Source organism: Homo sapiens, chromosome 11 (genome assembly GCF_000001405.40).
Source record: "Homo sapiens chromosome 11, GRCh38.p14 Primary Assembly".
In the NCBI taxonomy this organism is placed as follows: domain Eukaryota; kingdom Metazoa; phylum Chordata; class Mammalia; order Primates; family Hominidae; genus Homo; species Homo sapiens.
The window spans coordinates 44,521,419-44,643,314 of NC_000011.10; the positions used below are offsets into that span (position 1 = coordinate 44,521,419).

Here is a 121,896-nt window from a genome sequence, read left to right on the forward strand (position 1 = left end):
CCAAGGCCCCTCAGCTCTTCTCACACCTCCTCTCTCTCAGCTAGGTCTCAGCTCTGGAGGGCGGACCTAGGGAATGCTGAGACCCTGCAGGTGGACTTTTGATCCTTCTCACTGGGGGAGCACAGGAGCCTTCAGGCATGAAACTCTTGGGTCATCCATGAGCCTCCCTAAAGCCCAGGCCCTCGCTAACACCCACTCCACTGACCTCGCTCCAGGAGAGATCCTTTCCTTTGGTAGGATAAAGCCCCTGGCTCCCAAGTCACCCTGGCCTCCTACCCCTCTACATCCTTTTGTGCTGGGGTTGAGGTCCCTGCCTGCCTGGACCTGCAGCTCTGGAGTTGGCACAGCTGTTAGTCAGGAAGCAGCCTTCTCCCACCACCTCAGCCTCCCTGATGGGTACTCTGGCTCAAATAAGAGTGTGGACAACAGCTGGGCGTGGTGGCTCACACCTGTAATTCCAGCACTTTGGGAGGCCGAGGTGGGTGGATCATGAGGTCAGGAGTTTGAGACCAGCCTGGCCAATATGGTGAAACCCTGCCTCTATTAAAAACACAAAAATTAGCCGGGTGTGGTGGCACGCACCTGTAGTCCCAGCTACTCGGGAGGCTGAGGCAGAAGAATCGCTTGAACCCAGGAGGCGGAGGTTGCAGTGAGCCGAGATTGCACCACTGCACTCCAGCCTGGGTGACAGAGCGAGACTCAGTCTCAAAAAAAAAAAAAAAAAAAGTGTGGACTACAGACAGTCCATCGAGGCTGGCTGTCTGGGGAGGAATTGGAGCAATGCAAACTGGATGCCTTTTTGCCCTCCACGTCCTCACAGCCCCACTGCCTTCTGGGTCTCTTAATCATCTATTTTGGGTCCAGATTTTTTAACCAGTTGAGATTCTTAACACCTGTCCCAAAGGATCGGTCAAGCTCCCCATTAATTCCCTATTTAGGAGGAAAGGGAGGCTTTGAGGAGGAGATTGACATGTCTGCAACTGTTGTGGAGCACAGGACTAGAGTTAGCACTTGAGCCTGCAAAGATTTTTCTGCCTCCATCATTCATTCATTCATTCATTTATTCACTCACTCATTTACTCACCTACTGTGTGCAAGGCCCGTTTGTTGAGCACCTACTATGTGCAAAAGCAATGTTCTAGGCATTGGAATACCTTCATGAACAAGACTGGCAAATATTTTGTCTTCAGCTATAGCCCAGTAGAAAAGACAGGCATGAGACAGAAGTTCAGAGAATAATTAAGGCATGCTATGACAAATCACTTTGCTCACATCTCTGCTCAAATGTCACCTCTTCTGAGTGACCTTTCCGGACCCCCATGTCTAAAATACCACCCCATCAATCTCCATCCCCTTTCCTGATTTTTCAAAAAGTAGGAGTATGAGTATTTGGTACAAGGTTATGCATTTCTTTGTTTTCCTGTCTTCCCCACTAGACAGTGCACACCACGAGGGTGGGAGTTGTGACCCCTTTGTGCTCTGTCTCCAGCACCTGACTTACCATGTGCTCTGAGTAGATACTTACTGAATGAAACATGAATGAATGAATGAATGCTACAAAGAAGATATACAGGTGCTCTGGGAGGAAAAACAGGGAAACCCAGCCTAGCCTGGAGTTCAGGGGGAGGTAACCCCCAAAGCAGGAGCTAACTTCAGACTGAGCTCCAAAGCAGGCCAGGACACTAGAAAAGAGGCAGGAAGTCTGGGCGCGGTGGCTCACGTCAGTAATCCCAGCACTTTGGTAGTCCAAGGTAGGCAGATCACGAGGTCAGGAGTTCAAGACCAGCCTGGCCAATATGGTGAAACCCCGTCTCTACTAAAAATACAAAAAAACTAGCCAGGCATGATGGTGTGCGCCTGTAGTCCTAGCTACTCGGGAGGCTGAGGCAGGAGAATTTCTTGAACCCAGGAGGCGAAGGTTGCAGTGAGCCAAGATTGAGCCACTGCACTCCAGCCTGGGCAATAGAGGAAGACTCCGTATCAAAAAAAAAAAAAAAAAGAAGAAGAAGAAAGAAGAAGAAGAAGAAGAAGAAGAAGAAGGAGAAGGAGAAGGAGAAGGAGAAGGAGAAGGAGAAGGAGAAGGAGAAGGAGAAGGAGAAGGAGAAGAAGAAGAAGAAGAAGAAGAAGAAGAAGAAGAGGCAGGAAGAGCATTTCAGGCAGAGGAACCACAGCATGCGCAGAGCCCAGGATATCGACGATCTACAAAGGTCCCCTATCTGCAAAGCTTCCCCTACAGGACAGTCACAGGCAGCTGCCTTGAGGGCACACCAGGGGGAGCCAGCAAGCCTTTGATGGCACCGCAAAAGAGGCTCCAGATCCTCGGATTAAAATTCTGGCTATGTGATCTTCGGCAAGCTCTTTAACTTCCCTTAGTTAGCCTCTTTTCTCATTTGTAAAATGGAGATGAGAGTGACACCTACCTTGAGGGGTTACTGTAAGGACACAGAATGACAACTTCAAGTTTTTTAGATGAGAGCCTGATCCGTGGTGAGACTTTAACAAATGCTGGTGGCCGGGTGCAGTGGCTCATGCCTGTAATCCCAGCACTTCGGTAGGCCGAGGCAGGAGGATTGCTTGAGGCCAGGAGTCCCAGACAAGCCTAAATAACATGAGATCCTGTCTGTACAAAAAATTGGAAAATTAGCCAGGTGTGGTGGCATATGCCTGTGGTCCCAGCTACTCAGGAGGCTGAAGTAGGAGGTTTGCTTGAAACCAGGAGTTCAAGGCTGCAGCAAGTCATTGATTGTGTCACTGCACTCCAGCCCGGGTGATAGAGTAAGACCCTGTCACTAAAAAAGTTAAAAAAAAAAAAAAAAAAAGCTGGCTATGTTAGCACAGTGCTGCCTCTCCTCACCCACTAGAAAATTTAGGCCAAGGTAATCGGGCTGTCACAGAAGCAATATTCTCAGCTGGCTTTAATCTAGGAACGGTGGGGTGGAAAATAAAAAAGACTCCCAGTCCCTTGAGCAAAGCAGTTGCCTCAGCCTCAGTATCCCCATCTGCTCAAGGAGGCCTCGGCCGGCTTCTCCGTGTGGCCGAGTTTCCCTCTCACGGCCTGTTCCCAGCCAAGCTTCCAGTTCCCTGAGGTTTTCACTTCCTGTCAGAGACCTCAGGGCCTTACACATCCAGGCCTTCACCTCCTGCACGGATATTTTGCACTTTCCACCTTCCCCCAGCCCAGATGTCCTGGAGTCCTGCCTCCCCGGCTCCCTCTGGGCCTGCTCTCTGTCCCTGCCTGGCCACCACCTAGCCAGCAAGCTGTTGGTGTCTCCCCAGGCACGCAGCGCCTGGTGCAGGGGCTACACTGCCCTGAAAACCCCCAGGATACCAAGCACCCCCGAACTCCACCCATCTGTGATGACTTCAGCAGAAAGTCCTGCCCATACTTGTGGAAATTAGTGTGTGTGTGTGTCGGGGGCGGGGGTTGGGGGCTAATCTTAGAGAGGGCCCTATTTGCCCCTCGCTGCACACCACAGGGAAGACATGCTCCAGGTAAGTGCACGTTTTCACACATACTCTCGAGTGCACGTGGGCTCGAAAGGGCTGGAAAAGCTTCCCCCTGGACAGAGCTAGTCTCAGAAACTCAGGACGTGGGAAGGGGGTCACTGAGGGGGAGGCTCTGGCACTGGGCCCAGCACTGTGGTTTCTGATGCTGCCTCAGCCGCCAATTGGAAGGAAGCTTGGGAGGAGGAGGAGGAAGCGCTGAGTGTGCAAATGAGCAGTGACATGGGAAATCTCACAGGGCAGAGGCAGCCTTCAGGATCTACACCAGGACGAGGTGACCTGGTTTCCCCTGGCTTGGTGGCCCTGGAGGAGTCACTGTGCTTCTCTAGGCTGATTCCCTCTTCTGCAAAATGTCAGTCCCAGACAGTAGGCAGCAAAGAGTGGGTAGACCCGAGTCCCAGTCACAGCCAGTCTCCCCGGGATCCTGAGGCTGCAACAGAGGGTGCTCCTCGCTGGGCCTCCATGTCCTCATCTACAAAATGGGGACAGTGACCCTGATCTTGCAGGATTGCCCCAAGGTTGAGAAATGGTGTACACAGAGCATCAGACACACTACCTCTTAGATACATCCCTTCCTCGAGGTGCCTGCCAGGCCCCAAGTGAGATCAAGCCTCCTCTCTAGGGTCTTCCCTCACCGACAGTGGCCTTCACAGCACTGGGTGCTGTCTGAACTTTTATGCATATTCATGGGATGATTTGACAAACGTCCCTTTCCGCACTAGATTGTAAGCTCCTTGAAGGCAGGGATCCCAGCCTGGCACATAGTAGGGGCTTCTCTTAGTCAAGATCCAGCTAGGAAACCAGAACTCAAGTCAGGTATTTCAACAGAGGGCATGTGATATAGGGAGCTAGTTCGGAAGGTGTTGGAGGAGCTGAAAGGCCTGACCGGGGATGGTGAGCCACCCACCGACAAGCAGCGGCAGGCAGCTGTGACAACCTGGGACTCCAGAGACCGGGGAGGAAGTGCCGATACCCAAAGCCTGGGAACCAGACTAGGTGTGGGACACCGGAACCACAGTCAGGCAGGGGGCTGCCCATGGGAGCTGGAACCCTGGCGGTGACCCAACCACTTCCCAAGTTGCCACTAAAGCAGAGAGAAATGAGGAGGAAGACCCTGGCTCCTCCCTTCCGCCCCGCCCGCTGATCTCCATCCAGTTCTTCCCATTGGCCAAGACTAACAGGAAGCCGGCGGGCAAAGGAGCCTGGGAAATATATCAACAGTTGGCAGGAGTCAGCCCCGAGACACAGGGGAGGGCCAGGGAAAAGTAGAGGATCCATCCGTTCGCTTTCTGAGAGGGAAGGACAAATGGCAGTCCCAGGGCTCCCCTTATTTACTGGTTCACAAATGCCTACAGCATTTACGAGGCACACAGGGCAATGTTCTGAGCTTTTGACGAATGAGCAGCAGGAGTTCAGTAAATGATACCCGTCCTTGTTGATGGTGCTTTTGTTTTTGTGGTCAGACGCGTTCCAAGGGGCTCAGACCTGCTGTGATTCTGAGATTTTTCTGTCTCTGACCCCAAGATCCTCACCCCAACCCTGGCCTTTTTGGGCTCAGGGAGCCCAGACCCACCCCCTTCTCCAGGCCCTGCTGAGAGTAGGGGGAGGAAGGGCAGAGGATGCAGCCCCCCGGGCCTGAGCCCCTGCAGAGCCCCTCCATCTCTGCCCCGGGCTCCGTGGGGAGCAGGCTCTCCCTCTCCCCGCCTGTCAGTCAAACCCTGCCGCTTGGAAGTTCAAGCGTGGCCAAAAGGAAGCAGATTTCAAAACACACCTCTGCTCGACCCGCTTTCCTCCCCGCCCCCTCATCCGAGCTGACCCAGGCTCTCTGGGGGCTCCCTTGCCCCAGGCCTATCCCAGACAGAGCTGAAACCATAAGGATCTGGGGTAGACGTCGGGTGGGGTGTGGGGAGCAATAAGGGGAGCCAGCAAAGGCTCCCCCAGCAGCCTCGGCCCACCCCTGTCTGAGGGCTGCTCCTCCTGCGTGGAGAAGAACCTGAGGCAGATCCTCAAGAAGGGCCCTGGGGGCGACAGGTGGGAGGGGCCTGACCCCTGAAATTCAGTAAGGCCGGGGGCCTGCCTGCTACCTTTCCACACTTGGTGTTTTATTTATGATGCCATCCCTGCACTAGCACAAGCCTTGGCTTCTAGAAGATTCTCTGTAAATATCTGTTGAGTGAATGTGTGAATTCGTGAATTCCCACTAAGGAGAAATTGGTTCCACTTTGACTCAGAAGGTGAAGGAAGGTGTGGGGCTGGAGGGGCCCTGATAGTTCCACCAAAACCAGAGCCTCAGGGGCCTCGCTCCTCTGTCATCGCCTCCCTCTGGCTTCCTCTCAGCAAGGGGGTTCGGGTCAGAGCCCTTGGGACCCCATCCCAACCCTGCTGCCTTCTAGCTGTGTGACATTGGACAAGCCAGTCCCTCTTCAAACCTTAGCTTTCCTCACCTATGTCATGGGGAGAGACCTGTCTCCTCCACAGCGTACTGTGAGCCCTGAATTGAACCAGGTCCCACAAATAAATCCTAGTACAGCTCCTGTGTGCAACAAAACAGGCCTCACAGATACCAGCAACCTCACAGATACCAGAATGCACTGGAATGCCTTTCCACAAGGTTGTCAATAGGGTTAAAAGCACGGCCACTGTGAACAAATAGCAAATAGCCATTGCTTCTTGGCAATTTCTTTGCAAAGGCAGATGGAAATGAAGCAATGCCCAGGCGTGGAGGCCGATTTTGGAATGAACGTCTTGACAGTGGGAGTTCACCCTTCCGGGTTGTTTTGCGAGTTTTTTTCTCATCTCCCCTGGTGCCGTCCTCTCAAAGCCCGATCATAAAAGCAACGACAGCTGGGACCACATTGTTCACTTTATTGCAGTTTTGTTTTCCGTTTGGAAAATCTCTCCCTAGAATGTGCTTGAAATTTTGAAGAGGTGAGTTAATATATTGATGATGTCTTTATTGTCAGGACACTTCCTGAATTAGAAATAAAAGGCTCTGCTGAATTCAATCAAGTGGCATGGGGGAAGGGGTCCTTTCCCAGGATGGAAGCCCTCCTTTTGTGGCCAGCCTGGAGGGGGTAGGGGACCAAGCTTTCTGAGGCTCAGAGAAGACTCCTCTAATTCTAGAGCTTGACAGTTGGTGCCCAGTTTCCCCCAAAGGCAAAGGAGAAATCCTTGCCCTCCAGGGAGCAAAGGGCCAGGCAGATGAATGTCCGAGGTGTGGGTCCATTCCTGGCTCCTCCTGGATAGCTCAGCTCCCTACCAGCCCCAGCCTGATCCTCCCCCGGTAACGCACTTCATGTGAGTCACCCGGGAGCATGGTGCGGGACCTCCCTCTGCAAAGCTATGAGGAGACAAACTTTGACCTTGGTGCCCTCTCCACCGTGAGTTCCCCTCCTCTGCTCCACCAGGCCTCACCAGCCTGAGCCCTCATTCTTGAGGCCCCAAAGCCTCTTCCCTGCCACTGCCACTTTCTTACTCTCCTGTCGGAATGCCTCTGATCTTTTGAGTCTGAAGTCTGTGAATCATAAGAAGAGGCAGATGGCACGGTGGACTGCAGAGACCAAGGTCTTGGAATTACACAGATCTAGACTTGAGTCTCCTTAGTCTCTTAGTTGCTGTGTGATGTTGAGCAACTGACTTCGTCTCTCTCTGTGCTCAGTTTCCTCTGCAGTGATGGAAACACCCAGCACAGTGCCTGGTGGCTACTGATGCTACTTGTTCACTTTCCTAAAGTCTGTTATTGCTAGGGAAAGAAGGAGCCCATGGATTTTGGCAATGGATGGCACCAGGCAGCAAAAACTTCTTTTCAAGTAGAAACAAAGGACAGGGATGGTCATTTTAATGAACACCTACTATGCATCAGGCACACAGCAACCCTATTCTACAGACTCAGAGAGGTTAAGTTACTTGCCCAAGGTCACACAGCTAATGAAAGAGGTCCAGGTTCCTACCTGGGCTTATCAGACTCCCAGTTCATGCTTAGTTTTCTTCGCCCTTGGCAAAGCAATGAATCTCAAAGGGTGGAATGTGGATCCCCATGGGTGGGTGGGGCACGGGAAGCCCCTGCTACTGAAATCCGCAAGCCGGCCCTGCTGTGAAGGAGGGAAGGGTCAGGGCCGAGGCCCCACCACTCTTGCCCTCCTTCTGGTGACCTTGGCTGAACGCAGTGGGGGACTGCCTTCACCTGGAGCAGTCGTGCTCTGGGAAGTGCCATTTTCCTCTAAGGAGAAAACATCTTTTTCACACACAGATGCCTGAGTGGGATTCTTTTCCCAGGGCCCAGTGTTTCTGGTTCTATCTTTTAGTTTCTTTTGGTGGATTTGTCCTTACACCTTGACTGTGTGCCACTCTGAGCCTCGATAGTCCCGCTTCTCAGAGGCCATCTTGGTCCCCTTTAGGCCAACAGGATGGGGGGTCCAGGACCCAGAAACAGGAAGCTGGGGAGAGCTGCGTTCACTGGCGGATTTTTCTCTGTATTGTATGTGGGGGCATGAGAACTGGCAGGATCAGGAGGAAGGGTGGGCCCTCTGAGAGCCCGGGTGACTGCCAATTTGCTTAATTCTCAGGACCAGTTGAGGGGTTAGGTGAAGAAGCCCTGGGCTGGGGCAGGAAGGAGACGCCGTACCCAAAGCTACACTTTAGCTAATAAGATGACTTCAGGCCAGGCGCGGGGGCTCACGCCTATAATCCCAGCACTTTGGGAGGCCAAGGTGGGCAGATCACTTGAGGTCAGGAGTTCGAGACCAGGCTGGCCAACATGGTGAAACACCATCTCTATTAAAAATACAAAAAAATTAGCTGAGCATGGTGGCCAGCTACTCGGGAGGCTGAGGCAAGAGAATCACTGAACCTGGGAGGTGGAGGTTGCAGTGAGCCGAGATCGCACCACTGCACTCCAGCCTGGGTGACAGAATGAGACTCCATCTCAAAAAAAAAAAAAAAAAAAAAAAGGATAAGATGGCTTCAGGTCTCAGTGCTCAGCACCCCTTCCTTCACCCCAGGCAGTATAGGAAGGAACCCGAGATACTGAGTTTGTTGGCTCTCGACTGCTGTGCTCTCAACTGCTGTGCTGTACGAATTGCTACCCCTCTCTGTGCCCTGTTTCTCCTACCTGAAAAAGAGGAAGGCTCAGTCTCTTTAGGCCCCTTTGGAACCTCAGCCTCCCCTCTTGCTCCATCATCCTCATCCTTCCTCTAAAATATGACAACATCCTGATTCCTCTCCTCTCAGGCAACCAGACTTTGTTTTCTATAAAACTTCCAGCTAATCTAAGAAATGCCTCCCCACCCATGTGTTCATGTGTTCATTGCAGAGGTCTCTTCCTCCCTAAGGCGTCCCTTCCCAGGGCTGTTGAAGAGGTAACAGGGTTCGTGTGGTGAAGCTCAGATGTGGGGTCAAGTCACAGGTCTGCTACCGGAAAGGGGTCTCGATCCAGACCCCAAGAGAGGGTTCTTGGATCTCTCACAAGAAAAAATTGGGGGCAAGTCCATAGGGTAAAGTGAAAGCAAGTTTATTAATAAAGTAGAGGAATGAAAGAATGGCTCCTCCAAAGGCAGAGCAGCAGTACGGGCTACTCGAATGAGTATACTTATAGTTCTTGACTATATGCCAAACAAGGGGTGTATTACTCATGAGTTTTCTGGGTAAAGGGCAGAGATTTCCAGGAACTGAGGACTCTTGCCCTTTTTAGACTATATAGGGTAACTTCCTGACATTGCCATGGCGTCTGTAAACTGTCACAGTGCTGGAGGGAGTGACTTTTAGCATGCTAATGTATTATAATTAGCATATAATGAGCAGTGAGGATGCCCAGAGGTCACTTTCATTACCATCTTGGTTTTGGTGGATTTTGGCCGGCTTCTTTACTGTATCCTGTTGTAATAGCAGGGTCTTTGTGACCTGTATCTTGTGCTGACCTCCTGTCTCATCCTGTGACTTAGAATGCCCAACCTCCTAGGAATGCAGCCCAGCGGGTCTTGGCCTCATTTCACCCAGCCCCTATTCAAGATGGAGTAGCTCTAGTTCAAATGTCTCTGACAACCCCACCACATTGGAGCCAGCAACCCGGGGCAGGGGCGTCTTAGCGTCTCTGAGGACAATGGCCGCTCCTTGTTCCCTGGGCTGTTTGGAATAGAACCTGGGCCACCTCCTGCCCAGCCATGCCCAGTGCACAGGGTCAAGAGATCAGCCTTTGGTTTCAAGCCTGCCCTCTAAGTTGCCATTGGCCAGGGATACATAACTCCGTGTCTTTGCGTCTCAATTTCCCCATCTGAACAATGACGGTGTCCCTCATCTCTACCACCCGCCTCTCCAGACACTGAAAGGAGCCAGAATTGTGGGTTTCAGTGGCTGCTCCCTGATAAGGAGAGCCAGCCTGGCCTGGAGGCCTGGAGGAGGCTGAGGAGGTGGAGGAGAGGCCACATGCTACAGCCCCACCCAAACCTCGCAGCAGGCACAGCTGCAACTCCATCTGGAACAGCGGGCCCCACCCACACACATGGTCGAGCAGCCAGACCTCCAGCACGCCCCCCACCCTGCCTGGCTGCCTTTCCTGCCACCCCCGGATTTGTACCCATAATCTGCATATTTAGCAGTTCACCACATTGCAAGCCAAACCCTAAATCCTTCTCAGGCGGGGCCCTGGGAAAGCGCTACTCATGCTTCTGCAGAGCCCCAAGCCCCGGCGTCTAAGACCCCATTTTCCAAGTCTCCAGGTGGACAAGACGTCAGCCCTGTCTTCAGGTGTCCCCTGGACCTTCAGAGGCTGAACCAGGCAGCTAAGCAATCAGAATAGTCAGGATAATTCGAAGAAGAAGAAAAAGGAAATGAGAATGATTTCATTATTTGACTTTCAGGACGCTGAGTGAGACGAGCTGGGCAGTACCATTCTCCCCATTCTGCAGAAGGGCATACCAAGGCTCAGGTTCAAGTTCAGAGTCATTCAGGGCCGACTCAGCCACAATGCCAGGAAGAGCTGTCATGTCTCGAAGGCCCGACCAATTCAAGTGAATTTCTAATTCTTGAGTCTAGAAGCAGCTAGGAGCTATGGACAGAGCGTGGGGCAGGGGACCCACATGCTTGGCCTCCAGTCCCAGCTCTGCCCCCAATCAGTTGTGTAGTCATGGCTACAGGGTTGACCCCTTGGAGCCTCTGTTTCTACCACCCCTTTACTTCTGGGATCTCTCCAGGCCCCGATTCAGCCTCCCAGCCTCCCACCTCCCCAGTCCCAACTCCAAAGGAGTATATAGGGCTTTTGAATGTCACTGACTCTTCTTGAAAATGGAAATGGACACCCTTAGAGAGCTGTTGTCAAGAAATATGCAGAGCAGACATCCCGGTGCCCTTAACCCATCCTTGAACCTGACCCCTACCCTAAAATACCAGCCATTAGCATTTTCCTAGCTCTGTCTTCCAACCAGATGGTGCAGTAAGTATTTAGTCCTGACATCAGCCCTTCGGAGACAGAGGAAGATGATGAGGAAGATAAAGAAGATGATGTTGGTGAGTGGCAGATGCTGGGCTCAAAGTCAGAGCTGTCAGATTCGGAGGCCTGAGCCTTCACTACCGCTCTGTGCCGCCCAAGGCATGGGAGCCCCCAGGAAGAAGGAACCCTCCACCATCTTGGCTGCTTTCTGTAACCCAGTCAGCCCCATGAGGCCCATGCCTCTCCCCAGGTCCTAAAAGGCATGCGCACCTCCCCATTTCCAGCACCCACCACAACCCCTGCTCCTCTGCACAGGGGCACCCACTCCCTGGATTGGATGTGAGAGGGAGATTGGAGATGTGACCTCCATAGCCTGACTTTGTTGCCACAGGCCTTGTCTTGACTCCTCAGCTCACTGGGGGCTCCTCAGGGTGGGATTTGGGGTTCCAAGTCTTCTGTTCTCTCTTCTATTCCTGCACCTAATAAGGGTCTGTGGATCTCCTATCTCATGCCAGGCATTGCTCTGGTGATGGAGACAAAGCCATTCAAAAAAAACAAAAACAAAAAAACTATATCCTCAGTCCTACTGTCTTCAGCACAGGCTGGCCCCTAGGCAGTCTCCTCCCCTAAGTGTCCACGGATGGATGGAACAGAGAATTGAGAAGGAAAATAGAAAAGCCACATCTGGAACCACAAGACCAGCATGCAAATGCTCACTTGCCATTAGCGTGCTGTGTGACCTTGAACAAATCATGTGCCCTCTGGCCTCAGCGTCCCCATCTAACAAACAGAAGGCCTTGGCTCCAGCAATCATGCAGCCATGGTTATTCCTGTCCCACCTTCCCGATTGTTGCCATGCCCACCTGTAACTCTTTTTATTAAATATTATTCTTTAAATAAATGTACCTTTTCCAATTAAATACATTTATTTTAAAAGGTAAATTTATATTGCTGGGCACTGTGGCTGATGCCTATAATCCCAGCACCTTGAGAGGCTGAGGTGGGCAGACTGCTTGAGCCCAGGAGTTCAAGACCAGCCTGGGCAACATGGTGAGATCCTGCCTCTAAAAAAAAAAAAAAAAAATACAAAAATTAGCTGGGCATGGTGGTGCTCACCTGTAGTCCCAGCTACTTTGGAGGCTGAGCTGGGAGGATTACCTGATCCCAGGAAGGTTGAGGCTGTAGTGAGTAGTGATTTCACCCCTGCACTCCAGCCTGGGGGACAAAGTGAGACCCTATTTCAAAAAAAAGATTATATCACTCCTACAAATGAAAAAAATAATCAGTATCATTTGCCATAAGAAATAAAAGGGGCCGAGCATGGTGGCTTACGCCTGTAATCCCAGCACTTTGGGAGGCTGAGGTGGGCGGATCATGAGGTCAGGAGATGGAGACCATCCTGGCTAACACAGTGAAACCCCGTCTCTACTAAAAATACAAAAAAATTAGCCAGGCATGGTGGCGGGCGCCTGTAGTCCCAGCTACTTGGGAGGCTGAGGCAGGAAAACGGCATGAACCCAGGAGGCGGAGCTTGCAGTGAGCCGAGATCGCGCCACTGCACTCCAGCCTGGGCGACATAATGAGACTCCATCTCAAAAATAAAAAATAAAAATAATAAAGAAATAAAAGGTAACCAGAAAAGAAGTATGATGAAAACAAAACAGTGTTATTGGCTTTACTGGAAACTGCACTGTGCCAGAGCCCAGGATCCCATGCTCTGCTCTCTCTTTCAGTTCATTCATCTAACAAACCTTCACTGAGCTCCTCCCATGAGCCAGGTGCTGTGCTGGTGCTGGAGATAAAGCAGTTAACAAGAAATAGACAAAGTCACTGCTTTTGTGGAGCTCACACACTAGTGGAGGCAGAGAGAAAATAAGTAAAATAACATGTAGTAGAGGCACTGACCAAGAAAAGCGAGCAGGGGAGGGGTCACTACCTTACCCAGGATGGTCGGGGATGGTCTGGATGTGAGTTTGAGTAAATCGAGGAAGGATGCAAGGGAGTGAGATGTCTGGGCATCTGAAAACAGCATTCCAGGTGGAGAAAACAGCAAGTGCAAAGGCCCTGAGGCAGGACTGCCAGCAGATCTGAGGAATGAACAGGAGCTGAGATCAAAGAGCTAACAGGAGCTGAGGTGAGGGAGGAAGAGAAACAAGATAAAGATGAACTGGGAGTCTGATAAGCCCACGTAGGAACCTGGACCTCTTTCGTTAGCCATGTGACCTTGGGCAAGTAACTTAACCTCTCTGAGCCTGTAGAATAAGGTTGCTGTGTGCCTGATGCATAGTAGGTGTTCATTAAAATGACCATGCCTCTGCTTTATTTCTATTTGAAAGGAAACTTTAGCTGTCTGGTGCCACCCATTGCCAGGGAAACTGCTGTTAGCAGGGAAGGTTTAGAGCCTTGAGAAAGGTTCAGGTTGGAGGGGCAGCAAATAGAAACTTCCTCATTGGTTTAATCAGAAGAAAGGAAAAGAGTAAAGCGACAACTCTCAACAACTCTCTGGCTTGGTGACCCTATGCTAAGTAGTGCCGGGTCTTTATAGCTCTCTGAAGTCAGCCTGCGGAACTCCGGGATGTGAATATTGACCTTCCCTGGAGCACACTTTGGGGCTTTCTAGGTTTCTTTCCTGCTCTGTTTCCAAGCTGAACACAGAGGCATCTAAAGCAGCTCAAGACGTGATCTAAGTGGTCTGTAAATACCCCAGAGGGATCCCTTTCCCTTACCTCCCCCTTTTCATTCCATACATCTGCACTTTGTCTTGCCTTGCTTCCTGCCCCAGCCAGGTGAGATGGTCCCTGGTGGGGGCTGGAGTCGGTGCAGATGGGACAGAGGGAGGGTCTGATCAGGCATCCAGTTGGAGGGAGGGTTGATAGACGTTTGGAATGGACCTGCCTCTGCTCCTATGCATGGACAACTGGAGGATCTGGGCGCCTCGAGGGCGGGGCTGGGTTTTAGCCGTACTGAAACCTTGCTGTCCCGTTCAGAGGCCAGGCCTGGTGGGTATGTAGGAAGGTAACTAAATAGCCTGCAAGCCGATTGGGCACAGCTAATTCCCAAGGCAGCTGCGAGATGGCAGAATTCCAGTGAGGACAGGAGAAGCCGGCAGAAGTCTGGGCAGGGCAGGAGGACCCTCAACGCTCACCCCGGGCTAGGCCAATGGGTGGTACAACTCCTGGGGGCGCTCCTTGTGTTGCCTTCCATGAAATGGTACCTGCTGGGGTTGTGCAATGCTCAGCCTTGCCTGGGGTCCCGAGTTTTGGGTTGCCTCGTGGTGCTGTCCAGGAAGGGGGAGCTAAGCTATGTCTAACGTGGACCCCTGCCTATAGCAAAAGGGCTTCCTAAAAGGCCAGGCACTGGAACTGGCCTGGGCTGGGGCTGAAGGCTGGCTTTACTGTGTCCCAACTGTATGACCTTGGGCTAACTGCTTAAATCTTTCTGTGCCTCGGTTTCCCCATCTGTAAAATGGGGACAGATTAAATGAGCTAATACAAAAAAGTGCTTAGAATAGGGACTGGATTGTCAGTCCTCAATACATGTTAGCTTTCATAATAAATGCTGTTGTGGTCATTATTATTATTTTCCTTGGCCAGTGAGTTGGAGAAGGAGTTTGGTTCAGGAGGGACATGATGTAGTGAGGACAGGCAGAGATGGGAGTGGGAGATGGACACCACCTGTGTCTGGCCCCGAGCTGGACACAGGGAGCAAGTGATGAGGCCTGCAGGAAAAGCTCAGCCAGAGAATGTTATGATGCAGAAGAGGGAGGAGGGGCAGCCCACAAGGACTCAGGAAAGCTCCGGGATGACCTGTAATCCCAGCACTTTGGGAGACCAAGGTAGGCAGATCACTTGAGGTCAGGAGTTCGAAACCAGCCTGGCCAACATGGTGAAACCCCGTCTCTACCAAAAACGCACAAAATTAGCCAGGCATGGTGGCGGGTGCCTGTAGTCCCAGCTACTCAGGAGGCTGAGGCAGGAGAATTGCTTGAGCCCGAGAGGCAGAAGTTGCAGTGAGCCGAGGTCATGCCACTGCACTCCAGCCTGGGCAACAAGAGCAAGACTCCGTCTCAAAAAAAAAAAAAAAAAAAAGAGATAGAGAGAGAAAAGAAAGGATCTAGCAATATGTATGTAAGGTGCTGGGTGCTTATACATTTTATCTCATTTAATATTCACGTGTTGAGGACATTTAATATTGTTGATGATTATATTCCTATCATCAACGACTGTTATTATCCCTGTTAGGGATGAAGAGACTGAGGGTCACAAAGGGGAAGTAATTTTCTCAAGGTCACGCAGCTGGGAGGTGGTGGAGACAGGAGTAGAACCGTCACCCACCCTGCGGGTTACCATCCGCGGGTGGGAAGGGTGGGTGCGCTGGGCTGAGAACTGGGGCAGGTCTCCTCCGGGCTCTGCCTCTGTGTTGCTGTGTGATCTCGACTCGGAGCTTCTTGCCCCTCTTCTGTGGAATGAAAGGGGAGCGAAGGAGGAGGGTGTCTGAGGGGCGAGAGATGAGCCTGGAAGAGAAGCAAGGGCGGGCAGGGGGGGCTGTGACCTCAGCAGGCGGGGTGAGGTCCCAGCTCAGGAGCATCCTGGGAGCTCTGGTGGACCTGGCCTGGAGCTAATTAGCTGCTGGGAGGGGAAGTGCAAGGGCGGCGACCTTGTGGGGCGGGCCAGCCTCCCGCTGGCCCTGACACTAAGCCCAGCACCCACGAACATCTGGCCCGCTTTCATGCAGGCCTGGAGAGAGGCTCTGTCTGAGGGTCAGAGGTGGGGTGCAGATTGTCAGGGAGGACCTAGCTCTGCCCTGGGAGTTATGGGACCTTGGACCAGTTTCCCCATCCATCCCGGTGATAGATGAAGCCGGCAGCCCCCTCCGTGGGCCCCCTTCCAAACCTCACATTCCCTGGGCCTGTGAGTGTGGGGAGAGGTCAGGGAGATAGGACATCCCTGGAGGCCTAGGGATGTGGGGCGAGGCCTGTGGGAGGACAGCTGAGGTGAACCGGGAAGAGGACTGCAGTGTCATGAAGACTTGTGCTTAGAAAGAGCCTTGTAGGTCCGGGTGCGGTGGCTCACGCCTATAATCCCAGCACTTTGGGAGGCCAAGGCGGGTGGATCACCAGGTCAGGAGTTCGAGACCAGCCTGACCAACATGGAGAAACCCCATCTCCACTAAAAATACAAAAAATCCATAGCCGGGTGTGGTGGCGCATCCCTGTAGTCCCAGCTACTCAGGAGGCTGAGGCAGGAGAATTGCTTGAACTCAGGAGGCGGAGGTTGCAGTAAGCCGAGATCACGCTACTGCACTCCAGCCTGGGTGACCGAGTGAGACTCCCTCTCAAAAAAAGAGCCTTGGAGAGCTAGCCCATGGTTTGAGCCACTTAGGATCACCACAGTGGAGGGGTGGCCAAGGGAGTGAGGTCCTTGTCCTGTCATCCTAGGCTCCAACGGCTTTCTTTGTCTGCCTCCGTGTCTGTCTTCCCCACTGGGTGTGGCAGAGTCAGGCCTCTACTGCTAAGCCTGAAAATGCCCGACTCAGGCCAGCCCCATTTGACAGAGAGAAAGGCCCAGAGAGGGGAAGGGACTTGCTTGAGCCACAGCCAAGGAGGCTGAGGGGACTGCGGTGACAGAGGAGCGCCACCTCCATCTCCCTATCCATGTAACTCCAGCGCGTCTGCCTCTGAGGAAAAGAGACCTGCAGCCTACCCGGATGTGCTCATGCCAGCGCAGAAGAGTGTGTCCAAGGTGTGGTCTCCCTGGACCACTGGCTCTCCTGGCATCTTCCGTAGGAACCTACGCAGCTCCATGTGTTCTTCACTCCTGGTTTCTCCCTTCTCAGAATTCCAGGCTGCTGAGTTTTTCATTTCGCCGTCCCTCAGAGAGGCAGAATCCGTGTGTTGGGGAAGTCTGGAGATGCCCCTGGACTTCCCTGGGAGGTGCAACTTAAAAACAAAGAAACAAAACCGCAAATCCAACGCCTATCAACTGTCAGGTGTGGCCTGACAACATCCCGATGTCCCGTCGTAGCAGGATTGCCCCCGCTTTGGAGGGGAGGAAACCAAGGCTCAGAGAGGAAATGGGCGCTCCTGGTGTCCCCCGCTGGGAGTAGAACTCAAGCCTGGAGGCTCCAAGCAGCCTGTGGCCTGCTCTGGTGAGGTTTTTCGCACCTCTCCCAGGGCCTCCTTCCTCCCCGACGCAGAACAACTCGGATCTGCTGGTCCCACGGCGTCCTCAGGTCTCATCGGACCGTCAGTGGGCCTGGACAGCAGTGAGCAGGGCCCAGACGGCCGTTTCAGAGACAAGGGCGACACCTGCTGGAGATAAGTGAGCACGACATGCTAAGGCCAGGGGCGCATTCACTGCCTGGCTTCCTTTCTCCCTTGATGGGTGTTTATTGAAGGCCTGCTAGATGCAGCATCTCCAAGGTGTCAGAGACACTGAATGAAACCTGGTCTTTACCCCACAAGAGATTCCCAGCCAAATATAGAAGGTGCATAGCAATAATTGCAATGTAAAGTATGAAAACCAATGGTTTTCACTTTTTCCCCGCTTTTAATCAGTGGAAATAAATTCCTGTGTGAAAATGTAGTTAATAGGCCAGGTGCAGTGACTCACACCTGTAATCCCGACACTTTGGGAGGCCAAGGCAGAAGGATTGCTGGAGCTCAGGAGTTTGAGACCAGCCTGGCAACACAGCGAAACTGCGTCTCGACCAAAAATACAAAAGTTGGCGGAGTGTGGTGGCATGCACTTATGGTCCCAGCTACTCCAGAGGCTGAGGTGGGAGGATTGTTTGAGCCTTGGAGGTCAAAGCTGCAGTGAGCTGAGATTGCGCCACTGCACCCCAGCCTGGGTGACAGAGTGAGACCCTGTCACCAAGAAAACCAAAAGCAAAATCAAAAAAAGTAATTGACAATAGTAGCCAACACTTAGCGAGCACTTACTGTGTGCTAGGCATGGTCCTGAGCGCCTTATTTGAATGAACTCATTTATTCCTCCCAACAACCCTTAGGAGGCAGGTACAACATTAGCTTCGCTTTACAGATGAGGAGACTAATGATCAAAGAATGCGAGTAACCTGGCCAGGGTCATGAAGCTTGAAAGATGCAGAGTCAGGTTTTGAATGCAGGCCGCCTGGCTTTGAAGCCTTGACCTTCATCTCAAGGTTATGGGACTGCCTCTCTGTACACCTGGTACAAGTAAGGCTTCTCTGGCAGTAGGGGTTGGGGGGATGTGAAGTTAGGAACCACACTTGCTCTGCCCATCCCCCACCTCCTCTGGATTCCTAAGGAACCATCAAAAGCTGCCGACCCCAGTGTGGAAATCAGTGCATGCATGACATCGATAGGTCTTAAGCAGGGAAGAGGGAAAATTCTTTTTGAAGGAGAATTTGTATCATTTTAATGATTTTTATGTACAGAAAATGAAAGTGTACATTTAACCCAGTTAAGTGGCAAGTTCTTTAACCTTTGCCTTTTCCAACTTGGCAATGCAAGCCATAGATTTGGGACCCAGGATATTGCCTCCCCAGTGACGACGGATATCATCATATCTGTCGTTGTAATTAGTCCTGACAGCTTCCACCAGCTTCATCAAAACTCCTTTGTCTTCTGAGTTAACCTGTGTGAAGGCAACAGTGGTGCAGGTCTTCCTGTGGACTGGACGTTCCAGTCTTGCCTTCCCCTTGATAATGCAATCAGAGACCCACATTTTACAATGCAGGGCAGGCAGGAAGACAACAAGCTCGATGGGATCCTCGTCATGTCAAGTGCTACTCAAAATGGTTAGGCCCATTGTCTCCAAGCTACCTGCTGAGAGGTGATCGGCCTAGCATGCACACTCTTCTCTGCGGGAAGCAGCAGGCTGGCAACCAAACGTCTGTTCACATGCAGTCATCACTGGCTGAGCCTTCTTGTTCTCCACCAAGGGGTAACGGTGTTGACTCCTGCTTGAAGGACAGGTAGTCTCTTAGTGAGGATGTCCCCTTTGCTGTCAGCTTTCTTCTCAGCCTGGGCCAACAGCCTCTGCTTCTACTCTTGCTTTGTCTCTGGTCTGTATTTGTGGGTCAGCTTAGGCAGCTGAGTAGCTGGTGGTCCAGGTCCTGGGTGAACTGGTTAATCACAGGGGGCACTTTCAGCCACTTATAGAGGATGGCTCTCTGCCGCTGCAACCTGATATAGCAGGGCCATTTCACAAAGCGGCTGAGGTCACTTTTGGGCTGGATGTCCAGTGCCAAAATTCTTAGGCCTTTTCTTAACAGAGGGGATTCACCACTTTCTTGGTCTCCTGCTTCTCCATGACAGCAGGGGCCGGGGCCACTTTCTTCCCCCTGCGCTTCTTTCCTCTTGGCATCTTGGGAAGGTGGAGGAGCAGAAGAAAATAGATTTATGTGTTGCAATGGTTACTCTAGGGGTGGAGCAAGGAACTCAAACCAGAAGCTGTGATCAGATTTGGGAGGTGAACTGGGGAGGGAGTAGAGGGCACAAGAGCAGAGGAGGAAGGATGATCTGTGTTCACTGAGGAGATCACGTGGTCATAAGCTTGATTTTTAACTTACTTGGAGTGAGGTATGTGTCTAATTTGTCTCTTGAGCCAATCAATTTATTCACAGCCATTTGTAGAACATCTACTATTCACTGTTCTCAATGCTGGGGACACAGTGGGAAACAAGGACATAGGTCCTGCTTTTATGAGGCTTACACTCTTGTTGTGGGAGGGGGTCTAATAATGACCTAATAAGTAAATAAGATGAAGATGGTGATAAATATCATAGGGCAGATAAAGCAAAGCAATGTGCTGAGAGAGGCCAACCCAGCTGGTTTGAATTCTTACGCTGCCACTGGCTGTGCAGATCTAGGAACTGAGTGTTTCTGGCAGAGGGAATGGCAGATGCAAAGGCCCCGAGGTGGGAAGGTGCTTGGGGCATTAGAGAAACAGAAAGTGTGACTGAAGCATGAGAGGAGAGGAGGTCAGACAACTAGGCGGGGGTTAGAGCACATGCCTAGAGAAAAAAAAAAAAGCTTTGATTTTTGTCCAGGGCAATAAAACACTGTAGGAAAGTTTGGGGCAGAAACATGATAAGGTCTGATTTGCATTTGTAAAGTATCACTCTGACTGCTGAGAGGAGAAGGATTGTAGGGTGGCAAGAGTGAAAGCCAGGCTAAGTGTGGTGGCTCACGCCCATAATCCCAGCATTTTGGCAGATCCAGGTGAGAAGATCACTCAAGGCCAGGAGACCATCCTGGGCAACATAGCAAGACCCTGTCTCTAAAAAAAAAAAAAAAAAATTATCTGGGTGTGGTGGCACGTTTGTAGTTCCAGCTACTCAGGAGGCTGAGGTGGGAGGATCACTTGAGCCCAGGAGTTGGAGGCTGGCTGCGGTAAGCCGTGATCACACCACTGTACTCCTGCCCAGACAACAGAGTGAGACCTTATCTCCAAAAATAAAAAATAAAAATAAAAAAGACTGAAACCAGGGAGTTGAGTTGTCCAGTTAGGAGATGATTGCATTAAGCCAGGAGGGCGATGACGGTGACTTGGAACAAAAGGGTGGAAGGAGGCAGATCAAAAGCATTGGAAGGTAGAGGTGGCTGGGCTTACTGAAGGGCTGGAAATCGGGGTGGATGGGGAAGATATGTCAAAGGAAGGAACCAAGGGTATGTCCTAGAATTTGCACCGTGGATGAATGGTGCTGTGACTTACTTAGATGAGGATGACAGGAGGAACAGGTGTGGGGCAGATGCTAAAGGGAAGAAGAGTTCCACATGTGGTTGCATGAGAAGAGATGAGACATAAAAATGCATATATGAGTCCAGGAACTGTTGAACAGATCAGATCTGGAATTATAAATCTAGCTGTCATCTCATGAAGAAAAGGTGATCCATGACCAGGGAGAAGTGATTCACAATTCTATATCCAGCCATAAAAAGAGCTCCCATCGATATCGCTATTAACACCACCAATGTCAATGCCATTCTTGCATTACCATTGTTGTCATCAGGATCACCACCATCATCAGCAACACAATCATCACTATCACCACCACCACCATCATTATCATCACCATAATGACCTCTCATTACCTCACCATCACACTTCACCATTCTTCTCATCACTACAGTCATCACTCCCATCATCACTGTAGCAACCAGCATCTGCATCATCATCGCTATAGCAACCGCCACCTCCATCGTCATCACCATAGCAACCATCTCCATCATCACCACCATAGCAAACACCATTACCATCCTCATCACCATAGCAACCACATAATTCTCATCAGATACCATCATCAGCATTGTTATCATTGCCATCAATGTTATCACCACCTCTCCCACCATCAGTGTCACTAGTAACACCACCATTTTCATTCTCATAACAACTCTAACAACTATCTATCACCATTTCCTCCATCACCAACTCCATCACCATCAGAAACAGCAGATCTCTATCTCCATTACAGCTACCATTGCATTACCATTTCTATTACCATCCTCCTCCTCATTATCTGTTATTAAATGTTATTATTCTTGTAAAGCTGAAAGCTCTTGACCTGTGAACACTCATCTGCACTTTTCCTCACTGTTGCTGAGTTCACTTTTCCTACTTTACAAGTCGAGGCGGGGCTCAAAGAGGAGGAGGTACCTTGCTGAGAAATAGCAGTGGAGTAAAACGTGGAGGTTTTGGTTGGGGCAATGAGGATTAGAGTCAAGGATCCCTAGACTTTGAAGATGAGTTTAGGAAAAAGGTCGCTCTCTGAATCCATGTAAACCTAATGAAACCAAGAGAAACTGCAAGGATATAGATTAGTCTGCTGTTAACAAAAGACCTCAAATTCAGTGACTTCAGCGAAATGGAAATCTCTCTCTCTGGCATGGCTGCTCAATGTTGGCAAGGACCCAGACATCCTATCATGTTTCTCCATCATCACCAACATGCAGTTTCATGCAGTTAAAGAAAGATGACCAGTTTGTCTTTTGGGTCTGCTTTCCAAGCAATGGAAATGGAGTAAAGGGAAGAGAAGGGCTCTCTCCATCTCCCCATCTCCTTTATCTCCTTTATCTCCTTAAAGTGTGTGACTCAGAAGCTGCAGACATCACTTCTGCTCACACCCTTGGCCAGAAAGAGGGTGTTCTGCCCATCAAGATAAGAGTTTGTATTCCATTATTTCTAATTATTATATTAATATAATGTGATGTTTATTGGATAACTACTACATGCTAAATTTTATAACAAGGACTGCACACATACCACTTCCAATCTTGTGACACAGAAAAAACTACTCTTTTTATTGCCTTCATTTTACATATAAGAAAAGGGCTACTAAAAACGGTTAGGCCCAGTGTCTCCAAGCTACCTGCTGCAAGGTGGTTGGCCTAGCATGCACACTCTTTTCTGGGGGAGGCAGCAGGCTGGCAACAAATGTCTGTTCATTGTCAAAGTTGATAGCACTCTGGAGTCAAATTGCCCAAGTTCAAATGCTACTCCTACCACTTCTCAACTGTTTGAGCATGAGCAAGGGACTGAAACCCTTTATATTTCTCTATGCTTCTGTTTTTTTAATCTGTAAAATGGAGTCTTTAAGGATAAGATCTTAGCAGAATGCCTGACACACAGGAAATGCTGAAAAAATATTAAATACCATTATCCCTTGGTTTTCATGGGGGAACACTTCCAGAACCCCCCTCAGATACCAAAGTCTGCTGATGTTGAAGACCCTTATATTAAATGGTATAGTATTTGCATATAACCTGTGATGGTTAATACTGAGTGTCAACTTGATTGGATTAAAAGATGCAATATTGATCCTGGGTGTGTCTGTGAGGGTGTTGTCAAAGGAGATTAACATTTGAGTCAGTGGGCTGGGGAAGGCAGACCCACCCTTAATCAGGTGGGCACCATCTAATCAGCCGCCAGCAAATATAAAGCAGGCAGAAAAATGTGAAGCAATGATACAGGCCTAGCCCCCCAGCTTACGTCTTTCTCCTGTGCTTGATGGTTCTTCAGTTTTGGGACTTGGACTGCCTCTCCTTACTCCTTAGCTGCAGACAGCCTATTGTGGGGCCTTGTGATCATATAAGTTAATACTTAATAAACTCCCTTTATATATATGTATCCTATTAGATATATATATATATATATATTCTATTATTTATATATATATCTATTAGATATATATATATTCTATTATTTATATATATATCCTATTATATATAGGGTTCCCTCTAAGAGAACCCTTGACGAATACAGATTTTGGTACCAGGAGTGGTTCTAGAGGAACAGAATATTAAGGATGGAGTTTGTTCATTGGTTTTGAGGTTTCTAGAGTTGGCTGCTTAATATGATTAGACCCAAAAATGCTAAGGACTGTATTTCTAATAGTATGTAGAATACTGATAGTCCTTGGCGGAAACTGTTTAGAGAGTTATGTGAAATACATGCATTTGACACTCCTGATTCACTGCTCATGAAAGGCTAGGAGTTTAATGACTCTATACTTAATACTTTTGACCATATGTGAAGAACCAAGGAACATAATGAAGCTGGTTGGTTGTTCAGTGGACAAAGTGATGAAACAAAATTATGAACTCAGGGATTCTGTCTCCTGGCTTCAGAAGCAGACACTGAGCCTCAAATCTGCTAAGATTGCATTGAGTGAGAGTCTTATCTCCTGTAGAGAAAGAGCTGAAATTGTAAAAAAAACAGACACAAGCTCTTATCATGCAAGTGGCTGAGCTGCAAGGGAAGATGCATGCACAGCCCCACCAGGTGTTTGCTGTTAAAGTGAGGGCATTGATTGGAAAAGAATGGGGCCCTGCAACTTGGAATGGGGACATGTGGGGGGAACCTGATGAAGCTGGGGACACTGAGTTGGTAAACTCTGATGAATATTTTTTTGCCAGAAGGAACAGCTTCACCATTCCCCGTAGTGACAACATACCCTCCCTGACCTATGCTGCCATCAGCCTTTCCACCTTTGTCTGAGGAAATAAACCCTGCACTGCCCGAGGCAACAGTGATGGCCTCCACTGAGGCAGTTGCCAGGCAAGATAATGTTGATTCTCCTCAGAAGCCACCTCCAACACCTCTGTTTGCTTCTAGACCTATAACTAGACTAAAGTCCTGGCAGGCCCCTAGAGGTGAGGTTGACCCATGTGACCGGAGGTGCACTACACTCAAAAAAAACTGTTTGTGTTCTCTAGTTTATATAATCCACAATCTGGAGAACAGGCATGGGAATGGATATTAAGGGTATGGGATAATGGTGGAAGGAACATAGAGTTGGATCAGGCTGAATTTATTGACTTGAGCCCACTAAGTAGGGAACTCTGAATTTAATGTTGCAGCTTGGGAAGCTCAAAAAGGTTCTAATAGTCTATTTTCTTGGTTAGCTGAACTATGGATTAAAAGATGGCCCACTGTGAGTGAGCTGGAAATGCCTATCTCCCTTGGCTTAATGTAGAGGAAGGGATCCAAAGGCTTGGGGAGACGGGGATGGTGGAGTGGTTTAGTCACTTCAGACCTACTCATCCCAGCTGGGAAGGTCTAGAAGATATACCCTTGACCAATGCCTTGTGAAGTAGATTTGTAAGGGCAGCACCTGCATCTCTGGAGAGCCCTGTAATTGCTCTTCTCTGTATTTCAGATCTAATGGTGGGAACTGCAGTCACTCAACTATAAAATTTAAATGCAATGAGAATAAGTGGATCCTGAGGTGGCAGGGGCCAAGTGGCAGCACTCAACTTCCAAAGGCGAGGTGGGCATAGCTACTGTAATGGACAGCAGAGGCAAAGCAGCAATCAGAATAGTCTGACTCTTTTAGAGCTCTGGCATAGGCTAATTAATCATGGTGTTCCTAGAGGTGAAATTGATAGGAAGCCTACTGCATTTCTACTTAAATTATACAAGCAGAAAACTTCTAGGTCAAACGGACAAAAGGCTAATTTGAATTATAAAAACAGAGAATCATGGCCCCTCAATCAATTTCCCAACTTGATTTACAGACCCAGCCAGTTTACAGACCCAGAACCCTTTGAATGAAGGGGAGGCCGGGTCCTCTTGAGGAAGGACCCCACTACATTACCCACAATTTATGCATTGAATCTTTCTCCCATCCTTCCCCAAGGAGACCTCCGGCCTTTTACCAGGGTAACTGTGCACTGGGGAAAGGGAAATGATCAGACATTTTGGGGACTACTGGACACTGGCTCTGAGCTGACATTGATTTGAGGGGACTGAAAACGTCATTATGGTCCTCCAGTTAGAGTAGGGGCTTCTGGAGGTCAGGTAATTCATGGAGTTTTAGCTCACATCTGATTTACAGTGGGTCCAGTGGGTCCCCGGACTCATCCTGTGGTCATTTCCCCAGTGCCAGCATGCATAATTGGCATAGACATACTTAGCAGCTGGCAGTACCCCCACATTGACTCCCTGACTGGTAGGGTAAGGGCTATTATGGTGGTAAAGGCCAAATGGAAGCCCTTAGAGCTGCCTCTACCTAGAAAAATAGTAAATAAAAAACAATATCACATCCCTGGAGGGATTGTGGAGATTAGTGCCACCATCAAGGATCTGAAAGATGCAGGGGTGGTGATTCCCACCACATCCCCATTCAACTCTCCCATTTGGCCTGTGCAGAAGACAGACGGATCTTGGAGAATGACAGTGGGTTATCGTAAACTTAACCAAGTGGTGACTCCAGTTGCAGCTGCTATACCAGATGTGGTTTCATTGCTTGAGCAAATTAACACATCTCCTGGTACCTGGGATGCAGCTACTGACTTGGCAAACCCCTTTTTCTCTATTCCTGTCCATAAGGCCCACCAGAAGCAATTTGCCTTCAACTGGCAAGGCCAGCAATATACCTTCACTGTCCTACCTCAGGGGTATATCAACTCTTTGGCTTTGTGTCATAACCTTATTCGGAGAGACCTCGATCACTTTTTACTTCTGCAAGATATCACACTGGTCCATTACATTAATGACATTATGCTAATTGGGTCCAGTGAGCAAGAGGTAGCAAACACACTGGACTTATTGGTGAGACATTTGCATGCCAGAGGATGGGAAATAAATCCGACTAAAATTCAGGGACTTTCTACCTCAGTAAAATTTCTAGGGTTCCAGTGGAGTAGGGCCTGTTGAGATATTCCTTCTAAGATAAAGGATAAGTTGCTGCATTTGGCCCCTCCTACAACCAAGAAAGAGGCACAATGCCTAGTAGGCTTATTTCGATTTTGGCGGCAACACATTTCTCATTTGGGTGTGTTACTCTGGCCCTTTATCAAATGACCCAAAAGGCTACCAGTTTTGAGTGGAGTCCAGAACAGGAGAAGGCTCTGCAACAGGTCCAGGCTGTGGTGCAAGCTGCTCTGACACTTGGGCCATATGACCCAGCAGATCCAATGGTGCTTGAGGTGTCAGTGGCAGATTGGGGTGTTGTTTGGAGCCTTTGGCAGGCTCACATAGGTGAACCACAGTGGATGCCTCTAGGATTTTAGAGCAAGGCCCTGCCATCTTCTACAGATAACTACTCTCCTTTTGAGAGACAGCTCTTGGCCTGTTACTGGGCTTTGATGGAAACTGAAACTTTGACTATGGGTCATCAAGTCACTATGTGATGTGAACTGCCTATCATGAACTGGGTGCTTTCTGACCCATCTAGCCATAAAGTGGGTCGTGCACAGCAGCATTCCATCATCAAATGGAAGTGGTATATACATAATCTAGCTCAAGCAGGTCCTGAAGACACAAGTAAGTTACATGAGGAAGTTGCTTAAATGCCCATGGTCTCCACTCCTGTCACCCTGCCTTCTCTCCCCAAGCCTGAACTGATGGCCTCATGGGGAGTTCCCTATGGTCAGTTGACAGAGGAAGAAAAGACTAGGGCCTGGCTCACAGATGGTTCTGCGCGATATGCAGGCCCCACCCAAAAGTGGACAGCTGCAACACTGCGGCCCTTTTCTAGGACATCCCTGAAGGACAGCAGTGAAGGGAGACCTTCCCAGTGGGCAGAACTTTGAGCAGCACACCTGGTTCCACACTTTGCATGGAAGGAGAAATAGCCAGATGTGCGATTATATACTGATTCATGGGCTGTAGCCAATGGTTTGGCTGGATTGTCAGGGACTTGGAAGAAGCATGATTGGAAAATTGATGACAAAGAAATTTCAGGAAGAGGTATGCAGATGGACCTCTCTGAGTGGTCAAAAACTGTGAAGATATTTGTATCCCATGTGCATGCTCAGCAACAAGTGACCTCAGTGGAAGAGGATTTTAATAATCAAGTGGATGGGATGACCCATTCTGTGGACACCACTCAGCCTCTTTTCCCAGCCACCCCTGTCATAGCCCAATGGGCCCATGAACAAAGTGGCCATGGTGGCAGGGCTGGAGGTTACGCATGGGCTCAGCAACACGGACTTCCACTCACCAAGGCTGACCTGCCTGGCTATGGCCACTGCTGAGTGTCCAATTTGCCAGCAGCAGAGACCAACACTGAGCCCTCGATATGGCACCATTCCTTGGGGTGATCAGCCAGCTACCTGGTGGCAGGTTTGATTATATTGGACCTCTTCCATCATGGAAAAGGCAGAGGTTTGTCCTCACTGGAATAGACACTTACTCTGGATATGGGTTTGCCTATCCTGAATGCAGTGCTTCTGCCAAGACTACCATCCATGGACTCACGGAATGCCCTATCCACCATCATGGTATTCCACACAGCATTGCCTCTGACCAAGGCACTCACTTTATGACTAAAGAAATACAGCAGTGGGCTCATGCTCATGGAATTCACTGGTTTTACCAGGTTCCCTTTCATCTTGAAGCAGCTGGATTGATGGAATGGTGGAGTGGACTTTTGAAGTCACAATTACAGCACCAACTAGGTGACAGTACTTTGCAGGGCTGGGGCAAAGGTCTCCAGAAGACCATGTATGCTCTGAATCAGCATCCAATATATGGTACTGTTTCTCCTGTAGCCAGGATTCACGGGTCCAGGAATCAAGGGGTGGAAGTGGAAATGGCACCACTTACCATCAGCCCTAGTGATCCCACTAGCAAAATTTTTGCTCCCTGTTCCCATGACATTACGTTCTGCTGGCCTAGAGGTCTTAGTTCCAGAGAGAGGAATGCTGTCACTAGGAGACACAACAATGATTTCATTAAACTGGAAGTTAAGCTTGCCACCTGGACACTTTGGGCTCCTCGTACCTTTAAGTCAACAGGCTAAGAAGGAAGTTAGTGTTGTTGGCTGGGGTGATTGACCCAGATAATCAAGATGAAATCAGTCTACTATTCCACAACGGAGATAAGGAAGAGTATGCATGGCACACAGAAGATCCATTAGGGCCTCTCTTAGTATTACCATGCCCTGTGATTAAGGTCAATGGGAAACTACAACAGCCCAATCCAGACAGGACTACAAATGACCCAGGCCCTTCAGGAATGAAGGTTTGGGTCACTCCACCAGGAAAAAAAAAAACACAACCTGCTGAGGTGCTCGCTGAAGGCAAAGGGAATACAGAATGGGTAGTAGAAGAAGGTAGTCATCAATACCAGTTACGACCACATGACCAGCTGCAGAAACGAGGACTGTAATTGTTATCAGTATTTCCTCCTTCTTTTGTTAAAAACATGTTTGTGCATGTATACACTTGTACTAAGAAAATATCTTCATTTTATTTCCTTTTCCTTCATCATGTGACATAAGATTTATTGACTTAATCATATCAGCATTTAAATATTGTTAACTTATGTAATAGTATTTGGGTTGGGGATTGGCGCGTTTCTGGTTGTATGAAGGATAGCTGTATTATGTCAGGTGTAATTATGACTTCGTTATTGTCTTTATTTGGAGATTATGTATGACCTCAGAAGATGTGTATGCATTCAAGTTGATAAGGGGTGAACTTGTGACGGTTAATACCGAGTGTCAACTTGATTGGATTGAAGGATGTGATATTGATCCTGGGTGTGTCTGTGAGCGTGTTGCCAAAGGAGATTAACATTTGAGTCAGTGAGCTGTTGAAGGCAGACTCACACTTAATCAGATGGGCACCATCTAAGCAGCCTCCATAGAATATAAAGCAGGCAAAAAAACGTGAAGCGATGACACTGGTCTAGTCTCCCAGCCTGCATCTTTCTCCCATGCTGGATGCTTCCTGCCCTTTAACATTGGACTCCAAGTTCTTCAGTTTTGGGACTTGGACTGCCTCTACTTGCTCCTCAGCTTGTAGATGGCCTATTGCATGACCTTGTGATTGGGTAAGTTAATACTTAATAAACTCCCCTTTATATATTATGTATATAATATATTTATATATAATATATTATATTATATATTTATATATAATATATATTATATATTTATATATAATATATATATTATATATTTATATATAATATATATATTATATATTTATATATAATATATATATTATATATTTATATATAATATATATATTATATATTATATAAATATATATAATATATATTATATAAATATATATAATATATATTATATATAACATAAATATATATATTTATAGTATATATAATATATATTATATATATTATATAGGATTGATATATGATATATAATATATAATACATATAATATATAATATATATATAATATATATACACACAATATATAATATATATATAATATATATACACACACACACACCTCTGTCTATATATATACTATTAGTTCTGTCCCTCTAAGAGAAGCCTAACCAATATATAACCTATGCATATTCCCCCATATACTTCAAATAATCTCTAGATTACTTATAATACCTAATACAATGCCTACACAGCACTTCATTCACATGGGTTGAAGGTAGTACTCAGCACTTGGCAAATTCAAGTTTTGCTTTTTGGGACTTTGTGGAATTTTCTTTTTCTTTTTTTGACAGGGTCTCTGTCATCCAGGCTGGAGTTCAATGGCGTGATATTGGCTCACTGCAACCTTCATCTCCCAGGTTCAAGCAATTCTCCCACTTCAGCCTTCCGAGTAGCTGGGACTACAGGCATGTGCCACTATGCCCAGCTAATTTTTGTATTTTTTAGTAGAGACAGGGTTTCACCATGTTTGCCAGGCTGGTCTCAAACTCCTGACCTCAAGTGATCTGCCCACCTTGGCCTCCCAAAGTGCTGGGATTATAGTCATGGGCCACCGTGCCCAGCCAATTTTGTGGAATTTATGTCTCCAAATATTTTTATTGTGTGGTTGGTTGAATCCATGAATGCAGAACCCACAGATATGGATAGAGGGCTGACTGTCAGCAACAATAACAGTAGTAGTAGCAGCAACAGTAATAACAGCAGTGGTGGTGATTAGAACTGTAGCAGGAGCAGCAGCAACAATATTTCTTAGAGGGCATCATTTCCTCTTGGGATTCTGACCTGACAGTCCATGGACTGAGAGTCATTCCATGGGTGGGAATAGTGATGGCAAAGCTACTGTTGTTGGTAATGAAGATGCTGATAATAATTGTGATGACGATGATGAAGATGGCAGTGATGATGTCGATGATGTCATTCATGATGACTTTGGTTAATGCAGTGATGATGGGGATGATGATGATGATGGTGATGATGACAAACACAATAGAGATGGTCTTGGTGATTGTGAAGGTGGTGATAGTGGATTGTAATGGTAGTGGTGAGAATGATGATGGTGTTGGTGGTGACGCTGATGACATTGATGGTGACATTGATGATGGTGACAATGGTGGTGGTGGTGGTGATAGTGATGATGCTGCCAAAGTTAACTTCTGTCTTATGTTAATATTTAGTTTGGTGGGCCCAGCTGAGAATGCAGTTGAAATCCTGTCTCCTGTCTTTGTTGCTCGTTCTCCTCAATATTTGGCTGCTACCTTGAGGTCTAATATGGCTGCTTCAACTCTAACCATCACATCTCCATTCTAGCCAGTGGGAATTCAGAGAAGACAGGGAGGGGGGGAGCAAAAGGCAGCCTCTTGTTCTTTTTTTTTTTTTTTCATTCTAGCTATATTTTCATGGGTTTTGTGTGTGTTTTTTTTAAATTTTTTATTTCCATAGGTTTGGGGGGAACAAGTGGTATTTGTAACTTACATGAGTAAGTTATTTAGTGATGACTTGTGAGAGTTTGATGAACCCATCACCTGAACCTCTTGTCCTTTTAAGGGCATAACCTGGAAATTATTGAAATAGAGCTCAGATAAAACTTTCTTTTAAATACTGCAGTCATGGATAAAGTTTATCATATGGCCCAGTGACCTGATACCTAAGGACCCCAGCAAGCAAATTCCTCTTAGACCCAGGATAAAGGTGAGCTCTCCTGGTGAACTAGAACGTTTTCTTTTTTCTAGCTCTTTCTTCATTTCTTCTTCCTTCACTGCCAGCAAAGTGCTTGGGCTCCAGAAACAGCCTGCAGGCTTCCTGACTGGGCTGGTGATAAAAGGGCCACACTGGGATCTGGGACTGGCACCATAGACTTGGGGCCCTAATAAGGGATAGGAAAGCCTTCTAGCAGAATGGAAGGGAGAGATCTTGGCAGATAGCAAATGTTGGGTCTGCTTCTTAAAACACATTCCTAGTGGGCCAATATTAACATGTGATGTCACTGTTTGAAATACTAGTGCTATGGTTTGGACGTGCATCCCCTGTAAGATTCATGTTGAAACTTAATCCCCACTGTGGTGGTAGTAAGAGGTAGTAATCACTTCTTTTTGAAAAGTGACTAAATCATGAGGGCTCCATCCTCATGCATGGATTAGTACCTTATAAAAGGACTGGAGGGAACCAGCTTAGCCCTTCTTGCACTTCCATCCCTTCTGCCATGTGAGGGCACCTAAATGGCACCATCTATGAGGAGCAGGTCTTTGCCAGACACTGAATCCACCAGGGCTTGGTTTTGGACTTCCCAGCCTCTAGAACCATGAGAAATCTATTTATATTATTTAGAAATTATGCAGTCCCAGGTATTTTGCTATAGCAGTACAAGTGGACTAAGTCACCTCGTTAAGACAATGGAACAAGGAATCACAAAGACATTTTCTAACTTTGGCTCTAGCACAAACTGTTTTACAGCCTTAGGTAATCCTCTGATTCTGACTTTTCTCTTTTTTCCTCACATGGTGGAGAGAGAGGAAGAGCTCCAGTGTCTTTTCTTATGAACACACGAATCCTATCAGATCAGGTCCCCATCTTTACCACCTCACTTAACATTAGTTCCTTCCTTAGAGGCCCCATCTCCAAAAACAGCCACACTAAAGGTTAGAGTTTTAATATGTGAATATTAGAGGGGACATAAGCATTTAGGACATAATACTAACCTATCCAAACATCCCAATCGATTTATCCAATATCATACAAACATACACAGTATTACAATCCACTGAGGACTTCTGCATAATAGAGAGCATCTGAAACACCAATCGCCTAATTACCCAACCCTCAATGGAGTCATTAGTGGGTTTGTGTGTCTGCCGGCTTAGGAACTCTTTGGTGGATGATGGTTTTTTGTCTACCACTTAATCTGTTTCTCTAGGTTTTTAGAAAACACCTGTTGTGCTCAGGAAATGTGGTGGTGTATTCCAGAACCAACAACACTTTTATAACCATTCTTTACTTTCTTATTCATGAAAAAAATATGCACAGTATGCAGAGTCACACAAGGGCCAAATGGAGGCTCACGAGTGCATTTCTTTCATTGCTGAATATTTCTATGAGTGCTTAAATTTCCCAGGTCTCCTGGCTCATCTGCTTCCTCCACAGGCTCTTCCTCTTTCTTAGGCAACAGTTACACCTAATAATGAGAATGAGCCTATGGTAGGCCAGGCACAGTGGCTCACGCCTGTAACCCCAGCATTTTGGAAGGCCGAGGCAGGCGGATCACTTGAGGTCAGGAGTTTGAGACCAGCCTGGCCAACATGGTGAAACCCCGTCTCTACTAAAAATACAAAAATTAGCCGGGTGTGGTGATGGGTACCTGTAATCCCAGCTACTCAGGAGGCTGAGGCAGGAGAATAGCTTGAACCCCAGAGGTGGAGGTTGCAGTGAGTCAAGATTGTGTCATTGCACTCTAGCCTGGGCAACAGAGTGAGACTGTCTCAAAAAAAAAAAAAAAAAAGAGAAAAGAGAATGAGCCTATAGTGGTGGTTACACACTACACCGTGAACATTGGATGCAGACCTCCCGGAAGAACTACTGAGATACAACTTAGAGTCACGTGTCTTCTTGCAGTATCCACCCACAGCCCAAATGGTCTAGCCTCCATTTTTGTGTGAAATCATTAGAGCAGGCTTTCTGTTCATGAGTCAGTGCTATGGTCTGAATGTTTGTGTCCCCTGAAATTCATATGTTGAAACCTACTCCCCAATGCAATGGTATTAAGAGATAGGGCTTTTGGGAGATAATTTGGTCATGAAGGTTTCACCTCTGTGCATGGGAGCAGCACCCTTTTAAAAGAGGCCCAAGGAGCTTGTTAGCCCTTTCAGTCATGTGAGGATGTAGCTAGAAGGTGCCATCTTGGAAGCAAAGAGTGGGCCCTCACCAGATGCCAATCTGCTGGTACCTCAGTCTTGGACTTCCCACACTCCAGAACCATGAGAAATAAATTTCTACTGTTAATAAATTGCCCAGTCTAAAGTATTTTGTTACAGCTACTTGAACACACTAAAAGTAAATTTTGGGTAAATATTTTTTCAAATCATGATGGCAAATATGTACATATTTTTATTTACATATAAGTTATATATAATATGTTATAAATATTATATATAATAGGTATCCAAATATATATTCAAGAGGGCAAAGGCATTGACTGCTATATCCTCAGTGCTAGAATATCATCCAGGACACAGGAGGCACTCAATAAATAATTTGTGAAATGCAGAAGTGAAATACAGTTGAATGAGAGCTACTATGAAGCATGATTTGTGGCATTCAGTGTCTTTGTAACTGATGTACCTGGTAGCTCTGCTCCCCAGAATCCAGCTATCAGTGCTAGAGGAACTGGTATGGGTTTTCCTTTTCTCCAATGAGTCCCTTCCCATCCCTGTAAGATTAGACAGCCCCGCCCATTGTCATGTGACTGGCAACAACTCCCTCTGGGAGGACACTTCTCTGCCCATGATATGGAGCTCAGCTTCATAACTTGCCTTAACAAATGGCATGTAGGCAGAATGACAGATACCACATCTAAGCAGGAGCTTTGAGAGCCACCAAGCGGCTTGACCACTGCTTCTTCTTTTCTGTCCCATGAGAAGACCCTAAATAGGGACGGATTTTCCATCTTGGATCTGGGAATAACAAAGACACATGAAGCAGAGTCTCACGTGACCCACAGCAATCTTTAGCGGCCATGTAACATAAGTGGGGAATAGGGCCTTTGTTGATATAAATCAATGAGATTTGGGGAGTTCTTTGTTACTGCAGTATAACCTCACAGAAGCTGTGACTCTCCAGCCAACCCCAGCCCCATGCTCAACAATTCAGGGGACTTTGCAAGAGCCATTAAATAAAATTTTTCTGCAAAAACAACTAGATTTCACTTGCCATGCTTATAACTAATACCTACTGTGTTTAATGTTATTTCATCATGATTATTAAATGCGGTGACTTTAGGCCAGCTGTCTCATTGGCTTGTAAATCCCACGCCTCAAAAGTGTCCTTATCTGAGCTGGGTGGGTGTCTGCAGTTGAAACTTGGCGTAGAGACCTAATTCCATGTCTGCCCTCACCTGGCCCTGCAGCCAGGGGGATTAAACTGAGACCATGAGGAATGGGGCAGCCCCTATTCCCCTGCCTCCAAGTCTTTCATCTCCAAGCCCCCAACTTTTTTTTTTTTTTTTTTTCTGAGACAGAGTCTCACTCTGTCACCCAGGCTGGAGTGCAGTGGTATGATCTCGGCTCACTGAAACCTCTGTCTGCAAGATTCAAGCGATTCTCCTGCCTCAGCCTCCCAAGTAGCTGAGATTACAGGCACCTATGACCACGCCAAGCTAATTTTTGTATTTTCACTAAGGACGGCGTTTCACCATGTTGGCCAGGCTGGTCTTGAACTCCTGACTTCAGGTGATCTGCCCTCCTCAGCCTCCCGAAGTGCTGGGATTGTGATTATGGGCGTGAGGCACCGTGCCAGCTGATTTTTTTTTTTTTTTTTTTTTGAGACGGAGTTTTGCTCTGTCTCTTGGGCTGGAGCGCAGTGGGGTGATCTCGGCTCACTGCAACCTCCACCTCCTGGGTTCAAGCAATTCTCCTGCCTCAGCCTCCCGAGTAGCTGGGATTACAGGCTCATGCCACCACACCCGGCTAATTTTTGTATTTTTAGTACAGACAGGGTTTCACCATGTTGCCCAGGCTGGTCTTGAACTCCTGACCTCAGGTGATCTGCCCGCCTCAACCTCGCAAAATGCTGGGGTTACAGGCATGAGCCATTGCGCCCGGCCTTCAAGCCGCTCTTAATTGGCTGCACTGAGCGCTGTGGTGGACACCAGAGGGCGATAAATGCTCATTTTGGAGAAAAGAGTGATGAGGTTTTTGGTTTTATTTATTTTTTTCTCCTCTTTCTCTTCATTTCTGTTGGTAAAAGGAATGACTTGGACACAACTAACTAGTGCATCTCATAGCCCTAAAGTAGCAAATATTGTATGTGCATTGCCTGCAGCGTAAGCAGTGAGGAAACAAACCCAGAGAGGTGAAGGTCACATGTGCCCAAAGTCACATGTTGGAAAGTTACCAGAGCAAGGACTTGAGCTAAACCATGTCTCACAGAGGAGGGCAGTGCAAACATGGCAGTTTTCACAGGGATCATCCTGGAAAGTGGTGTCCCTGTCTTCCCGCTAAGGTCTGTGTGGCCCTGCCAGCTACTCAGAATGCTCTCAATATGAACATGAATTCAGCCAGTATTGCTCCCCGGATTGCAAACTCAGTTCCCCATGGGAACCAGGCAGGTCACAAAAATGAGGGAAGCAGGCTAGATGAGCCATAGGCACAGTGGGGACTGTAGCCAGCTGGAGGTCATATGTCGCAAATAAAGAGGTCAGCCACAACTCAGGTCCATCCGCTGTGGCCCCGTTGGAAGGCACAGCAGGAGGCTCAGATGTCCCTATCCCTATACATCTAAAAATCAACATAAAATTCCCCAATTTTTAAATGCTGGCCACAAATTCAAAACTTTTTCAACTCAACTAAGCCTTGGCCTTCTCAACTGTATAAGGGAGAGAACGTCTACACCATCAGCTTCTTGGGCCACAGGTGTGTTCTTTTAGATCTCAGGCCTGATTCAGGGAAAGATCTCCCCACTGATATAGTGCAGCTCCACCGAAGAACAGCTGTGAGAGTTCCCCTTTCTGCAGCACCTCCTCATCCATCTCAGGGGCTTATGAGTGCAGGCATACATTGCTTTTTATTACGCTTTACAGATAACGTGTTTTTTACAAATTGAAGGTTTGTGGCAACTGAACTGAGCAAATTTGTCCGTGCCATTTTTCCAACAGTATGCACTCACTTTTTGTCAGAATTTTGGATCAATTTTTTTTTTTTTTGAGACTGAATCTCTCGCCCTGTTTCCCAGAGTGCAGTGGTGTGATCTCGGTTCACTGCAACCTCTATCTCCTGGGTTCAACCAATTCTCGTGCCTCAGCCTCCTGAGTAGTTGGGATTACAGGCGCCCGCCACCATACCCAGCTAATTTTTGTATTTTTAGTAGAGACAGAGTTTCATCATGTTGGCCAGGCTAGTCTCATACTCCACACCTCAGGTAATCCATCCACCTCGGCCTCCCAAAGTGCTGGGATTACAGGCATGAGCCTCCACACCTGGCCAGGATCAACAGTTTTTAAGTAAGGTATGCACATTTTTTAGACATGCTATTGCATACTTAATAGACTATGGTGGAGGGTAAACATAACTTTTACATGCATTAGGAAACCAAAAAAATTTGTGTGTCTCACTTTATTGCAATATTCGCTTCAGTGTGGTGGTTGGGAAAGGAACCTGCAACAGCTCCAAGGTGTGCTTCTATCTGGAGACTGAAAAAGCGCTGCCCAGAGTAGTCCCCTTTCTTCTGCTTTGCTCTTCCAAAAATCCCTCCCTAAAGGCGTGGCCGATGGTCTCCAATGTGATCCGCTGGGGTTCAAGGAGAAAATAATAGGACTGCTTTCTGTTTATTTTATAGATATATATATACAATATTTTAAATAATTATCATTTAAAATTTTTGTTTTTTGGCCAGGCGCAGTGACTCACACCTGTGATCCCAGCATTATGGGAGGCCGAGGTGGGTGGATTGCCTGAGGTCAGGAATTCAAGACCAGCCTGGCCAGCATGGTGAAACCCCGTCTCTACTAAAAATACAAAAAAATTAGCTGGGCGTGAGTGAAACACACCTGTAATCCCAGTTACTTGGGAGGCTGAGGCAGGAGAATTGCTCCAACCCAGGAGGCAGAGGTTGCAATGAGCCAAGATTGTACCACTGCACTCCAGCCTGGGCGACAGAGTGAGAATCTGTCTCAAAAATAATAATAATAATAATAATAATAAATAAAATAAAATATTTGTCTTTGTGCATAGTTCATATTATGCAAAATGGCTAATAAAATAGTACATACATATCTATTATAAACAAATGACATATATTGGGATGTATATAACCCTACCATGGGTTTAAGCTGATGCCTAAAAAGAAAAATAAACGGGTAGAACAGGGAATTTGGGGAGGGGGGGACATGATTTAATAGTTTCAAAGACTTACCCAAGTGCCACAGTTGTAAGATAAATATAAATAAGCTTTAGAATATGTAAAGTGCTACGCAAATGCTAGTTATCAAATTAGTTAAATATATTTAAATTAGTTATTTTACAGCTTACTTTTAAAACGGTGGCTGCCATTATTAGTGTCGTAGTTGCTATGGCAACATGGCAATGTACAGGGGCTAAAAGCCCCCTGAAGAGTAACCCCTGGACCTTCAGATGTAGTAGGCGGCAGGGCAGGATTTGAGCAGGGGCCTCACTGATCTTTCTGAAATGACTGAGACAGGAACAAATCAATGGCTCAGTGTCTTCTGTGGGAACTCAGCCCCTGTCCTCAGCTACAACCCAGCTATAATGGGCTTAGAGTTCCAATCCCCTTTAAGTGCTTTGGAGAAAAAAATAAAGGTCGGTGGTCCTGCTGAGCCCATTCAAATGCAGGAATGACTGTGTTCAGGAATAGAGAAATGGAAACAGAAAGTGTGGGAAAGTGCTATTAACCACTTCCTGGCCTGAGACTCGGCAAGAGGACAGAGGATAGGGCGGGGTTATGCCAAGCAAGTGCTGGAGCCCAGCTTTCTGGGGCCAGCCTTCTTTCTGTAAGCAGGAAGCAGGGTCCCTTCAAGGCCCTGGGGAACCTCCTTGATCCAGTGCGAGCTTTTGCGATTCAGTGTTGGGCGCTCACTGGGTCCCAACTTGGGCCTTTCCCCTAGGGCTCAATTTCAGGAACTGAAAATTGGGTTAGCTATATATAAGCTGCAACTTCACTTTCCTCCATCACTTGTTAGTTGTATGACTTTAGCATCTGAGTGCTCCATTTCCACATCTTGGGAATGGGCCTCATAATAGTATGTGCCTCACTGGGTTGTTGCTATCAGGATTAAATGAGTGCAATTTTTAAGTTTGTAACTTTAAGGAAACAGTGCAGGTTTAGGGAGGGAAGTGCTAACTCTATTCTGAGGACTCTTGAAGAAAGATCTTAAGACATCCACTTACTAGGCCAGGCGCGGTGGCTCACGCCTGTAATCCCAGGATTATGGGAGGCCGAGGTGGGTGGATCACGAGGTCAGGAGATCGAGGTCATCCTGGCTAACATGGTGAAACCCAGTCTTTACTAAAAACACAAAAAAATTAGCTGGGCGTGGTGGCACACACCTGTAGTTCCAGCTACTCACAAGGCTGAGGCAGGAGAATCACTTGAACCTGGGAGGCAGAGGTTGCAGTGAGCCGAGGTCGCACGACCACACTCCAGCCTGAGCAACAGAGTGAGACTCCATCTAAAAAAAAAACAAAAAAAAGACATCCAGCTACTCAAGACCAGTTGTCCACTGCTGAACTTCTTATTCATTTGTGCACAAATGCTTGTGTGATACATACTGTATACCATTTTTTAAAACAATCAATTGAGTTTGAACTCTCAGCTCCCATCAGAGAAACCCTCCTCCAGTCATTCTGAGGACTCGCTTGGGGCAGATTGTATTTTTCACAGATGGCTGCAACAATATCTCCTTTCTTGAAAACTCTTCTAGAATTTTGTTACCCCCTGGTTAAGAAAGAGACTATGTACCCTGCTCTTGAACCAGGGCCTTGGTGACTGCTTCTACTAATAGGATGCAAAGGAAGTGATCCTATATGACTTCTAAGGCTAGGTCACAAAATGCCATGCACTTCTAAGTGAGTCTTTGTTCTTCAAAACCGGCAGCCAAATTATGAAGAAGCTCAAGCAACCTGTGGAGCAGCCTCATGGAGAGGACCAAAGGCCTCCACAGCTCTGGCTGACCTCCCAGCTGGCAGCAAGTGCCAACTTGCTAGGTGTGTGAGTACACCATCTTGAAAATGGATCCCCAACCTCCAATTGAACCACCTGACATTGCGTAGAGCAGAGATAAGCCGTTGCTGCTGAGCCCACCCCAAACTGCAGATTTATGGGCAAAATAAATGAGTGGGATGGTTTGTTACATAACAGTAGGAAACAGATACCCGCACTCATTCTCTTTACCTTCCTCCACCAGAGATGTGCAAAAGTCTTGGGGCCTTAACCTAGGCCCAGACACTAACAGGGAACTGGCCCCCATGTTCTTGCCTACAAGTTCTTTGAAGTCTCCTGCTCAGCTGTTCATCTTCCACCTTTGGGGTGGGGGAATCTTCTGAGAGCCTGGCAATCCTATAGCCATACCTCTCTGAGGTCTTGCCACACCACCGTCTTCCCCATCTCCAAGTTGGCCATGGATATCTTCTCTCAAGGCTTTCTAGGGTGGTTCTTCTCACCCCTTTTCCCACCTCCAGAACTCCTGGCTCCACCTCTAGAATGGACTAGAGGTAGAGTCTCACTAGAAGTGTCTGCGCTTTCTGCCTGGCAAAATGCCCAAGGTGAGTCATGACAAAGCTTGCCTTCTGCTGGAAGAGAGGGGATAGGGACAATGCTGAGGGAGCCAACCCAATGTGATATTTCAGTGAATGACTCTGCTATGGTTTGAATGTATTGGAAACTGAATCCCCAAATTCATATGTTGATGGTATTTGGGGGTAGGGCCTTTGGGAGGATTAGATAAGGTCATCAGGATGGGGCCCTCATGATGAGGACTGGTAGCTTTATAATAGGATGAAGAGAGACCTGCGGTGGCATGCCCTTGCCCTCTCACCATGTGATGAGTCAGTAAGAAGGCTTTCACCAGATGTAGCCTCTCAACCTTGGAATTCCCAGGCTGCAGAACTATACAAAATAAAATTCTTTTATCGATTACCCAGCCTATGGTATTGTGTTATAGCAACAGAAAATGGACTAAGTTAGACTCAGATGCACATCTACTCAACAACTGTCCCTTAAGCTTCCAGGCATGTGCTAGAAGCTGGGGAGACAAGGCCAAATGGCAATGTCACCATAGACCTGGACAAGAGGGCACCTGTGGCCACCCAGAGCCCACACCTGACCTTGATCATGCTTTGGGTGTTTAAAAACCTAGACTGCCTATCCAGCCCAAGCCAGTTTTTTTGTTTTGTTTTGTTTTGTTTTGTTTTGTTTTGTTTTGTTTTTTGAGACAGGGTCTTGCTCTGTTGCCCAGCTGGAGTGCAGTGGTGCAATCTCAGCTTACCGCAACCTCCGCCTCCCTGGCTCAAGCGATCCTCCCACCTCAGCCTCCCGAGTAGCTGGGACCACAGGCACACGCCACCACACCCAGCTAATTTTTGTAGTTTTTGTAGAGACAGGGTTTCATCCTGTTGCCCAGGCTGGTCTTGAGCCCCTGAGCTCTTTAATCCTCCTGCCTCAGCCTCCCAAAGGGCTGGGATTTCAGGTGTGAGCCACTGTGCTCAGCCCCCCAGCCAGTTTTAAGGTTTACAAAGCTGCCTGCCCAGGTCCATCCTCCTGAGGGTACATCCTGTCCCTGGAATGTGCATTCATAGAGAGGTGACGAAGAGGTGGCTGTAGGCAAGGCGTGTGGGCAAAGTTTGGGTGTGTGGGCTGGAGTATCCACATGCCTGAGTCCTAGGCCACTTGTGACACAAGACAGAGATGGAGTGTGAAGAGAAGTGGAGTGGGTGGGCTGAGGGCTAGGGCCAGGCTATCCTCCCGCACTGCCATGTTCTTGCATAAAATTCTAAAGAGTCCAAGAATGCTAAATTTGAACATGGTCTTCCTGGTCATTAGAAAGAACATTTGTCAAGGCAGGAGAATACACATTTTATTTCACAGTCAGTTAAATGTTTAGATACAAGGTATCTGGTCCTTGATTTGCACTCTTAACTTGGGCTCTCCATGTTCGGGCAGGTCAGCATAACAGGACCAGTGCCCAGGCCCTGCACTCCTACAGGGAGACACTCTTCTGTGGGACTCAGACAATGACAGGGAGTATGGCAGAGATTCTAGAAGCTGCCTGAAGACTGCTCTCAATGTCACCACAGCTGCCTCTATCTCTAATCAGGAGTGGCAGGGCAGCAAGGGATAGCAGATGGGACTAATATGAGAGAATGTCTTCATGGGGGGAGGGGACAGTGAGGGGATCCAGCTGTTTTGCCAATGGCCAGTTCCCATCTGTCTGCTGGAGCCCTATTAACTTCAGTAGGGATGGTACTAGGTTCAAGAGGCTGAAGGAGAGACCAGAGCCAGCAACTGGGACATGGGGTTTTATTGGGAAACTTACACACAGGGACGGCCGGTGGCAGTGGGCTGGACAGGAGAACTGTACAGTCCCATGGCAGGCTGGGCAGGAGAGCCACAACCGCTTACAAAAAGCATGCAGTTTATACATCACTCTCACTTAGCACCCTCCCCCTAACAACCCCCACCTGATAACCTTCATTTGGCCCCAAACAAAGAGCTTTGAACCCCTGTACACCCTGCATTCCACAGGATGGGCCGGGGTTCAAATGTTCCTCACAGATAAGGAATGAATCTCCAGGTTGGTCATTCCCGGATTCCTTAGCTCAAAACTCCAAACACACATTGGGGTGCATCTGCCATACAGGACCATTCTCAGGGTATGCTTAAGTCAAGTTATTGCTGTCAGGAGCATCTGCCATACACCATCACAAACACCCCCAGCTCGGAGGGAGCGGGGTGTGGAGTAGGGTGGAATAGGAGGAATTTTATGCCCATTTTGCATGGGCTGGGTAGGGTAGGGATCTGAAACCCAGCCCAAGACAGAATGGCACAGTGGTTCTCAAAGTGTGGTCCCCGGACCAGCATCCACATCATCTAGGAGCTTGTTAGGATCTTAACCACTTGCAGGATAGAGGGTGTCTCTCTGCGGGTATGACACACTGCTGGGTTTAAAGGATTCTCCAGCCTCACTTTTCTGACTTGGTGTGGGAATGCTATGAAGGAGACTTTTTGCTGAAAAGAGAACATTTTCTGAGCATGTACGGCATTCAAGCGGTGGGCCAAATACTTTATGAATGCTGTCACATGTAATCTTCAACAGCTACCATCAAGATCGGTATGATTGTTATGGCTCATTTTATTATTATTCCCTGTTTAAGGGCTCATCCCAGAGGTTAAGTATCTTGCCTTGTCCTGGGTTTAAAACGCAACCAGGAAGCTACCTAGGTCTGTGTGATTCTCAGACCACCCTGACTTCTTTACAGTTTGCTCAACAGTGGTTCATGCTTGAATGTGATTCAGAATCACCTGGAGGCCTTATTAAAACCAATTGTCCCACAGTTTTCCATTCAGTAAGTTGGGATGGGGCTTCAAAATACGCACTCCTAACAAGTTCCCAGATGATGTTGCTCCTGGTTCAAGGACCACGCTGTGAGAACTACAGTGCTGGGCTGGGATCCAGCTCCCGCCCTTACTCCACTCGTACAAAGCGCTCATAATCATACCCTCCCACAACGGTGTGTTGTGAGAGGACATTGTGATAATGGAAGTGAAAGAGCTTTGTCAGCTGCACAGGTGAATGCCCCTGGTCATTAACCAGGTAATCTGCCTGAGGCTAGTCCTCTGGAGCCTGGGAGGGCAGAGGGCTGGGACGCAGGGTGGGCACCGCAGCCACCTAGAGAGCTCTTGCAGCCCACCTCAATTTTGGGCCACTTTTTCTTCAGGGAGAAAGCCAGCTTTGAGGGCTTAGGCCCACAGCCCCTCCTGCCACTATTCTCATCAACCCACACCTCCTCCCTCACCTCAGGCAGCTGCTGGGCACTGCCCCAGCACTGGTTGTTCTGGGCTACTTCCCCAGGGGCCAGTCCAGGCAAGCTGGGGCAGCTCAAGCCTGTGACTCAGGACCTGAGGCTGGATCCCGCTCACGCCCGCCTCCATGAGATTCAGAGCCCTCGACTTCCCTTCTCTGAGCCTTAAACTGCGCATTAGTAAAATAGGCGCAACGAGAGTACCCATGAGTTGTGGGAATTCAAGGGCTAGAACTGTATTCAGCGCTTGGCATAGAGCCTGGCCCCTGGCAAGGATTCAATCAATGGTAGTCAGTATTTTCAAAAAGTTCCTGGGCCCAGGCCGCCTCCTGATAGAGGCCCCGACTTAGGACACAAACCGCTCCCACGCCGTTCCCCGGCGGCACCCGGATACACCCGCCCTGGAATGCCAGCGTGGGGGCCCCAGGGCTACCCGCCCGAGATGAGAGGGGCAGGGCAGGGCAGGATTAGGAAGGCGCTGAGCCCAGGCTGGTGCGGGGAGGGGCGTGGCCTCACCCTACTAGGGCCGGGGGATGGGGTGGGCTCGAAGGAGAAAGTGAAGGAGGCGGGGGCGCTGGGAGGGCCCGGGAGGAGACCGGGAGGACGAGGTAGGCGGGAGCTGGGCGGGACCGTTAGGCAGCGCCGTGAGTGGACAGGGCTGGAGCGGGGCGGGCTTAATCCCCAGTGTAACCTGGGGGCGGGGCTGCCGGGATAGAGGAGAGACTCCGTAGCGGGGCGGGGCCTCAGCTCCAGCTGGGCCCGGGGGCGAGGCTGGTTGGGGTACGGCCATAGTGGGCGGGGCCTGGCCGGCGGGAGCGCACCGCCTTCCCAAAGGGCTCGGGGGCGGGGCCGGCGGAGGGGGCGTGTCTTCTGGGGGCGGGGCCTGCCGAGTCCGCGGCGTTCCCCGGCTGCAGCCGGGAGGGGGCCGAGGAGTGACTGAGCCCCGGGCTGTGCAGTCCGACGCCGACTGAGGCACGAGCGGGTGACGCTGGGCCTGCAGCGCGGAGCAGAAAGCAGAACCCGCAGGTGAGCAAGGGGGCAGCGGGCCGGGGTAGCCTGCCGGACAACCATAGGCAAAGTTAGTTTTAGCCCCCGCTTCTGCGGTCCGGCTCGGACAACTTTCCTCGGAACTAGTGACAGGTCGGGGCAGCTGGTGGGTGAAAAGGAGCTTTAGCCACCAGTCCTGAACCCCCAGTTCTCACACTCGGCCGTGCACAGCTGCGTGATCCTGGGTCCGTCCCTCTACCTGGCTCTGGACCTCCCGGGTTCCAGCAGGAGGAAGTGAACCAGGTGAATTCCACGCTCCCGTTGCCCTTTCTCACTTAAAACGCCGGAAGGTGAGAGCTGGCAGGTGAGAGCAGGCTGCAGGTCGCCACAGGTGTTCCCATCGCGTTGCCCTCTGCAGTTTCTCTCCCTGCAAAATGGGACTGAGAGAAGCGAATTGCTTTAAAGAGTGCACTGTTTCCTCGGTTGGGGCTCGAACCCACCAACCCTGGGGAAGAGGAGGCCAAAGCAGGGAGGTTCCATTTCCCGCCTCACCTGCTTCCCACCAATTCTAACAGTTCAACTGAGCCGGACCCCCTAAGACTTCAAGTTGGAAACTCAGTGGGGCTTTTCCAGGTGAGCTGGCCTGAGCAGGAGGTTGGAAACTGGGGAACAGTTCTTACACTGGTGAGTGGGGAAGAGAAGGGAAAACCCCACCAATCCTTGGGCCCAGGGTCAAGCCCAGGGCCCCAGGGGCCCTTGAAGCATACCCGGGGTTAATTTCTTGGCTGACGGGTTCTGTTCCTGGAGGTGGTGGGTGCTCTGTGCTGGGCCCCAGTAGCGGGGCAGCATAGTTCTGTGGTCAAGGCTTGGGCTTTGGGATCAAACTGATTTGGATTCCATTCCCCCTCCAAACTTCAGTTTCCTCACCTGTAAAATGGGGATAATGACAATATCCAATAGCAGGAGCAAGCACTAAATAGAATAATGTGTATACACTACTTAGCAAGGTGCCAGGAAACCAGTGAGACCTCCCTCTGTGACAGCTGCTTTGATGCGGGTGGGCAGGTGATGGGCTTGCTTCCTATGGGGAATGAGCCTTTTTTTTTTCTTGGAGAGATGGGGTTGGCTACAGCCCCTCCTGACCTTGTGAAAGCCAGAAATTGCCACCTGCCACCAACATCACTCTATTTGAGGGATGAGGACTGTGTCATCTGGAACAAAGAGTGGCTGAGTTTTCTGTAATGTTGCTTGAGGTTGGTAAGTGTTGAGTTAAATAAGTCTAAAAATGTTTACTGAGCACCTACTATATGCTAGAGAGAGCTAGAGGATACAGAGGTGAACTAGCCAGGCCTGAGTTGCTGACAATGAGGGCTCCCCCATCCCTACCATGTCCCTGTAGAGAGGATCAGTCACACCCAGGGCTTATAACCAGATGAGATTTCATGGGTCTGTTCTGCCCTGGTGGCTGGAATCCAGCTATACCATTGCACACTTGGCTTGGGATGGGGGCGAGGGGCAATGTGGGCACCCGATATCTAAGCAGGGTTGGACACTGAAGGACGCTGAAGGTGCTGCATTATATTGGCTCCCTGCATCTTCTGGGAGATAAGCTGTACAGTATGGAACAAACTGGAAAGTGCTGTGGGACAGAGACGGACTGGCGGCTGCGCTGTGTGCAGGAGACTGTGTGTGTATGTAGGGCAGGGGGAGGTGTTCAGAAGAGTGAGACACTTGAGAAGCCAGGGCAGGGGGTGGGGGTAAGGAGGCTTCCTGGAGGGGGTGAGACTTGAATAGGACTTTCTCTCTGGGCTCCTGGTCCTGGTTTGGCTTGGATCAACATGGGACCACAGTCTCTTCAAGCACTGAAGTGGCATAAATTGGAGTTTGGTATGGTGGGGAGGGAGAGGGTCTGGTAGGTGGTGCCTGAGGTGGGGAGGAGGAGACGTTCATTTCAACAGAGCCTACCTAGTGAGCCTTAATGGAAAGCCCTCCCCACCACCACCCCCACTTCCTGCTCGATGAATGACAAGCGACCACATAAGGCCTGCACCCTCAGGTTGCTTACCATCCGGGAAGGGGCTTACACAAGAATACCAGGGACTCTGATGGAAGATAAATGAAAAAAGGATTAGAGGGATCTTCAGGGCCTTACAGACTGGGAAGATTTCGGCAGCCAGAATGAAGATAGTGTCTTGAGGAGAGGAAAATGCCTAGGCAGAGGCAGGGAGGTCAACCTGTCCTGAGAATTCTCGAGAAACCTCTAGGTTGCTCATTCTGGCTGAAGTTTGGGAACGTGTGGGGATATGCAGTGGGAATAGTAGGTGGGATCAGCTTACGGAGGGCCTTGAATGACAGGATAAGAACTTTGGATCTGATTTGCAGAAAGTGGGAGCCACTGAAGGTTTCTGAGGAGAGGAGTGACACAACAGAGCAGCACTTTAGGAAAGTCAGTCTGTACCAGATGTGCTGGGGTGGAGGATCCAGCGGTCAAGGGATAATGAACCAATGGCTGCAGTGACTGGGAAGAAGGGGTCTGGGTGGCTTTGGGGATGTCTGCAACTGGGAGTGAAGGAAGAGACACCAGCCACAGGGAGAGCAAAGGCACCATTGGAGGGGTGGGAGGGGACTGTTCCAGCACATTTGCACTTCTTTCTCCTCCCTATCCTGTCTGGTACATAGCAGGGTCTCAGGAAGGTGGCTGGATTGGGTGAGTGGCGGGGTTGCTGGGAGGGTGATGAATGCTACAGAGGGGTTTGCCCATGAAGGGGAGGCATCTGGGCCGAAAGGTGGGAGCCTGTGCCAGCCAGCAGTAAGTTTGGGGGTCGGGGGCGGGATGGTTAGAAGAAGTGCCTGCTGATCCCTCCCTCCCATCCCAGCCCAGGGAGGATAGGGGTGAGAGGTCAGCCATGTGCTATCTCTGGCAGTGGGTGAGCAGTCAGGGCACAAGTTTCCCACAGTAGGGGGACTGGGGCAGGATTTTGGCTTCCCTGGGCTCCTCTGAAGTTTCCGCTATGTGGGGGCGGCCCCCTCTGTCTTGAGGCCTCACGCTTTAGAGCCACAGCCTGGAAGCTCCCACCGGCCATCCCCTTCCACCCTGGGGACCCAAACCTGTTCCCCTAAGGACCAGACAGTCCTCCCTCAACCCATGGCTGAGCAGCCCCAAGTTCTGAGTGTTGTTTCAGATTCGGAGCATCTGGGGCCAGCTGGCACCCCTGATTCTGGCTTGACCTTGGCCTTGGCCTTCTGCTCCAAACCGTTATACCCACTTCCTCTGCCCCATGGGAAGCTCACAGGGGGCGGTTATGACTTAATCAAGAACATCAAACGGCCAGGAGCTGGCTCTGTGAGAGGTGGGAAGGGAGGGAAGAGCCTGGACTGTTTGGCCTGGGCCCCTCTGTGGGACAGGACCCGTTTAATCTCAGCAGGAACTGCCCTACCCACCCGCTTCCCCTCCACTAAGCCGGGGTCTGAGGAGCTGGGAGGGGAAGCCCAGAGGTAAACATGGAGTGAGTGGTGTGGGATGTGTTGCTCCCCTCGCCCCTGATGCTGCCCTAAGAAGAGGCAGACAACCACAGACCCGGGGCCTCTGCAACAGGCCCAGCTGGTGTCTCTCGGAGGCTGGCTGGTTCCTGACTCACCCCCGGGCTTCCCCTTCCACTGTGGTTTTCCTGTCAGCAGCTGATTCACTGTGCTGACATGGACAGGCAGCTGATGGAGGAAAGAGACCTGTGTTCTGGTCCTTGGAGTTGGCTGCTGCTCTGCTGTGTGTATGTTGTGTGACCTTAGATAAGTTCCTTCTCTCTGGGATTCCTTCCCTGACTTGCTGATGCCCCATTCTTTCCTTGGCTCTCGGGGAGTTCTGGGACCTGGGATCTATCCTTTGCAAAGTAGGGCATGTCTGTGAACACCCACCCATACTCAGGCATGCGCACACACACAAATACAACCCCAACACAGAGGAGCTGGGCAGCTCCCCTCAAAGAGCACTTGATCCTACCTCCCTATTTTTACCTTGTTTCCCCCACCTGAAGCACCTTTATCTTCTTTCTGCCTGTTAACAGATTAGGGAGATGATGGTACAGCATGGCGGTAAAGCACTGGACTTTAGAGTTGAGATCTCGGCCCTGCCAATTTCTGGCTACGTGACTCTTTCTGAGCCTCAGTTTTTGAACCTGCAAATGGGGATAATAATGGTCATGACTTCATAGGTCATGAGGAGAAGACAAAAAAGTGCACATGAAATGCTTAGTATTGTTATACCTAGCACATAGTAAATGCTCAATAAAGGAGAGCCATTGTTGTTTGCTGTATCTGGTTGGTCTTTCAAGGCTGGTGCCAGGCTCCTTCTCAGGCCCCCAGGGACACTCCCAGAACACCTTCCTTCTGCACAGGGCCTCTGTGCCTCTCCAATATGTGTGTGCCCCAAGACGCCAGTCATGTCTGGCTATGTGGGGCTCTCTGGCTCTTCCTGGGGGTGGCTGGGTCTCCTCACTGTGACGCTCAGCTTCCTGAGGGGCAGTAGGTCTGAACATCTCTGGCTGCCTTTCCCAAGCCCCTCATTGCCCTTCACCTTCTCCTCTGTGCTTGGCTGCCTTTCCCAAGCCCCTCATTGCCCTTCACCTTCTCCTCTGTGCTTGTCTACACTGTGTACCCTCCTCTTTGATCCTGCCACTTTGTGGTGTATGATGTGTTTCCATGAGCTCTCCTGGGCAGGCACTGCCCTGTCCTGTCTGTATCTCTGATTCCTGGCATACAGCAGGCACTTGGGGATCGATGACTGAATGAATAGGTTAGTGGTTCTCTTGGGTGAGGCCGGGGGTATCAGCAGTACCTAGCTTGGTACCACATACCAGGTGACTCCTTGGCAAAGTGGAGCCGGGAAGCAGGACCTGGATGCCACTGCCTGGTGCTTCAGGCCTGTGGGCCGCACTTCTGCAACCTGGATCCAGGGAGATGGGAATGCACCGTCTGTCCTGGAATTGCTTTCAGCAGAGCTTCTGCTTCTCTTCCGATGCCTGGCCTTTATTACCCTCCTGAGAGGGGAACAGCATGACTTCCTTCAGTCCTAACCCAGGAAGGGGCCACTCTGGCCTTTAGTGAACTCTGACTCAGCCAGAAAGAGCATCTTGGAGTCAACAATTGTTTGTGGAAGGTGCTGCTATCCTGTGGGGACTCAAGCTGGGGCCTGGAGAAATGGGACGGTGGCCTCCAGGAAGCCCATCCTGGACATCATCCATGCAGACCCCCAGGTGGGCAGCTCTGGGAAGCCCCACTCTCCCCTCTGACCTCCTACCCTGCAGCAGAAGCTTTTGCCTCTTCTCCGCCGCCCCACCCCGCAACTTGACTTTCCCTGCTGTGTGGAAGGGTGATCTGGTGTGGGAGTTGTTCAGAGTTCTGGGCCTTGGCTCTCAGTGTCAATGTGGAGAAGTGAACAATGCCCTGGTAGTTGGGCATTAGGAAGCCCGGGTTCAAATCCTGGCTCTGCCATGGAGCTACAGCATGACCTTGGCCAGAGAGGTGACTTCTAGGCAGGTTTTCTTCCTTTTAGGCAGCAAGTGTTCCAGAAGCCTTCCTGAGTCCCAGCTGGGCTTGGGCCTGGGGGAGTGGGGAAGAAAGCCTGGGCAAGATCACAGACTCTGGAATCAAATTGCCTAAGGATGATTCCCGCCTCTGCTACTTACCAGCTAGGCGTGACTTTGTGTCTTACCGCTCTGTGCATCAGTTTCAGCATCTATAAAATGGAGACAATAATAGTACTCATCTCATAGGGTTGTTTGAGAATGATATATGAGCTAATGCATATGAAGCATTTAAGACAGCGCCTGGCACATAGTTAGTGCTATATATGTTCCTGCTGCTTTTGGTAGTGTTTTATTTTTATTTTTATTTTTTTTTGAGACAGAGTCTCACTGTATTGCTGAGGCTGGAGTGCAGTGGTGCAATCTTGGCTCACTGCAACCTCCACCTCCCGGGTTCAAGTGATTCTCGTGTCTCAGCCTCCTGAGTAGCTGGAATTTCAGGCATGCACCACCACACCAGGCTAATTTTTGTATTTTTAGTAGAGATAGGATTTCACCATATTGATCAGGCTGCTCTCAAACTCCTGGCCTCAAGTGATCCTCCAGCCTTGGCCTCCCAAAGGGATTACAGGCATGATCTACTGTGCTCGGTGTTTTTGGTAGTGCTGTTAATAGGAAGCAGGATGTAAGTCTTTGAAGAGCTTGAGTCTGGAGATCAGGGGACCTGGGCTCCGTTCCCAGCTCATCTTTTACTTGCTGTGTTATCTTGGGTAAGTTATAGCCCTTCTTGGGCTACAAAACTATATTATCTTGCATTTGCTGCACTTGGCTTTTGTAAGTGAGGCACATGTGATGCCACAGTGGACGGCTGCAGGGTTTTATTCAGGGGAAGGACTCCTGGGGGCCTGGCTTATTCTCCTGCAGCCTAGGAAGGAAGGAAGGCTGTAGTGTGGGCAGGTCCCAGCTGCTGCCCTAAAGCATTGCAGAGACTGAATGGCAGAGCTGCTCCCCTACAACTCTACTCTATCAGGCCAAAATACAGGCAACTACATGTAACGTACCCGTTACGAAATACAATTATATAGATTAGATTACAGACCTTTATTATCTTTTTACTTTCCCCTATTTTCCAAATCTACAGTGAGCCCATATTTTTTTATGCTCAAGAAAAAACCCATTCATACAATGAAGCTATAAAAAACATACCACACATATTTGAACAAAAATGTATTATATGAACTTGGGATCATATTGAAGTTCTTTTTGTGAATAAATCATATTTTTTTCGAAGGAGGGATGGGATGTTGGTTTGAAGTGAATATCAATTTGACAAGCCTCAGAAGACTTGGAGGGAGTGCCTATGGTAGGAGCGTCCATTGTCCGCAGCCGCCCAGGCTGGGAGACAAGAGTTAGATATGAATAGGAGTGTAATCCGCCTTCCCATGCGGTGGGCACACCCTGAGCGTTGGGTGGTGTGTAGAAAGCTTTTGAACAGTAGTTGAGATCAAGTTCCTTAATGACCATTCTGAGCCTCAGTTTCCTCATCTGTGAAATAGGGATGGGCTGCTGTGAGGGTTAAATGAGCTAAACACATATTGAATATGGAGCTCTAAATGGAAGCCGGTGGAAGAAGGTGGCTTTACATCTGGGGTCCAGAGGGCTTGCTGACTGGCCTGTCCTGGACCTGGCAGAGTTACCCGTCCCGCCACAGGACGTGCTGGACAGGAGGCAGCCTCCTGCAGGACCAGGTAGCAGGAGCAGAGAACAGCCCAGACAGAACTCTCCCTGCGGGCAATTTGGCTCTGCGAGGGGCGGGGCCCCACTGAGTCTGCCCTATGTGTCTCTAAGACGAACCAATCATAAGCCTCCCAGGGCGTGGCGTGAAGCGGGGATTTGGTAGGGGAGCGCAGAGCGAGGCCTGAGGTGTTTCCCTGGCAGAGGTCCCTCCACTGGGAAACAAACGGAGAGGGGAGTATGTGTTCCCACGTGTACACATAAACCGTTTTGAATGATACCTGGTATGACGTAAGCACTCAATAAATGTTTGTTGTTGCTGATAATAACAATTGGTAAATTATACTAGTACAGTTGGAAAACCACCTCCCACTCACTGTCTTAAAAGGTGGAATATAAGAATGCTTTTGCAGTGGGACCTATGAGACATCATCGTATATAGAGGAAATAGAAACTTGGCAGGGGAGGTTTGATTTATCTGAGGTCATGGAGCAAGTGGGTGTCTAGGCCTTGAGTCACCTTTGGACATGTAGATAGCCCACCTCCCTGACCCCTGGCCTTTCTGAACACACAGCAGTGGAGTAACTGAGGCAGGGAGGATGTGTCCTCTACTCTGAACTAGTCACTTATTTTCCATCCGAAAGCCCCTCTTATCTGCTTTCTCTGCCCCACACCCTCTCCTGGCATGGTTGAGCAAGTCTCCTTGTTTGCCAGGAGACGGTATGGCATGGCACTGTGGTTCTCAAAATGTGTGCCTATCAGGAATCCCTAACCATCCCTGCAAGTTGCAGTCAGGGAAACACTGGGGCTGTGCCTACAGCTTGGGGTTCTAGCTTCTCAGGCATTGATGTCAGCCAGGCCTAGCTATGGGCACAGTGTCTGTTCACCTCTGGGCAAGTTTCTTGGCCTCTCAGAGTCTTGGTTTTTATGAGGATTAAATGAGATAATGCTGGTAAAATGCTTCGTGGCAGGCCCAGGGAAGAGTGCACCCTCAATGAAGCCAGAGGTTAAGGGTGGTGATGATGAGCAAAGGCTGCTCCTGTCATTACTTCTGGGGAAATGATAGGGAGTCTTCCTGTCCGAAGGCTGAGGTCCCTGATCTGGAGTGAGGGAGCTTTCCGGGGTTGCTTGAAGCTCTGCTGGGGGGTCAGCAGAAGACTTAGATTCTCTGTAGTCTTGGTCCCCAGACTATCTGAACCCAGCCTTGAGCTGGGTGCTCTTGGCATAGAGTTGAGGGCAAAGTTGAGGGCTTACGTCTAGAGTCACAGGATCTTGGTGTTGTGAGAAGCTCTGTGGTCCATCCAGTCAACCTACCTGCCCAGTCTGATCCCATGGACCACATCCAGCCTTTGCTCGCACACCTCAAGGCTTGGAAAGCTCATGATTTTTTATTTCTGGAAAGAACTGACTCTTAGAAAATAGGGGATAGAATCTGAGCAAACCCACCCACCCTTGGCTTCCCCATTTTGATCCTGATCTTGCTTGTTGGAATTACACACAATGTGGAAACACCCTGGTGGGACCAAATCTTGTAGCAGAAGACCCCAGGCCAGCGATTCTGACATAGGAAGGAGATTTTTCTTTTAAAAACTTTATCTAAACCAAATGGCTACCCCAAAAAACCCCCCAAACTTTCTGATTATTGAAGAAAGAGGGTTTTTTTTGTGTGTGTGGAAAAATTCAGGCGGTAAAGAACAGACCTGCAGGAGGAAATAACTGCTCAGAGATAACTGCCGTGAGCAGTTTGGTGTTTTGGCCTTAAAGACACACACATACAAGATTGGGATTGTACCACACAAACCACTTCCTGCACTGCCACTTTTGACTGAGTGCTGTATAGGGAGGGTTTTCCCATGTGATTGAGCATTCTTCTCCAGCAAGTTTCCCAGCTCTGTAGTATTGCACCATAGGAATCTTCTGTGACCTGGTTAAGCATTCCCCAGCCATTGCACATTTAGGCCCTTTGAATTTTTCATTAGTATCCACATTGCTATAATGATCGCCTTGTCCCTATGTATATTTTGTACTCAACTCTAATGAGCTCCATGGAATGAATTTCTAGAAGTGGCTTTCCAGCTCAGATGGTTTTTAAACTCAAGGTCAGAGGACCAGAATCTCCCACCATAACCAGTCTCCCAGTTTCGCTTCAGCCCTACTGGTGGGGGAGCGTTCTGTCTGTCCCTGGTGCTAGTTGGCCTACCCACAGGAGGAGGAGGAGCAGGCTTTTAGGGTATGTGTATCTGTGAAAGAGAAGGAGATGGAGAAAGGCAGATAGATATAGGGGAGTGTTTTCTCTTCAATTACAGTCTGATTTTGACCCTCTCCTCTCTGGGAGCCTGTGGTGTCATTAACTAATCATGGGCTCTCTTTACTATTTAATGACCTCTCCCCACAGTGACTCCTTCCTCCCCAACAGTCTCCTGGAAAGGAGGAGGTGGGAAGATGAGTCAGTGGGGGAAAGTTTCTCCAGAGTAGGTGGTGGGTGTTGCAGTGGTTCTCAAACTCTGACATGCATCAGTCCCTTGGATGGCTTATGAAAGCACAGATTGCTTGGCCCCACCCCCAGGTTTCTGATTCTGTGGGTCTGGGGTACTGCCTGAGAATGTGCATTGCTAACACGTTCCCAGGGGACGCTGCATCTGCTGGCCCTGGACCACACTTTGGGTACCAGTAAAGTAGTGGGATGGGGCAGGGTGGGGTTCTGTGGTGAGTTTCAGCTCCTGGTGTTGCTGACAGTAGGAACCTTGTCCTGTTTAATAAAGGCTCATCTTGTGAGGCCTGAACTCACCTTCCCCTCCTACCCCCACCTCACCACCCCTTCTCCCATGTGTCCTTTGTATATATTGGGAACTTTCTGTGCAGGAGGACAAGAGGATTATCAGCATCCCCGTTTTACGGAAAAGAAAATTGAGTCTCTGACAAGTGACATGCTGTGTCTAAGGATGTTGAAAGTAGGAGGGCTAGTACTGGAACCCTGGCGCTGTCACGTTCCCCACCTTGACTTCTCCAGTGCAGGTCTGGTGCGGAAGCAGAGATGCCTTCCCTGAACACTGCACCGGCCCCAAGTGAGAGGCCTGGGGAGGCAGATTCCTCCACACCATCTCTGCGCTAGGATCTTGCTCCACTTCTTATCCCCTGACTGACACTTCAGTAACGTGATCTTCTTCCAAGGTCTAGTGTTCTCCAGCAGTTTATGTTCCCAGTTATTGTTCTGGGCAGGTTTTCTAGGAAGCCAGGAACTTTCTCCTGTCAAGCCTGGGCTTCGTCTGGCAGGCACAACAGAGGGAAAAGAGAAAAGCCTCAGTTGTTGAGCATCTAATGTGTACCAGGCCCTGTCCTGGACACTTTGCAGCCATAATGTCAGGTCAGCCACCCCAGGTAGGGGTTAACATCAGGTCCCATTGTACAGATGAGGAAACTGAGGGTCCAGGAGGTAAAACAACTTACCCAAGTTCACAGAACTGAAAGGGGCAGAGCTGGGCTTTTGATTTCAAACTCAAGGCTGGGGTCTGGTCTGGGATGGCAGCAGGTCCTGTTCTGGAGGGAGCCGGGATGTGGAGTAAGCAGCCTCTGCCCCACCCGCCATCCACGCAGAGACGGTCAGCCCAAGGGTCAAAGCTCTCTTGGGATTCAGGGTCTTGCAGTGGGAGGGCACTGGCTGGTCACCGGGAGACCCCTTTCAAATCCTGCTCTGCTGCTGCCTGGCTGTGTGGCCTGGGGGCAAGTCACTGCCCAGTTTGGGACATCTGAGTCCTCCTTTCTCATAATGATCCCTTATGCTTTACAGCTCTTGGCAGTGGACATTTTCTCATGTACTTATTCTCCGTCCCTCAAGCCTTCCAGCACCCTGTGAAATAGGGCGGGCATTATTACTAAGCCCATTTTCACAGAGGATGAGGATGACAGGGCAGGGAGTTGCCCAGGATCCCGTGGGCAGTTGAGGGATGGTACAAGAGCTAAGACTGGAACCTGGGTTGTCTTTGCTGCCCATCTTGAGCCCAGCCCCTAAGACGGGAGAACTCTTTCTCTCTATTCTCAGCCTTAGGATGAAGGATCCCAGAGCTCTTAGCTGGGCTGGTGGGTCCTGGGTACAAGGGGCCCAGGATCCCAGGAAGGGCTGGCCTGGGATCTTCGCTGTTGGCCAAGAACCCATGGGGAGGCAAGATAGGGTAGTCCAGGCTGTCTCTGTTTCTGACTCCTGCCCAGGCCTTGCACGTGAGGTCCTTGGTGCTGTGGGGAAGGAGGGGTTCAGCCCAGGTTTTCCTCCCAGCTCGGCTGCTTGCTTCTCCTGGGAACTGTGCTTGTCCTCTAAAATGTATCATGCAGAATTTTCCAGACTCTCACACATGGGTGCCTGGGCCCTGCAGTTTCACCTGAATGCCATCACTTCCTCCTGTCTTCCTCATTCTTCTACACCTGGCTCCAGCCACCTTCTTCCCTCAGGGAAGACTTGCTCCTCTGGCCAAGCCGACTCAACTCTCTCGGGTTCTGTGCAGTGGGTGAACTGGCTGACCGGGTTGGTTAACTCCCCAGTGAGGCATGAGAGCAGGGCCTGTGGCTGGTGTGGGTCCAAGCCCCTGCAGGGTCTGGCAGGGCATGCAGCTGAGTCTATGCATGCTAGGGAAAGGTTAGCCTCAGACCTGTAACTCTCAGGCTTGTGACTTTCAGCAAGTCACTTATCTTCTCTGAACCCTGGTTTCCTTCGTCGAAAAGTAAGGAAGCTACTTTCCTCGTTGATAGCTTCTGATACTTTTAGGAGATAAAGTGCAAAACATCTAGCACTGGTGCCTGGGGGTTCATGGTACTCAGGAAATGCCAGTCCCTCATCTTCCCTGCAGTGGGCTCAGGCTATGTTCTGCCTCCACCTACCCCAACCCGCTTGAGTAGGGCGCCGGGTTGGGCCTTGGCCTAAGGCCTGAACTATAGGTAGCTCTAGGTAGGGGGTGTCCTCGGCGGATAATGGGCCAAGGACTGGGCACAGGGACAGAATCAGCTGATTTAATCAGACTCTGCCAGTTCCAACTTGTGACCCTCCCTGGGCACGTTACTAACCCCCCTGAGCCTCAATTTCCAGATCTGTAGAAAGAGATACTCTGTCTCCTGTGTTCTCAGGATCACACATGATCGGCAAACAGGAGACCAGGGGATGGGGCCCAGGCGACCTGAGGGCGGCCTCCCAGGAGGCTTGGGTCAGGCCAGTGGCTGCTTATTTACATATCAATTTTCCTACTGGGGAACAAATAGTCCCCTTTTCCTCTGGACACCCAGAGGCTCTCCAGGCCCATATCTCTTAGTGCAGTGCCTGGTTTGCTGGGTCGCCCAGGGAAGGAGGCAGCCTCTCTCTGAGCTCCTATATTCCTGTGGGAAGAGAGCCAGGGAGCCAGCCCAGGTGTGAGGCCCTGCCTGGTTCTGTCTGAGACCACGATGGTGTTGCCACATGTCCCATGCCTGGCCCCTGGGGACAGACCCCTTCCTATAGCGCCTAGCACCTTTCCTTCTCACCTCTGTCTGTACATCTATACACCCCCCTTCCAGCTCCATGTGGCCCAGGGCCTTCTCACGGCAATAATGATCACCACACTTCCCTTTATTGTGTGTTTTGCTACTCAAACCACACACCTCCCTCTAGGACAGGAATGAACCGTTACTACTCAGAGAGGGGAACTCGCCCAAGGCCCACAGCTGGACTCACTATCCTCTCTGCCTGCCCCAGCTCTCAGTGGATGTCAAATTCTTGGCTAAATCCATCAGCAATGGAAAGTTGGTTGGCCCTGGGAAGAGGAGAGGCCGGCGGATGGCTAGGTCCAGGACTGGACCAGGGGGGATGGGGTCCCAGATTTCCACCCTGCATTAGGAGCTGGCATAGGGACTGTCCCCACTGCACAGATAGGTAAGCTGAGGTTTGGGAAAGGGGAGTGATTGATCACAGCCTAGAGCTGGCTGGGCTCATTCCCCTTCTCTCTTCCTCCCCATGGCCCTGAGTTGCTCTAGTGGAGGGGATTGGATGGGGCTGTTTGGGACCCAGATGTTCATTTTGTCTTAGCCGCTGCCAGCTGAGGTCAGGTCCCTTCTGTCTGCCTCAGCTTCCTTAGGGGGCTCAGAATGGCTGGACCAGAGCACTGCAGTGCCCTTTCTCATCATAAAGACCTGGCCAGCAGCCTGCTCAGGAATCACATTTGGTGGGGTAACAGGCTTTTTCCCAGGGCACAGTGCCGCCACTCCTAGAATATGGGGGAGGCCAAGGCTGAGAAAAATGTGCTGGGGAAGGGTCATTGTTAATGGGAGGTAGAGAGGGGGCAGGGTGGGTGAGGCTAGAGGGTGGGCCCATTCCTTCGGAGGTCACAGGGGAGGCAGGACATGCAGGGCAACCTCTGGGGTGGCCCCAGAGCAGGAGCTGGGAAGCTGGCCTGGCTCCAGGGGTGGGTGTGGGATCCTCCTGGGTCAGCAGGGCCTGCACTTCCAGGCCGGCCTCACCGCAGGCTCCCCTAGACTTCCTGGTGAGACCTGACAGGGCCTCAGGGTCTGCAGGTTGGTGCTCCAGGGGACCAGAGGCTCCCTTCACCCTTGAGTCTATCTGTGTCTTAGTCTCTCTGTCCCGGCCTCTCTCACTCCCCGCTCTGTACCTTGCTCTGCCCAAGCCCCTCAGCAATCTCAGAGGAGAGGCCCAGGGAGCCCTGGGGAGGGAGCCCTGACAGGCCCGGTTTCCTTTTGTTACCAGTGTTCCTGCCAGAGCTGCCAAGTGTCTGGGCTGGTTAAATGGCCGCTTCCCTGCCTGGGAACCAGGGGCCCTCTGTGGGAAGCACAGCCCCTTTATTCCCAGCTTGGCAGGCCCAGATCTCCGCAGTAGACCATGGAAGTGGGTCTCTCAGGGCCACCCCTTGCAGGAGCTGGGCTCCCGTCATGGAGAGGGCTCAGTACGCTGGAGACTGGGGCCTGTGGGCTGGGTGAGGTTGCCTCAGACACTCTGGGTATTCCAAGGCTCTCAGGATGTTAAAGGGAGAGACTTGGATGATCACAGAAACAGGGAGTGACAAGGAAGAGGGGATGGCTCCAGGGAGCCACAGACAGAGATAGGGACCCTCACAGAAGGGAAGAGACAGGTGAGGGAGAAGAACTTCAGAGAGGGCTGAGGCCCCACAGAGCCCTGCCCTGCCCTCTCCTTCTCACCTGGGCTGAGCTGCCTTCAGCTAGCTCTCAGCCAAGAAGACTCCCCACCCCCAAGTTCTTGTAGTTAGAGACCTGCTTCTACCCTCCACACCGGCCCATCTCTCTGTGTTTTCACCCAAGGATCTATGGAGACAGAGTCCCTGTACCTATGTGCATCACTTTGCCTTCACTCTGTCTCACTTACTCCTCTCTCTGCCCATCAAATACTCCTAAAGGCCTGCAGAGTACTGAGAACTATAGCCTTGGGAGGCAGGAAGGATTAGCCCATTGGACAGATGAAGGAACTGAGGCTCGGAAAAGTTAAATGACAGTTAGGAAAGGGTAGACAGGCCAGGCGCGGTGGCTCACGCCGTAATCCCAGCACTTTGGGAGGCTGAGATGGGTGGATCACTTGAGATCAGGCTGGTCTATGTAGTGAAACCCCGTCTCTATTAAAAATACAAAAATTAGCCAGACGTGGTGGTGTGTGCCTGTAATCCTGGCTACATGGGAGGCTGAGGCAGGAGAGTCTCTTGAACCCCGGAGGCAGAGGTTGCAGTGAGCCAAGATCATGCCACTGCACTCCAGCCTGGGTGACAGAGTGAGACTCTGTCTCAATAAAAAGAAAAGAAACAGTAAACAGAACCAGGGTTTGAATCTATGTCTGTCTGATTGTCTATCCTAAATTCTCGTGATGAGATAATTAGGGCTGCCATATGGTGTTGCCTGAAAGTCTGTGCTGGAGAATGTTTTGGAAAGGCTGCCTCGAGGATGTGGCATTTCAGCAGCCCTGTGTCTACCTTCCTGAGCTCAGTGCCTGGGGAGGGGAAGGCATGATGTGACAAAAGGTTTGCCTGTTGCCATGTGGGGTCCCTGATTAGAGTCCCCCTCCCTCTCTCTAATCACCCTACTCAGGGCCCACACCCTTTTGTTAGCCACCTACTCCAGCTGGCTAGGCTCTGGGATCAGTGTGCAAGCTGGTCACTGGTGCCTAATGTCACCCCAGAGTGTCTTCAGTTGGTTGGGTTTGGAAGCTGGGCCCTAAAACCCAATTAATCTAGGCTGGGCCTTGGTGGGGTAATTTTCATTACCTGTCATTTACAACTTTGTTTCTGCAGGCAGCATGGTGTGACAGTAAAGCTCAGGGGCTCTGGGAGGGTCAGATGTTGGGGTTCAACTCTCTGCCCAACCAGCAAGGTGACCTTGGGCAAGGCCCTTGACCACCCTGAGTCTCAGTTTCTGCAGTTGTACAATGGGGTGATGAGCAGTGGCTTATCTCATAGGATCATTGCAGGGATAAACTGAGCCACGTGAAGGACTTGGCACAATGTCTAGCTAGTAATCATGCAAACATGTTTGCGTTTGTCATTGTTAAACACTTGAGTCTGTGTTCTAGAGAGCCCCTTTTGTCCTTCAGAGGGAGATGCAGTCAGCAGGCTGCTTTGTATAATTGCTCATGTTCATGTCTGAGCCTCTCCAGACTGGGTGCTCCCTGAGGGCAGGGATGGGTTGGAGTCATCTGTTTCCTGTTTCACTCCAGCTCCGGGCCAACCTGGAGTGGGGATTCGGTGAACTGCAGTGGATGGTGGCTCAGGACAGAAACTGAGCGCAGAAGGGCCACTTGGGAGGCCCCTGGGAGGGCAGCCCCTCAGGCCCTCTGGATCATGAGCTGTGTATTCTAAGAGGAGAGGGTGCGGTTCCCTATGAGGTCCCCTCTGAGGGCTAGACCTGGTTCCATGTGCTGCTGTTCCATCTCGGCCCTCTGTGTCCACCTTCTTCATGGCTGGCTGGTGGAGGGAGAGAATTCTGAAATGCTGTGTGTTTGCTAAACCTGCAGGTGCCTGGCCCCACCCCCGGATGCTCTGATTTCACAGTCCTGGGACCAAGGCTTTGCCCCTTTAACACCTGGCTGCAGTGACCACCCTCTCTGCCTTGAGATTGCCTTGGTGGTGGGAAGTAATGGCACAAAGTCAGTAGGATATTGAACTCCAAAGTCAGAGAGTCTTGAGGGCAGAGCTCAGCTGCACCACTGTCCCCCCTGTGTGACCAGGGCCAGTGCCGCCACCCTCCTGAATCCCAGTGATCCTTCCTGGGGTTTGGGGCTGAATGAGATAAGATCAGTGAAGCAACACTCCCATTGTGGATGCTCTCATGAATGTTCCTTTTGCTCCTAGGTCTTTCCTCTGCCCAACCTCATTTCAAGTTCTTGGGTGGTGGTGACCTCCCTGGGGCAGTCTGCAGGAACCCTGTGTCCATCCCATGCCTCAAGGGACAATCTTTCTGCAACTTCCTTGCTCTGGGACCTAACAGGACCTATTCCCAGAATCCTCTGCCTCTGTCATGCTTACAGCCTTGGGTTTGGCACGCTGATTCTGGTTTCCTCTTGGAGGGTCCTAGATAGTCTGTTTTACAGATGAGAACACTGAGGCTCAATGCAGGTAGGCAGCTTGCCAGAGGTCATGTGGATACTGAGAAATGAGATTTGGAATTTAGATCTCTCTCAGGGCCCGTACTATCATCTGCTTCATTATTCTATCTCCAGTTGTGGCACTGGGAGAGGGCCTCAAAAGGTGGCTGACCCCTGAGACCCCACCTGGGAATCCTGTTTTCAGGGCCTCTGGAATCTGGGGCTTCTTGCAACCTCTCTTTAGCTCCTAAATATCCCTCTAGGTTAGAGCTTTCCGATCAATGAGCTGTTGAGATGGTTATCTCTGGAGCCCTTGAGAACAGAGCCCTAGGCTAGTAACCTCAAGCCAGATGTAGTTCTATCTGTCCATCCCAGTGTGCTGAACAAATAGGTATACTTCTCAACGTGTATCATGATGCCAAACAGGCTGGGAAACACTGACTGCCCTACCCAATCCCCTCCCTATCCCCCAACATACACAATGAACTTGTGCATTCCCCAGAAGGGGTGGGGGTAGGGGTTCATTTTCTTCTCTGGGCATCAGTCTTCATCTGAGAAGTGTGGGCTGAGCTAGTGATGTCAAAGGCCATTCCGGCACTGTGAATCTGAGTGTGAGTCTTGGCACCTAGCATTGGGAGGGAGTGGGGGCTGTCTGGGGCCCAAGCAGCTGGCTAAGAAGCCAAAAACAGTCAAGCAAGGGAGCTGTGGAAAGCAAGAGGTCAGAGGCTATGGCTCAGCCTCAGCTTGATTCTTTGGCTGCATGGGGTCCAGGCAGGAATGCTGGAGGGCTCCAGGTATCTGCTGGTTCCCACTCTGCACCCTCCTGTCAGAGAAGCCCCTTTCTTTATCTAAAGGCCCTCCAGTCTCATTGCTAGGGTTTCAAAGCAAAACCTCCTGAGAAGGGCCACATCTGTCAGTCTCATCAGCCAAACTGAAGGAATGTCCCAGTCAGGATTAGGTGGAGCTGCTCTTTTCCTTCCTGAAAGGAAGCTGAGAGTCAGGCCTCAGGGATCTGGGGTAGGGTCAGGGGATCAGGCAGCAGGCGGCAGAGGTGTGGAAGGGTGGGACGGTGGGCTGCAGCATTTACCTTGTTCATTTGGGCAGCAGGTGAAGATGAAAGAGCTTTCAGCTCTCTAAAATCAGATCTGAATTTTAATCATAGCTTAGCCACTTGTGTGGCCTTAGGCAAGTCACTGAACCTCTGAGTCTCAGTCCCTCTATCTGTTAAATGGGGATAATAATCTCTCAATAATCTCTCGTTTAATAATAATCCAGGGTGTTATGGAGATTGCATGGGATACAGTGGGTAATGGCATAATATTCAGGGATGGCTGCTGGCCTGTGTTGCTCTTGGACCCCTGGCCTCCTTTCCCCAAGTGTCAGCTGTCAATCCCAGCTCTCTCAGGAGAGAGGGAGCCTGTCTCACTGGTTCATGGGATCCTGTGACAGGGGACTCTTCCTTAATCTCTAAGACAAACAGGGAGGCACTTTGGGCTCTGAAATCCTGTGATTCCTGGGAAGGTCTGATTTGGATGTGTTTCTTCCCACCTTGGTGGTGGTGGTAGTGGCGGGATCTCCTCACTTTGTGGTGAGGAGCTGACAGTGACCCCAAAGCTCCTTCCATGTCATTTTCTGCTCCTCCAACAATCCCATGAGATGGGGATCCCACCAGCATCTTGCTGTTAGAGGTGGGAATGTTGGGGCTCAGAGGGGTTTAGTTACTCACTTGCTCAAGCTCACACAGCTAGGAGGAAGCAGAGCTGGGACTGAAGCCTAGGATTCTGTTTTTGTTTTTGTTTTGAGACAGAGTTTTGTTCTTGTTGCCTAGGCTGGAGTGCAGTGGCAGGATCTCAGCTCACTGCAACCTCTGCTTCCCGGGTTCAAGCAGTTCTCCTGCCTTAGCCTCCTGGGTAGCTGAGATTACAGGCACCCGCCACCATGCCCAGCTAATTTTTTGCATTTTTAGCAGAGATGGAGTTTCACCATATTGGCCAGGCTGGTCTCTAACTCCTGACCTCAGGTGATCTGCCCGCCTCGGCCTCCCAAAGTGCTGGGATTACAGGTGTGAGCCACTGTGCCTGGGCCAAACCCTAGGTCTTAAAGGAAACCTGAGGCCCTCGTCCTGCTTATGCTCACTCTTCTCCTGTCACCCAGAGTAGCAGCTATTTTTTTTTTTCTGGTGGGTGGGGGTTAATATCAACAATAAGAGTAAGACCAGAGATTGAAAAATAAGATAGTGAGAGGTCAAAAAGCCAGGCCCTGGTCCTGGTGTCAGCAGGGATTTCAGGAAACACATCACCTGTCAAACATGAAAACAAACACAGCCGTCTGTGCCCAGCCTCTTCCCGTGGGTGATCAGGACAAAGTCCAGAGGACCAGAGAGCTGGTGGCCAAGAACCAGCTTGCAGGTGGAGTGCCTGCAGATGGGCTGGCATCCAGGGCACAATAGCCCGGCCAGGCTTTCTCACTCCACTTTCTGCCCGACTGGGCAGACCGAGCTCCCACGGGATCGGATGCCCAACTCACCAAACTGGCTGGACCTCTGAGTCTCAAGCAGTTCCCAGTGGCACAGCCTGGAGGCTAGAGGCAGAGGCTCCTCCTTCCTTAGGCAGCCCAGCCTGGTCCTACTTCTCCCCCAGCCCCTTACCCAGGAGCAGCAGTGGTCATCTTCTGGCACGGAGCCTCTCCAGGATGGGCACATGGCTAGAGACTGGATCAGGCCTCAGAGGGCTTCAGACTGTTGGTCAGGAAAGCAACAACTTTTCCAGATCATCATCATCATCATCATAGTTGGTAACATTTATCTGACATTTACTGGGTGCCAGGAACTTTATAGATACAAACTCTTTAAGCCTGACCACAACCCATTATTAAGTTCATTTTACAGGTGGGAAAGCTGAGGCACAGTGGTAAGGTGATCACCCAAGGCTACACTGCTGGCAAGGTGTGGCAGATGTGGCATCTTTATGCAGGAAGAGTGGGAGGAGAGGGCCAGGCACCAGCATAGATTGTGCCCTACTATGCACTAGCCTGATGGCGATTCATCTTCATGCCTGCGGTAGGTGGGCGGGGTTGGCATCCCCATCTGTGGATAAGGGAGCAGCTCTGCAGTGTTTCCCAAGGTCATGTGGCAGATACCCGGCAGAGCCAGGGGTGGGAGCCAAGGGCCGGCTCTGTGATTCTGAGTCCAGTACTTCTTATCCCTCCCATGTGGGAGCCCCAGTGTGCAGGGACAGGGCCACAGGTAGAGAAAGGAGCTCCAGACTGGGAATCTTAAGTTCTCCACTTCATGCTTAGCCCAAGCTGCCTGTGCCACCTGCCATCTCTTGCTCTCTCTGCCTCCTCTGAAAAACGCAGTGATCTCAAAGTTCTTCTCATGCACAGTGATATTGCTCTGGGGTAACAGACTGGAGTAGAGGGAGCCTTGAGGCAGTCCAGGTTGAAAGATGGTGCAGGGAGCTTCATGTGACACTTTTTCGGATGCCAGAGTGCCAGGCAGATTCTCCCTGGCCAGGCGCTGCTGTACCAGAAACCCCAGGCCTGCCTGCACCCCACTGAGGAGCAGAGGGGCTGGCCTGTGTGAGGGATGGAGCCATGGCAGTGGGTCTCAATACACTGGAACCCCCTGGAGAACTGAAGAAACCCTGATGCCCAGGCTGCACCCCAGAACAACTCATCAGGGTCTCTGGCAGTGGGGGCCGGGCATCAACAACTTTCAGAACTCCTAGGGTAATTCCTGTGTGCAGCCAAGGCTGGGGACCACCACTCTAGGGCATTTAGGAGATGGCAGAAAAAACCTTGGCCCTCAGGTAGGCTTTCCAGGGCCTGTGACCTCCTGAAACTGGAAGGAAGTATGTGCCTGCCCGTCTGTGTGCATCTTTCTAGGGAGAGTTCACAGCTTCTGTCAGCTTTTCTGACCCAAAGGAGATTAAAATCCTTACTTGAACCCAGGCATTTGAGACAAGTCTGGGCAATAAAGTGAGACCCCATTTCTACAAAATAATCAGCCAGGCATCGTGGCGTGTACCTGTGGTCCCAACTCTATGGGAGGCTGAGGCAGGAGGATCACTTAAGCCCAGGAGGTTGAGGCTGCAGTGAGCTGTGTTTACACCATTGCACTCCAGCCTTGGTGACAGAGCAGAGTGAGGTCCTGTCTCAACAAATATATACATTTTAAAAAATCCTGTCTTAGGAGGAAGCAACCCATCTCTACCCCAATCCAGCGATATCATTCTAAGGATCAGAAACCTCCAGCTGCAGGATCAATTCTGGTCTAAGAAATCTTTCCTGATCTCTCTAGACCTCCCTTTTCTCTCCTGCTTCCTAAAAACATACATTGAGAGCTTCTTATACACAAGGCACTGTTCTAGGCTCTGGGAAACAGGGTGAGTGGCACAGGTGCAGCCCCTCCCCTTGAGGAGCCCATATTCTAGTGGCGGATGCAGATACACTAGTGAACAAATAGGCTAACTGCAGTGAGGGTGCCGTGTAACAACCCAGATGTCAACTCGGGCTGCTTCTTTGAGTCTCCTGGGGAGCCCAGCCCTACCCCTAGAGATCCTGATGACTTGGTTGGGGCAGGGGGCCTGGGCATGGCCTATGTTGATTGTAATGAGGAGCTGGAGTTGAGGCCTTCTGAATAGATTGGGTGTTTAGGGAGGGCCTTTGGGAGGAGGGATGTCAGCCTTCTGAGCCAAGGCTTGTGGGAAAATACGGGAAAAGAGTAATTCTGGCAGAGAAACCCTTTTGCAAAGGCCCTCAGGTAGGTATAAGGACCTGGGGCCTGATATACCAGGACAACAGGAAAGAGGCTACATGAGCCTGTGGGGGGAAGAGGACAGAGGAATGGCAACCCTGGCGGGGCCCCGCCGGCCACACGGGGAGCCTGGATTTAAAGTGAGTATGTCTTCAGCCACATTGCCTTTGGAGAGTCACAGACAGGAGTGACGAGATCTGGGTCGTGTTTTTCAGAGTCCTCCCTGCTGCTGTGTGGACGACACGTGGGCACAGGCAGAAGTGGGCCCTGTGACCAGCTGCACTGGTTTCGTGGAAGGTAAGTCCTGGGCTGAGAGGAGTGGTGGGTTGGAGGGGACACACTTGGGCTGTGAGGCGAGGAAGGTGGAGACCGAGCATGGCCCTCAGGTGTTCAGTCTGAGCCACCAGGTGGGTGGAGGGACCACTTCTTCCCCTTCTCTGGCTCCTACAGCATTTAGAGTCCTGGAGTGCTGGTCCCTGGGGAGGCTCGGCAGCAGGTCCTGGCATTCAGAGCTGGCCCAGGGTTGAGCACCTGACACACCCCCAACCTGCCCTGCGGGCAAGGACAGAAGAGGCCTGAGAACCGTCTCTTCGGACTCAGGGGCAGTGGAACTCAGACTGCCTTCAGGTGGCCGAGAACTTGAAAGCCCTGGTGTTCTTTGTGGCAGTCCCTCCATCTGTCTGTCCATCCATCCATCCACCTACCTACCCCTCCATCCCTGCATCCACCCAGTCTTTCATGCAGCAATATTTGTTGGGAGTCTGCCTTGTTCTCGTAAATAACAGTCTTCCCGTCAAGGTATCACAGTCCTCAGGGGAAAGGGACAGGTAAGTAGAAAGTGACTGCACAGCATGCGTTATAGGAACTGCCGTCTATCCACAGCAGACCATGTGGCAGGCATTTTGCCCTAATTTAATGTCTGGACAAATCTGCAAAGTAGGATTTTGGGGTTTTTTTTTTGTTTTTTGTTTTTTGTTTTTTTTAGGTGGAGTCTCACTCTGTCACCCAGGCTGGAGTGCAGAGGTGCGATCTTGGCTCACTGCCACCTCCACCTCCTGGGTTCAAGCAATTCCTCTTCCTCAGCCTCCCAAGTAGCCGGGACTGCAGGCACCCGCCACCATGCCCAGCTAAGTTTTGTATTTTTAATAGAGATGGGGTTTCACCATGTTGGCCAGGCTGGTCTCGAACTCCTGACCTCGTGATCCGCCCGCCTCGACCTCCCAAAGTGCTGGGGTTACAGGCTTGAGCCACCGTACCCAGCCTGCAAAATAAGTTTTATCTTTGTCATTTCACCAATGAGTAAAGTGAGGCTCAGAGAGGTTAAGTCACTTGTCCAAGGTCACACAGCTAGGAGGCATTAGAACTGCATTCAAATCCAAGGCAGCCTGATGCCAGAGCCTGTTCAGGGAGCTGCTCTAGTCTCCAGTGCCACTGGAAGGAAGGAGAGAGGGAGTGCCCCTAACCAACATGTGTCTTGGGGGTCAGAGGGTGGCAGTGGTAGTGATGAAAAAGCTGGCTGGAGTAGGAAGTTTCCTGGAGGTGGTGATTTTGGAGGTGAGTGTTAAATGATAAGTAGAAGTTGGCAAAATATTAATATAATAATTTTATTATACAAACTGATTTGGCATAAAATGATATATTTCGTCAATTAAAATTGTAGTTGCTCAGAAATGGTCAATTTACCTGGTGTCAAGTATAACATAAGATCAGCACCTCACCAGGAACGGTGGCTCACGCCTATAATCCCAGCACTTTGGGAGGCCTAGGCAGGTGTATCACCTGAGGTTAAGAGTTCAAGACCAGCCTGGCCAACACGGCAAAACCCTGTCTCTATTAATACACAAAAGTTAGCCGGGCATGATGGCACATGCCTGTAATCCCAGCTACTCTGGAGGCTGAAGCAGGAGAATCACTTGACCCTAGGAGACGGAGGTTGCCATGAGCCAAGATTGTGCCACTGCACTCCAGCCTGGGTGACAGAGCAAGAGCAAGAGTGCCTCAAAACAACCACCACCACCATAACAAAGATCAGTACCTCCATCCTGCTGCTCACAGCTCTCTGTGACTGTTCTGGAAGTTTCCCATTAAGATGTGCTTGCATCTCATTCCCTTGAATTGTCAGTGTTTTTAACACAGGAAAGCTTGGGCAGACTCTCCAATGTTTACCAAAAGTATACACAAGAAAGCATAACATTGGAGGACATTCTTTTGGCTTAAGATCATCTGTAAATTAAATCCTCATCCCTTGCTGCTTCTGCAAGCACTGAGCCAACTGATGATGATGATACAGACACCAGCCCCAGCTCCGGGTCATTGAGTCCTGACTGTACCAGGCGCTGACCTCACTCCCTCTTTAGGACGGGAGTCCAGTTGGGAGTTCCACTCCCCAAGGAGATGAATGAGGCCCAGGAAGTCCCTCCTCTGTGGCCACACATTGGCAAAGCCAGGATTTGAACCCTTGTTCAGGGATCCTGTGTCTTCTCTCTCTAAGTCACAATCAATTCCTGCCACCCAGCTGGCTGTTTTCTTTCTCCAAAGTTCCCGTGCTAAGGGTAGTCGTGACCCTTGCTGCCTCTTCGTTTTGTTTTTTTTGAGACGGGGTCTCGCTCTGTCGCCCAGGCTGGAGTGCAGTGGCGCGATCTCGGCTCACTGCAAGTTCCACCTCCTGGGTTTACACCATTCTCCTGCCTCAGCCTCCCAAGTAGCTGGGACTACAGGCGCCCGCCACCACGCCTGGCTAATTTTTTGTATTTTTAGTAGAGACAGGGTTTCACCGTATTAGTCAGGATGGTCTCGATCTCCTCACCTCGTGATCTGCCTGCCTCAGCCTCCCAAAGTGCTGGGATTACAGGTGTGAGCCACCGCGCCTGGCGACCCTTGCTGCCTCTTACAGACACTTGTGGGTGCGCCATTTGATCCTCTACACCAGGGGCCAGCAGGCTTTTTCTGTAAAGGGCCAGATAGACCAGTAGGCATGGCTGTGTGCAGAAATTTAGATTCCATGTAATTTTCATGCATTAAAGAATCTTTTTATTTTTCTTTTAACTATTTAAAAATATGAAATCTGGGCCGGGCACAGTGGCTCACGTCTGTAATCCCAGCACTTTAGGAGGCCGAGGCAGGTGGATCACGAGGTCAGGAGATCGAGACCATCCTGGCTAACACAGTGAAACCCGTCTCTACTAAAAATACAAAAACAAAATTATTCAGGCATGGTGGCGGGCGCCTGTAGTCCCAGCTACTTGGGAGGCTGAGGCAGGAGAATGGCGTGAACCCAGGAGGCGGAGCTTGCAGTGAGCCAAGATTGTGCCTCTGCCCTCCAGCCTGGGCAACAGAGGGAGATTCTGTCTCAAAAAAAAAAAAAAAAAAAAGATGAAATCTGTTCTTAGCTCAGAAGCTGTATAAAAAACAGGCAGGGGGCTGGATTTGGTCTGCAGGCTGCAGTTTACCAACCCTGGTTCCACACCAACCCTTATTTCTGTCTCATGGATGGCAGACTGAGGCTCAGCTCTCAGTATGGGAGGGCAGAGCCGGGCATAACCCCTGGCACTCTGAATTCAACCTCGGGGGCTCCTTGGAGCTTGGTGGTGGTTGTGGATTCCTTGAAGTTGATGCCACAGCCCATCGTGGGTGACCTGGGTGTGTCCCCGCCTCAGGCTGAGCTGACTTCCTTGCCTGTGTGGGATTGCCCATCTCCCGCTGAGTGTGGAGAATGTTCTTCACCCTCTGCTCCCTGTCAGTTTGAGGCAGAAGCATCTGCACTTGCAGGGCAGGAAGACTTTGTCTTCTGGATCTTGGCCAGTGTGCCTGGGAGCTGCCCATCCCAGGTTCCAGTTATCAGCACCTTCTCCTCCCTCGGGTGATGTCCAGATACCTCTGGGTCTGTCCCACTTGACTGGGCTGCCTGGCTCTCATTTCAGCCTCTGGACCCACCCAGCTGCCTCCTGTGTGGGATGGAGCCCATGGGTGGTGTAAGGGGCCAGGCAGCCTGGGCCCTGTCCTTGCCAGTCCTCCTACTTGAGACCTTGGGCAGGCTCCTTCTCCCCTCTGTGCCTCTGTTTGCATGTAGAGGGCTGAAGAGCTTAGCCCAGTGCCTGATACAATCTGTGTGCGTGACCAAGGGACCAGCCAAGCTTGCCCAGGGTCTGGAATATCATGGGAATACCAGCCCAGCCACGTCTGCCTTGGTGACAAGGTTTCCCAGCCTCCTCCTTGCCCTCTGAGCAGAGCTCCTCTGAGCAGTCATTTTGTCCTCACACCTAACTGGACAAAGGAAACCCAGCCGTCCCCAAAGATCCCTTTATAATCCTGGCTACTGTCCAGGAGGGACCACTTCACAGAAGAAAGATCTTGGGGTCTGAAAACCACTGCCACTTATGACCTGTGTGACTTGGGCAAGTTACTGAACCTGTCTGAGCCTCTGGTCTGCCAGGGATAGGAATACTCACTTCCTGGGCTGGTTGTGAGGATGATGGGGGATGATGTCTGAACATGGCCACTTGTAGTAGTTGCTATTCCCTGGCGGCCACTCCTTCTCCTTACAGACGTCATACTTACTCTTATTTTTGTTTTTATTTTTTTTGAGACAAAGTCTCTGTTGCCCAGGCTGGAGTGCAGTGGCGCAATCTCAGCTCACTGCAACCTCCACCTCCTGGGTTCAAGCGATTCTTGTGCCTCAGCCTCCTGAGTAGCTGGGATTACAGGCACCCACCCCCACGCCTGGCTAATTTTGTATTTTTAGTAGAGATGGGGTTTCACCATGTTGGCCAGGCTGGTCTCGAACTCCTGACCTCAGGTCTTCTGCCAGTCTCGGCCTCCCAAAGTGCTGGGATTACAGGCATGAGATACCGTGCCCGGCCTATACTTATTCTTTTCTAAAAGCTGCCCTTTGCTGAATGCCCCACCGTGAGGCTGAGCAGAGGATGTGTGAGCTGGAAAGTGTAGAAACCCCTTTCCCGGACTTTCTGAAACTGCAACACCGTGGATCTGACTCAGGGTTGCCAAAGAACTCTTTCCACACTTCTGCAATTTCACAAGGATGCCAATGGCCCCATTGCCAAGACGCATAGTTTGTTGGCGGACTGCAGTTAGTGGATGTTCTTCTGGTGAAGGGGTGGCCTAGCTACTGCTGCTTGGGCGCTGAACCTGGTTGGTCTCTTGGGGCATGCCCCGTATTGTTTACTGGGAGGAGACCTGGTCAGGCTGAAACACAGCAGATCCGTGGTAGGAAAGAAGAACAGATGCCGCCTGGCTTTGGGAGAGAATCTCTCTTCTCTTGCTGTTTAGTTCCTGGAGTCTGTGAAGTGCCTGTGGTATGTCAGGCTCTGTGCTGGGAGGTGAGAGAGAGGAAAAACAATAGCTATCCTTGATGTAGTGCAGACTCCCAGGAGGCCTTCCTAGGCCAGGACGGGGTTTGGGCATTGAAGATCTCTGGCTTCCTGGGCACGGGGAAGTCATGTTTTCTCCTCTCTAGGTCTGGGGAGTTGCCCAGGTTGCACTGCCCTGGCTCCCGAGTCACTGCCATCTCTGCAATTCTCAGACCCAGGCCTTGGAGCCCCCTAGACTGGAAGAGCCATTTAGTCTAATCTCCCTACATAGCACTTAAATCCCCCAGGAGTATTTTTTTAGACTTTGCTTCCATGCCGCTTGTGATGGGAAGCTCACTACCACCCAGGCAGCTTTTTCCTAACTTGGGCAGCTTTGCTTCATATTATACCTCCCAAATCTGCCCTTTAAAAAGGCACTTAAAGAAAACTTCCTGTAACAAAGCTGTTAGAGGAAAGAAAACTGGACTGGACCCCTTGGGAGGTCATGAACCCTCCTCATTAGCCACCTTCCCCATCACCGGAGGTGTGTGAAGTGGAAGCTGAGCTCCCACTTGACAAGGAGGATGGAAGATTGTTGATCGTTAGCATGTCCAGAAAAGAGTAGGGAACCTGTGTGTAGCCGGGGAAATTGAAGACTTTCAAGTGGTGCTGGAGGAAGAAGGAGTGAAGCCCGGGCCTCCGGCTTTCCTTTCCCTTTGCTCTGTGGCCTGCCCTTCCCCCTCCATAAGGCAGGGAAACACAAGTGGGCCTGGTGCCGTCCCCTCCACCCCCCCAGCCCAGCTCTGCCCATGCAGCTGTCCCAGGCCAGCTGTCCAGGCCCCAGCTGCCCGGCGGTGCTGGCTCCCTTTGCCCCAAAGGGTCTGAAGGCTGGCGGCTGGCACTCCTGGATTTTCTGGCCTCTGAGTCAGGGTGAGAACAGTCAGCTTCCAGCTTCCCTCTTCCTCCCGGGGCCCTCCCCTCACCTGGGGTCTTTTGGAGTGGAGGGGGCACAGCATGCCCAAGCATGGTTTGTGTCATTTCAGAAGCACAACTTGTGTCATCGGGGAGACTGTGAAAACTTGGAAACAACCTGTGTGTCCAATCTTAGAGTATCAGTTAAATGCTTTTATGGGATGGCCACATCTGAGACTTTAACCTGGGGCCACTGGGGTTCCTGAATGGGTTTCAGAGGTCCATGAACTCCCAGAAATTATTAGCATCACAAAATGCTAACTACACATGAATTTTTTGGGGGACTCTGTGAGCCCCCAAATGTTAATAAGTACTAATAGGATGGAATCCTATGCAACATGTGAAACTATGAAGAGCATTTTATCAACATATAGAGAGTGAAGATTGTAGAATGAAAAAAACAGGCTAGAAAACACTATACAGAATGAGCCCAATTTTGATTAGAACCATTTGTTATACACACACACACACACACACACGAATAATAGCTACTAAAACGATGACAGTTTTTAATCTCTGGAGTGAGATACATTTTGCTTGATTTCTGTTTTTCTGTATTTGTTGGGTGTTCTACAATGCATGTTTATTCCCTTTGTAATAAGAAGCTGGGACGCTCAGCCTATTTTCTGAGAAGCCAAAATTCCCCTTCTCGCCTTGGCAGACCCCACAACTCCCAGCCCCTAGTCCCAGAGGGAGTCTGTGGAACAAGCACAGGTCTCACCTCTGGGTCTCTGTCAATGGATCACTAACTTCCCGGCCCCCTGACTTCAAACAGAGTCCATCTGTGCAAGTTCCAGAGCCTGGGTCATGGAGGTGAGGGGTGAGGGTCTCCCTCTGTCATTTTGCTCCCACCAGCCCCAGCCCCAGCCCCAGCCCCAGTGCAGTGGCTGATCCGGATCCTAACTGCCAAGCATCAAGTGCCTGGCACACAAGACTGCTCGTGGGACCTCATTTCCTAGCTGTGTGGCTTTGGGCTAGTTGTCTAACCTCTCTGGGCCTCTGCATCCTCTAAGGCAGGGACAGGGTTAGTACCCACCTCCTGGGGTTGCTGCAAGGGCAGACTGAGCTGATCCCCTCACTGGCCTGCCTGCCTTCTCTCTTCCAGGAAGCTCCAGGACTGGCGGGATGGGCTCAGCCTGTATCAAAGTCACCAAATACTTTCTCTTCCTCTTCAACTTGATCTTCTTTGTAAGTATGTCCCATGCCGTCCTGACCACCTCCGAAAAGATTCTCCTTCCAGGGGCATCCCAGCCTGAGCCTTTCCAGAGCCGACCGGGCCGGGGATTGGGGGGATTTGGTGGGTAGGGACTGAGGACGAACTATCTCCAACGGAACCTAGTTGGGGTGGTGAGGAGATTCCCTGCCATTCCCAGCTGGTCCTTTGACCAAGCACTGGATTCCTGACCCGGCCTTCCCCTCTCCTAGATCACCCAAAGCCTGGGCTGGCGGTGGGTATGGGGAAGGAGAGGAGAGCCCCTGGGCATCCCCCTAACTCAACAGCAGGAGCTGCTAGAAGAAGCCTCTTAGCATCTCTCTAGTCCTGTCCTGGCCCCCACCCTGCCCATGTGAAGAATTGACCTGTGACAGTTCCAGGCCCCAGTTGCCCCTATCACACCCCCGTCCCTGTCGTGGGAAGGTATCTCCCTGAGCTCTCATAGGGAGAGCAAGAGGGCGCCAGGCGTGGGGCCAGTGAAGGGCACATACCTCCTTCCCCAGACCCACCCCAGCAGATGGGCCATCCGGATGTCAGCTCTGTGGACATTGACTGCTGGTTTTCCTGGGGCCTCGGTTTTCCTCTCTGGCCTGGCATGGACTGCCTCTTGCCTTGGAGTTGCTGGGATGGTGGGGTGTGTGTGTGAGTGAGAGTGTGTTGTTGGGGGGCAGTGCCCTGGAGAGGACTTCATAGCCTCAGAGTAGTGTTGGGAGCGCTGGCTTCCCTGTGTTGACGGTTTAACCCTATAGTGTTAAAAAAAAATCAGGTTGTACAGTAGGATGTTTCTTATGATCCAAAGTTTTAAATGTACGTATTCATTAAAAAGTGAGTATTTTTGAGAGGAGAAGAAAATACCTCAATGTTAATGTTGGGATTCTTGGGAATTTTGATTTTATTCTTTATGCATCTCTGTATTTTCCCAATTTTCTACGGTAGATATTAATTACTTGTTTGGGGAACAGGGGGTTTACATTACAAGTTACATAGTTTATGGGAAGTTTGGGAAATAAACAAGAATCATTCTAAATTCCCCTTCTGGCCAGACATGGTAGGTCTTGCCTGTAATCCCAGTGCTTTGGGAGGCCAAGGCAGGAGGATTGTTTGAGTCCAGGAGTTCTAGACCAGCTTGGGCAACATAGCAAGACCCTGTTTCTCTACAAAAAAAAAAAAAAAAAAAAAAAGAATTTTAAAAATTCCCCCTTCACAGCTTTAACCCAATGCACAGACATGTACAATGTGTTCCTGGCACCCGCACACAAGTGTTCATACACGCATGCACACACACAGGAAGCCCTGGCGCTGCCTGCCTTGCTTTTTTTCCACCCTGGCCCCGGCCCTAGCTCCCTCCTGGAGGACCCTGTGAGGCCCCACTGTGGCTCTGGCCCTCTGCTCATGGCAGCCGGGCCTGGAACCCACCCCAGGCCGGGCTTGGGCTTCCCCAGCTTGGCGGTCAGGTCTCTCCTGGCTGCCCTAGGACTTTGGGAAGCAGCTGCCTGTGCAGGCAAAGCCAAGCTTTTCCTGGCAAGCACTTGGTGTCTGGGCGGAGACCCAGCATAAAGGCCAATGGGCCAGGACTCGGGGGAAGGGGTGCGTGGGCACTGTAGCTCTATCCCTGGGGGCTTTAGGGACTAGAGAGAGGAGCCTGGGCTCTGGCCTAGGAGATCACGGAGCTTGGGTTTCAGTGATAAAGAAACTTTCCTTCATGCAGTGGGGGTTGGGGAGACCCTCATAGAGAAAGGGAGTGGGGTTGGTGGTTTCAGCCAGGGTGGCCCTTTCTGTCCTGCTCGCAAGTTGCCCTGTGGAACCAGGGACTGGAAAAGCTGCTCTCTGGCCAGGGCTTGGCCTCCTTTTGGCTCCTCCAGGGGCTGGCAGGAGTCAGGTGTTAACTGTCTGTGTACTGGGGCCTAGGATGACCCATCAGGATGGTGGAGGGGGGAGGGGCAGCTTGTATGACAGGAGGGTGAGAGTGAAAGAGGAGGGCTGGAGGAGGCAGAACGGGCTTGTTTACTCCTCAGCAAATGTGTATCTGACACCTCAGCATCTTCAGATGTTCAGGGCGGAAGAGCCCTGATTGCTATACTTCCGGAGCTTGTGTCCTAGGGAGCAGTGGGCTTCCATCAAATAACTACTCAAATGCATGAAAAATTGCAGTTGTTGGGGGTACTAGGAACAGATAGGCTCTTCGGAAAGCAGATGAGGCTCTTGGCCTGGTCATGGAGGTCAGCAAAGGCTTCCTGGGGTTCTGGGTGTGGCTTTGGAGAGGGGGATCCTGGCAGCAGGGGCAGCCGGTGGAGGCAGAGTGCACCTCCCCAGGCATAGACCCGGCCAGCCTGCCTCTTTGTTTTATGCACATTGGGAGGGGTTTCGTGGTTGGATTTGTGGTTTGGAAAAATCCCCGTGGCTGCTATGTGTGCTCGCGCCTGCGTGCATGTGCACCTGTATGTCTTTGCCTGTACTCCCTCTGGACTCCAGACTCCCCAGCGCATTGCCACTTTTCTCAGGTCCAAAGGAATGCAGAGGCACTGGTGCTGTGGCTATGCTGGGGAAGGACGCTCACTGCTCTGAGGGTCCTGGCTCCTGATGGGTCCCATCTGGGGATTGGGGAAGGGCTGGGGGAGTGATTAACATGGGGCCTGCCCCACAGCTCCAGTCTTGGTTCACAGAGAAAAAGGGGGTGCCATGGTGCCTTGCCCATTCTGGTAGGCTGCCCAGCCTCCTTTCTGGCTCTGCCACAGCCCCGTGGCTAATCCAGCCACATCTGACCATCAGGCTGGGGTCATCAGACCTACAGAGGGACTGAATGGGTAGCCCCGGGGACTTTGCTCTCTGGGTTCCTCTTGGCAAGCTGAGGAGCCAGCTGAGTAGTGTGGGGTTTTGATCTACTTGGGATTATGTGTGCCAAGAGGGGATTTTCTGTCCTGCCTCCCATTCCCTTTTGGTAGGGGCTGTCCTCCCTCCTGTCCCACCCTGTGAATGTGGGAGGGAATGGGGCAGGGGCTCTGCCCACATGGGTCTGAGATGCAGAGGGAGCAGACGTGGGCCTGAGCACTGGCCCCTGCCTCGCTGTGCTGTGGGGTGGTTGTGGGCTGGGTAGGGTTGCAGGTCTTGGGGAACCAAACTCCCAGGTCCTGGAAAGCCCCCATTTCCCCCAGCTGTGCAAATTAAGGTGGACCCACCTTCCAGCAGACTCTTCTCCTCCCCAGTGTCTCAGGGGCTTTTCTGTCCCGAGACTGGCTTTCTGGGTGAAGGCCCAGGATGGATCCAAAATATCCCTATAGCTCACCTGCCACCATCTGGCTTCCAGTCCCTGATGGATAAAATCAAGGCCTCATATAAAATTCCGTGTGTATAAAATGAGGTCAATTACAAGGCCCGTCTCACTGGGAGAGAGGAGAGGACAGATAATACCTCAGTGATGATTCTGGTGGGAGACACTGGGGGGCAGACGTGGGGTGGTCACCGTGCCTTTGTGGTTGTAGTCATCAGTCACAGTGGTCTTTAAGGTAGCAAGTACAAGGGTAAAGGGAGAGAGGCAACCCCCTACTGAGCCACCTGGGCCCTGGGGCAAAAGGAAACATTGATAATACTGATACTGTCAACATTTTATTTCAAAGTTTAATAGTTCAGTTATCATGGATTTTTGGCCTTAATTTTTTTTTTTTTTTTTTTTTTTTTTTTTGAGACGGAGTCTCACTCTTGTTGTCCAGTCTGGAGTGCAGTGGCGTGACCTTGGCTCACTGCCACCGCCGCTTCCTGAGTTCAAGTGATTCTCCTGCCTCAGCCTCCTGAGTAGCTGGGATTACAGGACCCCATCAACACGCCCAGCTAATTGTATTTTTAGTGCAGACGGGGTTTTGCCATGTTGGCCAGGCTGGTCTCAAACTCCTGACCTCAGGTGATCTACCCGCCTGAGTTTTTGGTGCCTCCTCATGTGTTACACCTGAGGCAGGTGCCTCGTGCCTTGGGCCGGTCCTGGCTCTGGTCTTTGATAATGATAGAATGATTCTGATGGAGACCCTGTGCCCAGGCCAGCCCCAGGCTCGGGGCTCTATGGCAGCTGCTGGCCTCCAACCTGAGATTATGGGATGATGGCTGAGGTGGGAACCCAGGGCTGTGATACAGGTGGGAGTTTCAAGACGGGTCATCCACCAGGTGGGCCCAGTCCAGGCCCCCACTAATGGCCAGCCTTGTGGGTTGACACAGGGCCACCCCCACCTCCAAAGGGAACCTGCATCTTTGCCCAGATGGCAGGCACTTCCCCAGCCTTTGCCAGCTTTATGGGATGGTGGATCTTGGCTGGGACTCCACCTGGGGAGATGAGCTCAGCCCTGGTAGATGGGAGAGAGGCAGGGAATCCCTGGGCTTGGGATCCTTATTTGTAACACCTCATTCATTTTTTCCTTTTTGTGGGGGGCAGAGTGAGGGGGTCTTGCCCTGTCACCCAGGTCATGTCATGAACACAGTTCACTGCAGCCTTGACTTCCCTGGGGCCAAGTGATCCTCTCTTCTCAGCTTCCCCAGTAGCTGGGACTACAGGCATGCACCACCACATTGGCTAATTTTTGAAATTTTTTGTAGAGTCAAGGTCTCACTGTGTTGCCCAGGCTGGTCTCAAACTCCTGGGCTCAAGTGATCCTCCTGCCTGGGCCTCACAAAGTGTTGGGATTACAGGCATGAACCACCGGGCCTGACCTTCATTTCCCTTTCTAGTCCTGCATTTGCAGTTTGGTTCATCAGCTCATTCATTCCCCCAGCCACTTAGCACCCAGTGCTGTAGAGCTGCTGGGGATGCAGAGCTGCCTCCAGCCAGCCCTGCCCTCAGGGAGCTCACAGTTTAGCCAGAGAAACCAACACAGCAGTTAGACCCAGTCGGAATGACTGTTAAGAAGGGTGGGACAGTGGTTGCTGCAGAATGGGGGCACCCGAGTCTGCCTGAGGGGGTCAGAGAAGGCTCCTGTGGCAGGTGACCCTGTTGTTCAGACCTGGGGATGAGTTGGGCTTTGATGTTCAAGTCCACGGAGGGTCCTCCTCAGAGCCTTTCTTGTTTGGGAAGCTCCCAGGCCCTGAACTGGGTGGAGTCGGGGGGATGAGCTGAGAAAAGAGCCAGGAGATGTGGCAGGAAGGGTGCCCCTGGCAGGAGGCTGCACCAGGAGGCTTGGCTGAATCACACATGGTGGAGGGGGGCAAGATGGGAGGCAGGAGGGATTCCCTATCCAGGGTCCTGGTGTCTGGCTTGCTGCGATGTGGGACCGGAGGCCATCTGGACATCTCTGGGCTGGAGAAGGGTGGATGTGGTGCCCTCTGTGGCCCCCTGCCCTGCCCACCCTGACTTGGGTTCCAGGGACAGCTGGCAGGGGGAGGGCTATCTGCTCTTGGCTCCCCATTAACTGCTCCCTTCTCCTTCCAGATCCTGGGCGCAGTGATCCTGGGCTTCGGGGTGTGGATCCTGGCCGACAAGAGCAGTTTCATCTCTGTCCTGCGTAAGGACCCCTCAGCTTCCCCAGACCCAGGCCCACTGAAGAGGGGAGGGCCAGGGCGCAGATACAGCTGCTCCCATAAGTGCTTCGGCTTCAATGCCTGTTGCTTTTCCCGCTGACCTCAGGGATGTGGCGAGGTCCTGCTGCCCACCACTGCCCATGGCTCCCTCTGCAGGGGTTTCCAAAAGGAATTTTCTCTTCTTCCCCGAACAAAGCTGCTGTTGTCTGGGGGAACACTGGGGATGAGGGAGGCTTGTTTTCCCTTCCTGGCCCCTTCCCTTGGCCCTGACCTTAGGAAAGCCTCTTACATTCTCTGTCCCGTCACTTGCCCATCCAGCAGAATGTAGGCAACAGCCCCTCCCATTTCACAGGGATGTAGGAAAGATAGTCAGGGGCTGATGAGGCACCTGCTATGAGTGGTGCTTCGCTATAAGCCTGGCAGCACCTACGTGGGTCAGGTGTGTGCACAGATGAGGAAGGTTCCAGGCACAGTCACCAATTATCAGGCTCCTCATGTGCCAGGCAGTTTGCACCGATAAACTGTCTTAATCCCACCACAGCCCTGTGAGGTAGATACTGTTCTATTCCCACCTCACCAATGAAGAAACAGAGGCTCAGAGAGGTTAAGTCCCTTGCTGAAGTTCACACAGCTTCTAAATGGTAGGTGTGGGACTCGAACTCCAAGAGCTTTGGTCCTAAATGCAGCACATGGCAGGGTGAGCCACAGTGTGGAAACCCCTTCTTTCACCAGAGGCAGAAGGAAAGGGGCCTAAGGCATTTTTACAGGGATAAGAGCCCTTCTGCGCCTGCTCGGCCTCCTCCAGGAAGCCGTCAGGGCCTGCCACGCTGACTTCTCAGGGGCTCCCTGTGGTGGGAGAGGGAGGCACAGCGGAAGCCCCCAGGGGACAGCCGTGCCACTCCCCTCGCTGAGTTTGGCCTTGGCTCACTTCTCCCAGCAGCTGCCCAAGGCAGCTGGTTTGGAATGTGGCCCATGACAGCTGCTTGATTTACATAAAGCGGAACCTAGCTAGGATGTGATGATGGAGGGGCCACATCTGTCCCCCTGGCCCCAGGGGCTAGGCCTCCCCTCCAGGAGATGGAAAGCAAGGATGATCTACACTCTAGCCACATCTGATGCACCCCGGGGCTATCAGTCTCATCCCCTTTCACCCTCCATTCTGGGGTTAGGGTGGGTGGGCTACCCGTGCCCCCCACATTCTCCTGGCCTGTGACACACCCTCCTTGGCCCCATTAGGCCCAGCTCTCTACTTCCTGAGTCATGGCCCAACCCAGCAGGCACTGCACCCCAGGGCAAAGTCTAGAGGCCCAGCCTGCCCACCCACATTTCTGCCCTCTGCGCCCTGCCCTGCAACTGGCGCAGTGGGGGTGAGCCCACTGGGTGGGGAGAGCTTCCTGCATGGCTCTGGCCTCCTCCCTGTTCGGGTCTGAGAATCTCAAGCTGGCCGGACCTTAAAGGTCTACTATCTGCAGGAGGGGGTGCATTTTACAAATGCTTTGGCCCGAGCCCCACCCACCCCAAGGGACCTGACTCGGTTGGTGTGGGTGGGAGCCTGAGTGCTGGTGTTTTCTAAAAAGTTCCCCAGGTGGATTCCCCAGGCAGCCAGGGTTCAGAAACACTGATCCTCTTGCCTGGTCACTAGGCACTTGTGTAAACTGAGGCCGGGGGTGGGGAAAAATGACTTGCTAATAGTCACAGAGCAGCTGAGGGGCAGAACTGGGGACAGCTCTTTCCCTACCGAGTTGAATCCCTGCTCTGAGTCCACTGGGCTGGGCATTCCTATCCTCATTTTACAGAGGAGGAAATTGAAGCACAGAGAGGTGTAGTAACTTGTTTAAGGGCACACAGCAAGCTGGTAGGGGAGCTGGCTGCAGATGAGGTAGCCTAGCTTCCGAGCCCGTGCCTTGAACCCCTGGACCACATGGCTCTGCAGCCACATGCCACTGGTTAGTACCTTAGTAACAGGAAGCACTTTGCAATGAAGAGCAGACTCTAGCCTGACTGCTGGGGTTCGATTCACGGCGGTGCTGTCCACTAGCTGTGTGACTCTCAGCACATTGCTTCACCTCTCTGTGCCTCCTCACCTATAAAATGAGGATCGTAATAGAGTGCACTTACTGTGGTTATTGTGAGAAATTAAATGGGCCTCTCATTTTTATCTGAAAAGAGTTTGGGACAGCCCCCAGTGAAAAACCCTACATAAGTGATTGTTAGCTAAATTTTATAATACAATTTAATCCTTTTGCCATCTTCAAGTAGCAGGCTTTAGACCCATTTTACAGAGAAAGAAATAGTAAATGGCTTGCCCAGGGTCAGAGTGTGTTGGCAGCAGAGCTGGGATTAGAATCTACTTTTCTTATCCCTCATCCCTTTCTGTTTGGGCCGCTTCCTTTGGTCCCTTCTAGGCCCAGAAAGACTAAAAGGTGAAAAAAAAATTTTTTTTTCCATGCCCTGTGGATGGCCTACCCCAGAGCATACCCTCACCTACTTCCTAAGTCAGCTTGCTCAGATATGGGGTAGGCCTGGGATCCTGGGGGGAGACAGGGAATGGCATCAATTAAATGTTCTGAGATACGGAGACCTCGCAGTTTGTCTGGTCTCCCAGGGGAAGGATCTGAGTTGGGGTCTCAGCCCTGATCCTTCCCTGCCAGGCACCTTGCAGCCTGCTAGCCTTTCTGAGCCTCGGGGTCCTTGCAGACAAATCAGGATGTGAGTACAGCCACAGAGGGTGGTTGCTGAAATTAGGCAGGATGCTTTGGATAAAGGGCCTTGTTCAGGGCTGGCACACGGCGGCTGTCTGGGCAATGTCAGTTTCTTTTTTCTGGGAGTAATCACTGGGAGGAATTGTTGGAAGCCTCAACCCAGGAAGTTTAGGAAAAGTGGAATTGACAGCCTCTCCCTGCCCACGCTGATGGCTGGGGCTCAGTGCCAGAAGATCCCCGCACTCACCCTGAGGAAGGTGGGGGGCTCCTGTGAGGAACTGGGTGGAGGAAGCCTTGAGAGTAGGGTTGGCCAGGGCTCTTCCTGAGCTCCAGAACATTCTGTCTGTTATCAGGAAGCGGAGCTGAATCCCACAGACTCCCTCCCGTCCTCCAGTTTGATAGTTATTCTGTAAGGGCACTAACGCCCCTTGGGGACCAAGGTGGGGACCTCGGCCTCTCCAGGATCCCCAGGGAGTCGTGGCCAGCCCCAGGCCTGTATTCTCCCTGCTGATGGTAAAGGGGTTGGTCCTGGCTGTGCCTCAGTGCTTAGGGGAGCAGATTAAAAACGCAGGTCCTTGGCCTCCTGCTGGGAGCGTCTTGGTCGGGTTGTAACGGACTCAAGCATCTGCATCCCTAAGAGGCTCCTCTGATCCACACTACTCTCCAGCCTTCTGGAGACGCCAGCACCCTCGCCCTCCAGGTGCGTCCCATGCCCTGGGGGTACAGTGTACCCATGCTGGTGAGTTAGAGATGACATGAGCTTTACCCTGTGTGATGGGTTGGGTGTCTTAGGAAATGTTGGCCAAGTGCCCCTGCAGGACTCCTGACCTCTACCTCCCGGAATGGGCCTGTCCACAGGTAGCTCTAAAGAGGGTCTTAGCCATCAGGCCCATTCCTGTACCTCCTAAGCATCATTTCCTCCCGGGCTTCTTTCTTGCTCTCACTGGTCCGTTCTCTCACCTTCTTTCCAATCTTCAAATAACCAAGCTCCTCCTTCCTCAGGCCTTTGCACCTGCTGTGTTCCCTGCCTGGAATGCTTTTCTTACAGATCTTTGCTTGGCTGACTTCTTCATTCATGTCTTGGCTCAAATGTCACTGGCTCAGGCTGGCCTTCGTCGACCCATTCTGACCCTCTCCCAGCCCAGCAGTTCTCTGCAGTTAGCCAGCTTTGGTATCTTCATGGCGCCCAACACAACCAGAAAACCTGTATTGTGTACTTTTTGTCTCCACTCCCCACCCCCAAATGTCAGACCTTGTTAGTCACTCTTCTGCATCCCCAGCAACTGGCACAGTGCCTGGCATGAAGTGGGCACCCAGTAAACATTTCTTGGCCGAATGAACATGCAGCACACCTGTAGCAATACATGTGCCCCGTGCATCAGTGGAAAGAGTGTGGCACTGGAGATTTGCATATTTTCAAATTCCAGCTCAGGCCCTTGCCTGTTCGCCTTTCTGAGCCTCATTTTTTTCTTCTGTGAAATGGCCATGCTAGTGCCTGCCAGGCAGGGTGATGTCAGAGTTGGAGACGGCGTGTGGAAAGCCCATGAGGCACAGTGAGTGGGCAAGAAAGGCTGGTGTTTGTTATTATATGGACAAGAAGGAAGGCGGGTTAAAAATCAGCTTGGAATCTTAATGTCAGTGGCCCCTGGAGAACCAGCCAGCCTCTTGTCTGTCAATTCCGCAGATATTCACTGTGCACAGCACCTCACTGCGAGAGGCGCTGTTCGAGCTGGGGGTTCCCCAGGAATAAAGTGAAGCTTCTGCCCTCATGCACCTCAGGTCCTTGGTGGAGGGGGAGAGCAGACAATGAGCAAGAAGAATCAGTGAAATGTAGTCTATTCAATCCTGAGAAGCCTTACGAAGTAAAAAATAAAGCCGGGAAGGGGCTTAGGCTGGATGAGGGTGTGGATTGCAATTTTACTGGGGGAGGGACACAAGTGGGGATGGGGGTGACCTGGTTCCCTGTTGGGCAGTGAGAAGCCAGCAGGGGAATGCAGCTGACCCCAACACCCTGGCTCCAAAGAGGGGATCCGGAAGAAGACCTGGACGGTTAGGCCAGGTGTTTATACCTGCTGTGCCCACTGATTTTGTACTTCTTCTTCCCCCTAGAAACCTCCTCCAGCTCGCTTAGGATGGGGGCCTATGTCTTCATCGGCGTGGGGGCAGTCACTATGCTCATGGGCTTCCTGGGCTGCATCGGCGCCGTCAACGAGGTCCGCTGCCTGCTGGGGCTGGTGAGTACGGATCCCTCCGCAGCTGCCTGCCCATTTCCTCTCATCCAGCCGAGTGCAGCCTGACCGCGGCGCTGGCCGTAACATCGGGTGGAGAGCATCTCTCGGGGCACGCAGGCTGGGTGCACCTGGTCGGGGACCCTCAGCTGACTTTGTGCCTGCTCTGTGTCCCCAGTACTTTGCTTTCCTGCTCCTGATCCTCATTGCCCAGGTGACGGCCGGGGCCCTCTTCTACTTCAACATGGGCAAGGTAAGCCCCTCTCTCCCTCCCTCTTCACTGGGCTGGACCAACCATGGGGGTGATTGACTGAGTGTGGGGGATGGACAAGGAACCCCCCCAGTTGTCACAGACAGATCCAGTAGGTGTCAGGGACGGCCTCCTGGACACTATTCCTTGTGATCAAATGGGGGAGCGTTAGAAGAGAAGGCGGCAGGTGTGGGCAGTCCCCGCTGGGCCTGGATCTTAGCCTGACCCCCCTGCTTTCTAGCTGTGTGGCCTTGGGCAAGCTGCTTGCCTCTATGTGCCTGTTCCACCATCTGTAAAATGGAAACAATAAGAAAACTGAACTCTCAGAGTGGTTGCAAAGATTATTCGAGATTATCTGAGTGAAACACATAGCGCATGGCACCATAAGTACTCAATAAATGTTATTCTTGTTATTATTAAGATACTTTAGCAACTATTAAATCCATGCCACTCACCCACAAATGAGGTTTAGAAGGAGACCGTTAATAAAAACATCAGTCTTGTGTCCGAGGGGAGATGTTCAGCTTTCAGAAACAGAAAATCAGACTTACAGCGGCTTAAAGTTGAAGGACATCTGTGGTTGACTTGACCGGAAGTCTGGTTTGGAAGCTCAGAGGCCCTGGTTCTGGCTGTTGAGCATCCTCGCTGGGATGGCTTTCCTGCATTATGACACTTACCTCGTGGTTCCAAGATGGCTGCCACAGCACCAGGCACGATGTCTGTGCCGCTGTGGCCTGAAGATGGGGAAGTGGGCAGTGCCAGACATGGCCATCCCTTTTATCAGAAAAGGCGCAGTGGCTCATGACTGTAATCCCAATACTTAGGGAGGCAGAGGTGGGAGGATTGCTCTGAGACTAGCCTGGGCAACATGGTGAGACCCCATTTCTACAAACAAATTTTTAAAAATGCTAGCCATGGTGGTGTTCACCTGTGGTCCCAGCTACTCAGGAGGCTGAGGCAGGAGGATCCTTGAGGCCAGGAGGTTGAGGCTACAGGGAGCCATGAAACAGAGCTTGGGGCAACAGAGTGAGACCCTGTCTCAAAAAAAAAAAAAAAAAAAAGTCCTCCAACAGACTTCCCCAGACTGGGTTACAAAGCCACCCCTGGTTGCAAAAGAGGCTGAGAATGTGAGTATCCAACTTTCAGACTCTAAAGACAGAGGCACAAGAGAGAAAGGAGCCAAGAATGGCTGTTGGGTGAGCCAGTTAATTGTGAGTCACAGTTATCACGTAAGAAGCACCTACTGTGTGCACGTGGGATCTTCTAGAAACTTTCCATACAGCGTCTTGTCCTCACAATGGCTCTGCAGGGTTTTATGTTGACAGATGGAGAAGCAGATGCTCTGAGATGAAGAGCAATAACAACATAGATAACAGTGACTCTAACACCCACCATCCCTCCAGTTGAGTCCATGCACAGCATATACCAAGTACAGTGTTGACCACGTTACACTCCTCCTCTCGCAGATCCTCACTAGGCCCTCTCAAGGTCGTGGGAGAATCCCCGTCCTGCAGATGAAGGAGTAAGGACAGCCTAGGCTCCCTGACTCCGAGTCCTGAGTTCACCCGTCCCCAGACCCTGCTGCACATGGCCTGTGGCCTAGCAGACCCTTAGGGTCCCTGCTTCCAGTGCCACCAGTTCTTGTCCACCAGGGAGGGTGGCAGAGCCGGCAGCCAGATAGGCTCCTGCCCTTCACCACTTGAAGGTCAAGTTGCCTGAGATCCCTCTTGGAAGGAAACTGAGAAAACACTATACCAACATCAACATCAACAAATAACATTTAATAGAACTTAGAACTTAATGGAACTTCACAAGACAAGATACTCTTGGTAGCTAAGGGCTAACTTGGGCACTGAGCTTCCTGGCAGTCAAGGCAAAAGTGGAAAATAGTGGATTTTGTAGATGAAAAGCAGCTTGTTTGGCTGTGAGACAGGAAGCCAGCAGTTAAGGGAGGGAAATTCCTTTCCCAGAAAAATGGTCATGGGGTCAGGTCTTCATTTCTGTCCTATGGCACTGAGCTTCTTTAGGACCTAGTTAGTGATATAATCAGGGTGGATTAGAACCAGGCCCCAGTGAGCCGGTTTCTATGACTCAGAAGCTGGTCGCCTCTGCAGGGATCTTGGGCAGTCCACCCTATGTGATTCACCATCTCACAGTAATAAATATGGCCCACCAGGTTGGCACCAACCACATGCCAGGAGCTGAGCTAGAAAAGTGAGCTGCAATACATGTTCAAATTTACAAACATTTTCCATTTGAAGAAACTGAGGCCCAGGAAAGCAAAGTGACTTTCAGCCACTGACACACACAGCTTGGATGCATCAGAGTGGGGATTTCCATCCTGATGCCTTGGAGTCCAAGGCCCATGCCTCCCTATCCACCACGCTGCCCTCCCGCCGGCTGGGTAACTCTGCTTGGCTGATAATGAGGAGCTTAGCCTCAGAGGTGTCCTATCAGCCCCAGAACAGGACTTGTTTGGAGATTTGGGTTTCTCGACCCCAGCCAAGCTCTGTGCATTGCACCCCCTGCCCCTGTCTTCCCCTTCAGAGTCCACACCCCCTAGTCCCAGCCTGCCTCACCTTAGTCCACCACCATCTTTTCTGGAAGGCAGGGGGAAATTTTCTGGCTTTGCTGAAGAAGTTCTGGTGCCACTGTATCGCCCGAATTGGAATGAACAATATATTTTTTTCTTTCGCAACGCATCATAAATCTCAGTGGAAGACTAAACATACTCTTGATGTGTTTATTCTGGCAGACAAGGCTCAGCGTGGGGGTGGGACTTGTTTGAACCTAAGGAAAAGAAAGGCCTTTTGAAAGGAGATAGGGCTCCCGTGCAGGTGGGTGGGAGTGACCCTGCTGTGGTCTCCAGGGCTGCCCTCTGTCCTTCCTGCCTCTGTCACCCGCAGCCACTCTTCTCAGGGCAGCGATGGGGAGGTTGGGGACCTTGGCATGGCCTGTCACCTCTGGAGCCTTGGGTTCTGCTTCTATAAATTGAGAATAAATCTGCCTCTCCCTGCTCTACCACTCAGGTTGAAGTGAACACAGACTGTGACACTTCTGTGAAAATGCAGAATGGTGTCCAAGGGTCTTGACTGTGGAACCACTGCTCTGACATTCTGGGCATGCTACTCAGCCTCCCTGTGCCTCAGTTTCCACATTTGTCAAACTAGTAACAATATAGGCCCACTGTCCCTTCTCTGCAATTCTGAAATCCAAAGAAACACTTTAAAAACCAAAAGTAGCATTTGCAACTAATTTGGTGGCAAAATTGAACCTGAACAGAAGCAAGGCTATGTATGGCCTTTGCCTGCCCCATTCGGGTGTCCCTAGGGAAATAGAAATGAGACTCACTGCAGGCTGCTGCCCCAGCCCCCACTAGTGGGTGTGATCTGTCCCTCCAGGCCCTTTCTAAAATCTGATCCTGTCTCGAGCCGGAGCCCCCAGGGGCTGCCTTGCAGCACTTCAGAGATGAAGAGCACTAACAAACGGGAAGGGCGTCGTGCGGCACTCAGCCGGAGGCTGATGTTGCTGGCATCATTGCCAGTGTTTATTATTATTGCCGCCATTATTCACTTCATGAAGGCCTGGTAAGGGCTCAATAGGTGGCAGCTGTTCCTGCTGCCCTCGTTGTCAGCAGAGCAAGGGCTGCGGGAATGGGGATCTGGGCACGGTGCTAAGATCCTCATCTGCTTGTTTATCCAGCCTCTGGTGAGCAGAGCCCAGCCCTGGGATTCAGGGGCCCTGTGTTTTAGTGTGGGCTCTGCCGCTGATTGCTGTGTGGCTTCGGATAAGTTACCCAGACTCTCTGATCCACAGGCGAGCTCTTGGGCCATGCCCAGTGCAGGCAGTCAGGGATTCTGACTTGTTCTCTCTAGAGAGTGGAGGTGGGAGGAGTGAGAAGGAAGTGAATGCAGTTTGCCCTTTCCTGTGGTGTGTGGGTGCTGAGCTGGGTGCACTTGGCAGGCCATACCTGTGCCAGGGAGGCCCCTGAGGCTCTGAGTGCTGTCACGCTCAAGCAGAAGACATTGGAGGGGAAGGGGCTCACTTGGCCTGGCTGGGAGCCAGAGGTGGGGGCTGTGACAGTGGCAGTGGCTGGCCAGACAACTCCCCAGAGATGTTGGTCAGGGGAACTGTGACTTCCTTCTTGTCCTCCTTGCTCTCACCCTGAAAGCCCCAAATTGTTGGTGCGCACATACCCTCATGTGTGAGACACAGGTGGCGAGACGGGTTCCTAGGGGACAGTGTGGTTCTCTGTGAACTGTCTGCTTGCTGAATTAGAACTTCCTGATTCTCTGGCTTGGGGTTCTCTTGCGATGGGGCAGAGGGAGGAAGAGCAGCTGGAGCCTGGGACAGGGAGAGGTGACCTTTCTCTCCCCTGTTGAGAAGGGAATGGAGGAGTCCAGGCTACCCCTCTGGAAAGGGATTATGGAAAGACACTTGGGCTAGAATCTCTGAAGCACACGCTGGTCACTGGCTCTGCATTCTGGGGTAGCTAATTACGTGGATTGCAGCTGGACTTGCAGAAAAGATGCAGGAAGCGCCCTCATTTCCTATCAGGGTACTGGGATGCAGCCTCTGAGCTGGTGTATCTGTATTCTAGCAAAGCATTTGCCAACATCTCATGTGGGAAACCTGGAGAGGACAGGAAGATGTGGGTCCAATTCATGCATTTATACCTTATTATAAGGGGCTATTTCACACCTTAAAGAGCATGGCAAGAGGTCTGCACAGCACCCCAAGGGGCGGGCACAGGAGCCCGAAAAGTTACCCTGGAGATGTAGTCTAGTCTCAAGTATCTGGATGACATGTGTCCTTCGAGAGAGGGATTTGATTTGTTCCTGTGGTCCTAGCTGGGACTTGGGTAGCTGAGAGAGGAGGAGGATGTGAACTAATACAAGTGGGTAGAAGTCATTTGAGCAGAACTTAAATTGTATCAGAGCCTCTCAACTCCGCAACATGCTATTGTGTGAGGTACTGACTTCCCCATCGCAGGGAGCATTTAAGCAGAGCCTAAAAAAGCATGACTCTTACATTTGGATGATTTGCTGGACGCAAAGGTCTCTCCTAACTCTGACTCTGTGAAAATTCACACTAAAAGAGAAGTCAAAGCTCAGCATTTGGGTGGGACGTGAGTAGAGCCATGCAGAGGACAGCAGGGTCATGGGGAGGCCCTGGGCAGCTTGCCGAGGCTAAGATCCCGGGTCCCTGGAGCTGCACAGATCAAGGTCTGGTCATGTCTCTGCTGCTTTCTATCTATGTGATCTTGGGAAGTTGCTCCAACTCTGAGCCTCATTTTTCTCTTCTGAGAAATGGGGAGGAGGGAGACAGGGAAGACAGGGCTGGCTTCCTCGGCATTCAACCTATGCAGTCACACAGGATAATCTGCTGTTGCTGTATTGAAATTCTTTTTTTTTTCTTTTCTTTTTGAGATAGAGTCTTGCTCTGTTGCCCAGGCTGGAGTGCAGTGGGATGATCTCGGCCCACTGCAACCTCCACTTTCTGGGCTCAGGTGATCCTCCTGCCTCAGCCTCCCAAGTAGCTGGGACTACAGGCACACACCACCAGGCCCAGCTAATTTTTGTGTTTTTAGTAGAGATGGGGTTTCACCATGTTGGCCAGACTGAACTCGAACTCCTGACCTCAAGTGATCTGCCCATTTCGGCCTCCCAAAGTGTTGGGATTACACGTGTGAGCCACCACGCCCAGCTGAAATTCTTAATAATTTTTAAACAAGGGGCCCTGCATTTTTGCTTTGCACTAGGTGTAAATTATGCAGCTGGCCCTGGGCAGGACTCTTTATGGCATGTGACAGTGACTCAACTGAAAGTAGCCAGAGCCAGCAGAAGGCTCAGCTGGATCCCAAAGGCTGCTGCTGTCCCTATTCACCCTTCAGCCCTACCCTCCTCTGTTGGCTCCCTTCTCGGGCAGGCTGTCCCCAGTGGAGCCTGAGGGTAGCCCAGGTCCTCATCCTACCACATTGATGGAAAGAGGGCCGGGTATGTGAGCATGGGTCTCAAGCCCATCTCTGAACCACTCGCCGTGCCTGTGATGTGGATGGCACTGAGTGGCAGCCCAGGTCTTTTGCCTGCTTCTGGCATCGAGGGAGTGGGGCCTCCTCAGCTCCATGGAGAAATAGAAGGGTGGTTACATCCAAGGAGTGGGTTTCTGCAGGGCAGGCAGAAACAATGGAGCGGTCCCTGGGGGGATGGAGGGAGCTCATGAATGTCTTCTCCTGCTACCTCCCTGTCCTTTTTGTCTCAGTAGCTACCTGGTTGCCAGGGTGACCTCCCTGCACTCCCAGCACAGGCCTCCTGAGCATCAGCTCCAAGCTGAACCAGCCCCTGTGGCCATGGTCCCCGTGGCCCAGGTGTGTCCCTCAACCACATTCTGGACTGAAAGATGTTGTGGTGTTTCCATGGAAACCACCCATCTAGGTGGAAACCACCCAGCTTCCATCACCTTCTCATTTCAGGGAGGCTGGGAGAGAAACAGGGAAGTCCAGGCTGCTGTGACAACCACGCTGGGGTTTAAACAGAGCCTCAGTGCAACATGTTGTGAGGAAGCTGGGTGGGTGGGGAAGGATGTGGGAGAGGCAGCTTTCCGCACAGATGCTTCTAGAGAGCCCCTCCTTTCCACACCGTGGGGATCACCCACCCACTGGGGTTGAGAGGTGGACCCGAGATGTCAGATCACCTGGCAGACAGCCCCAGCTATGTGACTCAGGCAAACCACTTAGCTTTTCTGGGCCCTGGTTAAAACTGGGTATAGCCGTGTGGTTTAAATGCCAATAAAGCTTAATAGGTAAAAACCTGGGTTCTGAAATCAGCCAAGCCTGTGTGCAAACCTCACTTCTTCCGCATGTTGGCTGTGTGACTTTGGGCAAGTTAATTAACCTCTCTGGGTTTGTTTTCTGCATCTCTATAATGAGGGAATGGGGTGAATACCTAGGCCATAGGTCTGCTGTGAAGATTCAGTTGAGATAATACATTTAAAGTGCTTACCACAGCACCAGGTACATAACAAACATTTGATAAAAGTTAGCCACTATTAGTGTTGGGATTAATTACTGACAGGAAAGCTTTGTAAATTGCAGAACTCTGTATAAGGGCTTTTTTTTTTTTTTTTTAAATATCATGCTGAGAGCTTTATTGAGAGAAGGGCAGGGAGCGTCATCAGAGGCTGGTTTCCCAGCATTAATTTTTTTTTTTTTTTTTTTTTTTTTTTGAGATGGAGTCTGGCTCTGTCGCCCAGGCTGGAGTGCAGTGGCGTGATCTCGGCTCACTGCAACCTCCACCTCTCGGGTTCAAGCGATTCTTCTGTCTCAGTCTCGCGAGTAGCTGGGACTACAGGCACCTGCCATTCACACCCAGCTAATTTTTGGTATTTTTTTTTAGTAGAGATGGAGTTTCACCATGTTAGCCAGGATGGTCTCGATCTCCTGAGCTCGTAATCTGCCCACCTTGGCCTCCCAAAGTGCTGGAATTACATACGTGAGCCACCATGGCCAGCCCCAGCATTAATTTAACCAAGGGAGCTGGGTGAGGAGCCAGGGCTGCAGGTCCATCTGCAGGATATGGGTTCTCTGAGCACAGCGTTCATTCAAGGACTGCCCATGGGGAGCTGCTGGAAGCTCCACCAACAGGGTTCCCTGGGAGTCAGGCTCTGAAACCCCACCTGGAAGTACCTGTCTCATTTCTCCCAATTCTTCCTTCTCAGGAACCGAGGTGGGAAGGTGTGTGGCCTTCTCCTTGGCATCCCTGCCTTCTAGGGTCCCTCGCCCCCACTGCCTTGACCAGTCCAACCATGCATTTGCCCTGAAAGGTCTCTGGGCAAGGTCCATGTGAGAGGCTAGGTGGAGCCAGGCAGGGGCTGGCTCTCGGAGGCTCCCCTCCCACCCAGGCCTGCTTATCGCCGAGGGAGGCCCTGCCCTCAGCGGGCTCTGGGTTTGCCTCCTTTTGCACAACTGACTTATTTAGAAACCCCTTCTCTGCCTGCTTTGTAAATCAGTGTTTTCTCTGTGGGGTTAGCTGAGAGCAGGTGCTGCTCTCCACCACAAGAAGGAACCCTTAATTCCTGAGCAGGGTGAGGACCAGCATAGGCAAGATGTAGATTTGGGCCAGGCGAGGTGTCTCAGGCCTGTAATCCCAGCACATTGGGAGGCTGGGCTGGGTGGATCACTTGAGGTCAGGAGTTCGAGACCAGCCCGGGCAACATGGCGAGACCCTGTCCCTGCTAAAAATACAAAAATTAGCCGGGCATGGTGACTCATGCCTGTAGCCCCAGCTACCTGGGAGGCTGAAGTGAGAGGATTGCTTAACCCCAGGAGGCAGAAGTTGCAGTGAACTGAGATCCTGCCACTGCCCTCTAGCCTGGGTGACAGGGAGACCCTGTCTCAAAAAAACAAAACAAAGCAAAACAAAAAAAAAAAAGTGAGATGTTTTTGGAGCTCTGGGGCAAGTAGCCAGGTCCCAGAAAGGCAACTGACCTCACACTCCGGCTGGCTGGCACTGCTGGCTTGGGGCTTGGGAAGGGGTGAGGGAGGATCTTTTCTGTTTTGTTTTTTGTTGTTGTTGTTTTTGTTGTTGTTTTTGTTTTTTGTTTTTTGAGATGGACTCTTACTCTGTCGCCCAGGCTGGAGTGCAGTGGTGCGATCTCGACTCACTGTAACCTCCATCTCCTGGGTTCAAGCAATTCTCCTGCCTCAGCCTCCTGAGTAGCTGGGATTACGGGCACCCACCACCATGACTACATAGAGGGAGGATCTTTTGACCATATAGTTGATACCGAAGTTCCAGGTCCCTCAGTCTTGGGGCCCCCTCCAGGCATCTACCCTGCTGTCTTGGGGGCCCTGTTTGGAGAGGCTGCACTCTGGTCCTTGGAAGAAGGAAACTGAGCTGGGCTTTCCTCCCTGTCCCTCCTTCTCCCTGAAGCTGCCCTGTGGGAGGTGTAAGGATTCACCAAGAAGTTGCATGGGTCTGGCTCTGGTGCCTGGCAGACCATGGTGGTTAGGTGTGCATTCAGCATTCACGTACCCCACACAACTATTCTGTGCCAGGCTTGGCGCTAGCCACGGGGGACCCTGTAGTGAGCGTGCCAGATGTGGTCCCTGCCCCCACGGAGCTGATGTGCTAGTGGAGAGAGATGATAAGCCCTGAAAACCAACAAGCATGTAACGTCAGTGCTCTAAAGAGAAATACAGCATGCTTTCCCTTGTGGGATAAGGGAGGCCGGGGAGGGGTGGTTGATTGGTTGGGGGAGAGGGGATGGGGAAGGGCTGATATTTTGTAGAGTGGTCTGGTAAGGCCTTTCTGAGGAGGTGACATTGGAGCAGAGCCCTGAAGGAAGCAGAGGGTGAGCCATGTTAATGTCTAGGGGAAGAGCATTCCAGGCGGTGGGAACAGCAGGTGCAAAGGCCCCAAGGCAGGAGTGTGCCTGGCACAAAGACAGCACAGAAATCTAGTCAGTTGAAGCAGAGGGAGGAAGAACAGAGGACAGAAGGCCTGGGGAGGCAGACAAGTGGTGTAGGACCTCCTAGGCTGTTATGGGGACAATGACGGTGGGAACTGCCCTGGAGGTGGGAGGCCCCTACGGGGTTTTCAGCAGTGACATGAGAATATTGATGTTTACAGGGCCAGGCTGCTGCCAAGCGCAGAAGAGATAGTGGGGCAGGAGTGGTTGGCACTGCCTGCATCGGGCACCCTGGGAGCGCCAGGAAAGTGGCTGGAGCCATGAGCGTGTCCCAGGGTTGCTGAGGGGAACGGGGGGAGGCAGTTTAAGTAGGGGTGACCACAGGTGGGCACGGGTTTCAGGAAATCTGACCCTGACCTTTGTCCTCCCCCCTGCAGCTGAAGCAGGAGATGGGCGGCATCGTGACTGAGCTCATTCGAGACTACAACAGCAGTCGCGAGGACAGCCTGCAGGATGCCTGGGACTACGTGCAGGCTCAGGTGAGGTGGGGCGGGGCTGCAGGAGGCTCTCTGGCCTGGGTGTCCCTGCATTTGGGGCTCTGTGCACCCACATGTCTGGGACTGGCATCTGCAGTGCTCGTGTGTGCCTGACAGTTTGTAGGAGAGTGTGCTTCTATGGGGGCAGGGCACCCCAGTTAGCACCACAACTCCCTGCTCAGGGGGCCCAGAGACTCAGAGGCAGCTTCACAGCTCTGTGCTCCCATTTGTGGCCAGAGAGCATGGGGGCAGTTGTCAGCCCTCTTATCTCAAGCTACACTGGGGAGCGTTGGGAGCTCCACTCTGGGTTTTAGGAAACTGGGAGCCAAGGCTGATATGCTGAGAAGTCCCAGTGAAGGCTGCCTCTGGGGAAGGGCACTAGCTGGGGAGGTGTTGGGGAGCCTTCTAGGGCAAAAGGAGTATTTTAGCCAAATCTTGATACTGGTTTCGCCAGTATGTGCACATACGTAAAAATGCACCAAGCTGAATGTGTGCCCATTAGTTCATGTGTATTATACCTCCATTAAAGTGAGAGAGATGGATGGATGGATGGGTGGACAGATGGACGGACGGACTGACCGACTGACCAACAGATAGACTGACCAGGTTCCCAGCCTGTCTCAATAGTGATCCAATGACCACCTGGCTCTCCTTTCTTGTGGTCCCGGATGCTGCATGTGCCCTTGGCTGGGACCTGACATCTCTGATCTGCAATCCTGTGAGGGCGCAGGACACAGTGGTCACTTAGGGCCTGTTGACACCTCAGGGGAGGGATGTGGAGTACAAAGGGCATGGGCAGCAGGAGAAAGCCTGACTCAGCGGCACCAGGAGAGTTTGCAGAGAGGACACTCCATCTAGGTGACATGGACATGGCCATTTTCTCAGTGGAGGAAGGGGAGAGCGATGTTTTCTGGCCCTGACCGAGGAGATCAGGTGTGGGGGTTGTGGCAGCTGGAAGGCTTGGTGCACACAAGGAAATGTTTTGGTCGCATATGTAGTTTGACCCACAATTGCTGAGACTTTGCTAATTTTAGCAAAGTCTGGATGTCACCAGTGACATAAACCAGTGCCACCTGACAAGGGACCTGGGAGGAGAAGTGGGTCCCTTGGGAGGTGGTAAGCATCCTACCCTGGAAAGTCATTGGCTGGTTCTAGATGATTCTGATGCTGTCAGATGCTGCTTAGGCCGGTGGTAAGTCAGACTCCCAAGGCCTGGAGTGCTAACACTGCCACAGCCGCTAGACCTTTGCTGAGCCTGCTTCCTCATCTATACAATGGGGCTACTGACCCATGCCGTGTGAGATACATTGTTAAAGCCTGAAGCACTTAGGCAGCATTTATTATGTGGTATGTTGGTGGTGATGTTTTAGTCACCATGCACATCCATGGAGACACAGGCGGAGGTGGCGTGTGCTGCTGGGGACCAGGTACAGCCGGAGTCAGGCCAAGGGGTTGCTTGGAAGGAGGCTCTGTCGTAGACGGGCCAAGGAGACCTGCCTCATTTTGCTCTGGTGTAGGATGGCCTGTGGGTGCCCCCAGCCTTGCAGACCTGTGCACCCCTCAGAGGTGCCAGCCTTTTCTTGGAGAGAGGAGGCAGCCCGGCTGCTGGAACAAGCACCTGTAAACCTGGATTAGAAACTGCCTGGAGCTGAGCATTTCTGAGTGTGCCTGGCACGCCCCCTGCTGGCCACTGGCTACTGGTCAGGCGACACCCCTCGGAGCTAGGAAGGAAGCGGTCCAGGAACTGACCCCTGCTGTGACCGTGGCTATCCCATTGAATCCTCCCAGGAACCCCCAGCATTGCGGGGATTCACACACAGAGACCTCCTTTAGCACACAGAGCCCGGAAAGGCTTTCTTCTCTCTAGAACTAGAGCATTTTCTCCTTTAAAATGGCAGAATTGACCAGCTAGCCAAGGTGGCTCACACCTGTAATCCCAGCACTTTGGGAGGCCGAGGCGGGCGGATCACTTGAGGTCAGGAGGTCAAGACCAGCCTGGCCAACATGGTGAAACCCCGTCTCTACTAAAAATACAAACATTAGCCGGGCGTGATGGCGAGTGCCTGTAATCCCAGCTACTCAGGAGGCTGAAGCAGGAGAATCGTTTGAACCCTGGAGGTGGAGGTTGCAGTGAGCCAAGATCACGCTGCTGCACTCCAGCCTGGGTGACTGAGCAAGACTCTGTCTCAGAAAAAAAAAAAAAAAAAAAAAAGGCGGAATTGACCCCGTCTCCTTTTTCACTTTTCACTTTTTTTCCTTTTCACCAGGAAGCTCAGAGGCAAATCTCAACTCCTGCACTAAAGTTGAACGGCCTTTCCTAAGCTTATTGTGCTCCCCACACCTATGCTTGGTACTTTGCCTGCCTCATCCCATTTAGTCCTTGTGATAGCCCTGTGAGTTGGGGATTTTAATTATCCCCATTTACAGATGAGGAAACTGAGGCTAGTTCCTTGATGGAGGTTGCTCAGCTGGTAGGCGGCAGGGCTGGGATTGTAACCCAGTAGCCTGACTTTAAACCCTGCACTGTGAACTGTCTGCCGTCCATTCTCCTTGTGCCCTGCACACCTGCGCTCCTTCAACTTGAACTTCCTTCCTACTCTGCTTTGTATTTTTGCTGGTCCTGGTTTTGATTTTTCTGCTGTACTTGTAGTTTATGATGGTTCGGCTGGGACCAGGGGCCTGGAAGTGGCATATCTCAGTCTCTGTCCTGGGGAGGTCCTCCCTCTGCCAGGAGGGCAGCCTGCCTAGGGTGAGCCGTGAGCACAAGCAGTCTGTCCCCTGCCTTGCCCAGGTGAAGTGCTGCGGCTGGGTCAGCTTCTACAACTGGACAGACAACGCTGAGCTCATGAATCGCCCTGAGGTCACCTACCCCTGTTCCTGCGAAGTCAAGGGGGAAGAGGACAACAGCCTTTCTGTGAGGAAGGGCTTCTGCGAGGCCCCCGGCAACAGGACCCAGAGTGGCAACCACCCTGAGGACTGGCCTGTGTACCAGGAGGTGTGCGGGGGGCTGCGGATCGGGGGCGGGGCTCCGAGGGCGTTGGGGGCCATCTGGGCTACTGCTCAGCAATTCCTTCCTGCATTTAGTTCCTTCCCTTAATTCATCTGTCATTTGTACCTTCATCTACTTCTTTGTTAATGTATTTATTCAAGGAACAGGCAGAGCCCTCTGTAGGGGCTTCCGGGCTGGGACTGGGGGGCTCTCGGTGGTTCTGCATGGCGGGGTGGGATGGTGCAGAGCGGGGTGATGTGACCGCATTCTGCCCTTGCAGGGCTGCATGGAGAAGGTGCAGGCGTGGCTGCAGGAGAACCTGGGCATCATCCTCGGCGTGGGCGTGGGTGTGGCCATCATCGAGGTCTGAGCCCCCTCCCCCATCCCTTCTCCATCCCAGGTCCTCCTGGGTTGTCTCTGTTCTGCTGATCTCCTTGGGGAGGTGGTGGCCAAGGGGGCCAGCACCCCATCAGCTTCCAGAGGCCCTCTGGTCTGAGCACTGTCTGGCTGTGTGACCTCAGACAAGGCACTGCCCCGCTCTGGGCCTCCCTCTGCTGCCTGCATCACAGGGTGGTTGTGAGGCTCAAGTTGAGGATCCACTTAATCCCCATGTAAACCTGGATGGTGAGGCTGGGGCGTCTGAGGCCGGGACACCCAGCCTCCCTCTGACTCTCCGCCTCTCCCCACAGCTCCTGGGGATGGTCCTGTCCATCTGCTTGTGCCGGCACGTCCATTCCGAAGACTACAGCAAGGTCCCCAAGTACTGAGGCAGCTGCTATCCCCATCTCCCTGCCTGGCCCCCAACCTCAGGGCTCCCAGGGGTCTCCCTGGCTCCCTCCTCCAGGCCTGCCTCCCACTTCACTGCGAAGACCCTCTTGCCCATCCTGACTGAAAGTAGGGGGCTTTCTGGGGCCTAGCGATCTCTCCTGGCCTATCCGCTGCCAGCCTTGAGCCCTGGCTGTTCTGTGGTTCCTCTGCTCACCGCCCATCAGGGTTCTCTTAGCAACTCAGAGAAAAATGCTCCCCACAGCGTCCCTGGCGCAGGTGGGCTGGACTTCTACCTGCCCTCAAGGGTGTGTATATTGTATAGGGGCAACTGTATGAAAAATTGGGGAGGAGGGGGCCGGGCGCGGTGGCTCACGCCTGTAATCCCAGCACTTTGGGAGGCCGAGGCGGGTGGATCACGAGGTCAGGAGATCGAGACCATCCTGGCTAACATGGTGAAACCCCGTCTCTACTAAAAATACAAAAAAAATTTAGCCGGGCGCGGTGGCGGGCACCTGTAGTCCCAGCTACTTGGGAGGCTGAGGCAGGAGAATGGTGTGAACCCGGGAGCGGAGGTTGCAGTGAGCTGAGATCGTGCTACTGCACTCCAGCCTGGGGGACAGAAAGAGACTCCGTCTCAAAAAAAAAAAAAAAAAAAAAAAAAATTGGGGAGGGAAGGGCGTTAGATAAGGCACTCTGGGCTGTCAGGAGACTGCCTACTGGGTGGGTCAACTTATTTCCCACTATGACATTTATATCTTTATTTTTCACAATTATATTGAAGGCAGTGGGAGAGGGGAGAGGGTGGGTTTTACCTGATATTAAGGGGTGGCACCCCTTCCCCAGGCCTGATGCAGGTCCATCTAGACAGCTCAGATTAGCCTAGGCCATGCCCTAGGGACACGGCCTAGGGGAGCTGGGCTGGAGGGGGTCTGCCTGGGTAAGGGGATCTGGCTTGGCCCTGAGCTGCTTAGGGACAGGTGAGTCCTTGGGGGCATGGCACAGAGCTGGTCCTGTATTCTCCAGGGTCCGGAGCTGGCCAGGGGCGGGGAGGAGGAGGATGGCTTCTCCTGGGAGAAGGTGGGCTGGCCTTTCTTGGCAAGCGGTCCTCTGGCCCCTGGGGAGTGGGGTGGGTGAGGCTGTGCCTTGTAGGGGGAGAGGGGAGGGGGCTTTGTGTGCACCATTCTGTAAAACACACTCAAGATTCTAAGACTATTAAAGAGGATTTATAACAGTCTAGTCTGGAATGGTAGGGATGCTGCTTCCTGGGGCAGGGGAGGACCCAGGGCAGAGGGTGTGAGCAGAGTGGCTGGGTCTGCTGGAGACTGCTGGACCCCTCACTGCTCTGCCCTCCCCGCAGGCATCTGCTTCTGCAGCCTGAACCTTAGGACCGTGATGGGCCAGGCTCTGATGGGCCTGCCTGCATGCCGGGGTGCCTGGAGTTTGATTTGGTGCTAAGAGAGGTATAGATTGTACCTCTCAATTCCTGCTTCTGAAACTAGGGTATGGGTGCCCCCAGAAGCTGCACAAAAGTGGGCTGGTGATGGGGGACAGGGAAGCCACAGGATAAACTTGGCATCGCTTTCTAGAGCATCCGTTTCTGCAAAGATTTGTGGAAGGAAACATTTTCATACTAAAGAAATGTGATGGAGTAAGATGTGCAGAATTCAGGGGACTTTTTAAGATGAAATGTGAGACTTTGGGAGGCTGAGGCAGGTGGATCACTTGAGGTCAGGAGTTCGAGTCCAACCTGGCCAACATGGTGAAACCCCATCTCTCCAAAAAATACAGAAATTAGCCGAGTGTGGTGGTGCACGCCTGTAATGCCAGCTACTCAGGAGGCTGAGAAAGGAGAATTGCTTGAACCCGGGGGATGGAGGTTGCAGTGAGCCAAGATTGTGCCACTGCACTTCAGCCTGGGCAACAGAGCGAGAATCTGTCAAAAAAGAAGAAAGGAAGAAAAAGAAAACGACAGAGAGAGAGAGAGAAAAAGAAAAAGAAGCTTGCTCTTACTTGTGCACGGCTCTGACGACTGAGCCCCAGCATGCCCCTTGCCCGGCGTCATGAAGTCCAGAGGGCACTTGCCCCACCTTCTCTCATTTCTGGAGCCAGTGGGGAGGGGAACTCTTGCCTCCCTGCAGTGGGGCCAGGCGGGGCGGCGGCTAGAGTGGTGTTTCAGCAGGGACCACCAGGCGGCGCTGCAGCCTCAGCCTAGGAGCCCGGCAGAGCCCAAAGGTTCCGTGGTTACTCCCAGTTTCGCCAACGCGGGGCCTGCCAGCGTCCCACTCCAGTGGAAGCACTTGTGAAAATGCAGATTCCAAGGCTCAAGGATTCTGGCGCTGCAGATCTAGGGTGGGGACAAGGAATCTGCCTATTTGCACCCCTTTGCGTTGATTCCGGAAGATTTTCAGACCTGGAGTAATGTCTGTCCCAAGCCACGTGATGACCTCTCAGCGAATGTGGCAGCTGAGGAGGTGTCAGCGGTGGGGTCGGCTGTGGGTCCCTCTGTGGCCTTGGTCGCCTCCCTCTGGGATGGGGGCAGGAGAGGAAAATGTCGATGGTTCCACCTGGCCTGACTTCCCTGGCCCCCCACAGCTTCCACCCTCAGGAAGGGTAGCAGAGAGCTGTTGGGTGTCTTTTCATAAATGCTTTCTCACTGGGAGCAAGGGGACCTGAGTTTGAGTCCAGCTGCATCTCCATCTTCCTGTGCGACACGGGGCCTGGCAGGCTGAGGGTGGGCTCAAAGCTGTTTGCAAAATAGAGGACTGAGAAAACGTCAGAAGTTAGCGAAGGGGTGGGCTGCTTCCTCTGACACGTCCATCCTGCCCAGAGCTCACAGCTGGAAGGGGCCAGAGCCAGGATTTGAACCCCACGTATCTGACTTCAAAGACCATCCTCCTGGCTCCACTGGCTCCTGCCCTTCCAGATTTCCCAGAACAGCCCCAGGACGTGTGTAGTGTGAGGCTCTGACCCTCGCTTTTGTGAAATCTGGTCACTGTGAGCTCTGAGCCTGCTGGGTTCCTCATTTCAACCTCCTGGGGAGCACCCAGTTTCAGCAACCCACTTACTCCCAGCCTGTGAGGTTTTGGGAGGGAGGGAACATAGACCCATGTCTAACACTCAGAATCGTCCCTGCAGCCACTAATCTGTCCCATGCCCATCTGGGGCTTCCACACCTTCCAGCTGCCCTCCCTGGGCCCTCTGTGGGCTGCCATCTCTCCTGCCAAGGGCCCTGACAGGCCCAAAGGACTGGCACATGGGTACCATGTGGAGGAGAGTACAAGGGTGCTCCTTGGCAGTGCCCACCCACAGCTCCCTGGGGCAGCCAGGAAGAATGGCTGGAGCAAAGGGTTGCTCTTTGGGCTCCCGTGGGAGGTTAGAGACAGTGCCTAGGATGTGTTCAGGGAGCTGGACTTTGGGGGGCACTGATTGGCATGGCCACTGACCAATAGGTATGGAAGTCAGGCCTGAGCTGGAATGGGATCCTTACGTATGGATTGGCGGGAGGTGCAGGAGCTCTGAGAGATTGAGCTGGGGGGGAATTTTCAACTGGTGTGGAAATATTTCTCCATTTTATTCATAATAACTGGTATGGCTGGCTGGGTGAGTACTGGTGAATGGCAGCCTGATACATGTGCACATACATGCATGCACTCTCTCACACGCACACACTCGAGGCCCTGAAGGCCCCTGAGGGCTCAGTCCATTCCCAGCTGGGAGGAACCCTAGCTCTTCTTCCCTGAGACTAAGCCATGGGTGGCCCGTAGTGAACAGGGAAAGCCAAGTGTCTTCCTGCCTGGCCTTCCCGGGCCTACACTGCAGAGCCCCCTCTGCCGCTGATCACCATCCTGTCTCCTAGCAGAGCTGCCTCCAGCCTCTGCCCCAGATGATCTTCCAGGTGAGCAGGTCCCCCAGGCTGAGAGCAGCCGGGTGGAGGGGCACACTGGTGACGCTGGAGCATCTAGCCAACAGGCATCTCCTGGGCCAGCGCTCCCATCGCCTTTCTCCCCTGCAGAAGGACAGAGACCCAGGTTGCTACGCTGCCTCGGGGCAAATGTCTGGCTGTTCTCTGGGGTCTTTAGAGGCTGTAGGCTAAGGTTTATTCATTTATTCATTCATTCATCCCATGAATACTTAATGGCACAGACTATTTGTGAAGCACAGTTCTAGGATCTTAGGAACACAGCAGTGAACACACACAAACCCCCTGCCCACATGGCACCTGCATTCTGATGAGTGTAGAGACTCTTGCACACAACTGATGCACCAGGACACACGTGCACACACAGCACACGCATGCACACAGCACACCCTGCCACACGTACACAGGTACGTACCAGCACACACTGCCGACTGCTGACAGCACAGTCTGAGCCAAGTGCTGCTGTGGGATCCCTGGGGCCCATCCAAGGCCCCTTCCTGTGGAAGGAAGTAGAATGAACAGCGCGTCGAACAAACAGGAAAGTAGGAGGAAGTGCTCATCGCCCCTGCCACAGTGCAGGAATCAGCCATTGCCCTGGCAATCCCCTTCCCAACTGAAATCAAATAGAATCAGAGCAGCTGCCACTGGACGTGACAGGCTGTGCAACTTCACCTCTCTTAGTCTTATCGGGAAAATGGGGACTCTCATTCCTCACTCCCAGTGCTGTTGTGGGAGCCAAATGCGGTCACGTACACAGTGAGCTCATTCCCCAAGCAGCCCATTCCAGGACTGGCCCCAGCTTCAAGGGGAGGTTTCCCATCCTCTGGGGGATACCTTCCCTGAGTAGGAATGAGGCCCACGGGAGGACTTTGGGCCTTGGTGCCTCCGGGGCAGGGATGGCTGATTGGCCCAAGGGGCTGGGGCTGGGGCAGGTAAGACCTGTACTCAGCCTCTTGCCTAGTGGGAAGGTGAGCAGGTAGGAGGGCCATTAGAGGACATCTGAGCTGTGAGCACCCCGGCCCCCAGCTGTCCCATCTGACATCATTTCCCCAGCACCTGCCTTCTGAGCAAGGGGAATGTCAGGCCCAGAGCCAAGTGCCTCTCCCCAAGTGACCTCAGATGCTTTAAGCAGTAGCCCCTGGGATAGGAGTGGGCTTCCTGCAGGATGCTGGGGGCAGAGGGGCGGCCAGCCAGAACAGCTGGGAGTGCAGAGGGGCTGTGTGGAGGTGGGGAGTGGAAGGAGAGAGCTGGAGAGTCTCCAGCAGCCTCTTGGAGGACTGAGTGGGCGGGAAGGGATGTTAGTGGCAGCTGATAGGAGTGGAGGGGTCCATCCTCTGCCCTTGCATCACACACCTGGGTGAGCCCAGCTTGGGGCTTCCAGGGTGACAGGGGCCCTGTGATCCCAGCACCCAATCCTCTTGGTCCTGGTTCATAGAGGACTCAGGCGCTTGGGGTGGTGTCTGAGTTCTTTCCATGGGGAAGCTGTCGAGGAACCCACTTGGTGGGTCAGTGGGGGTCTGGTAAAATGGAAGGAGAGAGGCCTGTATTAGTCCATTTTCACCCTGCTGATAAAGACATACCCAAGACTGGGCAATTTACAAAAGAAAGGGTTTTAATGGACTCACAGTTCCACGTAGCTGGGGAGGCCTCATAATAATGGAAGAAGGCAAAACGCACGTCTCACATGGTGGTAGACAAGAGAAGACAGAATGAGAGCCAAGCAAAAGGGGTTACCCCTCATAAAACCATCAGATCTCCTGTGACTTATTCACTACCACAAGAACAGTGTGGGAGAAACCGCCCCATGATTCACTTATCTCCCACTGGATCCCTCCCACAACACATGGGAATTATGGGAGTACAATTCAAGATGAGATTTGGGTGGGGACACAGAGCCCAACCATATCAAGGCCCTTCCCCAGAGGGGCAGGCTCTAAACCCAAGGGAGCCCACAGAGGGGAGGAACAGAGTGGGAGTAAGAATAATGCTATGAGCAGGACTGCAGCTGGGGGAGCTAGGAAGATGAGCAGGGCTGACCCTTTGGGGTGAGGTAGGACTCGCAGCAGGCAAAGAGGGAGCAGGGCAGCAAGAGGAAAGTGCAGGCAGCCACTGCGGAGGGCATGGTGGACCCCAGCAGCCATGGGACCCTGTCTCCTTCCCAATCATCATCATCGTCACAGCAGCCACCAAGGATTTAGTATTAAGCTTTAACCCTGACACCCCAACAGTGTAGACACACTTGCTCCCCCCACCCCTTTACAGTGTGGAAACCAAAACTTGGAAAAGCTAAGCTGTTTGCCATAGCCCTGACCAACTACACAATCCAGGAGTCATTCACATTGGATTCACAAATCCACCTTCAGGTCCAGAGTCACAGTGACTGAAGAAACTGGGGTTGGCCCCTGGGGCCTGTGACTCTGTGTGCTTTCCAATAGTTCTCAAGGCCAATGGGAATGAAGACCCCTGGTTCATAAAAAGAGGAGAGGAGTAGGCCTTTTCTAAGGAGGCACAAGTCCACTAAACCCAACTTTTCCTCCATCAATCTATGCAATAAGGATTTATCAGGCACCCACTCTATGCCAGGCACTGTGGAAGGAATCAGGGGTCACCAAGGTAAACAAGTTTGTGGAGCTGACAGTCCAGTTGTGGGGGAGGCACAGGGAAAAAAACACAAAAACAGCAGAAAAAGCGCCCCATGTCAGGGACAGAGAGGACAGCAAAGGTGATCAAGGCCCTGTCTCTACCTGCCAGGAAGTGCACAAGGTAAGACAAGCCGGTCCCCAGGCTGGCTGTTGTCCCTTGATGTCCTCATTGCCCGGGGCACTGTGGAGGCTGCCACTCCACCAGGACATGGAGGAATGAATCCAGTCCCATGGGCTGACTGGCCCAGAGTTCAAGAGGATGCACGGGAACCAATCACAGTGTGAATGCAAATGAGAACCAGGCACCCCCTACCCACAAGGGGAACTGATCTGGGCCTCCTGTCTATGTGGTCAGGAAAACCTTTTCCAAGAGGCCAACGGAAACTATCTGTAGCTTGTGATGATCTAAAATGCCTCGTCAGGGATTGCTTAATGAGTTTATTTAACAGACAGCTGGGGCAGAGGGGTTGTCCAGGTGGGCTGTGTGTATTTCCTTCCTCTGAGGACTGAGCAGGGCAAGGACTCCATCCTGCATCGGTCTATGGGGGATGCAGGTCATCAGACCCCCATGACTCCATGTGTGGGATGCCTGTGCCTGGTCCCATATGGAGTCTGGTTTCCATCTCCTTCAGAAAAGGAATGTGAAGGTGGCAGCCTGGCTGGGACTGGGGAATGGAGAATGGAGTGGGAAAGCCACGTGGGAGAGCAACCAGCTTTCCTGCCAGTGTCACAGGGCAGAGTGAGCATCTAGGGTGGGAGTCATGGCACTGGGAATTGAGGGACTTGGTTCTGTCTCAGATGTCCCCTAATTAGTTGCATGTGGTCATTGTTTGCAAAAATAGTCACATGTATTCCCCTCCCTGTATCTATGCTCTCTGCAACATGACTATACAGCTAGCACCTCTCTGATGGCTGGTCGTGTGACCTTCTTTGGCTAATGGAATGTGGGGGAAAACACAGTGTGTCAATTATAATCCTAAGTCTCAAGGAGTTTTGCACACTTCTCCCCACTTCTTCTCTCTCTCTGCCTCACTCTCTCAAAACCTGCCACTGCCTCATGAAGAAGCCCAAATTAGCCTGCTGGAGCATGAGAGGCAAGTGGGTCAGTACTCCATCATCCCAGATGACAGCCAACTTACCCCCAGAAGCAGAACCACCACCCTACCTGCAGCCAACTTCAGACGCAAGAGAAGACCAGATGAGCCACCTAGCTGAGCCCAACCTAAATGGCTGACACACACACAGAATCATGAGCTAAACAAATGGTGGTTGTTTCGGGCCCTAAATTTGGGGTTAGTTTATTACACAGCAATAGCTAACTGATAGGATAGGTAATCATAATGACAGCTACCATTTGCTGAAGGCCTATTGGACACCAGGCCCAGCACTAAGCACTTGACATACATTGCATGAGTCCCCTGACTCATTTAATCCTCACAATAGCCCTGAGAGTTGGTATTTGGATGCACACTTTATAGATAAGAAAACAGAGGCTCAGAGGAGACATGAGTCTGGTCTAAGGTTGCTGAACAGTAAGAGACAGAGATCAGATGAGAACCTAAAATCTGTCTTCATGGGCTCGGTGTCTGAATCTCCCTTCCAGAGGAGCCTTAATGTCAGAGAGAATCAGCATCACTTGAGAGACTGTAATGTATTCTGCACACGGGAGCTGACATCATTAAGAATGTTCTCAGCCTTCCGTCCCCAAGAATTATGCCCTGTCTCACCCTGTTCTTCTCTCACCCCCAGTCAATGCCTCTAATTCCCTTGGGCTTCTGGAGGGAAAGACAAAAGACACAGATGAAGGGATAATTTATTTCTTTTTGATCCCACCTGCTATTTAATCAGTAAATATTTACAGAGGGCCTGCTATGTGCTAATTTCAGAGTGTTCTGTCTTTCATGACACATTTTCTGGGTCCCTATGGTGTGTTCTCACTCAGCCCATGTAGCACCAACACAAGGGTCATTGGGATTATCCCCACTTTACAGCCGAAAAAACTCTGAGGTTCCAGAGAGGTGAAGTGGCCACCTTGAGGTCACTTAACTATAAGTGACCAAAACAAGATTCAACTCTAGGTTTGGCTGAATTCAGACAGGGTCTCTTCTTGCTCTATCACCACAGCTGTGGCTTTTTTAAAAAAGGGATTTTGAAACTTCCCCTGGGCTCTGTGTCTGGCAGGTAGGGGGCTGGAATGTGGAGAGGAGAAAGGCTAGTGGGGCTGTTGGAAAATGTCCTCTGACTCTCAGAGCTGGCTGGCTCCTGGGCTGGGCATGGTGCTCAGGCTCAAGCTCTGGGTAATGCTGTGAGCTGGCCAAGGAGGTCGCATGTCCTGGAGGGAGGAGAAATAGCCACAGGCTCCAGCCTGCTTCGCTTGTGTCCGCAGCTGACAGCCACAGCCATCGCTCATCCCCACCCGCCCCTCTGCTTAGCTGCTGGACCTCTGCCATCTTCCACCACCAGGCACTGGGCACTGGGCCCTACCCCTCCCCGGCTGCACTGTTTACAAATGGGAAATTCAGGGAGAGTCCACCCAGGCTGTCTTCTCCTCCCAGGGCCATCACGTCTCTGGAGTTGGGGCTTAGCCACAGGTCTCTCAAGGGTCCCAGAGCCCACCCCTGACCCAGGGTTCCTCTTTCAGACTGGAAGCAGGCCCCCACCCAGATGTCCTGACCAGAGTCTAGCTGCATGGAGCCCTCACCGGTGTGTGGGAGCAGGAGGATACAGAGGTGAAAGGCTGAGAGGCCTGGGGGTCTTTTAGGCACTGAGGGAACCCACTATCCTGCAATCACACATGGTTGCCTTCCCCTGGGGCAAGTTGGGTGCTGGAAATATCCCTGCCCTGGAGGCCCTTACTGGCTGAGAAACCTTAGACCAATCACCTGCCTCTCTGGACCTCCGTCTCCTCATCTTGAAACTGAACAGAAATATTCTCAGAGCCACATAACCACACAGACACCAATATGAATTTATTAAGTGTTCAGCAATTTGCACACATGATCTTAGCTATTCCCACAATAACCCTAAGACCTGAATTCTTAGCGAGGTTAAGTAACTTGCCCAGGGTCAGGGTGAGTGAGTGACCACAAAAGGTTTGGACTCAGCAACCCTGACTCCCAGTCCAGGGGCTCAGCCTCGTGGCTACCAGCCTCCTTTCTCAGGGTGGGTCATACCCGCAAATGCACAGACGCCCTGCCCGATTCATGGGCTGCAGGTCAGGTCATGCTCCACACTGGCTTGCTTGATGCCCTGGATGAAGTTGCTGACCCCTGGGGTCTCCTAGTGCCCTAAACTCCTCTGCCATATCTCCATCATCAATGAGCTGTGCTCCTCTGGTTCCTGGAACAATCTCCCTTTTTTCTTCCACCTAACTCCTTCTCCTCCCTCAGATCTGCCTTCAGGGAGCTCCCCAGACCATGGCCCCAATGACAGAGGTGGCCTTGCCCTCCTGCCGCCCTCTCTGTGGGGAGGGCCTCCCCTGTGCAAATGCCTGGTCCAAGGGTTCAAATCCAGACTCTGCCCTCTCTTTTAGTCCCTCCTCTGGGAAATGAGCATAATAATGGTCCCAACCACATAGGGTTGTTTCCAGGACTAAGTGATTTAGCACAGGTTCAGGCTTAGAAAAGCTGTCAGGTTTTTAAAAGATGTCTGGAGTTTAGGCAGTCAGCATGGCCCAGCGTGTAACACACCGTTGTAGGCTTTCCTATGATACAGCCTCTAACAAAATTCGGTGTCCTGAGTCCCTGGCAATAGAATTGTTTACTTTTATGCCAAGATGGTCTGGAAGGCACTGAAATCTGCATGTGGTGTGTGCCCAGGCAGAATCCGCAGTTCTTATGAGGTTGTCTAAAATGAAAACACACATCAGCAAGGCCCATGGTGGTCCCGCACGTGCTGAATGTGTCTGGGAAAGGAGTCGATGTGCTTTCCTTATGGTGGAGCAGGAAATTGTTGGGAAAGTGTTGAAGGCACAACAAGCACAGCGTGTTTAGTTCAGAAAGCTAAAGAAAAACAAAATGAAGCCTTTTTGAGTAATTACAAAAAAGAAAGAAATTCTGTGGATGTGGAGCAAGCTCTCCATGCCCAATGGGCATTTTCCCCCCAAAAGGCGCTCTCCTGATAGTCAATGATCATTGCTGGTTGAAGTCTGTGTCTTCTCTGCTGAACCCTAAGTTCCTCGAGGGCAGGGAGGGCTTCTGGTTCATTCCTTGCCCTGTCCCCAGCTTGGAGCATGTGCCTGGCATATAATGAGCATTTAATGCATATTTGTTGGATAAATGAATGAATGAATATAACGGGCCCCATTGTCAGTAGCAGAATGAAATAATGGGATGCAGAAGAGAACTCAGGCAACATTGAGTTCTTTTAGAGAGGAGTCCCGTACTTGTCTGACCTAATAATCATCTGTGCCTTCTGCTAGAAATCCAGATTCTGGGGCCCCAGCCCTGGAGATTCTTGTTCTTTGGGTCGGGGCGGGGGTGCTCTGGAAATCAGGGCTTTTTTTTTATTTTATTTTGAGACAGAGTTTCGCTCTTCTTGCCCAGTTCTTGCCCAGGCTGGAGGGCAATGGCACCATCTCAGCTCACCACAACCTCCGCCACAACCTCCAGGTTCAAGCAATTCTCCTGCCTCAGCCTCTTGAGTAGCTAGGATTACAAGCATGCACCACCACGCGAGGCTAATTTTGTATTTTTAGTAGAGATGGGGTTTCTCCATGTTGGTCAGGCTGGTCTTGAACTCCCGACCTCAGGTGATCCGCCCACCTCGGCCTCCCAAAGTGCTGGGATTACAGGTGTAACCCACCACACCTGGCCGGAAATCTGGGCTTTTAAAAGTACCTCGGTTGATTCAGATACACGGGCAGTTTGAGAAGTGCTGGCTTAGAGCAAAGCTTGGAGAGGAGAAAAGTGAATATACTGCTTACATGTCTCAGAGGGTTGGGCCGGGGTTCCTCCAGTCTGAGATAGAAGAGAGACCTGGCAGGCTTCCTGAAGGAGGAGGCATGGAGGCAGTGTCGAGGATGGGTGCCAGTCTTCCAGGGAAGGAAGAGGAGAGGTGGAGGGGTGTTGCCACCAGTGGCCCAAAAGGATGGGGCTCCAGCCTCCAACCTCACAATGACCACCTCTAGAAGTTGGAGGAAGGTGGCTGCAGCCCCAGTGTGTGACAAGGGTCCTATGAATCAGGATGCCCCTGGGGGAAAGGACACCCTGAGCATGATGTCCTCTGTCCACTCTGCTTAGGAGGAAATGGGGGGCAGCACTTTCTAAAGGAGGCCCAGTCAGGACAAAACCTCAGGCCTGGGATTAGCCCAGTGGGCCTTGCCTGGAGGTGGCACCTTACGCTCTGGAAGGAGAGCTGCCCCAGCCTAGAAGGGCTGGGGGAAGGAGAAGAAAGAGGGGTCGATGATGGTCAGCAGCATCTGCCATTTCTATCATGATCCAGAGGAGGGGTGGCCAGTCTGGAGTCGCATGGCAGGTATTAGGACTAGAACTCAGTGAGGCCATTTGGAACATACAATGCCCATCTCACTGCCTCCCACCTCCTGAGCACAGGCGGGCCATTTTCCTGTTTTCGGCCCAGCACAGGCGCGGGGAGAGAAGGCAGCAAGAGGGACTTTTTTTTTTTTTTTTTTTTTTTTTGAGACAGAGTTTCACTATTGTTGCCCAGGCTGGAGTGCAATGGCACGATCTCGGCTCACTGCAACCTCCACCTCCCAGGTTCAAGCGATTCTCCTGCCTCAGCCTCCCGAGCAGCTGGGATTACAGGCATGCACCACCATGCCAAGCTAATTTTGTATTTTTAGTAGAGACGAGGTTTCTCCATATTGATCAAGCTGGTCTTGAACTCCCGACCTCAGGTGATCTGCCCGCCTTGGCCTCCCAAAGTGCTAGGATTACAGGCATGAGCCACTTCGCCTGGCCAAGAGGGACATTTTATTGTTACATATTGACTATGAACTTAGGCCTTATGAAGTCCAGCCCCCAGGAAACCTGTTGTAAACTGGGGTCTTTGTTTATGTCTGTGTGCGTGTGCATGTGTGCGTGTGTGTGTGTGTGTCCACATATATGCTGTGGGGGCTCCTGAGTGTGTACAGGGATGTTATTGATTCTTTACTACTGTATCCTGAGTGCCTAGCTCAGTGCCTGGCATGTAATAGGTGCTCAGCAAATGAATGGGTGAGTTCCAGCGTGCCCATATATGTGTTGTCAGATGAAACTCAGATCTGTAGGACCCAGGGAGCCTCCCCAGAGCTCCGGAGAGGGCAGCACTTCCACAACCTTAGAGTTCAGGCTATTTTGGGAGACAGGAAGGATTTGCAATCAGGAGACCGAGAGCCACCCTGGACAGCCAAAGGTGAGCCACATTCGCCAGGCCCTGGAGGAGAGAGAAGGCAGGGGACACAGCAAGTGCCAAGGCTGAGAGGTGTGAGATGGGCAAATCCAGAGCAAAAGGGCACACTGGGGTTAGACTGCAAGAGTCAGCAAAGACGCCAAGATACAGCTTGAGCCGCTGAGTATGCTGAAGCCTGTATTTCCTGGGCTTGGGGACCCTGGGGAAGGAATGCAGCTGGGGGGAAATGAGGGGTCCTATCATGGAATAAGAGCCATGGTGGAAGCTTGGGCCGAGAACAGGCTAATGGCCCGACTGTTGAGGGTATCAGAAGCTCAAGTGACTAGAGAGAAGGAGACGTTTGGTCAAAAGGATTTCTTTGGAGGGAGATCTGGGGATGCTTAGATTTCCAGCCCCTATGAGGGGCTGTTTTGGAAATGCCTGCCCCTCTCATGGCTTGGTTAGAGCGTCCCAGTGGATTATGAGAAGATGGTAACGTGTGTCTCCAGTGAGTTGGGGATGCAGAAGCCTAGACAAAGTTGGCTCCCACCAGGAAAATCTAAAAAGGCCAGCAAGGGGCTGCTATCTGCTAGGAATAAACAGAAGATAGATCTGAGGTGGGATTGGCTGGGATTCCCCAGAGTTCAACAGAGTGCAGAAAACAAGTATATTTTCTGGGGTTCAAACATGGGCCTGGTCTGCCAAGAACTTTGACAAAACACAGCTCTTCCTCCTCCTCCTCTTCAGAATTATGTGGACAAGTAAATCTGGGAAGGGCTACAGCAGAGCATGAGTGTGGGGTGGGCATGGAAAGCCAGGGTTAGAGCGGGCAGCAGCCACCTACAGGATGCCCCTGGCCCACGGTGTGGGAAGTGCAGCCAAAGCCTCCCGGGACAGGAAGGAGGCGTCCAGAAGAATCCACAGAGTCAGCCCTGCCCCCTGCCGGGCCCTGTGAGCAGAAGCCATCCCACAACAGGACCGGTGAGACAAAACCTTTCCTTCCCGACTCCTCTCCCTTCTGGGCTATGCCCTGGCAGCCCCGGAACTGCAAATACAGAGTGAGTGTCCCTTATCCAAAATGTCTGGACCAGAAGTGTTTTAGATTTGGGATATATATATATATATATATTTTAGACAGAGTTTCACTATTGTTGCCCAGGCTGGCGTGCAGCGGCACATTCTCAACTCACTGCAACCTCCACCTCCCAGGTTCAAGTGATTCTCCAGCCTCAGCCTCCCAAGTAGCTGGGATTACAGGCATACGCCATCACGCTCGGCTAATTTTTGTGTTTTTTAGTAAAGATGGGGTTTCACCATGTTGGCCAGGCTGATCTCGAACTCCTAGCCTCAAGTGATCCACCCACCTCAGCTTCCCGAAGTGCTGGGATTACAGGCATTAGCCGCCGTGCCCGGACAAGATCTGGGATATTTTTGGATTTGGGAATATTTACAGATACATGATAGGATATCTTGGGAATGGGACCCAAGCCTTAAACACAAAATTTATTTATGTTTCATATGCATCTTCCACACATAGTCTGGAGGTAATTTCTACACTATTTGAAATAACTTTGTGCATGAAACCAAGTTTGTGCATATTGAACCATCAGAAAGCAGAGGTTAGGTGGAATATTCTACACTCGTAGTGTCATGCCATGGGTACTCAAAAAGTTTTGAATTTTGGAGCATTTCAGATTTTGAATTTTTGAATTAGGGGTGCTCAGTCTGTAGCAACATGCGGGAAGAGGGGCATGGAGCAAGGGCATGTGCAGGGGCAAAGTAGGTCCAAGCCCCTTCTCCAGCTTGCTGCCTGCAGAGGGCAGCAAGGGCAGAAAGAAGGGTTAGCTTTGAACCAAGTTCAAAGATGCAGTTACTACCTCGGACCAGACACTTTTAATGCCAACCTGACTCTGTATTTGCAATTTAAAGTGACCTAAGAATTTTTATCACCTAACCGGGGGCAGAAAACTTGTGGGGCTGCCCGAGTTTTCATCCAGGAATGGGGGGATGAACTTCCACCGGAGAAGGAATCATAAAAAGTAAAAAAAAATAAAAAATAAAAATGTTGGGTGACAAGAATAAAGCTGTTTTCCCTTTCGCCTGATTTTGCTTATCTAATGCACTGGTTTCTGTCATTACGGCTGTGACTCTGTCTCCCCTACTAGAATGTGGGCTCCTGAGGGCGGGTCCCTGTCAGATTTGGCTGTGTCCCTCCAGCATCTGGCCCAAGGCTGGGTATTTGATAAACCTCAGTAGATGCTAATTTTCTCTCTTCTTTCGCTTGACCCTGGGTGTTTATAAGAGGTGGCATCAGGTTCAGAGGGTAGCCCAGGGTCTCACGGATGTGGACAGAGATTTGGCCCATCCTTCATGGCTCCTCCAAGCATCAGTCATGTAAATCAGTCAGGCAGTCCATCTGCCAGTGACGGGACTCAACGGTCAGGCGGTCAGACAGTTGGGCATTGATCAGGGGATGGCTGGCCGCCAGCCTTGCCAGTCAGATGGACAGACAGTCCGAGGATCACTCTGCACTCAATCTGATACAGACACCGCTTTGCAGGGTCCCCTCCCAGCACACCAAGAGTGTCTCTCCTCTCCCAGAGTCCCCCCCTTCCCAGGAGGCCTGGTCTGGGGTGCTCCTGGCAGGGTGCCCGTCCCTGATCACCGACTTGGCAGCCTCCTGGATGCTGGCTCCAGCGATGCCCCTCCTCCTTCCCCTCCCTCCCAAGGTGGGAGCTTCAGGCTCTGCCAAAGCATTACTAAGCCCGGCGGTGACGTCACCCTCCCTGGTCCCACCCCGCCCCCGGCCGGCTTACCCTTCACCCCTGGCTGCCCCTGTGAGAATGACACATCCTGGGTGGGGGAGGGGCTGTGCCCTGGGACCAACATGAAGATCCTCCCCCCACCCCAGGCTTCCTGGTGGGTGGGATCTGGTCTGATGCTTCCCCAGCTGGAGGCTGCTCAGCTCGAGCAGTTATAGTCCTGGAGACCCAGCCAGACGTACCCCAATGCACACTGAGGCTCTTCCCCTCACCAGCAGGGTGGCCCTGGACAAGGGACTTTATCTCTTTCAGCTTCATCTCGGATGATAATAGGACCTGCCTCCGGGGGCGAGTGAGCGGGTGTGAGGCTTCAAAGACACCATGCACCGCAAGCCCCTGCTCCACTTACAAGGGGACCTTCAGTCCATCTCGGTTGCCTGTGGGGTGTTCACTCCGAATTCCTCAAGGTCCATTTCAAAACTAAATGGCTGGTCCTTTGCTGTCAGGGTTAGCTGAAAGACAAGGACTTTTCACCAATGCTGTCAAGCTGTGAGGTCAACACCCATTTCCTGGGATCACAGCAGCCATCCCGCGGTGTGGGGGGCCACGTGGGAGTGGGCCTTGGACCTTGCTGCCCGTGGAAATTCTAAGCACTCCTCCTCACTTTGATTGCAGCGATTTTTCCTCCTCATTGTGGCCAAAGGCGCAATCCCAACTCCCAGCACTGGCTCTTCTCTCTTCTTCCCAAATAAATACCTGAATGGAGGTTTTATTCAGGAACAACCTTGAAATACAACCAGGCCATCAATCTCTATCCCCCAGCACCTGGGGTCTGGAGCCCCAGAATTCAGAATGCTGAAGGTTGGTTGGCTTGGCATTGGGAGGAGGAAAGCCTTCCTCCCATTCCTCCAGGGAGATCAGAAGGCAGCAGGGTCTGCTGTAATCTGCCCTGCCCAAGATCTCTGTCTGATCTCTGGAAGATCACCTGGGCTGCCCCAGCAGGTGCCAATGAACCAACACTTCAAGGGTGTCCCTCAGAACATTAGTCTTGCCAGGTGCTTCACAAAACCCACACCTACACACATCACCACCACCAAAAATCACATAATAGTAGTAAGAGTTATGTGGCTTGCTCAAGGTGGAGGGTCTATAAGAGAATTCCTCATGAAATTGGGATCTTACAGAACTCAATTCCTAGTGTAAGGGTAAAGAATAAATAACTCCAGCCGGGTGTGGTGGCTCACACCTGTAATCCCAGCACTTTGGGAGGCTGAGGTGGGTGGATCACCTGAAGTCAGGAGTTCGAGACCAGCCTGATCAACATAGTGAAACCCCGTCTCTAATAAATATACAAAAAAAAAAAATTAGCTGGGTGTGGTGGTGGTACACGCCTGTAATTCCAGCTATTCGGGAGGCTGAGGCAGGAGAATTGCTTGAGCCCGGGAGGTGGAGTTTGCAGAGAGTCGAGATCAAGCCATTGCACTCCAGCCTGGGTGACAAGAGCGAAACACCACCTAAAAAAAAAAAAAAAAAAAAGCATAAGTAACTCCACTGCACAGAGGGGAAGCAAGGAAATGTATCCATCTTAAGCATGACATCCTGTGGAAGAGGAAAAATGTCTACAATGAGAATGCAGAAGCATAAGCCAGCCCTGATGTGCCTTTGCACCTGAATTGGTGCTACCTATGTGCATCAGTAAACTTCCAGTAGAGATTTCAGTTTCATGTAGTCCCAGGTTGGTAATGCTCAAACATGATGTGCAGGATCAAATATAAACTCTCTCTGGAGGGATGTAATTGTAAAGACTCCTACAGATAATGTTCCAGGAAATAAGAGGTCTCAATAGAAAAATTATAAAACACACAAAGAAATGAAATACCAGGAATGAGAGTCAGCATAAACAACAGACAGGAGAATCAGACCAGAAAAGACGTGTGACATTGAAATTGGATGCAAAATATAGGATGTTTCAAAAATAAGAGAAGCTTGAAAATATGAACAAGTAACCAGAGCTTGTACAACAAAATGGATTTGGAAATTAATCAAATGAAACTTTTATTTATTTATTTTTTTCAGATGGAGTTTCGCTTTTGTTGTCCAGGCTGGAGTGCAATGGCCCTATCTTGGCTCACTGCAACCTCTGCCTCCAGGGCTCAAATGATTCTCCAGCCTCAGCCTCCTGAGTAGCTGGGATTACAGGCGCCTGCCACCAGGCCTGGCTAATTTTTTGTATTTTTAGCAGAGATGGCGTTTCACCATGTTGGCCAGGCTAGTCTCGAATTCCTGACCGCAGGTGATCCACCTGCCTCAGCCTCCCAAAGTGCTGGGATTACAGGCATGAGCCATCACACCCTGCCAAATGAAACTTCTAGAACTGGGAAATACAGTCATTGAAATGGCAGAATTCAAAGTATGTATGGTCAAATAAGAGTACATACCTGTGGAGACAGAATTAGTAAAATATAAGGCGAAACTGCAGAAATTATCCTGAATATAGTTCAAAGTGAAAAAGAGTTGGAAAGTAGAAAAGAAAAGTAAAAGATGTGGAGGATAGAGATCTGACATGTTCAGTCAGAATACTAGAAAGAGAAGAGGGAAAGTATGGGGAAGAGGCAATATTTGAAGAGATGGTAACTGACAGTTTTTAAGAATTGTCAAAAGACATCCAACCTTAGACCCAGAAAACTCAGTAATTTCTAAACACTAAAAATAAAAGGAAATCCACCACTATACACGTTAAAGTGAAGCAGCAGAATTAAGAAAGAGAGGTTGTCATCCATAAGTGAACTCTAAAAAAGTTGATCTCATAGAAGTAGAGTAGAATAGTGGTTATTAGAGGCTGGGGAGGGTAGGGAGGAGGGATGAATGAGAAGAGATTGGTCAATGGGTACAAAGTTACAGTTAGGAGAAGTAAGTTCTAGTGTTCTGTTGCACAATAGGGTGACTATAGTTAACAATAACGTATTGTATATTTCAAAATAGCTAGAAGAGAGGATTTTGAATGTTCTCACCACAAAGAAATGATAAATGGTGATGGATTTGTTAATTACCCTGATTTGATCATCACACAATGTTTACATGTATCACAACATCACATTGTTCTCCATAAATATGTACACTTATTATATGTCAATTAAAGAGAAATTATACTTTAAAGAAAAAGATCATAAAAGCAGCCAGCTGGACCCCCCCCAAAAAAAAAAAACCACACATGAAACAGCCTTTAGACAGGTGGCTGACTTCTCAGCAGCAACAATTCAATTCAGAAGACAGTAGAATAATATTTTTAGTGTATTTTAAATTTATATTGCTGAAATAAAATAGTTGTTGACCTAGAATTCTGTATCTGGTGAATCCACATTTCAAGAACAAAGATGTAATATAACTGGGAGGGGCCGGGCATGGTGGCTCATGCCTGTAATTCCAGCACTTCCGGAGGCAGAGGCGGGCGGATTGCTTGAGCTCAGGAGTTTGATACCAGCCCAAGCAACATGATGAGACCCCCCCCGCCGTCTCTACAAAAAAATACAAAAATTATCTGGGTGTGGTGGCTCATGCCTGTAGTCCCTGCTACTTGAGACACTGAGGTGGGGAAATCATCACTGCGCTCCAGCCTGAGTGACAGATTGAGACCCTGTCTCAAAAGGGAAAAAAAAAGAAAACACTGAGTTTACCACAATGGACCTCACTAAAGGATAGTCTAAAGAATATTCTTCCTAAGGTCAAGAACAGATAAGGATGTCTGCTATCACCAATTCTATTTAACATTGTACTGGAGATTGTAGCCAGGAAATTAGGCAAGAAAAAAATTAAAGAAGTAAAACTATCTTTATTTGCAGATGATATGTTCCTCTCTATAGAAAATGGTAAAGAATCAACTAAAGAACTATTAGACTAATAAACAAATTTAGCAAGGTTGCTGGATACACAATCAATGTATACAGATAATTGTATTTCTATACATTAGCAACATATAATCTGAGAAAAATGGATTTAAGAAAAACATTTCCACTTACAATAGCATTAAAAATAATTTTAAAAACTAAAGAATACATTTAACAAAAGAAGAGCAACACTTGCACCCTTAAAACTGTAAAATATGATTGAAATAAATTAAAGGAAACCTAAATAAATGGAAAGATTGCTTCTGTTCATGGACTGGAAAATTTAATATTATTAAGATGGAAATGCACCCCAAATTGATTTACAGATTCAGTGCCACCCCTATCAAAATCCCAGCTGGCTGTTTTACAGAAATTGATGAGCTGATCCTAAAATTTATATGGAAATATAAAGGACCAAGAATAGATAAAACAGACTTGAAAAAGAACAAAGTTGGAGGACTCACACTTCCTGATTTTAAAACTTACTACAAAGCTGAAGTAATTAAGACTGTAGTCCTGGCAAAAAGATTGACATAGGGATCAATGGAAGAGAATTGAGAATCCAGAAATAAAATCATACATTATGAAAAAGGGTGGATGCCAAGACAATTCAATGGGAAAACATATTCTTTTCAACAAATGGCACTAGAACAACTGGATATCCATATGCAAAAGGATGAAGTTGGATTCTTTCCTTACACCATGCACTAAAATTAACTTACAATGGATCATAAACCTAAATGAAAGAGCTAAAACTATAAAACTCTTATAACAAAACTTAGGAACATAGGTTTAAACTTAGTGACCTAGGATTACGCAAAACCTTCTTAGACATGATGTCAAAAGCACAGGCAACAAAAGAAAAAAATAGATAAATTGGACTTTATTTAAGGTTAAAGCATTGTGCTTTAAAAGATATCATGAAGAAAGTGAAAAGACAAATATAGAATGGGAGAATATATGTGGAGATCATATATCTGATAAAGGACTAGTACCCAGAATATATAAGGAACTCTTACAACTCAATATTAAAAGGACAAATAATAATCTATTTGAAAAATAGGCAAAGGACTTGAATAGACATTTCTCCAAAGAATATATGCAAATAGGCCAGGCATGGTGGCTCACGCATGTAATCCCAGCACTTTGGGAGGCCGAGGCCGGTGGATCACAAGGTCAGGAGTTCGAGACCAGCCTGGCCAAGATGGTGAAACCCCGTCTCTACTAAAAATACAAAAATTATCCGGGTGCAGTGGTGGACACCTGTAATCCCAGCTACTCAGGAGGCTGAGGCAAGAGAATTGCTTAAACCCGGGAGGCGGAGGTTGCAGTGAGCCAAGATCGTCCCACTGCACTCTAGCCTGAGCAACAAGAGCGAAACTCTGTCTCAAGAAACAAACAAAAAAAGAATATATGCAAATGGCCTATAAGCACATGAAAACAGGCTTAATATCTTTAATCAGCAGGAAAATGCAAATCAAAACTACAATGAAATACTACTTCACACACACAAGGAGGGAAATAAAAAAAAAAGAAAAAGAAAAAGAAAATACCAAGTGTTGGCAAGGCTGTGGAGGAACAGAAACCCTCACACATTGCTGGTGGGAAGGTAAGATGGTGCAGCCACCTTAGAAAGAGGTTCAACAATTCTTCAAAATATTAGACATGGAGTTATCATAGGACCCAGCAATTTCACTCCTAGATATATACCCAAGAAAACTGAAAACATACATCTACATAAAAATTTACACACAAATGCTCATAGGAGCATTATTCATAACAGCCAAAAAGTGCAAAAAACCTAAATGTAACTTTGGGGGATGAATGCGTATGTAAAATGTGGTATATTCATACATTGGAATATTATTTCAGAACAAAAAAAAATGGAGTACATGCTGTAACACAATGAATTTTGAAAACATTATGCTAAGTGAAAGAAGCCAGCCACAAAAGACCACATATTGTATGATTCTATTTATGCGAAATGTCAAAAATAGGGAAATCTACAGAGACAGAAAGTAGATTCGTGGTTGCCTAGGGCTGGGAGATTTGAGGAAAAATGAGGAGTGGCTACCAAGGGTTATAAAGTTTCTTGTTGGGATGATGGAAATGTCCTAAAGTTGATTGTGGTGGTGGTTGCAAAACTCTGTGAATATATTAAAAATCATTGAACTCCACAATTTAAATGGACGAATTCTGTGGTATACAAACCATATCTCAATAAAGCTTTTTTAAAAATGTACTCTAGACAGAAAGAAAAATATCTGAGAGTTGGAAATTCTGAGATGCAAGAAAGAATGGTGGGCAAAGATAATGATTCATGTGTGGTTAAATTCAAAACATAATGACTGCATGTACAAGAGATATAATGTCTGGTTGTGGGGAGCTGATTTCTCAAAATAAAACTAAAATATTGGACAATAGTAGCTGGTAGGTGGAAGGAGAGTAAATGGAATTAAAGTGTTATGAGATCTTTGTATTGTTTGGAAAGAGAGTAAAATTATATTGACTTTATCTTGTTAAGTAATAAGGATATACAGCCATGTTTCACATAATGATGTTTTGGTTAATGACAGACTTCATAAACAATGGAGATCCCGTAAGATTGTAGTGGGGCTGAAAAATTCCAATCACCTAGTGATATCGTAAGCATCAGCCATCATAACATTGTAGCACAATGCATTATATTTCCTACGTTTAGGTATGTTTAGATATACAAATGCTTATCACTGTGTTGCAATTGCCTGCAGTATTCAGTACGGTAATATGCTGTACAGGTTTGTAGCCTAGGAGCTATGAGCTATACCATATAGCTTTAGTATGTAGTAGGCTATACCATCCAGTTTGTGTTTAAGTATAATCTATGATGCTTGTACAATGACAAAATCACCTAATGACAAATTTCTCAGAATGTATCCCCATCGTTAAGTGGCACATGACTGTACAGAGAAAATAAAACTGCTCGACTAGTAGAGGGGGAAATGGAACTAAACACATATACAAAACTAGACCTGATCATGACTGACCAGATAAGCAGATCACAGAGGAGATGTACTTATGGGTAGAGTCCCATAAAGAAGGCAAAGCTCATCTAAAAACAGACAGACATTTTGAATGCTGGGTTTTAGGCATTAGTGAATAACATTACTTTTAGTTGTTCATACTGTATGTTTTTCAGTGAGGATCAAATTCTTTTAATTCAAAATGAGGCAAGAAAGAGAAAAAAACTGAAAAAGCTGTACACATACCACAAAATAAGATGGTGGAAATACACCCAAATATATCAGTAATCACAAGAAATATAAATGGACTCAGTGTTCTGACTAAAAGATAAATTTTTCAGACAAAATTAAAAATTAAATTCCAGCTCTAAGCTAGTTATTTTATCATTGAGACTACATGCTTATATATTTCTGTTTTTATTTATTTTATTTTTTGTACAAACAGCAGCTCCACTATGTTTCCCAGGCTGGTCTTGAACTCCTGGACTCAAGTGATCCTCCCACCTCAGCTTCTCAAAGTGGTGGGACTAAAAGTATAAGCCACTGTGCCTGGCCTATATATTTTTTAAAATATCAGCTTTATTGAGATATAATTCATATACCACACAATTCACCAATTTAAAGTGTACAATTCAATGGTTTTTAGTATATTCACAGATTTGTGCAACCAACAATTTTAGAACATTTTTAATGGTCTCCAACTTACTGTATAGAGAGTTTACAGGCCATAACACAGGGAAGAGGAGTCCTGGGGGAGCCTGTCAGCTTCCTGAGTTAAGGTAATGGAACTGGGAGTTATAAGAGGCCAAAAAGTCAAGTTCACAGGGAAGAGTCCTGGAAAAGAGAGAGCTGTACAGAGAGAGAATTCTGGAGGTAGGAGATCCTCCTTGAATATTCAAATGAGTACTGATTAATGCATGCATGTGAGGAACATACCCAAGTCTGGGGGTATAAAACCACTAGACAAGATTAGAGCTCGCACAGGCCTGGGGATAGTTCTTGTTAGCACCAGCCAGGATTTTTTAAATGTCATAATTTATGAATCATGGGTGGAATACTCAAAAGAGTTGTCTCAGTTTTGAGGGAAAATTAGCCCTAGACTTAATGTTTCTCTGGTCCCATCTAATAAAGTTTAAAAGCAAGACCTACAAGAATCCATCTGTTTCCAAGTATCTTTACTGAATTCCAAACAATGCTCAAGAATAGTTATAGGAATACTCAAATATGCAACATCTAACACGATACAATTCATAATGTATACCATTCAACTAAAATTGACCAGGGAGATAGATAAAAACTACAACACTTGAGATAAAAAAAATATTCTGGGATTAATGGCAGATTAAACACTACAAGTGAACTTGAAGTCATTGCAATAGAAATTAACCAAAAGAAACATGGCTAGAGAAGGGACCAAAAAAATTAAAAACCATGAGTATAGTATCAGGGAGATGTGGGAACAACTTCAAGCAGCCTAATAGATGTGCAACTGGAGTCTTCAAAGGAAGGAAGGGAGGCTAAAAAATATCTGAAGAAATAATGACCACAATTTTTCCAAATGTGATTATATAAATATACACAGAAAATACGAAAAAAAATGACACTAAGCCACCATTATAATTAAGTTATTTGAAATCACTGATAAAGA

The 121,896-nt window shown here is 50.4% G+C and overlaps 1 protein-coding gene, 2 long non-coding RNA genes and 2 pseudogenes across 13 annotated transcripts in view, besides 29 other annotated features; 2 read left to right on the forward strand and 3 right to left on the reverse strand.

Annotated features, from left to right (window-relative positions):
- The window catches only part of LOC105376646 (uncharacterized), a 7,240-nt gene extending 2,592 nt beyond the window's left edge, over window positions 1-4,648 (reverse strand). For 3 of the 5 annotated variants that reach the window (XR_931232.1, XR_931230.1, XR_001748201.2), the window contains exons 1-3: window positions 4,061-4,648; window positions 2,421-2,620; window positions 1,085-1,190 (exon numbers count right to left, since the gene is read on the reverse strand). This is a non-coding gene — a long non-coding RNA (uncharacterized LOC105376646). The remainder of the gene's footprint in view (window positions 1-1,084; window positions 1,191-2,420; window positions 2,621-4,060) is intronic. The other 2 variants (XR_001748202.2, XR_001748203.2) reach the window with 2 other exon arrangements.
- Window positions 7,219-8,135: an enhancer, noted in NCBI's record as "H3K4me1 hESC enhancer chr11:44550187-44551103 (GRCh37/hg19 assembly coordinates)". NCBI's record gives its function as "activates a minimal SCP1, AML or CMV promoter by ChIP-STARR-seq in primed H9 embryonic stem cells {active_cell/tissue: H9 hESC(primed)}" and the evidence as "EXISTENCE:reporter gene assay evidence [ECO:0000049][PMID:30033119]".
- Window positions 13,482-14,005: an enhancer, noted in NCBI's record as "H3K4me1 hESC enhancer chr11:44556450-44556973 (GRCh37/hg19 assembly coordinates)". NCBI's record gives its function as "activates a minimal SCP1, AML or CMV promoter by ChIP-STARR-seq in primed H9 embryonic stem cells {active_cell/tissue: H9 hESC(primed)}" and the evidence as "EXISTENCE:reporter gene assay evidence [ECO:0000049][PMID:30033119]".
- Window positions 14,006-14,528: an enhancer, noted in NCBI's record as "H3K4me1 hESC enhancer chr11:44556974-44557496 (GRCh37/hg19 assembly coordinates)". NCBI's record gives its function as "activates a minimal SCP1, AML or CMV promoter by ChIP-STARR-seq in primed H9 embryonic stem cells {active_cell/tissue: H9 hESC(primed)}" and the evidence as "EXISTENCE:reporter gene assay evidence [ECO:0000049][PMID:30033119]".
- Window positions 17,207-17,266: a silencer, noted in NCBI's record as "silent region_3273". NCBI's record gives its function as "represses an Ori minimal core promoter by ATAC-STARR-seq in GM12878 lymphoblastoid cells {active_cell/tissue: GM12878}" and the evidence as "EXISTENCE:reporter gene assay evidence [ECO:0000049][PMID:35858748]".
- On the reverse strand, window positions 18,360-19,275 carry RPL7AP79 (ribosomal protein L7a pseudogene 79; annotated as a pseudogene).
- Window positions 18,377-18,983: an enhancer, noted in NCBI's record as "OCT4-NANOG hESC enhancer chr11:44561345-44561951 (GRCh37/hg19 assembly coordinates)". NCBI's record gives its function as "activates a minimal SCP1, AML or CMV promoter by ChIP-STARR-seq in naive and primed H9 embryonic stem cells {active_cell/tissue: H9 hESC(naive and primed)}" and the evidence as "EXISTENCE:reporter gene assay evidence [ECO:0000049][PMID:30033119]".
- Window positions 35,287-35,336: a silencer, noted in NCBI's record as "silent region_3274". NCBI's record gives its function as "represses an Ori minimal core promoter by ATAC-STARR-seq in GM12878 lymphoblastoid cells {active_cell/tissue: GM12878}" and the evidence as "EXISTENCE:reporter gene assay evidence [ECO:0000049][PMID:35858748]".
- Window positions 37,745-38,381: an enhancer, noted in NCBI's record as "OCT4-NANOG hESC enhancer chr11:44580713-44581349 (GRCh37/hg19 assembly coordinates)". NCBI's record gives its function as "activates a minimal SCP1, AML or CMV promoter by ChIP-STARR-seq in naive and primed H9 embryonic stem cells {active_cell/tissue: H9 hESC(naive and primed)}" and the evidence as "EXISTENCE:reporter gene assay evidence [ECO:0000049][PMID:30033119]".
- Window positions 40,417-40,918: an enhancer, noted in NCBI's record as "H3K4me1 hESC enhancer chr11:44583385-44583886 (GRCh37/hg19 assembly coordinates)". NCBI's record gives its function as "activates a minimal SCP1, AML or CMV promoter by ChIP-STARR-seq in naive H9 embryonic stem cells {active_cell/tissue: H9 hESC(naive)}" and the evidence as "EXISTENCE:reporter gene assay evidence [ECO:0000049][PMID:30033119]".
- Window positions 40,919-41,418: an enhancer, noted in NCBI's record as "H3K4me1 hESC enhancer chr11:44583887-44584386 (GRCh37/hg19 assembly coordinates)". NCBI's record gives its function as "activates a minimal SCP1, AML or CMV promoter by ChIP-STARR-seq in naive H9 embryonic stem cells {active_cell/tissue: H9 hESC(naive)}" and the evidence as "EXISTENCE:reporter gene assay evidence [ECO:0000049][PMID:30033119]".
- CD82 (CD82 molecule) lies at window positions 42,991-98,940 on the forward strand. 7 transcript variants are annotated; one of them, XM_047426904.1, is made up of 11 exons: window positions 44,245-44,643; window positions 44,855-44,912; window positions 66,057-66,138; window positions 73,225-73,307; window positions 78,740-78,812; window positions 83,640-83,764; window positions 83,937-84,011; window positions 93,854-93,955; window positions 96,744-96,947; window positions 97,222-97,305; window positions 97,631-98,940. In XM_047426904.1, exons 4-11 carry the CDS (start codon window positions 73,245-73,247, stop codon window positions 97,706-97,708), a joined length of 804 nt encoding a protein of 267 aa, XP_047282860.1. In that variant the 5' UTR covers window positions 44,245-44,643; window positions 44,855-44,912; window positions 66,057-66,138; window positions 73,225-73,244; the 3' UTR covers window positions 97,709-98,940. The 7 variants fall into 7 exon arrangements, with proteins under 7 accessions (XP_047282856.1, XP_047282857.1, XP_047282860.1 ...); XM_047426900.1 differs by lacking the exons at window positions 44,245-44,643; window positions 44,855-44,912 and adding an exon at window positions 42,991-43,084; XM_047426903.1 differs by having other exon boundaries at window positions 44,245-44,912.
- Window positions 43,744-44,343: a silencer, noted in NCBI's record as "silent region_3275". NCBI's record gives its function as "represses an Ori minimal core promoter by ATAC-STARR-seq in GM12878 lymphoblastoid cells {active_cell/tissue: GM12878}" and the evidence as "EXISTENCE:reporter gene assay evidence [ECO:0000049][PMID:35858748]".
- Window positions 43,744-44,758: a biological region, named in NCBI's record as "H3K4me1 hESC enhancer GRCh37_chr11:44587226-44587726".
- Window positions 44,258-44,758: an enhancer, noted in NCBI's record as "H3K4me1 hESC enhancer chr11:44587226-44587726 (GRCh37/hg19 assembly coordinates)". NCBI's record gives its function as "activates a minimal SCP1, AML or CMV promoter by ChIP-STARR-seq in naive H9 embryonic stem cells {active_cell/tissue: H9 hESC(naive)}" and the evidence as "EXISTENCE:reporter gene assay evidence [ECO:0000049][PMID:30033119]".
- Window positions 45,264-45,333: an enhancer, noted in NCBI's record as "active region_4654". NCBI's record gives its function as "activates an Ori minimal core promoter by ATAC-STARR-seq in GM12878 lymphoblastoid cells {active_cell/tissue: GM12878}" and the evidence as "EXISTENCE:reporter gene assay evidence [ECO:0000049][PMID:35858748]".
- Window positions 47,640-47,689: an enhancer, noted in NCBI's record as "active region_4655". NCBI's record gives its function as "activates an Ori minimal core promoter by ATAC-STARR-seq in GM12878 lymphoblastoid cells {active_cell/tissue: GM12878}" and the evidence as "EXISTENCE:reporter gene assay evidence [ECO:0000049][PMID:35858748]".
- Window positions 47,870-48,059: an enhancer, noted in NCBI's record as "active region_4656". NCBI's record gives its function as "activates an Ori minimal core promoter by ATAC-STARR-seq in GM12878 lymphoblastoid cells {active_cell/tissue: GM12878}" and the evidence as "EXISTENCE:reporter gene assay evidence [ECO:0000049][PMID:35858748]".
- Window positions 55,974-56,023: an enhancer, noted in NCBI's record as "active region_4657". NCBI's record gives its function as "activates an Ori minimal core promoter by ATAC-STARR-seq in GM12878 lymphoblastoid cells {active_cell/tissue: GM12878}" and the evidence as "EXISTENCE:reporter gene assay evidence [ECO:0000049][PMID:35858748]".
- Window positions 74,805-75,383: an enhancer, noted in NCBI's record as "H3K4me1 hESC enhancer chr11:44617773-44618351 (GRCh37/hg19 assembly coordinates)". NCBI's record gives its function as "activates a minimal SCP1, AML or CMV promoter by ChIP-STARR-seq in naive H9 embryonic stem cells {active_cell/tissue: H9 hESC(naive)}" and the evidence as "EXISTENCE:reporter gene assay evidence [ECO:0000049][PMID:30033119]".
- Window positions 75,384-75,963: an enhancer, noted in NCBI's record as "H3K4me1 hESC enhancer chr11:44618352-44618931 (GRCh37/hg19 assembly coordinates)". NCBI's record gives its function as "activates a minimal SCP1, AML or CMV promoter by ChIP-STARR-seq in naive H9 embryonic stem cells {active_cell/tissue: H9 hESC(naive)}" and the evidence as "EXISTENCE:reporter gene assay evidence [ECO:0000049][PMID:30033119]".
- Window positions 75,387-75,626: an enhancer, noted in NCBI's record as "active region_4658". NCBI's record gives its function as "activates an Ori minimal core promoter by ATAC-STARR-seq in GM12878 lymphoblastoid cells {active_cell/tissue: GM12878}" and the evidence as "EXISTENCE:reporter gene assay evidence [ECO:0000049][PMID:35858748]".
- Window positions 76,952-77,452: an enhancer, noted in NCBI's record as "H3K4me1 hESC enhancer chr11:44619920-44620420 (GRCh37/hg19 assembly coordinates)". NCBI's record gives its function as "activates a minimal SCP1, AML or CMV promoter by ChIP-STARR-seq in primed H9 embryonic stem cells {active_cell/tissue: H9 hESC(primed)}" and the evidence as "EXISTENCE:reporter gene assay evidence [ECO:0000049][PMID:30033119]".
- Window positions 77,453-77,953: an enhancer, noted in NCBI's record as "H3K4me1 hESC enhancer chr11:44620421-44620921 (GRCh37/hg19 assembly coordinates)". NCBI's record gives its function as "activates a minimal SCP1, AML or CMV promoter by ChIP-STARR-seq in naive H9 embryonic stem cells {active_cell/tissue: H9 hESC(naive)}" and the evidence as "EXISTENCE:reporter gene assay evidence [ECO:0000049][PMID:30033119]".
- Window positions 79,991-80,594: an enhancer, noted in NCBI's record as "H3K4me1 hESC enhancer chr11:44622959-44623562 (GRCh37/hg19 assembly coordinates)". NCBI's record gives its function as "activates a minimal SCP1, AML or CMV promoter by ChIP-STARR-seq in naive H9 embryonic stem cells {active_cell/tissue: H9 hESC(naive)}" and the evidence as "EXISTENCE:reporter gene assay evidence [ECO:0000049][PMID:30033119]".
- On the reverse strand, window positions 83,090-83,919 carry CD82-AS1 (CD82 antisense RNA 1). The gene is made up of 2 exons (NR_182290.1): window positions 83,600-83,919; window positions 83,090-83,312 (listed from the first exon to the last, which is right to left on the reverse strand). It is a non-coding gene; the product is annotated as a CD82 antisense RNA 1 (long non-coding RNA).
- Window positions 87,482-87,982: an enhancer, noted in NCBI's record as "H3K4me1 hESC enhancer chr11:44630450-44630950 (GRCh37/hg19 assembly coordinates)". NCBI's record gives its function as "activates a minimal SCP1, AML or CMV promoter by ChIP-STARR-seq in primed H9 embryonic stem cells {active_cell/tissue: H9 hESC(primed)}" and the evidence as "EXISTENCE:reporter gene assay evidence [ECO:0000049][PMID:30033119]".
- Window positions 87,986-88,155: an enhancer, noted in NCBI's record as "active region_4659". NCBI's record gives its function as "activates an Ori minimal core promoter by ATAC-STARR-seq in GM12878 lymphoblastoid cells {active_cell/tissue: GM12878}" and the evidence as "EXISTENCE:reporter gene assay evidence [ECO:0000049][PMID:35858748]".
- Window positions 90,618-90,697: a silencer, noted in NCBI's record as "silent region_3276". NCBI's record gives its function as "represses an Ori minimal core promoter by ATAC-STARR-seq in GM12878 lymphoblastoid cells {active_cell/tissue: GM12878}" and the evidence as "EXISTENCE:reporter gene assay evidence [ECO:0000049][PMID:35858748]".
- Window positions 90,768-90,817: a silencer, noted in NCBI's record as "silent region_3277". NCBI's record gives its function as "represses an Ori minimal core promoter by ATAC-STARR-seq in GM12878 lymphoblastoid cells {active_cell/tissue: GM12878}" and the evidence as "EXISTENCE:reporter gene assay evidence [ECO:0000049][PMID:35858748]".
- Window positions 94,999-95,348: an enhancer, noted in NCBI's record as "active region_4660". NCBI's record gives its function as "activates an Ori minimal core promoter by ATAC-STARR-seq in GM12878 lymphoblastoid cells {active_cell/tissue: GM12878}" and the evidence as "EXISTENCE:reporter gene assay evidence [ECO:0000049][PMID:35858748]".
- Window positions 106,985-107,044: an enhancer, noted in NCBI's record as "active region_4661". NCBI's record gives its function as "activates an Ori minimal core promoter by ATAC-STARR-seq in GM12878 lymphoblastoid cells {active_cell/tissue: GM12878}" and the evidence as "EXISTENCE:reporter gene assay evidence [ECO:0000049][PMID:35858748]".
- RPL34P22 (ribosomal protein L34 pseudogene 22) lies at window positions 107,939-108,256 on the forward strand (annotated as a pseudogene).
- Window positions 113,702-114,490: an enhancer, noted in NCBI's record as "H3K4me1 hESC enhancer chr11:44656670-44657458 (GRCh37/hg19 assembly coordinates)". NCBI's record gives its function as "activates a minimal SCP1, AML or CMV promoter by ChIP-STARR-seq in naive and primed H9 embryonic stem cells {active_cell/tissue: H9 hESC(naive and primed)}" and the evidence as "EXISTENCE:reporter gene assay evidence [ECO:0000049][PMID:30033119]".

Excerpts from the sequence above, each read along its gene's own strand:
- CD82 (XM_047426900.1), top strand. The coding sequence starts at position 43,064 with ATGCCCCTGGTCATTAACCAG. Across the intron at positions 66,139-73,224 it reads CTGCACTGGTTTCGTGGAAG|GAAGCTCCAGGACTGGCGGG; the intron begins GTAAGTCCTGGG and ends TCTCTCTTCCAG. Across the intron at positions 83,765-83,936 it reads TCCGCTGCCTGCTGGGGCTG|TACTTTGCTTTCCTGCTCCT; the intron begins GTGAGTACGGAT and ends CTGTGTCCCCAG.